The 144,179-nt window shown below is 32.5% G+C and overlaps 1 protein-coding gene across 2 annotated transcripts; it reads left to right on the top strand.

The window, feature by feature from the left end:
- Positions 1 to 83,256: 83,256 nt before the first annotated feature.
- On the top strand, positions 83,257 to 125,079 carry lov (BTB/POZ domain-containing jim lovell protein). 2 transcript variants are annotated; one of them, XM_085952494.1, is made up of 4 exons: positions 83,257 to 84,053; positions 94,642 to 95,497; positions 123,802 to 123,939; positions 124,274 to 125,079. In XM_085952494.1, the coding sequence occupies exons 2-4, from the start codon at positions 94,714 to 94,716 to the stop codon at positions 124,915 to 124,917; spliced, it is 1,566 nt and encodes a 521-aa protein (XP_085808620.1). In that variant the 5' UTR covers positions 83,257 to 84,053; positions 94,642 to 94,713; the 3' UTR covers positions 124,918 to 125,079. The 2 variants fall into 2 exon arrangements, with proteins under 2 accessions (XP_085808620.1, XP_085808619.1); XM_085952493.1 differs by lacking the exon at positions 83,257 to 84,053 and adding an exon at positions 93,711 to 94,093 and having other exon boundaries at positions 94,484 to 95,497.
- The last annotated feature ends 19,100 nt before the right edge of the window (positions 125,080 to 144,179 follow it).

Raw genomic sequence — 144,179 nt, 5'->3', positions numbered from 1 at the left:
CCAGAACAGAGACGATATGTGAGTCGGCTTATGAAGAAGAAAACGAAAAATGGGAGCTGCAATCGTAAATGACCTTTCCAAAAACTGTTGTAGGTAGTTTTAATAAATATATGGCCAGGAACGGGTAATAAAACCATTTCTAAAATTTTTAAAAGTTTTTCTCACTTCATATCCTGTTGTATTGAGAATATGAGATAATAAGCCACGACAACAATTTTCTATGAAACATTGCCGCCATATTCAAGGTAAGTAATTTTACGATAGTCTTGTTAATGATCCCTTAGAATTCGCTTTTAAATGCAGGTAACTAAGTGCATGCGAATGATGTACCTGGAATACATTGTTATTTGTACGTTTCAAGATTCAAGGTAAAACGTGAAAAAATTAGGAGTCATGTTATAATAATATTATTATTATGTTTAAAAAGAACTTCAACGAAATATTTTGACAAGAATTTAAAGTTTTAAATTTGTGAAAACTTTTGAGAATAATAAACCGTGTCAGGAAATTTGTACGTATGCAGTTCGCCGTATCACACTTCACCGTGAAATGATGTATGGGAAATGTATGGACGTATATTAAATCGGGGGTCTAAGATCATAAGGGCGAAACTACAAAAACACTGTGCTGAGATAAATGGGAAAATAGGGTAAAATAGTTTTTATTGTTAAAAAAAACAATTTCACACTGTAAAAATACAAAAAAAAAAAAATTAAAGCTGTTGTAACATATTCATAAGAGTAATGCAGAGCATCAATATCGTCATTTTAGACATTAGTTAGATTGGAAAAAAATTAAATATAATTAATGGGAGACATTCGCCCTTTTGTCTCTCAAAATATTTTCAAATAAGGTTACTGGTAAATATTTGTTCTTAATACAATATAGATAATACAAAACATAGGCGAAATATCTTTCATCAAATTCTATTCCTAAATCCAACTATATACATAATTTTGCTATGCATCTTCTTCATCCATGTTTTCATAATTATTTTCAAGATTTGACAACTTTAAAGAATTGTAAAAATAATGATATTGTTCCTGAATAATGCCCATTGATATCTTTTTCGCAGTGAGGGAAAGTGCTGCGTTATATTTAGGCTGGAGTCGAAAAGATGAATGGTTAATTATTCTGGTTTCTCTTCGTATGACTTGGAGCATTTTGAATGGCTCGTCAAATCCATATTTTCTCCATCCGTATAAATCGTATAACACTTACTCCATCCGCATCAATCTTCTTATTTTTATTCTTTTTTATTTTTATTTTATTCTATATTTCTTATATGCATTTTTGTAATTCAGAAAAATCAAGAAAATCTTATTGATCCATCTCAGTTACATTGTATTTTTTGTGTGCCATCTGAATAGCAGAGTACCATGCGGATGGATGGTATTTATATCCAAATGCTTTAGTTTTCGATTCTCGCATGAACGGAATCTCATTTCATTTGCAAGTTCCCGGATTCAAAGAACATTTGACTATCGGAATTTTTGGGAACGACTATGTTTTATAATGAACATATTGTGGCAAGATCCGGTCTTTGTTTTTCAATATCGCCTAAAGACCAATATGAATTCAACATTGTCTGCCGTACTGTTTCGGTAAAATTCTCATTGATTGCATTCTCATCTGGGACATTTAGAACAGTCTTTGGGCATTAAATAACTTTCTTCAATTTGCTTACCTGTAACTGAAACATATAACGTTCCGTTTTGTCTATTAGTTATATGTTTATTTCTTTTTCATTCGTAGGGCTTAGCAATACGTGTTCGTTTACTATTTAACTCATCAAAAACACAATCTTATTTCTGAATTGAACATTATCGGACATCGCCGACATTATTTCTTATTGTAATTTCTTCTAGGCATCCATTAAATTTTTCAATAAACCGGTTGAGCTATTCAAACACGTAGTAATTCCTGAGATGCTGTAAATGAGTTTGTTCTACAGGAAATCGATGAATTAACTCACTTTTATCTGTTTTCATATTATAATATTATGAAGTATATACCATGGTTCAATTCAGCATATAATGGTGGTTCATGCGTAGGTTCTAATATATTTTGTACTGACAATAATAATTGTTCCGAATGTCCTGGTAATGGCTCAAATACAGTCTCTTCAAAAAATCCTGTTTCACTATTCAACCACGAAGTAAATTCTGGGATGATGTGCACGTCTAAGAAAAGAAATAGTATTTTTAATACAAAAGACAGATATTTTGAATCCGGTTTTCTAAAAAAAATATAAAATATTAATTACATAATATATAATAGAGTTCAATTCTGTCTTTTATGATGAGTGAATATTCTGCATTATTTTCCATTAGTCATTTTGCTGGCCATCCTAGTAACGTATTAGAGAGAAACTCTCGAAAATATTATCTTGAGCTCTGCAACCACGAAGTAACTCCTAAGATGATAATATGCATGTCTGAGAAAAAAAATCATATTTTTAATACAATCAGCTAGTGGATAAAGCCATATCTGAACAAATGAATAATTCATTATAATATTTCATCAAGGTTAACTGTTTATCAGAGTTATTCTCCTTGAAATTATAATCATTAGTCGGTGTATTATCTGGTACATGATTTGAGTTCAAAACATTCAGTTCTTCGTCTTCCAATTCTGTATTTCGATCTGCAAAAAGATGATTTATAATGATGCTGTAAGTATATAAATATTTAATCAGATTACATTTAAAAACAATTTGACCGGTTAGGAGTCGAAATAACATAACTTAAATATACATACGTAATTACTTACTTCGCATGCTTGTACGTTGGTTCTGTTTAAAGATATCCACAATCATTACCTCTCCAAAACATTGTTGATATGCAAATATGAACCGATAACAAGTGTTTACTTAAGTCAAATTGACAACTTACGCCAAACTAAAAATTACGAAACATCCATAAACTAAACTTTATGTCAGTGACATAAAGGCGAAACGCCGCTTACGTCGAAGTGTCCTTGATTAATCGGCATTAATGTCAGAGTCACACAGGTGTAAGAGGACATTCACCCATATGACATTAAAATTCCATGTGGATTTGTAGATACGCCAAGTAATATCTGGCAAACCGCTATACGTATGAGTTTCATCTTTGTACATATGATAGAACTGCGTTCTAGCAAGACAATGCAATATTTAACTCAAAACAGCCATTTTTTTAGTTTCGCCTTTATGATCCTAGACCCCCGAAATACCGTCCAACCTCTTTGGGTAGTATAGTACCTACTGAGATAAAATTCATGTCTAAATAAAACACGGGTTTTCTCGGTTTACAAGAAGCCAGCGGCAAACAAATTTTGAAAATAGCCGAAATACTGGATTATTATTGTTAGGTTAGGTTAGGTTTTCTTTCTTGAATTCATGAATTTTGTCAAAATCGGCCGTGAAAATTGAAACAATGTTCATAAAATTGGAACATTATTGTCTCCAGTGCTCAACGAACGAGTTTTTTTTTCATCTCGGTGTTTTACAATATGTAGGTAACCATAATAAATAGAAACATCGGTATAAGTCTGTTTACTGGAAGCCAGGCGGAAACAGCGGCAATTTTCATAGCCGATTTCGGCAAAATTAATGAATTCAAGAATGATGAACTAACCTAACCAAACACATAATCCAGTATATTGGCTATTTTCAACATTTGTTCGTTGCTGTTTACCACTTAATAGATAAGAACCGAAACATCTTTTTAAAGCTCATAAGTACTCGTACTGGTTTTTGTTATCGCTTTCGTATCTTTAGTATTTTTCATTTCTTCTAAAATTTTCTTACCAATCGCTGCAGTTATCATCTCAGCGCTTTAAATGACACGTATCACACGTAGTAACTTTTTTATCCTGGTGTATTTTTCTTAGTACCAATTCTTCAAAAGCGCATGATGGTTGGGGTGGGATTTCATTTTATTTTCTTTACAGATTGAGAATCACTGCCAATTCGAACCCTAAGCAATTTAGTTGAACATAGTTATCGTCCTCCCAATTGGCATTACTCACAGAACAGATAATAAATAGAATACCGATAGGCTATATTCAATACGCCGCATGTTGATGCAGGCTTTTGAATGTGTGACTGTCCTACGAAAATGAAGCACGCATTATGCACGTGCAATATTGTGTGTAATACACCAACATTAAATGAGCGTAAATGCATAAACCGAGAGCAGTTCTCAGTATTCGACGTAAAACGTATTCTTGTCACGTGTGTAAGTTTAACCCGGATTCTTCCTTACTCGAGTCGGTTACCTGCTATCGCATTACCCGTTAAGTATTTCAGTTCCCATTATGTCTGAGTTCCCTGGCATTACTAGTGGCAAGTTGGTTCTGCACCTTGGAAGAATAAACAACTGATGCTCTCTATGTCTATTTGTAATATCTGGGTGATTGTCCGATTTGTCTTGTGCTCTGTCCAAGAAATACGAAGCATTCGGGGTCAAAACCTAATTTTGAAGGCATCAATTGCCCTTCGCTCCCTTACCCTCTGATTCCATGACTTGACATTGTCTAAAAATATGGATAAAACTAATGTTATATCGCTGCGTTATACGAACATGCTATAACGAAGAAATAAAACTCAACACATTTCGGTTTTTTAAATGAGCGTTCATCTGAGATACATTAAAAAGCCCCTTATACACACACACAACCTCACGTTAATTTACATACACGAACATATTCTCCGCATTCACACATAACAATAAGCATACATGCGAGAGATATACCAACACAAACAAAATATCCGCGAGTAAAACGAATGAAGAAAACCACCCCAATTTCACCCCCTCTTTTTTCCTCGCACTGTTTGACGATGCCGAAAACTACCCCACATTTAAAAATTAGAAGCTTGCAAGAAAGAGACTCGTTTGCCAGGGCTACCAAATTACATATACTCAATAACTCTGTTCTTACATAATTATTAATATATCCATAATGTATAGAGTAAGTAACCAAACTTTAAATTAAATTTAAGTATTGTAAAATTACTCAAAGCACTGTCTCAGATTTTTTTTAAACTACCTATTGCATTTACTCACTATAGCTACGAATAATATCAATTGATTTATAAATGCACCTATTTTATTTATTATGCCCGTGGTGATTGGTGATCTATTTGGCAGAATGTTCGCTTCTCAAGCAATAAGTTGCGGATTCAAATCCTCCCAATCATTAAATTTCCAAATTTAATATTGGCAACATGATCCATAAAATTTGAGTGAATTAAAAATGGATGAATTTCATTTAAATTTCATATGTATATACTTACTTACCTTAAAATTTGACTCGCAAAATAATATAAAAATACATTTATATTAAATTGACCATTTCCAGCATAGTCGATTTGTAGGTAACGAAGCCAAAACATTCACATTATACTGAATGCAAATGTAAATTTAGAGGGAGTCTAGGATGGGAATGGAATCTAACTGGGCGCCACGCAATTGAATAAAATTTGAAAATAAATAGACGTTCGTGAATTATTATTATAGGTACTTTAAAAATATATACTTATTTAATATTGTCATTTAGATAGAGAATTTAAATATGCACACACACATAATTAATATTTAATTATACATATTATGCCGCTGGATCGATAAAATGGTTAAGTTCTGCGGACGTACGTGGCAAAGTAATACACAGGACAGAGAGAAGTGGAGTTATCCAGCAGTGGATAGATCCAGGCTGATGATGATGATTATGTTTAAGTTCGAACGAGAAGAAAGTTCTTTTATTTTTATATAAAGCCTCAGGCATGATTATTCTCAATTCGCAATAAAAAAACATTATGCTAAGAGCAATTAAAGATTTAAAACTACTAAGTAGTAGATAAAAAACTGATTAAAATTCCTCGTCCACTATCTGTATAAAATCGTAAGGAACATATATTTATTTCATTCGACAGTGCGGCATCCAATTGTCCCGGCGTCCAGTTATCGTATTCCTGATTTAGTTAAATAACCGCACGTGATAAGAGATATCGCGTCAATTCTACATGGATTTTCTTGTTGGTCGTTCTCTCATGGCTAAGGATGGCCACCACCCAAAATTCAGTAAACTTCTGATCGACAGTCTAACTAAACTAATTAAAATAATAAAAATGTGTTTTTCTTAATGAACTATTATTTTAATGCCCCTTATCAACTTCAAACTGCACCAGTACACAACTGCGTCTTCCTTCAATATAGATTGCAGATGCGCTAATATATTACTGAATAACTATTTGCTATTATCATTTTTCAAAGCAAAGTTTTCTATCGATTACATTGTATGGAATATGACAGACGTACAATCACATACAAATTACAAAGTAGATAAATGGAAAATATACTAGATAGGCGCTAATGAGCAACCGAAATATTCTAATGTTTTGTGCCCCCTCGCGGAAAAATTTCCCATTCTTTGCCTTGCGCAAGGAAGCTACCGTCAACCGCAAGCAATCCCATCCATTATTTCAGTGGCGTGCTGATTACACAGCGACTAATAATAATTATGAAAAAAAATATAATTCGCAAAAAGATCATATTTTCCTCTTGCTGTTGCCGATCCTGAATAAAAAATTGCTCGTCCTATCATATTATTATAAAAATGTCATATCGTCGTTGAGATGTTAAAACCTTGGATGTGACAAAATTGTGACATCGGAAATGTTAGTAAGTATATTTTTTTTATATTTTCTGTTAGTTTATGCCAAACTCAGTAGTTTAATAAAACTCTAAATGTTCTACCTTAAATCAATTAGAATTAAAATTTATCAAGTAGGTACCCTAAATTTATTTATAGTACTTATTTATTTTATCGGGCAACCCTATTCTTCAAATTTTGTATATTTTGGCTAATAACGTTTCTCATTCGCTATGGGTACATAGAAAATAGGTTGCCAACCTCTGCTTTATAAACTTTATAGTTACGGAACGTAATGATGTGAATTTTTTTTTTAATTATTTTAATTTACTAACTTTACTAACCATCAGTTGGTTATGCCCCCTGGCTGCCTTCGGTGCCCGCAATATTCTCTGCTACTTTTTGCTACACTTTCAAAATGACGACGCGCACTAATAGAGTGTTTATTATCTATAAAAGTAAATCGACAAACCCCATATTTTTAAATTCTTAGAATCTATCCATGTTTTATACTGATGAGTTTATTAAAATATGCTATCTTTATAATAAAAACCTCATACATGAAATGTTTTGTCACCGCATTAATATCTGCGTATCAAATTTTAATTCTCTGGTTATGCGGGAAATTGACGAAAGCGCTTTTTGAGCATGACAGAAAACGTAACGGAAAACCGTAACAAAAAAACGCTGTACTCGTAGATTTAGTTTATTGTTTTTATAACAAATGGTGAATATATTTGACAACCAAAGTAATAACTGATATACAGAAAACAAAATTTCTCTAGTTTATTGTAATTTTCCCATAATACTTTTTGAAAATACTTTTAAGATACTAATATATTTTAAATACTAATAATTTGAAAATACTTTTAGATTTATACCTACCAGAAAAATACGACGCCCGTGTGGACTTAAACCTGTAACCACCGGACTGCGTGTTTTAAAATTAAGTATAATATATTCAATATAAAGGTAACATTCTAAAATCTTGTGAATTATTCGTTGAATTAAAGAATAAGTTTATTATCATAGGTACTTTTTGTTAAAAAAAACTTCGACAAATCAGGGACAGCACTGCATAATAAAAGGATACGATTGCTAACTTTTACCAGGCCAGTGACAATATTATTGATCAAAAATGCGACACTCTTTGTCACAGGCAATGTCAATCTCAGGACATATTATTATCCTCAAATATTAGTGTAATAAGTTATACTTACTGAAACTTTTGCTTTTTCTTAAATTCACGCGAAAATCATTATAGTTGTCATTATTGTAAATCATAATAGTGTCGAATAAATTATTATTGGATTAAATGGATAGTACTGTTCTACTAGCTGAAATAAGAATATGTCATAATATAAATAATGCACCTACTGTACTCTATATACCTAATTGATTTCATTAAATTTTATTCATCATAAAATTAATGAGCTCCTAACATAACACTTAACGCCAAAATCAATAATAAAAGTGATAAATATGCTATATCGTATTCCAAAGTTAATTATCCCGGTATATGAACTGCCGCGCGTGACGTTTTTAGGTCCAGATGGCCGCACTACCTTCTTGAAGGGTGATAGAAGACACCAATCGCATGTTTAGTTGCGATGTTTTTCACCATCCAAATAAAATAAAACCAGATGGTTTCAAATTATCTCATGACAACACTTTTTCTTTTTATAATTTATCATCACCATCATCAGCCTGAATCTATTCATTGCTGGATGAAGGTTTTTCCGAGCTGATTCCACTTCTCTCGATCATGTGCGTTGCTTTGCCACGTACCTCCGCAGAACTCACCCATTTCATCGATCCAGCGGCCTCTAGGTCTTTCCTGCAGACGTTTTTCCCTCTTGGGTACCACTGGATGATTAGATTTGTCCAGCGATTGACCCTTCTTCGAGCTATGGTCCAGCTCATCTCTATTTAAGAATTTTGGAGAACTCTATTACATCGCACACCCTTGTCTGTTTTCTTATCCAACCATTTCGCTTTTTGTTCTTTCGCGTTATCCCCAGCATGCACCTCTCCATATCACGCTGTGCGGTTCTAAGTTTCTGGGTAATTTAATGTACTTATATTAATATTTTCTACATAGAGACCTGTAATTTCGCATTTCAGATCAAAAAATCATATTTTACAAAAAAGATTAATTTCAACGAAATACATCATATATAAAAAACGACAACTATCAATAAAGAACTAGGTAAGTACCTAACAAATTTTTATATTATGTGGTATATAGCAAAAGCACTATTTTTTAAACGTTAAAAAAAACACTTGCGTCTTGACTTTTCTGATAAGGGTTGATATTATATATACGTGGACTAATTTTCCAATATTATATTGTGATAATTAATATTATAACTTTATTACAAACAATAAATGACTATGTATATACTTTTAATTTATCAGGATTCATCCAACATATTATAAAACTTTTTGTTCTGGGTTCGGTTCCGAATTTATATAGTTATAGTACTTACCACCAACGTAACTATTGATTTATTATAATTTTTTAATTTGAATTTTTTATTTTAAAAACAGATATCTATAGATAGATATACTATTTTTGCAATGTATTTTACCAGGTACCTACTAGGCAGAGTATCGAAACTTTGTTGATATTTTAATATGGAAATATTTCATACAAATAGTTGATGGAAAGTTGGTACCTAATTGAGAATGACAAATAGCATGTTGAAAATATGACGTTTACCCCTGAGTTTTTATTCTTTCCCAGAGGAGTTTGGATAAATCGTGACTGTGTAAAATTTAATGCGTAGGGTAAATGTGAAAGGTGGAGACAGATGCGTTGATACTGGAAAATGAAGAAAGTTTTCCAAAAATAAAATTAGTAAGAAGAATCACTGCATATTACAATAATTATTTTTAAATATTATTGTATTATACATAATTTTAATTTTTCCATACTTTTAAAGCCTAACATTTTTTGCTGTCTTTCGCATTACGTATTAAAAATAAGGACATACATATTTAAATTATACGTGAATATTATATTATTTGGTGGTTTGTCAAAATACTGGGAACATTTTGCAAAGCATAAAAAAACATATTGGAATATTTTACGCCGACGATAGCCGAGTGGTAACGTGTCGATTTATAGTATCGTGAGTTCTGGGTTGGAAAAATTCACATCTTGTCTTTCAACGTGTATTTGAAGTCAGAGTATTGACTTGGAATAGGTTGTGTAAGTATCATACATTTCCCGTAAAAACAAAAAGCTGTTAATATAATTTTCATCCTGTAGAGGCCAATATGATCTTGGGGTCTAACATGGTGATGTCAGCGCTCAAAATTTAAAAGTTTACGAACAGGAGCGCTCGACAGTTTTCTGAAAATATTTACATAGTTATCAATTTTTTGTGTATTTTATAAAAATAAGTGTGTTAGATTTTCTATGAAGCATATTATCTAGCTCAGACGGTCAAATTATTTTTTCCACGAGACGAAGGGATATTTTCACCGATTTCACGAACAGGAACAGCGCTACGGTCCATTTCGAACCCTGGATGTGATGTTAGAAGACATTCTGGCCATTTGAATGTATTGGTTAATTAGTAATTATGATAATATTACATTAACATATTATTAATATCGACCGAAGGTACTTGATGGAATTTGAATTTAAATTCTAATTGATTATTACGTTAAGAGCGTACTTCAGTGAAACGACAAATAATTTTCAACAGTAGGTGAGACGAAATTTCTCACTAGTCGCCAATCGGAGACCGACAGTCGACGTGTCCGCACGTCAATTTATTTTGTCATGGCGTCGGATGAAAATATTCTTAAATCTTGTAAAGATGACTAAAAAACTTTACGTATGTACTTAAAAAAGAAAACATGTCAATGAATATACTATTATTATTAGTAATATAACAATAAACGGTACTGTTCGGTTAAAGCGGATACAGCGGAAAACGCATTTTGAAAATAGACGATAAACTGGATTATTTGTTAGGTTAACCTAACCAAACCTAACCTAACCTAACCCAACCTAACCTTAACAAATAATCCAGTTTATCGGCTATTTTCAAAATGCGTTTTCCGCTGTATCCGCTTTAACCGAACAGTGCCCAATAAACATAACATTAAATAGACGCATGTTGGATTTTTATGACAAATTATATTTGCACAATCCGCGCATGGCCTAGCCACGATCTTTATAAACCATGCCTCAACTGAAGTAAAGCCTGAACATACACAAGACAGTTTCCTTGGCAGTGTAAATGATGATGAGTTTTGATACCAACTTTATAGGAGGATTTAAGGCTATTTTTTCTATATTTTACATGACGCACGTTTCTAAATTATATCTCATCTATCAATTTATAATATATATATATATTATGTAATACATATCTAGACTCTGGATACGATTCACATACTTTTATTTCACGCATTCGTCTGTCTGTAGACGCGGTAATTTGAATTAATATACTCGGTTACGAATGATTTCGTTTTTTTATGAAGCAAAATGAGAAACAGCACATTGAGTGCATTACCCCCGCATGGTCTTAGCCCACCTTCCCCCACATAGCCGCCAACGAATGCATGTAAAACTCCTTTTCTATAACCAAACCACCCCCTACTCTTACATTCCGAATGTTTTCCGGAATATTACGCTTCGAAAACTGTAATAAAACTATATAATTAATTCTAATTTGAAACATCTAGCAAGCATTTTCTATTTCTTTCTTGCACGAAAAAATTACATCAAATTGAGACTTGATTCAATGATTTTGATAGGGAAACCACTTAAAGCTATAAATATCTAGAAGAAGATTCAGTATGTTTGATTGGTTCTTGCCCGTTTAATTTAAGTGAAGCCAGCGGCTGCATGTAGGTTCGGTTAGGTTAAGTTAGGTTAGGTTAGGTTAAGTTAGGTTTTCATTCGTGAATTTATCAATTTTACCAAAATCGTCTATGAAAATTGGCGCGGTTCCCGCTTGGTTTCCCTTAAATCTTATATTTTTCATTAACTCTCCCACCAAAAAAATTCGATGTGACTTCGTCAGGAAATAACTTTTACTATCGCGCTTTCGGACACTGGAAGACACGCTAAACAATCTAAATATGTACATAAAGAAATCATTTTCACCAAAATGATATTAATTTTCAATTAGCATTAAGTATACGTAATTTGAAAACATCTCATGCATAATATACACATTAGAAAAAATCGTTTTTGTAGAAAAAAATACGACACCTGACGGGACTTGAACCTGTATCTGCTGGATTCGCGCCAGCATATATTAGCAATTAATACATTCACTGCTGACCAGTTAATTACTTACCACATTTAAATATCATGTTAATTATATCTAATGACCAACTACTGCAAACGCGCCAGTCGCGTTGTTAGTACTAAATGAGTTAAACTACGGGCGCCTTAGATAATTACGGCAATTTTAACTAGTAGTTGTTACATGAAATGCTTATCGATTTGCATTATTCGCAAATCCCATGTTCTGAAGAAAGAAAAATTATCAAAAAGATAGTACAATCGTTTGCTTGTATTGTGTAAGTATCTTTAAGTAGTATATAACGTTACTATTGTTCATTTTATCCTTTCACATAATGTCACAAGACAAATAAACTATATTTAAATAAGTAAGTATTGATCGTTCACCGAATCCCAATATTAATCACAGAGTCATATATACGAGATTAAACTATACAAACGTCTACTTGTAGTAAAATATAAAGTTAAAAAAAATGTACAAGCATAGGCCACTGCGCTTTCAAAGTTTAAGCATGACTGAACGTAATATATGACGCGAGTGCAAGCAGAGATGTGTGCGCGCCGCCTTACGTTTTTATTTTATCTTTTTTTCCGCGGCTCGGAAAATAAGACGTTTACGTGACTTTGATTGTACGTCGCTCGCGGAAAATAATTAGCTTTTTTATTAACTATCTTACGCCATTTTGAAACGTCTCTTTCGTTACATTTTTTTTTCATCGACGACGTGCCATATTGTTTTAAATAGGTTACAGACCTCTTAGATAATAACTATTAGACCCACTCTTATATACTTTCAACGAGCTGATACACTTTCGCAATCATTATAAAATGAGTTAAATATGTATGTCACAATAATTACTGGCAGTCGAAACTATAAGGTACGTAATAATTATGTTGACTTCTTTTTTTGAGTATTTTTAATCTATTCTTACCACATACATATTTTTCTATAAACCTTTCTTTATTTCACAGCTTTTTCACTATAATCTCAATCCCAATAGAGAAATAAGCAAAAGCTGTGCAAGTAACCGAAAAATGATTTGTCAGAATAATAATTGGACCACACAGCTACTGAGACAACATTTACGATTATCTTTCTTAAAGCATCTTTGATTACTCCAAACAATGATATATTAAATGGACGACTCACTTCATACCCGGCGCGCACGAGAAATTGTGCATGAAAGTCATTCACAGATGTATAGGTAGATGTCACGTGACCATTGACGTATCCATTTCCATTATGCGATACAAGCTTCGAGAATTTATAGTAATATAACCTTTATTGTAATGGCGTATCATGACTCATTGCGTTAGAAACAGATTCTCGGTTACTTACGACTTCTCGGAGATTAGACGCAAGTGAGCCCAGCGAATCACAGGCGACTGACTGTACAATGGTTCCTGTCATTCAATTGCGTTGAATAAACATTCATCAATATCTTAAAATGGCATTTTATAAATAATACTAACACATGCAAAGTGATATCCCATCTTTCTTGGAGTGTTTAGTAGATTTTTTTACAATTTTTAACTAGGCACATTGGCATTTTGTAACACAATAATAACGGTGGAGTCGAAACCTGACAGTCAGAAATTTTGTATGGGCAGACCCAGCGGTGTTGCCAGACCGCTTGCAAGCAGAATGTTCATTTGAGCGTAGGATACCGATATTAAAATATGAATTTCGCCATCCGGCAGACCCGACACAAAGTGAGTGTCATTTTATTTTCTAGATGCTTCGTCCATATTAATGTCATTGACTCCAAAGTCGATAGTTTACAATCACAATATAAATTTCTTTCGCTTATCGCAATCATGACCTTGGATCATCGTCTCAGGATTATCAGGCACTATTAGCGAGAGCTTCGACACTGAGCAATTCACTATCTATAGACGTAGACATTTTTAATAAAGTTCTGTGTATTGTTATTTTAAAATTGTGTTTGTTATTTTTTTTATCGAAATTGTGAACATCTTGAATTGATAACGTAAAATGTAGGTATGAGACTGCCAAAAGTTGGTAAGTGTCGAAATCATGTTATGGAGTATTTGCAATTTGAAAGTTTGACATGTCCTCTAAAATTAATCATAATGCTAATTTCTTTATGATTTATGTGCATGTTCTATATACCTATCGGATGAGCTTGATTTTTTCTAGTATACATAACATTTATATATAGACACATAATTCGTTATTAACTCAAAATTATCGACTTACCAACTTTTGGCAGATTCGTTGTGAACTACGACTTACCAACTTTTGGCTAGTTTTCTTTTATCAAAATAATAAATAAAAATTATAGTGGACTGCAAAAGCGGTTAATAGTGACCAAATGCAGAAATATAAATAGGTTTTTCACAATAACTTTCTTTCATATCACTATATCATGGCAGAAAGGCATTAAAAGAAACACAATAATAATTCTTACATAATAGTTCATATATATCCATTATATGTTTTATAATGCAATGTGCACAGGAAAAAACCACAATAAATGGTAGATAGTTTTATGAACATCTCGGTAACAATTGCGATACACAAAAAATCAAAGCAATCGATGTGACTTCACAGAGTGAATGAATTGAAGCATAAAAAGTAAAAAGAAAACATTCACTAGGAGGAGCTCTCGAACTTAGCATCCGCGCCCGTAACGATTAAACAACCCCCAGTTGGCAGTCTCACTCCCCGGCCGACCACCCTCTAGCAATCACCCCTTATAGAAATTAACAATTCGCGCAGACTTTAAAACCTAGGTTTCTTATTTCTCCCCGAGCGGATAATACAGGCTATACAAAAAATACGTGACAGTATCAAAATCTAACCTCGTTCTGGTTGCAAACAGTCATTCTATATTCTTCGACGGAGGTAACATACATTTTCAGTAACATTGATTTCCAATTATTACATGTAACCTTCTATTAATAGAAACAAAGCTTTTAATTTAAATGCTTTTAAATATATTTTGATAAAGTGAATAAATTTAATGCTATCGGCTTCAAGTATCTACTTCATATTTAAATTATAATTATCGAATGTTAAGAAAGCTTCAATACATTTAGTATGCCACATAATTTAATATACTAATTGTTAGAACAAGAACCGCTTAATAGCATATCGATATCATATTTCAATAAGGAAACAATTCAAGAAACTTTGTCCCAAGGTAATGGCGTTTAAAATATTTGCAGAAATTTAAAATTTTAATTTTAAAATCTTGATTTTGAGGATAATGTTTGTTTTTTTTAAATTTAGTTTAGTGGAATTTATTAATGCACAATAAAATTTGAAAGTTTAAAAAGGAATTAACCTAGACATTTCAGTATATAAATGAATTAATGATTAATCTCAGAAAGGGATTTATTCGATTTTATGACACATTGAAGAAATTTTTGAATCTTTTTTTTGCTGAATTATAAAAGGAAGACATTTCAACATCTAATGGCATTATTGTCTCAAAACCTTGGAATGTTGAGTTGTTTTCTTATTGATATCAATATTCTCAGCAGATATTGAGAAAATATGTAGATTATGAACTAGGCAAGCAAATGAAACCGGTCCTGATCTTCATTGATTTATCTGGACTACATAATATTTTAATTAATACAATTTCCTTTTATCTAAAATGTTAAATACTACTTTGTATTAGTGACGATAGTTACTAATAATGGGCTTCTGTCAGTGTCTGCTCAGCTGTATACCTAAAAATACATGTATCTACTAGAGAAAAATAATTTGCTAAGTATACAATTTATTTATATACCTATTAATTAACACGACAGACTGATAATGTATTTCGGTAAAAAACACATACTCTTTTTGTAACACTCTGTATTCACATATCCCCTCGGTACATTGTACACCTCCTATAAACCCACCCCAAAAAATGTCACCCCCTCTTTCAACCCCCTCTGGTACGAGTACTTATTTATTCGTAGACAGTGAGAGAGCTTCCTTGATTATTCTTCATAAGGACTTTCACTTTTCTGCGGACGCATACATCCAAACTTTTTAAAAGTGGCAATTGTATAACACCGTAAAGCCATTTTGTTTAAAAAAAATATTATTTTTACGCGTTTTTGCGCGCGCAATTGAATGTCAATTCTAATTGATTATAACTTCTTACTATTAAGTATATTATCATCTGTTTATCATTGATTTACATTCGACGTCCTCATGGTCCAGTGAGTAAGGCACTAGGCCCTCATCCGTAGGCTCCGAGTTAAGATTCCCGAGGCCACAATATTGAATAATATATAGGTATATGTGGTTTCCTTACAGCCTGAGTGTGAGTGAGCCTGAGTGATGTGATCGTTTCCCTTCTACTACTGTACTACTTTTTCACCATACTACTGTCATTAGGCCTCATGCCTTGTTATAGTATTAAAAAGAATATATATGTATATATTATAAATAAATAAACATAAAATGCATCTTGATTTAACTTATTCCGACATTGTAATCGAATCAAATAGGAAAGATTTATTTCATATTTTAAAAAAGCTTAACTTTCTGATTTCTTAGTATTTATGAAATATTAGTTGTTTGATAACATGTTTTAATTATTTTTTGCAAGTACCTAGTCGGATAAAATTTATAGAATTATTTATCACTAATTTCACTAGTGAATAAAAAAATTGAACCAGTATTAATAATTTGAAACATTATTATTTTTATATCTCAGATAAGAATGCAGACACCTACCTATATTTTATAGTAGGAATTATATTTTTTTCATAATATGGCAGTGCAACGTTTTGCACAAGAACATCGTGCGGCTTGGATGAAATCGCCACCCTCACCAACACATTCTAAAAAATACCCCTTTTTTAATGAGACTTTCAAATGTATCTTTGTCCCTCTCCCTTGCGTCTTCCTTTCGCTGCGACCGAGCGCGACGGCTGGCTGGCCAGGGACGGCGCGGGGTTAATTTGCGCAAGGGGCAATTATGATTTCTGGGCGCGAGCATTTACAGCATGATCCATTTTTGTCATACGAATTTTGAGCATCAATCGTTTCTCCAGATTCTTGTATATTATTCTACTAACCAATTGAATAAGTACAGGTTCACAGGTATTTAACCCATTTCCATTTTAGGAACTCTCGTCACTGAAGAATGTAAATAGAAATTTCTCGAGATATTACAAAGAACCAACTTTCAGACAATTTTATTACTATTGATATAAATATAAATATGTATATAAGTCCATATTTTTAACACTACAACAGTATTAAAAGTTATTACAGTAGGTAGTGTTAATAATAGAAGTGAAACAATCACAAATACCCAGACTTTGAGAAAATCACATAAATGTATTCTGACCTCACCGGAGATCTAACCCGGAGCCCCGGAGCACTGGACTACGAAGGCCGCCCCTTGTAGTGTATGATTACGTCGCACCACTTCTCCATTCCAGCTCCACTATCTACGCCTCCTAAAGTGCTAGTACCATTGTAGCGAATATCCCTCATAGCACAGCTGCAAGATTAGGCTAATGGTTGGACCAATGACATTATAATGGACGACGCACTCAATACAGTAGCTAGCAAGTAAATTCGCATGTATAGGTAGACATCACGCAATTTCGATTATGCGATATCACGCATAGGGAATTTATAGCAATATGACCTTTATTGTAATGGCGTTAGAGCAGTGTTTCTAATGCCAATGTTCATTTGAGCGAACCCGTTCGTCGGCAGACCCAACAAAAGGCATCAGGAATTTATAGCAATATCACCTTTATTGTAATGGCGTTAGAACAGATTATGCCAATCGGCAGACCCAACAATAAAGTGAGTGTCATTTTCTTTTCCAGACGATTCGTTCATATTAATGTCATTGAGTTGGACAAATAACTTCATCGATTGAAATATTAAATATTAGCAATAAATATTGCAATAACAATATTGAAACACCATATATGTGACGAATTTCAACACCGCCTCCCGTCCACCGACCGGCACTGGTGCCTTCGTCTCCCAATAACTCCTGCCCCCCCCCCCCCTACATTTGCTTACTTGGTCCCTCACCCTGCCGCTTACTTTCCTTCACTTGCTTTTCCTATGGCGGCGGTTTCATCATGAGGATGAGAAACGAAGCGAAGGGTTGGAGCAGAGGCGTATCGTGAGAATAGAATTTTTTTTAAATATTTAAAATATTTTTCATAAACCATAAAAAGACATTACATACACTCTTAATACAAGTTGTAGGTACTTAATTTTAAATAATTGATATCAAATTACATAACCATGTTCGATCCTAATAGGATCATAAATAGGCCTCAACATAGTGGAGGTTATATTCACAGATTGTTTTTACAAGAAATGGATGTTAGCCACTTCCTCAACCTACTCTGGGTCTAAACACACATTGAATTTTCCAAACCCAGGATTCGATCCAGGGACCCACGACACTATAAGTCGACATGCTACGTCTCACATTTATTACTAAGATAAAAAAATGATAATATGAGGTTTTCAACAAAAAAAACTATGGATTACTATAATAATTCTCACAAACTATTCAAAATTCTAGATTTTTTCGAGTTTAAATCGTTAATTATATAGCATTTTTTTCACTCACAAACACAATATGCTACACAGCTACAGTATATTATACCTACGAAAAGCTACATAAATAGAACTAAAGAATGTGCATGTTCCAAGTTAACTAATTAAATATATTTTTCTATCAAGTAATTCTATCAATCCAATTGATTTGCCAATAGATTCTTTCTTCGTTGTCATTATTCAAGTAAAAATACGTTTTGGTATGAATCGATATATTATACAAAATTTAACACAATCACAACCAGCATTTTTCTTGTCAGATCTAGTACCTATTTTTAAATACGCATCAAGCTTGCGAAATTTGCATCTGGCATATCTCGCTAAATCTAGCGTTTTAGACATCGCAAACAGCTTAAAGCTTCTCATAAAAACATTAAAATATTACACTAGATTTCTATAAAAAAAAACATGATTGACTTTTTTAGCTAATCTCTTACCAATAACATAAATTATACATCCAATATTTTATTAATGACCAAATTTTGTGCATTCAATGGTTTTAAGAAGGAAGAAATTAATTCGTATTCGATCTGTGTTCTCGTAAAAAACAATAATAAAAGTTACTAAGGACTATGTTTTTTTTTGTGAATATCTGGCATTTTTTTCTGTCGTCAAGCTTATTACAACGTTTTCCTTAGGTCGTATTCTTATTTGTCCGGTGGTTTTTTGTCCGGTACAAATCTTGCAATCGATTTTTAACTAACTTCCCGACTAACTAAACATTTGAACTTTTAGAATATATCAGAACACGATGCCAATACATTTTTTAAATATGTTTAGCCATCTTTTATCGGAATTGAATTGATTTTCAGTTAATTCTGTTTTGTATGTAAAGTTATTTCGATACCATTATTGGTTGTTAGGGGGTCCTAGCAACTAAATTATTAAATAATATATACGTGCGTTACTATGGAAATCAATATGAAATGACATTTCATTAATCAGTATTTCTATCAAGTACAAATTTGTTGATCGCTTAAGCTAGTCAAGTCAAGATTATATGATTCAACAGAAAATTTAAAAACATTGTAGGTATATAAAAAGTTCTTTTTATCTAGTAATTATTTTTTGGTATACCCTATTTGGCTTATTTTTGTGAAAGACATTTGGCACACACTGATCATAACCATCAGTGGTGGGGTGGTATGAGAAAAAATCCCATCTATGACGATGATGCAATTATGAGTTGATCTTAATTTTATTCATTCAGAATATATATCGATATATCGATATATATCGATCAAATATGTATTTTACTATAGCTATAAAACTAAAAAAAAAACTAAAATTATTTCCCAGTCTCCGGTGTAGTATTTTTAATAATATTTGTTTTTTGCAACTATTATTGTATATCTTGATGCATCAAATCTTGTAATTTTGAAAAACATGTTTTTTTCACCAACGGCAATGAAGCTTAACCATATCAAATTAATGTCATTGATGACATTCTTCGTACAAAATTGTTAAAAATTTGGATCAGTACAAATTTCACATCGCTGCGGTTAATACAAAGCCTGCGAAGCGGATAAACCAAATATCGTCACCTGCCAATAGACTTTTTTTTCTTTCACATCTTCTCAAAACAATAAGAATACAAATTATTAGATATTATTTATAGATTTTCTACTTTGTGGTAAATGTTAATTTAATTCCCAGCAGAAAATTCATATTATAGATAGGCACTTATTTTTGTAAGTAAGCAGTTTTTATTTAGACCTGTATACGTAAGTAGGTATTTCGAAAAATACACACTTATAACAATAAACTAGATTCTCGGTGTATATAGAAAAATTAATTTATATTAAGACGTATTAAAAATGTTCACTAAATACACACATTTTAGTCACTGAAGATGACATTCTAAGCTGACTCTCACATCTAAACTCGTTTCGACTGCAACATGTCGAATATGTCGATGTGATTTTGTTGGCATTCAAAAAACATATGTAACTAAATTTACTGCGGCATACTTAATGATTGCAACCTTTTAGTTTGAAAAAAACACCTGGAGTCACTTGCAACTATTTTCAACTAACATGCAGCGCAGGTATAATTCCGAAATGTTGCACATCGTCATTCATTTTGGCTTGCCGTGTGGCGTCACTGTCGTCGGCTTGCCTAGACGCACATAAGAAAATTGCATGGTACGCTCAGTTTTGATTTATGACTATTATCCCAATCGAGACGATTTTCAATGTGCGACTGGACTAAAATCTATACGATCTAACTTCATAAATAACTCAGTTTCATCCCTTACGCCCTTTTGGCTGAGTAACCTTAACATGAATGTAGTATTAACTGCTATTTTTTCTCACATAATATGTGAGAAAAAACAGCAGTTGATACTCTGATAATATTTTTGTTTTTGCGAGAAATAGATGTTAGCCATTTGCTCAACCACTTACACATACACACATTAAAAAATAAAAATAAGATTTTCTAGATCCGGAATTTGAACCCGGGATCCACGACACCGCTCGGTTGTCGTGAAGTCATAAAGTAGTACCAAAATAACACTAAAGACCACAGGGTCACCTTACAATTTATATAATATTTAAAAAAAAATAATTAATAATTTTATCTCGTGATTATTATTTATCAGTTAATTCAGTTATAGACTTACTGATTAACATATATGTATTATTTTTTTGTTTAGTTGTTTGTCATGTTGAGCTGTTAATACCGCTATATTTACCGATGATATATTTTTAGGCGTATGTTACGTATAGGTATAGGAAAATACATAATTTGTATTCATCGCTCAATTGTATATCGTCAGTGAGCTATTGAAATTTCATCGATTTAGTGTGATGTTGACATTAGTGTGCACCTATTCATCAGTAGTAATATCGTATTATCGTCTTATTTCCCATAAGTATACCTGACAAGTGTGCTCTTTTTCTTTGATCTCCACAGCCTACCTCTTTCCAAAAGTCACCCTTCGCCACTGGAATAGAGAATGGTTATGATGATGATTAATGAAGAATTCTGCGCCCCACAGTTGTGGATTTGGTCTCCTCGCTACCTATCAGTATTGCCGTGCATTTTGTTGAAACATCATTAAATTCGATTTGAATTATTTGCGAATGTTCACACCGCATCATTTGGCGCGGTGCATAGTGGAGCGACTCAGCTCCGTTACACGTTCATTGTCTTAAATTCGGCAGTCGGAAAATAAATTATATTATTGCAAATCATTTTCCAGTCATAAAACCCGGCGGCCGACAGACCTTGACGTTCGCACTCTTGTACGGATTAGCACCAGCGACTGTAACGACATCTCTTGCAGTCTCTTACTAAAACACCGTTCGTTGGTGGCGAAAAAAAAATGTCCGCTTTTTTATGAAATAAAATTGTCTCAGTCGATTTGAAAACAAAACATGGAACAGTGTGCGGCGCTGAACTAAATCAGCCGAAACAAAAAGATGGCTACAAACGGTCATTATACAATATCGGTACAAATGAAACAAAATAATACTGTATACAAGCAAGCAAAGACCTACAAACTTTGTAATACTATTATCAGTTAGATTCAGTGGCGGATTGACGAACTTTGAGACTCCAGATACTGTAGCGGTTTAAGGCAGAGCTGGAAATGGAACCGGAACCGAACCCTAAAACGCCAACAACCCCATTATTATTTTGGAACCGCAACCGGAACAGAAACCCGTTAAAACTAAATACAAATTTGACATAGTTATGCAGAAAGTAGCCAGTCCACAAAAAATAAAAAAAAATGAGATTTGATATAGATCAGATGCGAGAAGGTTTTCTCTACATTCTGCTGAAAATAGCCAAGCCGCATAAAAATTATTCTTGAAATAAAATACTATTTAAAATTTGACATTTTACATTTTTAATAATCATGTTGTTTCTAAAGTGCCATTATCTCAGCTCGACATTATTGTGGACTGGCTACATTCTGCATAACTACGTTCAATTATGGTTTCAGACTCCAGAAGCTCCATTGAATTTTTGATTTGTTTTAATTGTCAATCTATTATTTTAGTTCATTATTTGCTGGACATTAAAAAAATAGTATTACCTATATACATTTCAACGTTTTACAATAGTTACATACAAAATATGGAATGCCTACGTCATAAAAATAAAACACTTTCAAACAAATTTTAAAACACAATTATTGGTAATAAAATTGACTCTTAGAAAAAATTTATATAATATTTAATATTTTTAAGGGGATTTACGAAGTTGTTTTTATGACATTGAATTTTATCATAAAAACAAATCGGTACATCCCGATTTGATGTATAAATTATTCATATTTATTCTTACAGACTTTTAACCTTCCTCGGGAAATTTAACATTACCCATTTAAAATACAGCCCACGATGGCCGGGTGGGTTACGGGTCGGCTTATAATGCCGTGGGTCCTAGGTTCGAATCCCGGGCCTGGAAAATATAAATATTGTTTTTCAATTCGTGTTCGGAGTCAGAGCATGGACCTGGTCAAAAGAAAAAAAGAAATAAATAACAGTAGTAGAGTTGTGATGGCATGATTTTTTAACATTATTAAAAACTTCATCTGATGAAATTTTTTATCATGTGGGAACATCCTGAAGAAGCGAATGACAACTGCACTTATCAGGCAGGGGAAAAAAACAGCTATTATCCATAAATAAGTCAATTCTAAGCGCTTATTTGAAAAATATTTAATATAACAATAGCAATCCAATTGGACAGGACAAAGTGCAATTAGTATAATTGTGTGCAAGTGGGTAATTACTTCAGAATTGCCCCAAAGAGATAATATGTTTTCATTAAAGGGCCATGTGATGTCGGGGTTACCAATAGTTGTAATGGATGCTCTCAATAGCAATATATGACTTGTATTTAAATTAAATAATAAACATATTTAGGGGGTTTTGTAATAATGGGATGATAATAATAATTATGTCGAAAATACATAAAAATATACAGGTCCCACTTGCCCAAAGTATTATTTGTTAACGGTGACAGTAGTCTTTGCTAATACACAATCAATTATCTTATATATTTATCTTGATTTATCTATCTGTCTGTCTGTAACACACGAGTAAAAACATATTCACATGTGTGGAAGAGAACGAGACAGGGAGAAGGTGTATTAAAAAGGGTGTAGTAAGAGAAAACATACACATAAATAAAAATTCTAAATTTGAAAAATAAACTGACTCGCAAATAAATGAGTCGTTTATTTTAATCGGGTCGTGAAAGAAAATAAATGCTTGCAATGCAGTAATAGCGCGTCGAGTATATAGAAAGTACCAATTAAACGACATTCCCAGTTTTGACAGATTGACAGAAAGGAATAAAGTAAATAAGTATCGTGTCTAGTGGTGGTGGTGGTTAATGAAAATAAAAATAATAATGTTGACAGGTGGCACTGCAACACGGTATTTTTTATAGTTATCTAATAATATTCGATAGATAGATTATACAGACTATCACACCTTCTTCTGTCTATTCTTAACTTGCATAAAATAATATAATATGCATCAGGGTCCATAGTATTACAACGAAAATGATTAGTATTTTCGCATTGGCATATCCATCGAGTGACGTTCTCAAATAGTCACTTATTTGTGGAGATCGGTCACACTTATGGTATTTAATAACACCAGTTGAAAGCTTCTGATTAAAATCAAGTTTCCAACCCTTCTCTTCTCGTACTCATAAAAACAAAACAACAGATTTTTCATAAAAGAAAATGTTATACGAATCTATATTATAATATGATGTTTACCACGCTATGAAAGTAGGTATATATATATATATATATATACCTACACGAGACACGAGCTTTTATAATTTTTGTTTTTACAAAAACAGTTTATTCCATGTAGACAATTATAATAAATATTTTTTTTCTGTCGGCGCATCGGCTTTTCGATCCAAAAAATGTTACTTGAAAATTTGAAATTTTCGTACATTTGATACACCATTATCACAAACTAAGATTATAATATGAGGTAATATTAGGTTGGGGTAGGTTAGATTAAGTTAGGTTAGGTTTGGTTTGGTCTAAAATGAAAGTTGTAAAATCTCATGTCCACCTCTGCGGCACATTCACCTTTTTTAATTTTATTTTCCGTTCTGTTTTTCTTTTTTATATATATTGATCGTTTTGGAACTGCAATACGAAATGAGGGCTGGAGTGACTAAACCTTCACTCTCATCTGAGAGAATCATTGGTTCATGAGGGTCAGCTAGTTTCAGTCACTTAAAATATGATTTAATTTTAGAACGTTTACGATTCGCAACCATGAAGGAATGACCAAAAAGAGTAACAATAATTAGTTTTTTTATTTTAAATATGATTCAAATTTTGAGAAAAAATCAAGACACTGAATTCCGAAGAACTCTCACGGTAGGGAAGTAGTTTTTAAACTTTTGTGAGAAAATATCAATGTTACATTTTTGTTACAAGCTAACGAAAATAATGTATTTTTTCGCTCAAAATGAATTACATTACACATTCTTGTGGAGATCAGTCAGTATTGTTTGTTATAAAAGAACTTATAAAAGGCAAACTTTCATACGCTTTTGTTGGTGAATATTTACCATCGAACTGATATCACGACAAACCTATACAATGGGTCAAATCATGGTGACCACTATTTATATTAACAGTTTTAATAATTATTTATCAAAGGTGTACGTAAATATTTTTATTTCTTTAATAAGATATTTTATGAATATTGTGATTTTCTCGGTTTTAAATACGGCGGAAAAAATATATCTTTATCATACTTTTGGGTTATATTTCATAATTTCTATTATGTTATTAACTGTCAATTCGTGGTGGAAATGGACTATTTTATTAATTTAAATAAAACTCAATCTTATCATAGTACTAATTCCACTAGTTAAAAATGCCCATCAGAGTTAGACAAAAACGGTCCAGTATATTATTTTAATAGCAGTTGAATTCGTACGATAAAATTGCGTTTGATTTAAAATAATAATATTTCATACTAAATTTATGAGAAATATCACTTTTTAAGATTTTAGTATATTAAAATAATTTTATAACTAGTTTGAACTGTTTCGAGACCCCTTTTTAAATCTTATTGCGAATCGATTGAGTCATTTGCGTCAAAAAATTAAATCGCCGCTACTTAGAGTATACGTTTTATAACTTTGCACTTTTTACTCCACTGATGTTTACTTGCCTGATTGCCTCCCATAAAATTAGATCAAAATGATTCTTAATTGTATAAATATAATATGTAATAATAAATAAATATAAGTATAGATTATACATGTTAAAAATATTTTTAGAGTATATTACATCATTTTCATCCAATAGTTTATGAAGCAATACTCTACTTGGTTAACAAAGTATAAACGAATATGATACGATGATTTTGTTTCCAATAACTCTCTCTAACATGGAGTGGTCACCTTACACCTATTTTTATTTCGTTCATGACAATATCTCTTCGCTTTTCCGTGACTCCATCTCACTCTCATGTCCGAGTCTCTGTTGTAATCGTGCTCACATTTGTATACCCCCTGTACCACATGATAATATCCTTTATCAAAATGTAACACCTTTTATCGCGGCTTATTGGCCTTTTGTAAATCAAATAAATGAAAAATGGAACGCACGACTCGACTTCTAAGCGATTTTAATCTTTTTTTCCCTTCGATCGGGTCGTGTATGGAAATTCTATAACATTTTTATATTGTAATCGCTGTTTCGTATTCAAAATTGTCACGTTATATTTCGTTTTGAGATATTTTAGACGACCGGTGTACTTTAATATTAGTAACCTACCGAATTCCACATTATTTCCCCACTAGCCGAGTCGTAAACTGTCACAAAAACTTCTGCGTACATGTTTCAGCGGAATAATGAAAAACATTTTTATTCGATTATATTTTAAATAAGCCAATTATAATACGGTGATAAAAAGCTTTTAACAGGTTTTAACATACTTACTTACTTGACAACAAAATGTATCCGGAATATTTGACAACATGTACCAAACCGTGTCCAGAAACTTATATGTATGCAGTTCGCCGAATCACACTTCATCGTGAAATGTTGTATAGAAAATCTAAGGCTACTATTTTCAAATACGGCTCATTCCAATATTCTTGAAAAATTAACCTTGAATGCCATTTTGTAACGAAAAATATACTTTAAATAAATGTTCAATCATTATCTCCTCAATCGCGGCATTACATACAAAATATCAAATCAAAATAATGCGCAACTTTCAAATGTGGCTTATTCCACAATCATTTAGTTTCAAAGACGGATCGTTTCACGTTAGCCAATAGGAACTCAACTTTTGGGTCATGGGACTAACATTTCAGTGGTATGTCATTGGTTGCATACTTTGTATAGGCGGTTAATTCAAATTGTTAAGTTGCATAAACGGCTCAATCCAACTGTTACTTTCAAACCCGGCTTGATACAAACATTAAATGTATATTGAAATGAACAAGTTCCCTTTTATTTTCTATTTTAAATGTACTATGTACACTACAAATGAACTAAGAAATCGTCTTTTATTAGTTTTTATATATAATAAGTCTTTTATTAGTCTGTAAAATAGTTTTTTGCATTTTGCCACAAATTATGTTTTTGGGAATGAGCCGTGTTTGCAAAATAATAGTAGCCTCATATACGGCCATATTATATTAAAGACCATCCAACCTCTTTGGATCGTATAGTACTGACATAAAATTCATATCTAAATAAAACACAGTTTTTGTCGGTTTACACTTTGCACTTTACAGGAAGCCAGCAGCAAACAAATTTTGTAAATATCCGATATACTGCATTATTTGTTAGGTTAGGTTAGGTAAGGTGTTCATTCTTAAATTCATGAATTTTTGCCAAAATCAGCTATGAAAATTGAATTAATATTCAAATTGAATATAATAACATTGGAAACCGTATAGTATACGGTCATCTCTTTCTGATAAGAAAGCTCACGGTGAATTAATGTGTTACGTAAGTACAATTTACATGTAACCGTACCAAACTACTTTATTTGCAGAATATTTTCCAACATATCGATGTGTAAGCGTACATCCAAATTTAATCACTCCCATATGACTATACATTCATAAGAAAATGATTTATTCGAATAATCAAAACCGAATATCCACCCTAAAATTCATCATCATATCTCTCAGTGCTGCCAATTCTTAAGTACATCAATGCCTACAGAAAAACGCAGATTCGTCTTTATAAAAACTTCATATTATTATGCACAGTGATAGATAGTGTACGGAAGCGATCATAATATACACTAACTGTAGTCCGGCTCGCCTCGTCTGCAACGTGAGGAATAGCTACGTCGATTGACGTTATCGTTATTCACTAAACACACGTTGCCAAATGGAGCTCCGCAGATTGTTCGAATGCAACTTTTTAGTTTAAAATAAAAATCACATGTATCTTGGGCTGCGAGTCCGAGTCCATGGCCCCCACAAGGGGGGGGGGCTGTCAGGGCTCTAGCCTTGGGGCGAGGCGAGGCGAGTCGACCAGATAAGTGAGATAAACACACATCACAAATTTGCTTTAATAGTAAAAAAAAAAAGTCGCCTACGGCGCTATTTTCCTTCGACAGTTTTATTTTAAATTATATAGTTGTAGGATACAGTTTTTAATTGTGTATCGATACTCACAATTACATAATTCAAATGGATGTATTAAAATATACAAAAACATACTAAATATACACATTAATTTTACCGCGTACCTACACCATTTGGAAAACGCTACTGTAGAGCATCAAACTGCCATTATATTTAACGATAGGTAGGGGGTCCGACAAAAGTTCTAGCCTGGGGGCCCGCTTCAGAATGTGGGGGGCATGTCCGAGCCTCCAGAACGCATACACACACCTACGAATTGGTCAATCCTACACGGCTCGCCGTTCGCCGCATCCAAATATCTATACGTTTCGAGGGTTACGTATGACTGTCGCTAGGTAGATGTGCGCGGTCTTCATATGCAACACCGGAGCGACAAGAGTCAATTTATTACGCAATTTTGGTCAGGCCATGCAAATGTTAATCTTTGCATCAATCTAACCAATGACATGCCTAAGCCAAGTACCACTCTAGGGCAGATTTAGACTTCCACCCGTTAGTCTCAATTTTAAGAAAATTTACTGACTAGGTACCTACATGCCTATTTTATAATTTATTTTATTTATCTAATCTTAAATGGATAAAGTAAATAAATTTTTATATAAAATCGTTTACCTGACGTTTATAGTTAAGTAGGCTAAACTTGTTGAAAATACTTAATAATTGTATTTATTCTTTCATTTGCCACCCTTAAGCAGTTCATGAGCTGCCTACCCCTAAAAGGCGTCACTGTGTATAACAATGGTATTATTAATGTTTACGCTTTTAAGATAAGATTTGCAGATGATCCCACACTAATCGCTGCTGATGAAAAAGAAGTCACAGAGCTGCTACGCCGGGTAGAGGAAGAGAGTCGCAAAGACGGCCTCTTTATTAATAGGAATAAGACCAAGTTAATGGTTGTTGATCGGGCTAACCTTCTACCAACAGCAAGTACACTCCAAAACCTCGAAACAGTCAACGAGATTGTATATCTGGGATCGACCATCAGTGGAAAGGGCGCATGCGAAGCGGAAATAAGAAGGCGTACACAGATTGCAAAAAATGCGATGACACGCACTATATGGAAGGATCGGTGAATTTCGATTGCCACAAAAATGATGCTTGTGCAAACATTAGTGTTCTCGATATTTCTATACGGCGTCGAGTCGCGGACCCTGAAGGCAAGGGAACGGAAGGCAATTGATGACTTTGAGATGTGGTGCTGGCGCCGAATGTTTCGTATTTCTTGGACGGAGCACAGGACGAACCATTCAATCATCCAGAGACTGAAAATAAAGGAACGGCTCTCGACAATATTTCTGAGAAGAATTCTGCAGTTTTTTGGACATATTGTCAGGCGCGGATCGGACAACCTGGAGAGACTGGTGGTTTTGAGTGGCCTCCAGGTAAGGCAAAGCAGAGGAAGAGCGTCTGCGCGCTGGGGGCATCATCCATTCTGCCCTGAGAGAAGCGGAAGATCGAGAAGGATGGAAAGTCTTGGTCGCTCAAAGGATGGCGAAATTCAAATGTGGTCATGATCCTCAGCCATGAGTGCACGACCAAGAAGAAGAAGAAGATAAGATACATGAAGTTTTAATAGCAAAATAAATGTAGCTACTTATCTATAATCTCCATGAGAACTTATCAAATAGGAAAGTATCGATACTCTAAAATTCTTTCAATATTGTCAGATACATCACGAATATTCACCTTTTATTGTGTGTGTATATTAAAATACAAAAAAAACCATCGAAATTTTCTGACTACACCAACAATGGAGGCGTGATATGTACAAATGATCTGAATAATGCTTTCGAAAATGAATGATATATTTAGATTAATTCGTGATAAAAAATATTTGTTAAAATATTTCACGTTAAACCGTGAACCGCATCGGACTTATAAATCCAACTTTCGCGAGCGATGCACTGTAAAAAATTACTTAACTTTTTTCAACATTGTTATAATAATTTTATAGAGACTAAGTATTACGCTGCCAAGCGTTATATACATGCCAATAAAAAGTAGACTTCATAATCATTAAATAATGCACAAAATCTGTTGTTTTATTTCATTCTGAAATTAGGTATATTACAGTGGGTACTTGTATATTATTAAGATATAGAAAAACATTATTTAATTTAATAATCGTTTAATATTTACGTAGATAACTAGTAACACGCCTGTTCTAATTTGTCGTAATACATGTAATTTTACACGTATCTGATGCATAGTATATTACATCTCTATATATATAAAAATCTCATGTCACGATGTTTGTGGTCGAACTCCTCCGAAATGGCTTGACCGATTTTTATGAATTTTTTTATGTATATTTTTTAGGTATGAGAATAGGTCAACAAGTATATTTCATACCGCTAGGTGATTAGGGTATCTCTATCCAGAAAAATTTTCTTTTATTTTTTTGACAATTTTTTTTTTGTATTTTTTTTTAATATTTGGCATAAAAAATACCTATAACCCCAAATTTTCACTCTCCTACCCCCACCCTCCCATTTTTTAATCGCGATTTTATTATTTTTGTATGAACAAATTTAACCGTCGTTCGTATTTTTCAAACAGAACGAAATTATTTATGTTGTTGAATGACAGATGGCGCTACGTCCGAGAATAATTCAAGAGAAGCGACGCGTCGTTTTGACATTTCATTCGGCATACCACAACGCAGTGCGTGCAAAATTTTGTACGATTTATTTTATTTATCTATTTTTATGTGCGTGTATTACAGTGCACAATGCCAGCAAGACGCAAGGGGGGCCATTTGGGCCGTAGAACGAATAAAGCAACAAACATGCAAAATAGTAGAGCAGAAAGAACAGACGAACAAATCCAACAAGATAATAAAAACGTGCGTGTAAGCATGTAGCAATTTTGTGCATCTCAATCACATGAGGCACGAGCTGAACGAAATCAACAACGACAATAATATATAATATTATATCAGTACCGACTGGTTCACTAGTATTATTATAATAATTTTATTGGGGGCAATTTGGGTAACATAGTCGCATTTCTAGACGCCAAAAATGCATGTAAGGTGTGATCATGGAGTATAGAATTATAGACCAAATCGTCTATTCAATTATTCTAAACTATCCTAAACGCCAAATCATAAAATGTGCAGGAAGGCGAAATTTAGAAATTATGAACCTATACTTAATTCGATTTAGTTCTGTAATATCGAAATATTAAAAAATCATTTTTTGTGTTTCAAATTACAATAAATTTTGGGGAATTTTTTCCAATTTCAAATTAATGAAAAATTCAATACATTGGCAAATAATGTCACTTATGAAAATAATTGTTTCTTAAATTCAATATAATCCTATGCATTTAGGTTTATACAGAAATGTTGGAAATTACATAGATAATCGATTGATGTAAAAAAATGTATTTAGAAAAATTGGCGTTTAGGATAGTTTAGAAATGAATAGACGAATAATATGGTGCTCTCTTCAAAAAGTGCTGTTTTTGATTCCTTACTCGCGGGACGTGGGACCAATAAACCTGCAGAGCGTAAATCGCTTTTAAAATATCACTGCAAGGTAACGGGGAACGAGCTAACGAATACATAAAAAATGATAAATTTTCAACTGTCTTTTATAATATTATAATAAATACTACAAAAGCCTTTCAAAACCCTAATAAGTACGATCTTAACTAAATATAAGCCTTACGGTTAATATCAGTATCATTCGCTTGCGATGTGTTATGTAGATATGTCACTGAGAGTATCGAATCTCGATGGCCTCACCTTTTTAGGAGAAGAGATGTTAAGAATCCATGTCCAGGTGTTAAGTGGAGGAAGCGTGAAGAATGTTATCGCGTATCGGAAGTCAGCGACCATTCTTCGTGTTAAGTGTTATTCATCGATGCTCCGCGGGGTGGTGTGCTGGTCAAATTTATTGAGGCAGGTGTGAACTCAGTTGGAAAAAGAAATAATTTTAATTAACTTATAATTATAATACATATTATTTACATTTGAATTGAAATTATGTATGGAATATGGTCATAACATAATAAATGGACCAGAGAGTTAGTTATTTAATTATTATTTTTTATGGATGAAATAAACGAATGGAAAGTACTATTTGCAGTGGTGATTTTCTTTGACGCAAATGACGCAATCGATTCATCAGAAAATTTAAAAGGGGGCTTCCAAACAGTTCAAACCATTTAATTATATCAAAATCTAAAAAATAAACGTATTTTTATGTTTGTTTAATAATATCGATTTAGATTTCACAGAACAAACGCTCAACTATCATTCAACAATTTTAAGATCAGTAACAATCCGTGGGACAAAGCAAATCATGTGTTGCTAAGAGACAACATAATTATAATTATGTAGGTAGAAATTATGAATACCTATTATACATCTGTGTACATCTTTGATAGTAGATTCCGTAGACGGGATTTTTTTGACCTGCGGCGCTAAAGTATAATACTGCACCATTATACAAAATTTAAATAATAAATCATGCAAATACATGGATTTAAAAAAACAAAATCGATTGCTAGTTTTTATCGTAGAGGACCTCAAAATCAACCGGTGCGATGGTCCTTAAATATTTGAAGATTTTAGCAAATGGCTAATAACCTATTACTATTGTAAGCGTAACTGCATATATCGCCAGTATAAATGAATTAATAGGTATATTATAATATATATATACCATGCGAGATGTGGCTGCATTGTTATATGCCGTATGGTGAGGTTTTCCTGAGCCAATCGCAAGACTAATGAGGTTTTAACATCTCAATACGTCAAGAGAACTTAAACCTACTATCAAGCTCAAAAAGATTGCATACTTTAGCCACATGTATATATCCGCGATGAGAAGTATGTGTTACTCAAGCTCATAAAGTAGAGAAAAGTAGAAATCAGCACCAAAAGAAGATAGCGTAACCAGAGCCTCGCCAAGTGCTGGTATTGGAATGCACATCACTTGGATAGAAAATTTCAGGGGACGGTAAAATACTGGAAAATCACCTCTAAAATCACAACTATATATTATTAATTTCAATTATATAAACCAAATTTCCGGTTATATTCATGTTTCATTCCGCTGAGTTGCAGAACTTTCCAAAGGCTGGTAAATCAAAGATGAACGTAAAAAATATTTAATATATATAAATTTTAAATCATTCTCTTAGTCGCAATATTACATTAGTTTGTAAAGTACGTCAGCAAAATGCAATTCTGTAAAGTGTAGTGTGTCAAAGGTCACCAGAAAATGGACTGAGTCATACATTTATTTATATGGTTAAATTTGCATCGGCACCCGGGAATCCACTAAATTTCGATCCTCTCCCTTCATCAGGAATTAGGCCGGAGTCAGTTCCTGACGGTCTTGTAACAAGACTGATGGTTATTAAAAAAATATTGATATTATATTTGAATGACCAAAAACAAAAATATTTGACTTGGTCCCAAATTCCGAGAAATCACGCCTCACAGTTCCTGACGGTCTTGTAACAAGACTGATGGTAATTAAAAAATATTGATATTATATTTGAATGACCAAAAACAAAAATATTTTACTTGGTCCCAAATTCCGAGAAATCACGCCTCAGATGTAAGGCCATGCAGCTGCGCATCTATTATATACACAACATTGCTATCGGCAGCTATCGAGTGTAGTTTTTCATATGTTTGTATCGAAGTATTATAATTATTACAATAAGTTAGCCGTCTAAACAGTCAAAACTGTCTATATCACTCTAAAATTTAGCACAGCCAATAGAGGTGCTGTTAAAAGATAGCACTTAGTGTAACAATTACAACCAACTTATTGTAATTGTTACAATAAGTGCTAATACTTCGATATAAAACTACCCACTGCCGATAGCAGTATTTTGTATAGAATAGATGCACTGAAACCTATAACATTGTCAGACGCACCTCTTTCATTACCGGGGCGAGTCAATTGATTTTATTTTCGATAATTTAATTTTTTTTAACTGTACACTGTCTGTCTTGACCTCTAAAATAATATTAACGAGAATATTTTCCATTTTTTTTCTGCCCATCTTCCGCGGCGGTCAATTTTTCGTGAGCTCTAATATGGTCCTGTCTCAGGTCAGAGGTCTATTTCGGAATTCGACCGAGCTTTTTAACACGTCAATTATTATAGGACGTCTAGTGATATGAAAAAATATTTAGTTCCAACAACTCTCCCATTGTATTGATAAACTTAACTGACGTTGATCTCTTTTTTATCATTCACCGATAATAATTTGATGTCTGAGCGATAAAGCTAGATTTATTTGCAATGGTTGATATCACTTTATGCCGATTGTTTGGGATCAACTGTTTGTATAACTGGCCGGTTTTTCTAAAGTGAACGCTACGTCATTGCCATTACACAGGTATGACTCTGCAATTTCGTGCATGTTATTATGTAGGTATATGAACTTTATCAACAAAATCAGCGATCAATCGTATTGATATCAGCTTTTGGGTGTAGATCCTACATTTGTTTTTTCATCTCATGTCATCAAGATAAAAATATATTTTTATCCACGTCATGCTAAGATTTTTCAATCATCGTCATCTCGTATTCCCATTATTTCTTAACTATAATATAATAACAATGTACACGTATACATTAATCCTACGCCATGTGGAATAGAAAGGTGTATGTTGGGCATTACTCATAAAGATCACAAAAGAAAGCAGACAAAAGTAAGTAGAGTATAATAAATGCTTCGTAACGTTGCACTCCGGCTCCAGCATGAAAATTTTGTAATTTATTTTAAATATATTTGAGTATCTTGATATCAAAGTAGGCCAAACGCCATTTACAAAATTTTAGAGGAGACTCACAAACATGTGTGAAAAGTGACCGTTTTTCATATAACATACCAACTTTAAACTCAAAAATCTCTATGAAAACGTTTTTGATGTGTTTGGTGGATTTTACTTGCACTACAATAATCAATTAAAACATACATTTCGTTAAAATTGTCGTTTGGCCTACTTTGATATCAAGCTACTCATTTCACCATAATCACCATCATCAGCCAGAGTCGACCCACTGATTGGGCAAGGCTTCCCTTAATTCCCATCACTCTTCTCGGTCCCTAGTTCTTTGCTGCTACGTACATCCACCGAACTTTATGACTATGAATAGTTCGTCTGTCCCGCGGATTTTAGGATGGCTCTGTGGGCGATTAGTTCTCCTTGGGTACCACTGTATGACAGCATTTATCCAGCGGTTGTCCGCTCGTCGAGAAACATGTTGCTTACATTGCGACCGGTATACGTTTTATAACTTTGGACATTTGTTGCACTTTTTCCATATATTATATTTCTTTACCTGATTACCTCGCATAAAATTAGATCAAATGATATTCACTTTTATCAATATAGTACGTAGTTATAAATAAATAACTAGATAATATATAAAATATTTTATTCAACAAATAGACAGTATATGTCAGTGGCGAAGGGTGGAGGTAGGCTGTTAAGATCCGACATAAATAGTGCACACTAAACTTTCTCAGTCATGTGAGTCATGCGTATTTGTTTTCATTGACCTAAGACTACAATTTACATATTATATTGTTGGCTATTTTTTTTAAAATCAATTAATCCCTGCCTAAATCAAACCACAGTAGTTTTGGTATATTTTGCCCGATAAGACAAAACTGTGCACATTTTTTCATTCATACTATATATTTTCGTTGGATTAAGAATATAATATATTACACATATTGTTGGTTCATTTTTTTTTAATTCATTAAGCCCTGCCTAAATCAAACTATAATCAATGTCAATGCACTCCACAGAGATGTAGATATTTTTAGCGATACATTATGTATTATATTTTATTACTTATTTTGTATTTTTTTTTAATTATTGTTTTATTTTTATTTTATTTATTTTCTGTAAAATTATTTTTTGCTTTATTTTTTTTCTTTACGTTGTTTTTTCTCTAGTTGATTTACTTGTATTTTTTATTCTAAATATCATATTGTGAACGTCTTGAATTAATAATTTGTCATGTGCTCAATGTGTCCTTGTACCTATCTTATTAATAATTTTATATGTACATATTTCTACGGTTTAATAACATACTATCTATCTCTTTTTTATGTAACACTTACTGTTTTAAGTATACTTCTTTGTTTCTATATGTCATGTTGTGAATGTCTTAAACTTATAATTTGTAATATCCACAATATGTTAATAATAAATTGAAATTGAAATTGAATAAATAAATAATTGGGAGAAGACGTAAAAAATGAGGTAGGTAAGGTGAAAGGAAGGATGCACGTAAAAGAAAATTTAACATTTGAAAAATAAATAAGTACATTCATGTTCTCTCATAATTATTTGACAGATGATTTGGAATGTTGAATATACGTGGCACTGTTACCTAATGCATTTTTTTTCTAATACGTATTATTCTATATTATTGTAGGCTGACTTTAGGTAGTATGTTAAGCCGGGTATTGGTATTTGATGGCGATCACTTCTATTACAATGCGATGAATAGATTAAATTCAAAATGCCTATAACAGTGTTAACTTCTGTTGAAAATCACCAAGACTTTGACTTGATGCATTGTTGCTGACCGCAGCCGCGGCACGGCGTTCGTAATCGCAACACAAAAAAGAAAAGCAAAAAAAAAAAAAATGGAGTCGCGCTTAATCGGACACACATCGGCATTTTCCCACAAAAATAACACACGACAAAATAATAATAAATAATAATGAATCGAGCAGCGACTTGATAGAATTTACACGCCGTTTTGAAAACTTTCACCGGCTCGAGTTGAAAAAAGTCGATATAAAGAAAATTACTAAATTTTATCGATGGTTTTTTTTTCAGTACGTAGTCTGTTCACGACTGCCCGCTGCTAATTGGCACATTTCTCTGATCTTGCTCGTAAACTGCACTAGTTCAATGAAACATTTTACTCTTGTCATTTTACTTGCAGTATTTTAGCCATGGTCCCCCACATGTTGAAGCGGGCCCCCAGGCTAGAATCTTCGGCGGGTCCCCTTACCTATCGCTAAGATTAAAGACAGTTGTGTATCCCAAATAGTGTTCAAGGTAAAATTTAGTGTATTTTATAGCGATTTTTTTGTATTTTACAACGTTTTTATTAGGTGGTATTCTTATTTGTCCGGTGGTTGTTTATCCGGTACAAATCTTGCAATCGATTTTTAACTAACTTTCCTAGAGATTCTAGACATTTGAAACTTTTAGAATAAATCAGAAAACGATGCCAATGCATTTTTTTAATACTTTTAGCCATCTTTTGAATTCATTTTCAGTTAATTCTGTTTTGTATGAAAAGTTATTTTGGAAGAAATCCGTAATCCAATCCACTATTATTGGTTGCTAGGGGACTGGGGTCCTAGCAACTAAATTGTTTATATATACGTGCGTTACTATGGAAATCAAAATGACATTTCAGTATTATTTCTATCAAGTAAACATTTGGTATAATATCCCCCCTATCTATCACCAAGGTTAAAGGCAGTGTGTCACACTGCTCTACAGTACCTAGTGGCTTTCAAACGGCATTCACGATAAAAATTAAGGGTATTTGTATTTAGTGTATTGTAATACATACATCCACATTAGTAATGACGCAATTAAAAATTACATCGCACAACCACTTATTTTAAAATATAACCATTGTCAAAGAAAAATAGCGACATTTTTTTACTTTTAGTGCATTTTTGTGATGTTTACTTATCTCACTTGGCTGGTCGATCCGCCACGCCTGGCCCCCAGGCTAGAGCTATGTCAGTCCTCCCCTTGTGGGGCCCATGGTTTTAGCATATTATAGGTACTTATATTTTGATTGTGTTGTACATGCATTGGGTGGATAGTGTGAAAGAAAAAAGTACCGAAGGTATAGTTATATTCAAGACTGCCTCAATAGTTTTTGCCGCCCGAATGCCAACCTATAATTGCCACCCCTCCCCAAATATAAAAAGATACAAAATAAGTTAGTAGTTGAAATCATTATTTTATTGTCATAAAAATATTTATATTATAACAAATTATGTTATCGTCTCTTACTATGTTCAATAATGCGAACGAAAATTGCGCCGCAGGCAATTTGTTTTGCTATCTATATATACTATTAAAGCTCAATGACTCAGTTAATATACAGAATTACATTTTTCCCAATAATTATGCTATGCCTTTTATAACAGTGAACCATTCTTCTTCAAGACTTCGAGAGAATGCTTTTCAGTATATGTATACATTTGTGATTCATGTCATTAGTCATATTATATTGGAGATCTTGTAAATAAATGTGTAATAAATAGACCTATTATTACGTATATATGTTTAAAAATATATAGTATGCGCTCATTTTTCAATTCACCGCTCTTTGATAAGTATTAATTACCCCTGGGCAGTAGACAACACACATAGGTAGTAAGTATTTCATATATTTAAATATTACATAGAGTCAGTTATTGCAATTGAATTTAATATATTATATTATTTTAAATGTATTTCATATGCATTTTGCTGCCCCGTAAATCCTGTTGCCTGAGTCCTATGTACCCCCAAAAATACAACTTATTCCATTTAATAAAACTCTCCCTTATCTATTGTTTCGCAAAACCACAAGTTAGTTTTACAAAATATACTATCGAGTATTTCGATTTAGAGCAATATCATTTTATATCATATTTTAATAATGCCTATAAAGTTAATAAACGATGAAAACAAAACAATGAAAAAAAGCTGTTTAAGACTAGGTATGTTCTTATATAATCTAACCTAACCTGTATAATACCTAAAATGTAAGATTATTCTATCATAAGAATACATTGTGTTTCTAAATCTAGGTATTAGCATACAAAAAAACTTTTAGGTACGTGCTAGTTTATTGAAATACTTGATGACAAAAATAATGAGCTGAGGGTGTTTGTTACTGTCAGACAAGAATAGTATTTACATATTCATAAATCTATTTTACAAGTTACATTTATCACAGCTTACTCACAACATACCATGTAAAAGTTACTGTAAATCTGTACCCAACACGGAAGAAGGGCCCCGAAGGCAAAAGTTTTTCATTTATGAGCCGTGCCTATCATGAGTGCCGTTTACGAGAATGTCCCGCCGTGTTCATGCTTGAAGCGTTTATATGAAAATCCATGAGAGGCGATCTGTTGTAGTAATCAATTTTCTTATATATTTTCATACCACAGTAATAAAATTGGTAGTACACTTTTTTAATTAACCTATTTTTAAAATACCGTTTACAATAAATAATTGATTTTATTTATAAAAAAAATGGATTACCTACGCGTATATAATATTATAATGTTCAGTAACTAATTACCATGACATAAATTAGGTGTAAAGACGACGAGAAGTAAATAAAAAATGATAGACAGTTACAAATAAATAGATACCAGCCTACCAATTAACACACCTGTCATCATCAATGTTTTTAAGTTTTAGGACGTGATACAGAAATACCTGTGTTGACAGCAATAAACGCTATTCAGAATTGCTGATTTAGATTAATTCTGAGTTCCTGGCTTAACCATATTTTAAGGGCATACTTCACTGAAACGGCAATTAATATTTTTTAGCAATAGGTGGGACGTAATTTCGCAAGCGTTGCCAATCGGAGAGCAATGGTCGACCTGTGAGCTCGTCAATTTGTTTTGTGATGTCGTCGGAGGAATTAATTCTTAAATCGTGTAAAGATGACTAAAAAACGTTACGTATTTACTCGAAAAACAAAACATGTCAATGAATATATTATTATTATGACAAATTATGTTTTGTTTTGCACAATCTGCGCGTCGCGTAGTCACGATCGTTTAAGACCATGCCTCAGCTGAAGTATAGCCTTTAATGGATTCGTTCTAGGCCACTGATTTTTATTCATAGATTTATTACCTATTATATAACGTATTATTATTATGGTTACTGTAGGCGACACAATCTAAATTATTGCCGATATTGGCATCTTAAAGATAGCCATCTATCTTTAGGATACCAGGAACGACATAACAAATCCTGCTAGGATAATCATAGGTACATGTTGCAGCTAGAAATAACATAGGTACTCAGTGGTTTGGAAACGGTTCCCGCCTAGGTACCGACCAGAAGTCCCCCCCCCGGCCCTTAATATAAAAATACGTATTAATGGAAATGAAAAAAATATAATAATAATAGAAATATATTCCTATTGTTATATTATGAGTATAGTTGTATGTATATTGTTAAGTGAAACAATTTAAAGTTATCGATACCTAGGCATACATGAAATTAGTTAAACACGTAATCACCGTTATAAATTTCAAGATAACAACATTCTAGAAACAAGCGCCGTAGATGTGTTTTTATACATATCATGAATTATTACAAGATAAAAAGAACTTTTTATATACTTACCACGTTTTTAAGTTTTCTGTTGAATCATATCAACTTGACAATTCTATGTAAGTATTAATAATTTAGGACAAATAAGGCAATTGTCAACAAATCATTTTTTTGCTATTTTGCAACAAACAAATAAACAAATATAGAATACTGAAATGTCATTTTGATTTCCATAGTAATGCACGTATATTAATAATTCAGTTTCCAGGACCACCCACTTAGCAACTAATAATAGTGGATCGGATTACGGATTTCTTCCGAAATAACTTTTCATACAAAACAGAATTAACTGAAAATAAATTCAATTCTACTTAAATATGGCTAAAAGTATTAAAAGAATGCATTGGCATCGTGTTCTGATATAATATTCTAAAAGTTTCAAATGTCTAGCTAGTCGGGAAGATAGTTAAAAATCGATTGCAAGATTTGTACCGGATAAACAACCATCGGACAGATAAGAATACGAGCTAATTAAAACGTTGTAAAAAATACAATATTCACAGGCACTTCATATATTTTAACATAAGATTTAGTTTTTGTTGTTGAATTTTATATGTATAAAAAATGTTTTCTGGTATTTTGCCGCCCGCAAATTTCTGCTGCCCGAGTGCTGAACACATTTAACACCACTGCTTGACGCGTCCCCATCTACGAACTTTTAATTGATGTCAATTATAGATTCTTATATATTTATGTGTACTATTTGTATTATCACTATCTTTAGATAATTTACAATTACAGAAAGAAAACTGTAAAAAGTATACTTACTTTGAAGTTTCATTATATTTATTCGAAAATGTATAATTATGAATCATGTACAGACCTACAAACTTATCTAAAGAATGGACGCCATTTTGAAAATGTCATTCGTATGTGAGATTTTGTTGTGAGTCCCGATTGGGTAGTTTTCGACAGTGGCTCCCCCATCCCATTATTCAGATAAGTTTGTAGGTCTGTACCTACAGAATTAAAATAATGAAACCATAATGATATTTTAAAATTAGAATAAGCATCGGTCACTTTTGGCGGGAATGATTGCAGACGTCATGATTTCTATCCGCCATTACGTGTTCACACACTCGACAAAATGGAGTGAGTGATAAAATCTCGCGCGCGATTCGCCACAAACACAACCATAGTTAATTAAAAGGGCGACAGTAGCCATGATAACCTACTGATAACAATTTATTATTATTAACTCACTATTTGAATTATTTAGTCATACTTCAACGATATTGTATAATGAATATTACACGTGAGAGTAAGATATATTATATAGGTTACGATTTTGTACTAGACGGAGCATAAATATGGAAAACTGGAAAAGGACACGTGATCTATTCTTTAAATGAATTGCAATTCACTCCGCTTACGGATCTATTTTAAGCAAATTTCACTATTTTCTCTGGCATCGGTCAAAGACAGTAGGTACGTAACCAAATATAATTTCACCACAATTTTAGATTCAATGACACAGTCAATTTTATAAAGTATTGTCCTAGAATCGTCTTTATTTTACAATTATGATATTTCTGGCAAAAGTACGTACGAATTGTTTTTTACTTTTACTTACGAGGACTTCATTTTTAATTCTCCTGATGAAATAAGCAATCCCCATCTCCTTCAGCTGTTTTTTCAGTGTATATAGAACTATGCCGCCAGCAGAAATTAATTAAGTATATTTATTATTATTATTTCCAATTCATGCAGTTGATAATTTTTATGGGTTTAAATTTAAATGGCATGATATGACGATACGCAGCGATTATGAGAGAAAATTTGGAAACAACTATCTTAAAATTATTGGGTCCCTAAGACATGAATCGTTGGCTACTCAATATTACTGTCAAAAGTTGGTAAGTCTCGAAATCATGTTATGGGTTAATTGCTATTTGAAAATTTAACATGCTCTATAAAATCAGGCTTACTACTAATTTCCTTGTGCTTTATGTGCTTTTTCTATATATCGTATATCGTCTCTGTTCTGGCAGAACACACTAACTGGAGAATACTAGTTTTGAGTAATTTGACTTTGAAGTTGTTAAAATGTTTGAAATGGTCTATCATGTGCAGCGCTCGAAATGGACCGGAACGCACCGGAGCGCAGCTCCTGTTCGTGAATTCCTCGAGATTATCGCTCCGTCTCGTGGAAAAATGAAAAATTGCATTAGGATTCGTGAATTAATCATTCACATATTTAAATATAATTTTTAAAGTTTATACGAAACTGAAAATTTAACTCAATTTTCATCTACCTTGCCGTCAACATTATGCCCAAATCTTGCATGGCACAAAACTGTCCCAGCAAACCGTCTAATTGTGACTACTAGGTACTAATCTACTAGGTACATACACTCTTTTTGTATAATCTTACATAAATATTTTTATTTTCGAACAAATATCGAGCGCTCCGGTTCGTAAAATTGCCCATTTCGAACGCTGAATTCATGTGAGTTTATTAAGTAATCGTAAAAAGGATGACTTTAAAATAAAGACTGTTTATTTATTAAGAAGGTATCCAGACGGTAAAGTTTGAAATATGGAACATTTTGGTATAACTAACTCAATATGTTATTTTTTCTAATTAGTGTCTTCTGCCAGAATAGTGACGTTATCGAGGATATTATCCTTATTTTTTCTAGCGTTCATATTTATATATAGACACGTCACAGTCCATTGTTAACTCTAAATACCGAAACTATCGACTTACCAACTTTTGTCAGCAATCCCACGATACTATGTATTTAAAACATATTTTTTAGGAGGATTCACGTATTTGATAAAATATGTGCAGGGTGATTCCAACATACTTTGACAATGTAAAATGTGTAAGTCATTCGTATCAAACAGAAAGAAAAAATAAGTTAGCGACTATAAACAATCTCCCTATGTTTATAATATCAATTTTTCTCTATCTAACAAATCTGCTACACTACAAATATGCGATAAATACCAACAATAGTGATTTAATACTAAAACTTCATAAGACTCAATCATGTTATAGATATGTAGCAATAGCAATACTCTTTGCGGTAACTAAACTTTACATGCAAGCAAAGCAAAGAAAACAAAAGGCAAAAATGACTAATTAATCAATAAATAATATAATAATATTATAATATATAATAAAAATAATATATAATAAAAATAAAATAAAAGAAGATAAGTAAATATAATAATCATAATAATTACAAGATAAAAAGAACTTTTTATATACCACGTTTTTAAATTTTCTGTTGAATCATATAAACTTGACAATTCTATGTACTTATTAATAATTTAGGACAAATAAGGCAATTATCAACAAATCATTTTTTTGCTATTTTGCAACAAATAAACAAATATAGAATACTGAAATGTCATTTTGAGTTCCATAGTAACACACGTATATATTAATAATTTAGTTGCTAGGAACACCCCCTTAGCAACCAACAATAGTGGATTGGATTACGGATTTCTTCCGAAATAACTTTTCATACAAAACTGAATTAACTGAAAATGAATTCAATTCTATTTAAAGATAGCTAAAAGTATTAAAAAAACGGATTGACATCGTGTGGCAAAAGTTTCAAATGTCTAGCTAGTCGGGAAATTAGTTAAAAATCGAATGCAAGATTTGTACTGGATAAACAGCCACCGGACAAACAAGAATACGAGGTAAGAAAAACGTGGTAATAATAAAAATTATGGTTATTACTGGGTACGATAGTGGATAATATCGGTCAGTGACGTCCATAGGCAGAGTGCCGCCCATATGCAGACTTAGAATACTGCCCCCTTAATGTTTAGACTCAAATTGTATTCAAAATTGTTAGGTGCACACATGTAATCTAGGTAATGAGGATTAGAGATTTTCTACGAAATCTATTCTCAAATAGCGGTGGACTTACGTACATTGAGGTCCAAAGCACTGACTAGTTTCGAGACCCCCTTATGATTTAAAAAAAACTAACTCATTTCCGCTTCATGGTACACGGTCACTGCTTTAAAAATGTTGTACCTAATGTTCGTATTCGTCTCTTCGTTTGCCGCCCCTAAACAACGCATGTCCTGCCTATCCCGCCACGAGACGTTACTGAGTGTGGTGGTTATTATACTTATCATTATTGCTATAAACGCTTTTCAAAATAATAATTTTATATAGGTATACGTCATAAATGTCTTTCAACTTAAAAATATTGTATGCCTATTGACAAAATAAATGGATGTATACATCACATGTACATCACACATTCACTAAAATAATAACTGCCCTAAATAATTTTCATAAAATACACCACACTTTTCTCTTACTAAAGTTTTGACCTTTTCACATTTTTTATGTTGCCATTGTATTAAACCATATTTACTATATCTTGTTTCTTGGATTAAAATAATAAAAAAATAAGACACACAATGCCCGAACATGGCCAATTCCAGTGTTAAAAATCACAGACTAAGCCTTTTACAGTTTAATTCCTGACGTCTGCTTTGCATAGATTAGACTGTGGCAACCTTTTCAAGTAAATTGTAACATATTTTACAGCATGTAGGTGATCAAGATAAGCGCGGAAAAAGAGGCACGCGACGCCGGCGCCTAGGATAGACGCTCGAGCCGCGACAATACATTTTTCAATACTTAACCAGCCCACTGAAACACACTTGTATAGCGTAGAGATCTAAAATTTTTAACTATTGATTGTAACTCATTTGGACCACGGATTGCATTTTCGTAAATTTTAATATATTTTTCTATTAAATTGAACAATAAAATAAATACCAAAGTGATAAAGAAAAATATAATAGTTAAACCTCAGAAATATCTGGAAAAAATCCTGGAATTTTTCTTTCGTAGAAGATTCGACTCACATCGTTTACTTTCTGGCTGAGTACTTTGATATATTATTAAACTTCCGATCCAGCTAATATTCTAAGAAATTACTGTCAATAACTACGCTATCTGAGGTGTTTCAAATTCTACGAAAAAAATTCCAAGAACCAATTTCTTTACAAGTTTCCAGAACCAATTTCTTAATCGAGATCAAGGTTACGTAACTAACGTTATTTATTTAAGAAAACAAAACGTTATGGACATAACAAATCTAAATTCAAAACGTGCACAACATGAGATTTGCATTAAAACAAATATTACCCTCACAAGAGAGAAGCAGAGAATATATCAAATAATAATTATAATAATAAAAATAAAATTAAAAACATTCTTACCTACTTAAGTACAACTTGACAGAAAAATAAAATTTCGAATACAAAATATGTACATTTCACGTCACAGAAAATGTCTACTGTTATAGTTAGCGTCAAAAGTTATTCCTTTTTTTGTTGTGAAATCTTTGGACTTATATATTTTTTATTCAAAAATGAATATAGGTACATAAAAATATATAATATTTCAAGAGTATTTCTATTGATTATAAATAATTATTTTTAATATTTTAGAATGAGATTAGAATTTCGGGATTTCGGTATTAATATTTCCAAGCCAAATCCCGTGATTAGTAAAACATATCGGTAAGTACTATTTTTTAACCAGTGCAATAGTTAAATAGTGAACAAAAATTTTATTAGGATTTAGTAGATTATAAGTTTAAATTATTATTATAACTGGTTTTCCTTAAAACCGACTGTGAAGATTATTTTTCGGATAATGAAGATGAATACCAAATACACGTGTTTTAATTTATTAATCAAAATACACTAATGCCGTACTCGACTGATTGGTGTCTGACGATTGAAATAACAGTCGGTCGCATTCAGGGGTTAACACCACTCGCCACCCGACATCTACATACTGCGCTATCGAATTCGTATACTCCGTTATCTGACCATCGCTCAACCTTCGCACCACGTTATGGATTAGGGGCCGACGGTGCGTGGGGCTACTACATCCACGGTGGCGTACCCTAAAGGGGAAACTTTTATGAAAATATGGTACCCAATTGTAGTACGTCTCCCTATCCTGAGAAAGTCTAAGAAGATTACCAATACATTGTACTTTAAGCCATTGAGGATATTTATTTTAAGGTTGCGCAGTCAAGAAAATCCTTTTCTACCATTGATATACTACTGGATGAATCATATGCTTCTTAAAATGACGCCCGATTTTCAGTGACTCGGCCTTTGTTAATACTTACTGAGTAAGCCCAACTAGCTTGCATCTTACTCTAACTAATAGTCAGCGCATGACGACTTGCTCTGTCTGCTTTGCGTTGCAGTTACCCATAGGTTCACTATTCCAAGAACGCAAATTTAGTTTTACAGCCAGGGCAATACGGGTGAAATTCGGGAATCCATGATATCGGTCTTAACGCATTATAGACGATATATACAAGACGATATTCGTAATATCTTTTGTGGTACATTTTTAAAATGACACTTGTATGGGAACTGCTCATCTAGTAGTATATCAATGTTTTCTACCCACGACTGTGCTACCATGTACCGTTACCTATATTATGAGTTAAAGTAAACAGTATTTTTCGAGAAATGTCGTCAAAATATACTTGTTTTTTCTCCATAAATCTAATTCTATAAGACAGCGATTTCCAAACTGGGAGGTGCAGAGTGTTGCAAAGGGAGGCGCGAAAAGTTTAACACAATTAATATAGCCACAGGTTTGCAGTTTGCAAATGCATAGTTTATAAAACGGCCGCTAGTTATAAACTACATAAAGAACAGTCCTATAAAAGGTTGTTTGCAAATCTGTCTGAAAATATGGAGACTAATTTTATAATACCTCACTTCAATACTATTGTGAAGCGCGATTAAATAAAAGGGCCGAATCATAATGTTGAAATTTGAGGCAAGTTTGTTTAGGAACGATAATTTTGTTGTTTAACTTGTCTATTTGATTGAAATTAAAAAAAAATGAGTGAATAAATCAATGCAAGGACCACTAACGCAATTACTGATTTAAAAAGACAGAGTGAAGGCATTCATAAAAAAATGGAGCTTTGGAAATCAAAATTACGAAAAAATAAGTTCGCCTTGTTTCCACTTTAAATGATTTCTGCGCCAGATAATATATTGAAGTAAACTAAAATCTATTTACTGAGTTCTTGGTTAGTTTGCTAATGCACTTTTCACATTATTTTATTAAGAGTAAAAAATATTAATTTAAAAATGAATAAACGTTGTTTATTTTTATATTTATTTTAAATTTGTATTAGTAGGTATATTGTTGAACAAATAGTGTCAAAAATTTGGTGTCTGTATTATTTTGAAATAAAGGGGGGAAGGCGCCAAAATTGGATTTCTTTAAAAGGGAGGCGTAGTAACATAAAGTTTTGTAACCACTGCTATAAGGTATTGATACATGTATGTGACGTAGATATATCTTTTCAAAACTCAACAAAAATTAATTGTATTAAAAAGATGACGTATCTCAACTCTAATAATAATTATTTTTATTTTCTCGAATCACCATGAACGGCGAATACCTTAGTCACCTGCGTTTTGTTGTCTTTTCAAAAGACCCAAAAGACCTTCAGACACTATACAGAAGTTTAAAGTTTAAGATGCAGGTTTAAAGATAAAATATCTCAAGGACAAGAGTAATGATAAACTGCTTTGCTGAACCAAAAGCAATCCTCATCAATGGCACTTAAATTAAACTGGTCAACAACTAATTCTATCTTGGACAACAATTAATATCAATGATGAGATTTCTCACAGAAAAACACTGGCATGAAGTGGATTTGAACGCCAGAAAGTATCTTCAAAAGTGACAGTCCGACAGATGTATGCTACCAACGCTCACGTGTGCATATGAAACATGGACTCTTAATGTAAAAGAAATTTTTAAAAAATACGAGTAGCGCAATGTGACGCAAAGGAGACGTGCATTTTGGGCGTAACGCGTAAAGATCACAAAATAAACCAATAGGTAAGGAATAAGATAATATTTGGTAGTGTGATAGAGGTCGTGAAGCAGATGAAATGGCAATGGGCTGGCATGTCGCTTGGGGACGACATAAAACTCGCTGGATAGACGAACTCATAATGTTCGGTGGATATACGTAGCAGCAAAGAACTAGGGACCGAAAATGGTTCAGGGAGCTAGGGGAGGCCTTCATTCAGTAGTGGTTCAACCCCGGCTGATAATGGTGATAATGATATTCGTTCACTAACTCTTTATTAGATGATACTAATTAGTATATGACATGTAAGATGTTAATTAAAACCTTGCAATAGTACGCCCTTGCCCTCTAATAATGTGCTACAAATTTACTACCCTCCAAATGGTATTTTACATTTCTTTACACGTTTTCAAATAAATTAAATGCTCACATGAACAATCTGGTATTGTGATCAATCAAACGCCAAATGTGTTACCCGACTTTATCGCTCGAGATATGGTAAAATTTACACCGCCCTTTACGATCACATTTCAATGTTCGTGAGGCTTTTATAAACTCTAAAAGACTTTTTAATTTGATGACGTCTATCAGTCACTTTACAATTTACATCGATAAGATTTTCTTTGTAATAACTATTATCGATAAGATGTAAGTATGGCCCCCACAATGCTGACATGGCTCTAGCCTGGGACCCGGGTTTGAAGTGAGATAAACATACAACTAATATAATAGCAGTGGCAAAGGGTGGGTGTAGATCAGGGGTAGTCTACTTTTTTATACCTACCGCCAATTTCTGTATCTCTGTTAGTAGTAAAATTTTCTAACCGCCCACCGGTTAGTAGTAAAGTAGTAAAGTAGGGAAGTAACTTTACTTTATAGAATTTATAAAACAGAGTTACTGCAAGTTAAAGCAATAATTACTCACCAAATACCTTATGTCAGACTTCACTAAGTTTGGCAGAATAAATCTTTATAAAACAACTTTCTGTAGTTAAATCTATCTTTTTATTTATACTTTGCATACATGTCATAGAAGCATGACAAAATTACATTTAATTAATTAAATTATTAATGAGATCACTAAGGCTGATGCTGCGAAATTAAATATGTAGGTACTGGATATCTGGCTCAATTTTTGTGAGAAACAAACGAAGGTCTCCTCTTTCGAAAATATTCAGGTGGTTCCATTCTTTGGTCATAATACGATTAACAGCACTAAAGCCTGATTCCACAAGATCCACAAGAGGTAGGGAAATGTATCAATAAACTGAATATCATTTTCCACATATTATTTGGATATAAGACAGGCATTTTTTATTCATTTTGCCATAGGTTTTCGTATCCACCACTATCGAATTTATGTTTACTTAATGATAATGAAAATGTTTTTAAAACCCCTACCGCCCACCATGAAAGCAGAAACGCCCACTAGTGGATGATATGAATAAGGTTGACTACCCCTAGTGTAGACTGTTAAGATCCGACATAAATAGTGCACACTAAAATTCGTCAGTTGTACGTATTTGTTTTTATTAAACTAGGACTACGGTTTACAGATGGTGTTGATTACTTTATAAAAATCAATTAAGCCCTGCCTAAGCTAAACCATAATAGTTTTGGTATACTATGGGCAATCCAACAAAATAGTTCACACTTTTTCATTCATACTTATTTGTTTTCGTCGAATTAAATAAATATATATTACATGTCATGGTGTTTGATCCCATCTAAGCCAAACCTTAATAGATAAAATATATTATTATATCTTATAAAATATCCAAATAATTTTATTGCATAATTTATAGACAAATATTTTTTGAGTATTATCTATTATGGCTTGATTTTCGCAGGGTTTAATTGAATTTAAAAATAATCAACAATACTTATTTATAAATTATTGTGGTCTTAGCTCAATGAAAACAAAATAAATACATATGCCTGACAAAAAATTGTGTGCACTATTTATGTCGGATCTTAACTCCATCCTTCGCCACTGTATAATAGTATATTCTTCAAATAATAATAAGGCTATACTTCAGCTGAGGCATGGTCTAAAACGATTGTGACTACGCGACGCGCAGATTGTACAAACGACGCATAATTTGTCATAAAAATTCAACATGCGTCCATTTAATGTTATGTTTATTGTTATTTAAGTAATAATAATAATAATATCGTGGGTATTCTGCGAATAAGCATTAAGTCAAAAATACTAGTTTTGAGATAATCGAGTTTGAAAGTTTGGACGGTCTTAACTTTTTTTATATATATGAAAGGCAAATTCCTTTCTGCGATATTGCTTAGTATGACTTAGTGCAGTTTTGCACGCAGAATTTTGTGAATATAGCCTGAGAACGAGAGAAGCAAATGCACTAAATCCATTTAATGCTTTTTCTCTGAATAGATGTATGTCTTTTTGACTTATAAGATAAATTATCTTCGCCAGTTTTATAGATATGACTGTGTGTGTTTTTGTAGACTAAAGAGCGTACTCTTAATAAGATTGCCTCATCATTAAGTAAAAACAGCAAAATTTTGACTTAGTGCTTTTTCGCAGAATACCCACGATATATTCATTGACATGTTTTGTTTTGTCTTTACACGATTTTAGAATTAATTTCTACGACGCCATCACAAGACAAATTGACGTGCTCACATGTCGACTATCGCTCTCCAATTGGCAACGCGTGCGAAATTACGTCCCACCTATTGCTGAAAATTATTTTCCGTTTCACTGAAGTATGCTCTTAAAAGAAACTTAAACCTTGACACAAAATAACACAAATTCTTATTATTGTAAATCCGACATGCTGAAACGCCTTTATTGCAGATTCCGGTAAATACTAAGTAGTCAAATGTTTTTAAGGGTCCATCTTTAAAGTAAGTATAAATATTATTCTTCAATAGTGTAGTAGGTAGATGACAACCGATCTATTTAATATTAATCAATTTACGTCCAAGTGTATATTGTTGCAGTTTCCATTGATATTTCCCACCACGGCGGCGTATAAATTAGCAGAAACTATTTCACAGAAGGATTCCAATAAACCAAAGGCTTTTTTTCGTCTGTCTATAATAAACATTATAAAACTTTCAACAAAAAAACCTTACTAATAAACACGTCATTTTTTATTGTATTGCATATTATTATAGTATAAAAATTATGTTTAAATATAGTTGTTTTTTCAAAGAAACTTTGACTGTTTGTTGGAATCTTTGAGTGAGGTGCAGTCCAACGTGAAAACGACAAGATCGGCTGTGAAAAAGAGAAACACAAGATGTCTTTTTTTACGGTTATTGGGAAAATGGAGTCGAATTTAGAAAATGCACGCTTCGTGTGCTACGCTAATGTACGGACGCGTGAAATTGCCTGTCGACAAATAATACTCACTGCTTTAAACCAGAAGTTTTTAACTAATAACTGGCGGTCTTAGGTGTGTTAATATAAAAATTATATCAAAAATAAATCTTTACATGATTGAACCCTTAGAATAGCAAAAGGATATACATGATCTGAAACCATTCGATAGTAGATACTGAGGGAAATAATGGTGATAGCGATATAATTAAGAAATATCTCAGAAACGGTTCCATGACAAAACAGAACAGTGACAAAACAGAACGACGATAAATATAACTATGACCTTTCAGGAAAAATATAAATTTAATATTGGTTAGGTCATTATTTCGTTGTACGTAGTCACCCAATCATTTTGAACATATTATATTAATTAAGGTGAGATATCCGAAGCTTGCCGGCAATACCGAGTTAAGTCCCGTTTATTTGAGACTTTCTGGCGATTAAGAATGCAGAAATTAGGTATATAATTTGATTTATTATGGCGTATTGATAATCTGTGCTATTAAAAATCTATCAACATAATAGAGATAGGACATGTTTCTCTATCTCTATTATATTGATAGATTGATATTGATAAAAATATAGGTATTTTCTTTCCTCATTATACTTTCGTGAGTTTTCCTTTAAATAATTTAATTAATAACTAACAATTTTCCTTTAATTTAATTAAATTTGAATTTTTGTATTTAATACTATGTGAGAATATGTGAGATATATGAAAATCCAGAATGTGGCTCTCGTTGACCTCATGTATGCCCATCCTTACACTGTTCACTCTAGCTTTTTTTAGTTCGAGTGAATATGGTATTCGCGGATATTAGACGTAGCTGTAATTTTTCTTAATAAAGCTATTTTAATGATTAAATTTCACTATGTTATATTTCGTACTTTTTACATGATTGAATATGAAATACAAATTAATATAATAAAATTGATTCATAGTTTTAAAATAAGTACAAGGAAACATTGAAATATTATTGTATTGTATTCAATGTAAAAATACTTCCCTAAGCTTTTGAGAATTATTGAAGGAACCATGGTAAATTATATTATTTTTCAATTTTGCATTGCCCAACCCATTGTTATGGTATCACTGTAGGGAGAGAATGTGTCATCAATGACGATAGAATCCATGAAGCTGTACCACAAGTGACGCACTCTAGAGTAAGATCCGAAGTACATGCACCAGCTCTATGAAGGCTTACTTTGTGATCAGATCCGTCACCAAGAAATGACGTATCTGCTTGCTCCACCGCATGGTGAATTTGAACGTTACTACTTTAGTCTCTATCTATAAGCCTGTACGCACATATAAACTCGTCTCGACTTCAACACGTCGGTGAAGCATTTTTGGTTGAACTGCCTGTCGCTTGTAACAAATTTCACTCGCCATGGGGCATAGATATAATAGCAAAGTGTCTGTTTTTTATTCGTTGCAGCTAACCGCCTGACGTCACTGTCCAGGCATAACCTCGCCTGTGCGCACGAAACAGAGTTGCAGCATTGCGCCCATATTTGATTGATAACCATATCCCAGTCGAGACGATTTTCAGTGGAGACAACCACAAATCCCGAGACCCTCGATCAGATCATTCAGATTCCATACCTTACTACTATACAACTGCACATAGAACATTTAAATAGGTAATTAACAATAATTATATTATAAAAAAAATATATTGATCATTATTTACAATATTAATATGATAAAACTGCACGTACACATTTTTTTATGTAAATATCAATTATTAATAAGAATCAGGATTTGATAAGTGCAAAATACCTGGCAGTATTTCGACGAAAAGTTCATATAAATTTAACTATCTACTGAAAACGACGCCTGTCAACCGGTTAGCAATGGTCAATGGAGTCGAATCATATGATTACGTACTGCATAAAGAAGCGAATATCTAAGAAAAACATTTCATATGTTCCTCAAATAAGTGTGTAAGTAAGCTTTCCATGCTTCCGGACGCATGTTTTTTTATTATGTCTCATTATTTTTACTGTAATAATTATCTCATTTTCAATTAAGCAATGTTGGTTGCAATCTTTTAGCCAGCTCTCACATGTAAACTCGCGTCGTCTACCGCACAGCCATAAATCAAACCTTCCAAGATTGTCGATCCGGTGTTGCATATGAAAACCGCGCAGATCTTCCTAGACAGTCGCACCTAACCTTTGAAACGTATGAATATTTTGATGCGGCGATCGTCGAACCGGTATAGGAATGACCAAATCGTAGGTGTTTGTATCCCACCTGGCGTTTTCGACTCGGAGCCCGAGAAGCATGCAACTTGTCGATTGCAACAGCAGATGTGTTTTTCAAACTAAACAGTCACATTCGACAAATCAGTGGAGCTCCATTTGGCAACGTGTATTATGTGAATAACGAGACGTCACATCGACGTATTCGACACGTTGCAGTCGGACGAGTTTTGATGTGAGAGCCGGCTTAATCGTGTCCGGATGTTTGTACGTAAGTATGCAGTTCGCTGTATCACACTTCCGTGAAATGTTGTATCGGAAATATATGGTCGTATATTAAAGACCGTCCAACCTCTTTGGGTAATACTGACATAAAATCCATGCCTAAATAAAACACGATTCCTGTCGGTTTACAGAAAGCGAGCGGCAACCAATTTTTAAAAATAGCTGATATACTGGATTATTTGTAAGGATAGGTTAAGTTATGATCTAATAAAATTGGGACATTATTGTCTGCAATGCTCGACGAACAACGCGTATTTTTTTTTATCTCAGTGCTATAGAGATGACCGTATAGTAGGTGATATAGTATCTCTTTCCGATAAGAAAGCTCACAGCTAAGTGTGCCACGGTGAAATGTAATACGTACAATTTACATGCTCTTTTAATAGCACAAATAAAAAAAATGATTATTCGGTTTTAGTATTTTAACATTCTAATCGACAAATATTCTTTACAAGTGATTAAGTCCGCGTGTACACAACACTCACATGTGGATACGATAGGTACTAATTTCACGAATTATCCGAAGACGAGGAATCTATTCGGCAAAATTGCTGTGGAAGCAATGAGACATTGTAAGGTAAGCGGCTGAAGCGATAAGAATAGCGATGAATAGTGGAGGACGTGAACGGCACTCCAACTGCTATCTGGAGGAATAATGAACCCACAGCCTCGCCGCATATTCTCCGTACTCATTATTTTTACCGGAGTGATGCGCGTGTCCCGCTGCTCCCTCAGCGGGACCCACGAATTGCCCACATGCATTCAGGCAGTCGAACGTCGCACCAACAAGTGGTTTTCATGTGCGAGCAGCCTAAAGTACAAGTTTCAGCATTATATTTTATTACAACAAAATATCACCATCGCCATATTGTATTGTATCGTCACCTTACTATTAAAACCTCGTAAGTCTATTTCAGAAGAATGTTGAGGGGGTGGAAAAACGTAATAAAAACAATATTTTAAACACTAGCTCTCTAATCGATGAATCTGCTATCACTGGTTGTGAAATACGAGGTTTTAATTCCATTTTCGAAACCACGAGACACGAAACCACGAGAAAATTTGTAAATAGATGGACAGCAAGACAGCATACTAGTCTAGAGAACCGAGGTTTTGATATGATTTAAAATGTTTTTTTGTTTAAATTTTGTCGAACAAACTTCATATTTCCATAATATCGGACTTACGAGTTCTTAATAGTAAGGTGACGATATTAGATCTTGGCCTCATTAAGTTTCTTGATTTCACTAATTTTATAGAGGGACACAATATATTATTATATTATTAGTTTAAATAACCTAATATAATTTATCACAGTTTATTAATTTTAAATTGCTCTTCGGTTTTTGTTATTGACTTATGATATAAATATAAGTATATAATAGAATTTTATTTATTTATTTATTAATTGTATTTTGTTACGGCTTGGAAATAAATTGTGGTTAGTCTAATTATATGCCAGAAATATGTAAACTACATTAAAATATTTCTAATATAGAGTGCACTTTATTCATACGTCAAAATATGCATACAATTCGAGTAAAAAAGTGTTCGTATTTAAATAATCACAGCCAAATTGAAATTGGGTATATTTTTTACTGCAATCGATAAAAAAAACTGAAGTGGTTTATGCATTATAACATTATTATTGTAAAAGTCTATGCACATACAATACGCTTTACACACTTCTCGAAGAACTTTCAAAATTACTAGCTCAGCTATAACATTAAAATATGAGAGAATGTTCAACTTTTATAATCTCTGTGCCCATTTTCATATCAAATAATACGCAATTGAATCATTTTCTTTTCTCGAAAACCTGCTAATAGTGAATCGCTAATCCTATAATTCATGTGTACCTCTTCCTAACAGTCATTCTCAAATGACTGACTATCGCGACCATTCTAAAGTGCAGTCATCTTGTGATGGCGTGCTAATCCCAATGTTTTATTGTATTGCATTCATAGCTATGGAGCTACTATTTTTAACAACTAAATCAGTTTTGGTGTTATATATTATTAAATATTAAAATAGTAAAAAAACACAAATAATGAAACGATGTACTCGTATTACTGTCTTAATATGTACACAAATAGAGAGGTGTGTATCCTGTGCTGCGCTTTGTGTGCTGCGTTACGGAATGATAAAATGAGCCAATTATAATATTATAATGTAATAAAACAAATAAAATAAAAATATATATTATATTTTTATTTACTTGAAACGTTGACAATGCCTTTTTCTATGGCTGAGCGATAAGCAACGTGTTCGTAAAATGTCGTCCGTCCCGGGTCTGGTAAATTCACGTGTTGTTTTTTCAAGGTATGCTTAGACTCATGCTTACTATGTTAAATGCGTCGCTAAGATATATTTCTCGTAAACAATGACACGTTAAGGGTGGGCCACCCCCCCCCCCCCCCCAACAATATTTTTTAGCGAAAATGTGACAGAATTCAAAGAAACTTAATACAATAATTATGTTATTTTTTATATTATATTATTAATAACCATATCTTTGCTTTTTCGTATAAGTTAGTTGTTAGAATTTTTAAACAATGACAAACACCCAGGATTTGCGAAAATCACATAAATATATTCTGCCCTCACTGGGAATCCAACCCAGAGCTCCCGGATGGATCGTTGTAGTCACATATGGAAAACTGCTCAGCGACGTAAATGTAATGGCGGCAACGCGTGTTTAAATAATATATCGGCTCTCTTTTTAGATGCGACTCCTTTTCTTTTTCGCAATACACAATAAGTTTACTAATAAAATTTTAATATCACTCCTGATCGTTTTGTATATCTTTTTATTATAAAAAGCATTCATCATCATCAGTTTGAGTCTATTCACTGCTGGATGAAGGCCTTTTCAAGCTGTTTCCACTTCTCTCGGACCTGTGAGTTGCGTTGCCACGTACCTACTTCTGCAGAACTTTATCATTTCATCGATCCAGCGGCCTCCAGGTCTACCTTGCGGACGTTTTGTACCTCTTGGATACCACTGGATGACTAAATTTCTCCAACGATCGTCTCTTCTTCGAGAATTAAATTATGTAAATTGATAGATCCGTACACCATGGAAGCGTAAAATAAAATGATAAATTTAGGGGCATTCCTCATTTGGAACGGAAATGCAATTAACTGCATAGTAGGGGCTTGTTAGTTCACAATCATTAACACATAGACAAGAAGTTCTTGTTCGAGAATAGGGTCGAACATAGTGACTGTGTGTGATGCAATAATTTGAATAGGACGTATTGACATGACATGACGTAAGAATCGCGTCCCACAGTTAGAGAGCATCCGCCGCAGAGCCGCGGCATCGTGAGATTGCGCCGCTTTCGTATACGTTATTTATTTATTTTCATTTTGTTTTTTTTCTTTCTTTCTTTTCTTATTGTTATTATTATTTTCATTCCGTTTTGCTACTGTTTGACAGTGCTACTGTTTGCAGTGTAACCACTTTAGTCTACAGCGTTGCCTGTGTTCGCGGTGCTTTTTGTACTATGACTCTTGCGACCGCACAGTCACCATCTTGTTATTCATGTGTTTCTATTATTGTGGCAAAAAAATACTTGGTAACATTATAACGTAATAAATCTGTTTTTCAGAGCCAGAATGTCGTATATTCGTATATATACAACTTTTTATAAGATCAGTTAAATAATATTTTGTAACTACCAACTCCATATTACGGAACGGCTCTCGACATTAATATGAGATGCATTTTGCAGTTTTTTAGGAATACCATTCGGCGCGGACCAGATAACCTGGGGAGACTGGTGGATTAAGATAGCTTCCAGAAAAGGAGAAACAGTAGAAGAGTAGTATAAATATCAGTAGCAGCGACGTCCCGTGGTGGTAGGCAGGTTATATATTGCTGAGGGGCAGAGCAAAATTAGAGTATCGATATATTAGTTTAAAAAAAATAATCGACGCTTAAAACATCCCGAGTTGTACCTATTGTACCCATGTACCCATTGTAATGGCAGTTTATTGTATAGAAAAAATTTAGAAGGGTACGTACTTCTAAAACTATGGGCGCCACAGATCTCCAAGTACCTAAAACCACCGAGTTTTTGAGAATAGGTTTCGTGGAAATGTTCTAATTTTTCATAAAATGGTATGTTGATTTTAAAGATTTAGTATATTTGGTCTGTTAAAGATAGCCGAAAATAAATAATCCAGACGAAACCGGTACAAATTTATTAAATAAAAAAGTTTAATAAGTACAAAAAAAACGCGTTTTATTAATATAAATCAATAATACAATGCAGTTCCACCATGTATTGACAGATAACACAATAAAAGAAATTCTAAATGTGCTTAAGGGCTGCACTTTACCTAGGGACGTCACTGACCGGTAGTACCAAGGAACACAAAATTAATGGGAACTAACTTACCCTGCTGGGTGTGGTCCGACAAAAAACAATCAGCGATAACAATAAGTCGCTGTAGTCGCATATAGAAGACTTCTCAGTGACGTACCTGTCATGGCAGCAACGCGTGCTAGAGGCTTATTTATATAATATATCGGCTCTCTTTTTAGATTCAACTCTTTTTCTTCTTCACAATAAACCAAAAATTTACTAATAATAATTGTAACATCACTCCCGATCGTTATAGACATATTTTTATTGTAAAAAGCTTCAAATTACGTAAATTGATAGATTCGTAGGTACACCAAGGGAGCGTAAAATGAAATGATAAATTTTAGGGCATTCCTTATTTGAAAATGGAAGTGCGTTTAGCTGCAGTTCTTGTTTGACAGTACGGATGTCGAGTGTGGAAAAATATGGGATAAGCTTAAACACGTGTTAATGAATATATTATATTCAAATAGTTACGTCTGTATGATAATAATAACGTGCACTAAAGTTTGTCGCTTGCATTCAACTTGCATTCAATATTGATGGAAGTAGGCACGCATTGTTATAGGTACTTACTTGTACTTTTTTTTAGTACCCTGCTTTAAAACTTTTTTCTGCGGCGATGCCTTTTACATTTATATTTATTAATCTGTTTTGTGGATAGTACCACATCTAAATAAAATCAATTAATACAAAATGAAAAGCAATAATGCATCCGCTTGTAATACTTGCTAATGAATGAGACTGTGAATGAATATCCAAAAAGACCCAATAAAACACTTAAAATTTTGAAAATGGAAGATGGCAAAGAGTATGGTAATACCATAGATTAAAATAAATATTTTTTTCCGATTAGCCATAATTGACTATATTACAATGGTACTAAATTACTTTTAATTATTGTACATAATAATAGTATAATAAAAGTTACACTATTACTGAACATTAATTTAGCCACTGTGTACCTACTTACCGTCATGACTACATATTACTAATATCACGAAATATCTAAATACCCAATTTTTTATAAGTTATCTCATTCACTTCCGTGATTTTGCATTCACAGATTTTTGACAGTTTCACTCAGATTTTATACATTTTTACATTAAGCATACAAGAACGTTTAATTTAAGTTAAGAATTTTTCGATATATTATTATTGAGTGCAAAGTGAAAGGAGAGTGTTCGAGTTGCATGGTATAATAGTGTGCCTATTAGCTATGTAAATACGCAAAACCGAATGTTACGAAAACTGTTTTAGAATAAATTCGTAAAAAATCAATTAAGCCATAAGTTTAGAATTACAGCCTATTTTAAATTGTATAAGTAGGCACGTATTTGACATTTTAACTCGAATACAATCGATTTAATTATTTGTATTTTAATCATAAAATTGTATAACAGAAAATGTAAGGTAGATAAGAATCTGTTCTCTGCAGTAGTGTCAGGTTAATAAATAAATTGGGATAAAAAATTACTATACGGTGTGGATATATGGGCACTTAGGCAAGAGAGGGATAACGACTGGACGCTTTTTAAACGTGGTAGGTACTGAAGGAAGATATCCACGTGGTTTATGGACAGCTAACTGAACTAACGCCTTTATCAGATGAGGTTAATGCCGTTATCCGCAAGTGCTAATAATTAGAGATAATTTGAAAATACTGATAATTACCGTCAAATATCTGATACACTGAAGTCACCAGTCAATTAAAGCTGCGGAGTGGATGAAAGTACGGTGAAGAATCACCAAGGATGAAGGAGAGGTGTTCCAGTCAATAGGTGCGGTGACCTATAGTAGTGAGGATAAACGACCTCGAACTTTGAGGTTTGAGGTTTGAATAATTCATAAAAGTGTATTCATTAAAACAAATAGATAATAGATAATATTATGTTAGTTTAAGATATTAGTTATTAGTAGTATATAAGTTAAAAAATAAACACGTAAGGCACCTTTATCTAACTACAATTCGATACACTAATATGTCAGTATGTCACCATTATTGTATTGGGTACAAGTTTGTTAACTGGAAGCCAGGCGGGAACGCCGGCAATTTTCATGGCCGATTTCAACAAAACTCATGAATTCAAGAATAATAACCTAACCTAACCTAACAAATAATCTAGTATATCGCCTATTTTCACAATTTGTTTGCCGCTGACTTCCACTGACTAAATAGACAAGAACTTTGTATTATTATGTCTCCATACTTAAATAATACTTTCCTCCTTCCACCACATTAAAATAAGACTTATATCTTGATATATATAATGCGTCCATGCCCTGGAAAAACCTTGGAGAGCGTGTTATATAGTAATTATTTCCTTGTAGGGAATGATTATGATATTAATCATCAGATATAAGTATCGAATAAAAAAAATATCCAAGCCATTGAAATACAGTATAGGTATACTGATGTGATGTACTGTGATGTCAGAATTTTAAAAAGTTTACGAGGTGTTTGCACAAAAAGTTTACGGTGCTCAGTTATACGGCTGCAGTGGCTGCAATGTATTATAGGCAGCCGGTAGAGGAAAGTATTGCGAACCGTATCAATGAAAAACATATTGATATTAAGGATATCATGCGATCCCGGCTAAGACTTAGAAAAAGTAGTATTCCAATCTTAAATAGGTATATCGTGTTTAATTAACTATTTTTTGTATTCAACGAATAATTCACAAGATTTCAGAATGTAACATTCTAATTATCGAACACACATAATTTTGAAAACACTTCTGAAAAAATATTTTATTACCAATAGAAAAAATCTTTTTGAAAAACGTAAGACACCCCACAGGAATCGAGCCTGCATCTCTCGGGTATAAGTGTTTTCCAAATTATGTATGTTAAAATATATTATTGAACATACTTACATAACTTTGAAAACACTTCTGAAAAAAATGTATTATAACCTTAGACAATAGATTATAACCAATAGAAAAAATCTTTTTGAAAAGGGTAAGACAACCCGCAAAAATCGAACCTGCATCTCTCCAGGTACCGCGCCCTATGCGCGGCGTCGTTTCTCTCCCCCTTTGTCCGTGCCTGTTTTAGAGACATAAGTGTGCAATTGGCTTTGCTGAGATTGCAAGCAATATTAATTGAAACAAAAACAATAGTAATTGAAATAAAAATAAATCTAGTCTGTCACACTACCACTCGGCTATCATCATGTCACAAATATCGTTCATCCATCTGTCTACAATCTTTGGTAATCACAGTCAGACGACATATTTTCATTTGAATATTGATTGAGCACTGCCGTCTAGTCTACATTCAGATGAAAGCTTAAGTATAAAATTATACTCCACATGATAGTCTTCCATTCTCATACATACGTTGTAATATAAGTAACGGAGCCGTGCTTTAAAATTAAAAGAATGAGGAAAGCTCCCGCCGCCGTTCAAAGGCGATTTCCTTACCCGGGGGAGACTGGGGAAACTTGCCCCCTCGCTATTCGCTCTGAAAGAAACTACCTGAATAAATCTTCCACGTACGTGAATAAGTGACTGATAAAAATAACACAAAAAACATAACATGCTGGTAGAAAATTCTCATACAAATTGCGATCGGAATAATCGTTGACATTAATCAATATTGTACGTTTCAATAATAATAAAATATTGTCTCGTCGTTTTTTATAATATGAGTAAGTACTTTAATATCAAAATGATAATGGCCAGTTTAACTTTCCAGTGATGATCTCTTTTTTGGTTAAATATAATTTCATTAATCTGTATCAGCGACGAAAATTGGCAAAAAAACACTTCTTTGTAAATATGAGTAGATTTTCGCCAATTTCTGGCGTTTTATATCTACTTTTATAACCACTACAATTAATACACTAATAACATTGCTTAACCAATATAGTATCAGCCTGGATCAATCTACTGCTTGATGAAGGCGTCGCCAAGTCGATTCCATTATTTTCGGTCATTTCTACTTCCAAAGAACTTTTGAACGATTTCGTAAATTCAGAGACAACCAGATCTAACTTTCAGATATTTTCCAGATCTTGGGTACCTACCTACAACGGGGTGACACATTTTAAAAATTGTCATGTATATTTAAAATATTAGTGTATATAGTATAACAAAATTAATGCAGTATTGCTATGTAAAATAGTAATGGCTTGAACAAAAAAAACCTTTTAAGTAGGTAACCTAATACTTGTAGAATTTTTTATGAAAGTTTTTATATATTCCTTGGCGGCTCTCGTAGTCCAGTACGTGATGCTGTGTCCACAAGTTCCTGGCAACCTCATTAAATTTCACGATAATAATTATCAAAATTTGTTTAACCAAAAATTATTTTAATCGAAATTTAATGAGGTTGCCAGCAACTTGTTGCCAATGTGGACACGGCTTTACATCCTGGGGCTCCGGGTTCGATTCACGGCGACGTTACAATGCATTAATGTGATTTTCGCAAAGCCTAGGTGTTTATGTGGTTGTTTCACTTATATTTGTCCAATACTTTTTCATTTCATACTGCCATTGGGCCAGGGCTCTAAATGGACCAGAGTGCACTCGAGTGCCATTCCGGTTCATGAAATTGGCAAAATTATTGCTCCATCTCGTGGAAAAAAATAATTTGACCATCTGAGGTAGATAGGTCATAATATAAAAAAAAATTACACACACGTATTTCTATAAAATATACATAAATAATTAGACAACTACTACTTATGTTAATATTTTCGGAAAATTATCGTGCGCTCCTGTTCGTAAAATTTTCTATTTCGACCGCTGCATTGGGCCAAATGACCCGTTGTGGTGGTAGAAAAAGAATGAGAAAAAAAGTATTTTGTTATGAGTCTCAGTAAAATATTTTCAATTCAACGTAGAATTGCACTATTTTTATGTAAAACGTATTTCTCTAAACGTGTTGAATGTGGAGGGGGGAATCTTAAATCGACACAGAAAGAAAACACCTTCAGAAAACTTGTTTTCACGTGACGCGAGCATAGAAAGAGTGTATGCCTATTCATTAAAGAGGATGCCGGGAGACGAGCGACGTGTGAATATATCGCAGGCTTATCATTAAATTTTAAATTGCGTCAAGCGGATGAAAAGTTTACCCACTTGCCGAGCGCGTCGCTTTTTTTATGCGCGTCTTGTATTGCCCCGCGTCTCTTGAAGGGACGCTTTAGCCCCGGCCTCCCCAAGCATTTAGGGCGCACAGTCACTCATTACGAAAGGCATGGCACACGTGAGTGTATTAAAAACCTTGCGCTCTACCGTGTGTAGGGTCTTCCACAGGGGTGAACTTGGGAATTTAGAAACAAAACGTTTATTATCATCAAAACAAAGGTTGAGATGAGCCACGTGAAGTATTTTTCAATCAAATTAATTATTTGCTCATTTTTTTAGAATACTGTCTCTGGGCAACTTGTCAACCGTAATGCGACCCAAGTAAGTGAACAGTAAAAAATATGCAGCTTCGTCCTTCATTAAATTGTTAGGAGGACAGTCCTTTTTAATTTATATAAACATGATGTCCTTTGTCCGCGTGCGTGCTACCTGTGCTCCTGTATGTCTGTGTTACATGGCATCTTACTAAACTTCAAAGGTCTCGGATTTTGAACTTTGAGAATCGATGTCTCCGCCGAATCTTAGGGGTACATTGGTACGACTGCGTTACAAACACTTGAGTTCGTGAGCAGACACAGCAGCCTTCGGTGATCGAAGTAATCACGATTATACGTCTGTAACCGGGACATGTGTTCCGGATGCCGCAAAAGAGTGCGACACTTCGTACCCCTGTGGCACAGCCTCAAGGGTTCCGTTGTTGTGGCCGGCCCTCCCTCACCCTGCAGCGTTGCTACAAAGGCGATCTACGGGCCGCAGGTCTAGAAAGGCGGGAGGCGCAAGAGTTGGTGATGGATCGAGGAAAGTGGCACCAACTTGTGTTTGCCCTATGCCCCAATGCTGGGTCGTGACAGGGTGAAACAAAAAGAAAGAAGATGTCCTTTAGATTTATTTAATTTAAAAAAAACAAGTTGTGTCGTTTATTATAACATAAAAAAGGCAGTCGCCATTGACAATTATTTTGAAGCCAGTTTTAGTTAATGACTTAATCATGGCTAGATCATAAAACCCATAATTTTACAGGATAAAGGAAAACAACATAAATAACAAGAATTTATTATTGTTTATTGTTGCAGTGATTTATTTTTACCTACCTATGATTTTCAAGGCAATTAATGACAATGATTAAAAATATAACCATACATCACTGAAATTCTTGTTATTTATTTATTTAAATGTTTTTCCTCTCACCTATGAAATTTTGGCTATTTCATTTAGACCTCTATTCGAGGGACATCTTCATTTATTGAAAATTACATTTTATTTAACACGGGTTTATGTATATCCCATATCTCTCCACATTCAAGAATGTCCCACTTCCCTTATTTTTGTGTTTTCCGGTCCAGACCCGCGAAGTATTTTCGGAGATTGTCACACTACCTTGGTAATGATAATGTGCCCGTATCTATTATTACTTACTTTGTCATGATGCATATAATCTTAACAACATAGGAAATTATTTGACAACGGTCATATCAGAAAACGTCCCAAGTGCACCCCTAGATTTCTTCTAATGCTCAAGTTGACGTGTGCAAAGGACACGTGGAGGTTATCGCGTGTGTGTATGTATGCGTGTGCATGTGCACGTGCGGTTCGTTCAAGAAGTAAGGAGATATATTTGCATATAACCTAACCTCTAAGGAGGGATTCATACGCGGGACGATTCATCGCCATAAAACTGTGACAGCTTCAAAAAGTTTGCGTTGCACAACAGAACTTTCCGTAAAATAGAACATCTTATTTTATAACACGCGAATATTATAGATAGAGTTTAGTTAATAATTTAGTTTAAATATTTACAAAATACTTTAAACATATTTGATATTGACTTTATGATTAATTATCACGACATCGTTTCCGGACTATCTACGCACATCTTACTGCGACATTGAAGACAATTTTATTATTAATCATTACAATGTTCACGACATTGGATATCCAAAATTAAAGGGAAGCGATTGTCGACAAGCCTGGGATGAAGTCAGATATTAGAGGAGGCCAGGACCCACATAGGGTTGTAGTACCCAGAAGAAGAAAATACTAATACAAAACAATAATGGTTATCATTGCGTATTTTCCACCTGCTCTCTCGTTCAGAATTATTTTTAAAATTCAAATTTACATGTAGGTATTTCAATGACTAACACGAGTATATTTTTATTTCTATAGATACATTCCGAAATGAATTACATGTAAATTGCACGTATTACATTTCGCCGTATCACAGTTTACCGTGAGCTGTTGTACCGGAAATAGATGGCCACATAGCATTGAGATTTGATAGGTTAGATATGATTTTTTTTGAATTTTCAATAACCATGCCCTTGCTTTTTCGTACAAGGTGGTTGTTAGTAATTTTGAACAATCACAAACACCCAGGCTTTGAGAAATACACATAAATATTGTGTCCTCACCGGGATCGAACCCAGAACTCACGGCACCACGAGAGCCGCCTGAATGATATGATTGTATTTCCAATTAATTTACAATTATTGTATTCTGTCTTTTTTTAAATTAATTAATAAAATAATGCATACTTAGATACCTACTATGCAAATTTAAAAAAAATATTCAATTCTTAAACATTATGGTAAGTATTTTAGGACTACTATGAATCATGTACTTAAAAGTTTCAATACGTAATACAAAATACCAATTAAAATTTAATTAAAGCTTTGATATATTATTCCTGCATCGCGATTTGATTGCGTGGCTACTAATCTACTGTGCATACGTGGAAATCTTCATGACGTTCGTGTGTAATATAACATAGAGTGGGTGGGTATTATAGACAGGAATAATATGTATAGCCTCTGAGCGGGGTGCAGGATCTGCCACCCCAATTTGTAGACATAGCCTATGACGGGGGGTGCCTTAGCCACCCGCGCCAAATGTTTTTGAATTTTCTTTGGAATAATTCTACTAAGACGGGGGATTCTAGTTTTTCGTTATTATATAATATTGAATTTCTAATACAATCAATTATTAAGTACAAATTTAAGACGTTCACAACGTGGTGGTATTAAAAATAAGAACTAAAAGTAGTAGGCTCTTAACACACTACTCACAATATATCAATTTAAAATAGACAGTCATATTATTATGATGAATAATAATTATTACTATGAGCAAGGTAAACAACATCTACCAAACTCTCCTCATCTAACTGGAATATGATATATGAAGTAAGTTAGTTAAATACGGTTATTATGAACTTGACCAATAATTTGCATAATCGATGGAAGGTTAGTTAGTTATATTTCTAGGGTGAACATAAAACCAAAAGTGTAATTTTTTTACCATATGGGAAACTTGAAAAAGGATTTTTGTTGGTTTCGTAATATATTTTTCATTAACTACCCCACAGAAAAATAACTGATGTACAAAGGGGGAGGGATATCTTTCGGGGAACGAAAAATACAAACTATTTAGATGAATGGAATATTACGTCTTCTTCTTCGTTAGGACCTCATAATTAAATATCGTGACCAATGTGTGCTACCAACGCTCACGCATGCATGTGAAACATGGACCTACGATGTAAGAGAAATCCAAAAATAACGAGTAGCGCAACGTAGCATGGAAAAGTGCACATTGGGCATAACGCATAAAGATCACAAAAAAAACAATGGATAAGGAAGCAGACAAAAGTACGCCATGTGATAGAGGTCGCTAAGCAGATGAAATAACAATGGACTGGACATGTTGTGGTACCCAAGGGGCACTAAACGCCCACAGCGACGCCCTACAACCCGCTGGATAGACGAACTCATAAAGTTCAGTAGACGTACGTGACAGCAAAGAACTAGAGAACGAGAAAAGTGGAGGGCGCTAGAGAAAGCCTTCATCCAGCAATGTATCGACCCTGGCTGATGATGGTGATAATGATGATATGATAAATAAATTATACTTAATGTTATGCCTACTGAACAAACGTGTGTTGGCCATATTTTCCATGTAGTAAAGATATTTTGCAAAATACTTTTGCGTACCTACCTAAAACTGCCACTCTTTCTTAGCCGGCTCGCACATCTAAACTCGTCCGTCTGCAACATGTCGAATACGTCGATGTGACGTCATCGTTATTCACAAAACACACGTTGCCAACTGGAGCTCCGCACATTGGTGGAATGCGTCATGTAATTATTGAATATAATTATTAATTATATATTAATTACATATTAATTATCGAATTATTGCGCTCAGTTTTGATTTATGACTATTATCCCAGTCGAGAGGTGGTTTTCAATGTGCCACTGGGCTTACTGTTATTGAATACGGGCAATCAAAACGTATACCTACCTTATACATAATATTATACATTAGGTTCTGTACAACAGACGATCACTATTGCTTAAACTGTTATAGATAGTAATAATTTATTTTTAATACATTTTACTAGCACTTATCGCTGCACACATTGAACATAGCTGTACCTTAGTTTATAGGCAAAACTTTTATTTTATACCTACTAACCTTGTATGAAAACATTAAAATGGCTATAAAGTTAACTTTATTATTGAACTAATTTCCGCTGTAATGCTCAAATCTCGTTTAGATTTCATTTTATTGTTTTCGCATTTACGTACTTAACTATTTAATTTTATTTTCAGCTATAAATATTGATTTATATTTATAGAATAAAACTAATTATCTACTACTGTACCTCGGTGCTACTAGGAACCGTTATTGTTTTTAGCCAAATCCGACGATAACAACGTTATATAAAACAAAATAATTATTAACACTGCATAGTTGACAGTTGAGCAAACCAATAAATATAGTGCCAACGTCTCTTTTGGCGGTCAAAAATGCTGTCTTTTTTTAAATTTCGATATTTATTCATTTTTTATTATTACAACGTTTTTCTTAGCTCGTATTCTTTTTTGTCCAGTACAAATCTTGCAATCGATTTTTAACTAACTTCCCGACTAGCTAAACATTTGAAACTTATAGAATATAAATCAGAACACGATGCCAATGCATTTTTCAATACTTTGAGCCATGTTTAAGTTGAATTGAATTCATTTACAGTTAATTCTGTTTTGTATGAAAAGTTATTTCGACACCATTATTGGTTGCTAGAGGATCTGGGGTCCTAGCAACAAAATTATTAATATATACGTGCGTTACTATGGAAATCAATATGACATGTCAAAATGATATTTCAGTATTATTTATATCAAGTACATTTTTTTTTGATCGTTTAAGCTAGTCAAGTCAAGTTTATATGATTCAACAGAAAATTTAAAAACGTTGTAAGGTGCATTGGGGTAATTCCGACAGGAATTTCTATGAGATGACTAGAGGTTATATATTTCAGTTAATTATTCAAAGTGTTTTATATTTACTGCCATTATTGTTTTACCTCTGTGTACTTAAAGAAAAGATGTATGATAAATATATATTAGATTCTTGAATATATAGTTGTGTTATTTAAATTGAGGGTTTGAAATATTGAGTCATTTTTTTTTTGCATTGGGGAAATTACGAACTATCTTGGGGTAATTCCGAAATTATTCAAAAGTTGATTTTATTGCACTTTGACCGAAGGTTTACCTTTCTTTTTTGACCGTAATTAATCCTAACACAAAATATCATCAATTTTGTTAATAGTATCCAAAATCCCTAACTTTTGATACTATTAGTTCGGAATTACCCCAAAAAAAGATAATGGTTCTCAACATTTCAGTTAAGAACTTAGGATTAAAGGGATTGTGGAACGGGATGGAGCAGAGTAGGTTTATTCCCGGTTGTTACTACCAGTTTTGTTCCCACCGGTGACAAATAAAGAGAAAAAATATCCCAATATGACACAAGTACCTACCACTTTAAATCATTAAAATAAAGACGAGGAAAATCAAAGAAGGTGATAATTTTAAAAATCAATTTTTATTTGAGTCTACATTCTTATTTGACTACCTTGATAGAACAATATTTTTTATAAAGATATCTTTTGTTTACTTACTGCTTTTTGCATAGCAAAATAAACTTTCTTCATAACCATACAATTAAATTAGTCAACATTAAAAATGTTAAATCAAAGTCGGAACTTGTGTTTTTAATCATTTTCATCTACTTTTATGGCATAAACTTATAATTTATTCCTGCTAGCAAACCCAAAACTAAAATTCGGGCTACACTGTTAAAAAAATATAACAGAATTGCTTAAGACATGGTCTGAAAGCCTCACATATACATAATAATGATCTATTGGTTTGGTACGCAATCAGTCAAATTAAATTCTATCTTTATCATTACATAAGTAATATTCTATTTCATCAGCACATTTTTTGTATATCTATCTTCTTCACTATTAATGACTCTGGAACGTTGTCACTATCTTTTCTTTTAGTCATAATAAAGGTTAGCTGCTGCTGTGGTCTCATAGTTTTTAAGAAGTTGATAGAGAAGTTGATAGAGAAGTATGTTTCCTCATGTTTTATTATTTCTTCTATGAACCCAATATAGTACCTCCATTTTTTCTGATTGAATATCTGACAAGCACTGAATCATTTAATTTGTAATTTTCCTTCATGGCAGGGTCCTTTTCTTGAGTTTTGTATACTATATCTTTATTTTTCAGTTTTAGTAGCAGTTGTTCATCTTTGTCTTTTTCTTTTGAGTCGTCTCTAGTTGTCATATTTTTTCCTTTTATAAAAACATCAACGTTGTCTTTGTCATCTCTTTCAATGTGTCTTTTCTCTTCGTTTTTTTTGTCTGTTTTATCCGCTTGATTTTCTTTACCTTTACTTTTTTTCCAACACCTTTACTCTTAGTACAGAGAGAATTTGAATCCTTGTTGGTGAGTATCTTTTCCTCAGTTAAACTTTCACCATATTTCACATCTTTTGTTTTTTTTGTGACCTCGGTTCTTCCTTGTATATTTTTCAATCATCTTCAGAGTATTCATCCATCAATTCTTCAAAATCAAGATAATCTATAATATCAGCATTGCTATATTCGCTCATGATGTCGGATACACTAGTTATGCTGTTAAGTGAAGGCTGGCGTTACCACACATACCCAAGATTATAATAGGGCGTGCGATAGCTTCTTATTAGGATGACGCTAAATTTACTTACTTTAATATTAATTTAATTAAGTATATTATGTACATCTAAATTAGATATAATTTTAGTTTCTTTACAGATTGATAATCACTGCCAATTACTATGAAAAAGTTAAGTGGGCTATTGCGGAGTGAATATGTATCGGAATAACCCCAAAGGGGTATTTCCGACAAAAAATTAAAAACACAGTTAGGACGTTGTGCTCCTCTGACGAATTCGTAAAAAACGATAATTTATCGTAAAAGCAATCACTTATTCAAATAACTTACCAGAATTCCGAGATATGTAAGTTGGGGTAATTACGAATCAGCAAAAATGGCGCGAAAAACACTTCTCCGAAAAAACTTGATGGTATGCACGCATTGTTGACACTAGCGACTAGCGACGACTTACGAAGCGATCACAATGAACATGGCTTCTTATATAAAAAGTTCTTTATATCTTTTTTTATTATTTAATTATTATTTATTTAAAATTCATTTTATTCTACACAAAAGTATGAAAGCTGCAGAACATAAATTTATTAAATAATTTAATGGGTGCTTTAGCGGTGTTTTATATTACATACTCGGAAAGCGAATATAGTGTCCAAAGCTGGGAACTCAAAAATAATGGGAACTGAAATACCTAACGGGTGTGGAGAAGCAGGCAACCGATCTCGAGTGTGAAAAAATAAGGGATTAACTTAAACACATGTCAAGAATACGTCATACGTCGAATACTGACAACTGCTCTCGGTTTATGCACCGACGCTCATTTAATATTGGTGTATTGAAGGTTGCGACACCACTATTTCACGTCTATATTACGTGGTTCATTTTCGTAGGGCATTCACACATTCAAAACCCTGTGTCAAAATGTAATGTATTGGAATTTTATTTATTGATCTGTTCTGTCGTCCAAACCACATTAAAAAAAAACAATTCGAATTGTGGTTGTTATTAGGTACAACACTGCGCTGGTTGCGGCACGTCATAATATGTACAATAGTTAAAATATTATAATTGGACGTTTTTAATGCTGCTAGTCTTTCGTGTTTGCGTAGATAATTGGTAGACAATATAATATATTTTAACGACAATGACAACTACATTAAAAAAATATATTTACTTGATTTCTATGTACAATACATTTCAATCAACACCTATCACTCGTTATGTGTAATGTGTTATGCGTACGAAAATCAGCAATACATAAGACCGCTATAATGATACATGACATTAAAATATCTTGGTGAAGATAAACATTTTCTTAGTAAATAAAACCCATAAGTAATTCTATAAATCATTTTTATATCGAACTAAATTAAAGTAACTATTTCGATAAATAATTGTAGGTACAGATAAAATATTATTTGGGTGTATCCAAATTCAAAACGTTGAAAGTTAGACATGATATGTTTTTTCTAGTTATTTTTTAAAGACGTAGGTATAGGTACCAATTGTCCACATAAGTAACTCACAAACGTAATAGATATGAATTATACGAAGTTACCATACCAAGAGCTTCAATAAGATACACTTCCAAAGATCAAGCACTTCTAACGACAAAATAATCTTCTGACATTAGCAATGCGTTATGATTTCACTGTTGGTCGGTAGTTAAAAATAGTAAATATTTCTTCTAGAAAAAAAAACCTATTCACTAGATAGTATTTACCGTATTAATTACACTACGACTACACCCTTCCAGTGACGTCCCTAAGCAAAGTGCCGACCTTGAGCAGACTTAGAACACCTTATTCTTTCATTTTTAGTTTATTCCGAAATTATTTAGAAAATTCGTTAGATACATACTTTATTTATTAAGTATATATTTTGGTTACATGTATATTGTACGTATTACATTTCACCGTAACACAGTTCGCCGTGAGCTTTCTTATCGGAAAGAGATGACCGTTTACTATACGGTCATCTCTATAGCACCGAGATGAAAAAATTACACGTTGTTCGTATAACATTGCAGACAATAATGTTTTTCAAGAATGAAAACCTAACCTAACATAACAAACAATCCAGTATATCGGTTATTTTAAAAATTTGTTTGCCACTGGTTTCCTGTAAACCACAAAACAGATAATAAATAGAATACCGATAGACTATATTCAATACGCCGCATATTAATGCAGGGTTTTGAATGTGTGAGTGTCCTACGAAAATGAAGCACGCATTATGCACGTGCAATAGTGTGTGTAATACACCAACATTAAAAGAGCGTAAATGCATAAACCGAGAGCAGTTTTCAGTATTCGACGTAAAACGTATTCTTGACACGTTTGTAAGTTTAACCCGGATTCTTCCTTACTCGAGTTGGTCTCCTGCTATCGCCTTACCCGTTATATATTTAAGCTCCCATTATTTCTGAGTTCCCTGCTGTAAACCGACAAGAACCGTTTTTTATATAGACATTAATTTTATTTCAGTACAGAGGTTAGACGGTATTTAATATACGACCATATATTTCCGGTACAACATTTCACGGTGAAGTGTGATACGGCAAACTGCATACGTATACATTTCCGGACAAGATATATTTTACTTGCCTACTTACACAAACAAATACACAAAAAAAACTTTAAATTGACATAACAGTATTAGACCATTTCCATGAAATCTACTATCCAACAATAATGGTTTTGAATACGAGGAAGTCTGTGCCGCTGACAGGTTTAGAAGTAGGTATCCTTATGAAAATGTTGCGTGTACGATAAACCGCCATTACAGTGTGTACTACACAACACTGACAGTTATGTTGTCAAGATTTTTTTATGATTTGACTATTTTTTTTTAATAAAATGTCGATACTTTCTAATGAAGTGACAGCATTGTCTACCTACTTCATGAAAAACCGATAGGTACTGCTCTCAAAAGTTGTTATATCAATTATTTTCAACATATATTATTTTGAAACAAACACTTTCTGATAGAGTATATTATAATAACCAATAGAAAAAATCTTTTTTGAAAAAAGTAAGTCACCCCGACGGGGAATCAAACCCTGTATCTCCCGAGTATACGCCTCATCCGTCGCATTAAGCCATTATGCTACGGCGTGACATACTAATAGCGAACAAATTTTAACTATTGGTCAATTTCTATACCTACCCATCAGCGTTTCTTCCAAATGATCCTTCCTGATTCAATCTTCTTCTGTTCAATAATCAGAATGATATATTCTTAAATCTTGTGAATTATTCGTTGAATAAAAGAAATATTTAATTATCAATTATTTTCCTTTCATCATGTGCAACCCCTGTGCAACACACGACTTGCTATACCCTCGGGACTCTTTTGCATCGTACAAATGGAGTATTGGTCAGAATTAAGTTGTAAGTGTGTAAGGTGCATTGGGGTAATTCCGAATATGGGTATATTCCGAAAGTTCAAAAATTCTACCAATCGAAGCGATATTTTCCTATTGGCAACATTTAGTCTAGACACCATGTTCATTGTGCTCGCCTCGTCAGTCGTCGCTAGTCGCTAGTGTCAACAATGCGTGCATACCATCAAGTTTTTTCGGAGAAGTGTTTTTCGCGCCATTTTTGCTGATTCGTAATTACCCCAACTTACATATCTCGGAATTATGTTAAGTTATTTGAATAAGTGATTGCTTTTACGATAGATTATCGTTTTTTACGAATTTGTGAGAGGAACACAACGTCCTAGCTGTGTTTTTAATTTTTTTTCGGAAATACCCCTTTGGGGTTATTCCGATATATATTCATTCCGCAATAGCCTACTTAACTTTTCCATAGTAATTGGCAGTGATTCTCAATCTGTAAAGAAACTAAAATTATATCTAATTTAGATGTACATAATATACTTAATTAAATTAATATTAAAGTAAGTAAATTTAGTGTCGTCCTAACAAGAAGCTATCGCACATCCTATTATAATCTGGGTAAGTGCGGTAACGCCAGCCTTCACTTAACCGTATAACTAGTGTATCCGACATCATGAGCGAATATAGCGATTCTGATATTATAGATTATCTTGATTTTGAAGTATTGATGGATAAATACTCTGAAGATGATTTTAAAATATACAAGGAAGAACCAAGGTCACAAAAAAACAAAAGATGTGAAATATGGTGAAAGTTTAACTGACGAAAAGATACTCGCCAACAATGATTCAAATTCTCTCTGTACTAAGAGTAAAGGTGTTGGCAAAAAAAGTAAAGGTAAAGAAAATCAAGCGGATAAAACAGACAAAAAAAACGAAGAGAAAAGACACATTGAAAGAGATGACAAAGACAACGTTGATGTTTTTATAAAAGGAAAAAATATAACAACTAGAGAAGACTCAAAAGAAAAAGACAAAGATGAACAACTGCTACTAAAACTGAAAAATAAAGATATAGTGTACAAAACTCAAGAAAAAGACCCTCAAGAAGAAGGAGGAAAATTACAAATTAAATGATTCAGTGCTTGTCAGATATTCAATCAGAAATGAAGGTACTATATTGGGTTCATAGAAGAAATAATAAAACTTGAGAAAACATACTTCTCTATCAACTTCTTAAAAACTATGAGACCACAGCAGCAGCTAACCTTTATTACGACCATGAGAAAAGATAGTGACAACTTTCCAGAGTAATTAATAGTGAAGAAGATAGATATACAAAAAAAAGTGCTGATGAAAAAGAATATTACTTATGTAATGATAGAGATAGAATTTATTTTGACTGATTGCGTACCAAACCAATAGATCATTATTATGTATATGTGAGGCTTTCAGACCATGTCTTAAGCAATTCTGTTATATTTTTTTAACAGTGTAGCCCGCATTTTAGTTTTAGGTTTGCTAGCAGGAATAATTTATAAGTTTATGCCATAAAAGTAGATGAACATGATTAAAAAGACAAGTTCCGACTTTGATTTAACATTTTTAAGGTTGACTTATTTAATTGTATGGGTATGAAGAAAGTTTATTTTGCTATGCAAAAAGCAGTAAGTAAACAAAAGATATCTTTATAAAAAATATTGTTCTATCAAGGTAGGCAAATAAGAATGTAGACTCAAATAATTTTAAAAATTATCACTTTCTTTGATTTTCCTCGTCTTTATTTTATTGATTTAAGGTGGTAGGTACTTGTGTCATATTGGGATATTTTTTCTCATTATTTGTCACCGGTGGGAACAAAACTGGTAGTGACAACCGGGAATAAACCTGCTCTGCTCCATGCCGTTCCACAATCCCTATAATCCTATGTACTTAACTGAAATGTTGAGAACCACTATCTTTTTTTGGGGTAATTCCGAACTAATAGTATCAAAAGTTAGGGATTATGGAAACTATTAACAAAATTGATGATATTTTGTGTTAGGAGTAATTACGGTCGAAAAAGAAAGGTAAACCTTCGGTCAAAGTGCAATAAAATCAACTTTTGAATAATTTCGGAATTACCCCAAGATATTTCGTAATTTCCCCAATGCCGAAAAAAAATGACTGAATTTTTCAAATTCTCAATTTAAAGAACCCAACTATATATTCAAGAATCTAATATATATTAATCATACATCTTTTCTTTAAGTACACAGAGGTAAAACAATAATGGCAGTAAATATAAAACACTTTGAATAAAAAACCGAAATATATAACCTCTAGTCATCTCATAGAAATTCCTATCGGAATTACCCCAATGCACCTTATATCAAAACACAATTATTACAATGTATTCTCTATTGCTGAAAAAAAATCAAATGTTCATAAAACAACACAAAAAAATATATACTTAGGTCCTACTCGAATCATTGACACTTCAAATTTAGATAACGAAACAAGTGAAATTACTGTTTTTGCTCCTAAACAAAGTATTGTGTTTCTCCTCTGAGTAGAGTAGAGGTTATAAGAGACGTGTTGTTGGCGATTTGCTCGGTTCATTGGGTGCTTTCCCTGGATCAAAAATACATATTAATAAAATAATATACCTACCGAATTAATGTACATCTTACAGACGCAAAATGCATAGGTACCTGCACTATTCCACCCTTAGACTATAGATGTAATTCCACCACTTATATGTTAGAAAAATAGTGATAAAATCTGAATGTTACATATTTATTGTTAGTCAATATAGAAGATAAGCACATAATCCAATACATAATACATAGATAGTTGAGGTATCTTAAAAGATAGATCCAGGTCTCTAAAAAGACCGGAGCGCCGTTCCGGTTCGTAAAATCGGTAAAAACTATCGCTCCGTTTCGCGAATAAAATAACAGGCTATACATATAACAAAAAATCTAATATTTGACAACTATGTTAATATTTTCAGAAAATTGTCGAGGGTTTTGGTTCGTAAACTTTTCCATTTCGAGCACTGGATATAGTATCATCGTAAGTGGAAGATGTGAGTAGGTACAATGCTTACTCGGTTCACCAGGATTATTTTCTAATGAGTATATTCAAAATTGTGTATCTTCTATCATATTATTCTGTTTGTGAGTGATTTAGCATTTTTGATGTCACACGTCATATCAGAAAATTAATTTTCATATAGTTCTTATCGGTAATATAAACGACTGCGAGTATTTCAAAAATATTGATTTAATGAGACGTAGTTAGGCGCTATAGTTAGGGGTTGATATACAATAATATATACGTTTATGGAGACGTTTAAGTAGTGAAATAAAGTCGATGATAGTTGACAATGATAAAATAAAGATTTAATCAGTATTTAAAAACCTAAAGCCACGATTCTTCAACCCCCTCCATCACAACCCCCATGCATGCAACATGATGCAAAGCCAGCACCGCTCGGCGGGCATTTAAGTTTCATTTATCGATCTTAATTTCATTTCAACCGCTCTAAACTTTTCAACATGTGTGTTGTTTTCGGAGATTGTGGGGGCTGATGAGGGAGGTCTATTAGGGGGGCAGTTTTCGGAACGGGTTGGGGCTGTTTGTGTGTAGGAAATTAAGAGGGTTCGTGAGTAATCAAAAAGAAGCTATGTTTTCTCCCTTCTTCGGCAAAACTTGTACAGGGACTTCCGCAACAAACCTTGATTTGAGACTTACTTACCCTTTTCAATCACAAAGAGACATACAATCTATCATTCTACAATAATGGTGAATATAGACAATATACCTACATTATTGCAGCTGAATTTCTTCCATCAGCAACTAAACTAACGTCGCAAAACTATAAAAGGTGCATGAATAATAATTTACCAACACATAATATTACGATGTTCTATCAAATTAGTATAATATTTTTTATACTTACTACAACTAGTGACATCCTGTGGGGGTATACAGGAGATGCGTTGCTTGCGACGACACCTTTTAAGGGGCAGCAATTTGGTAAAACAACATTTTTTTTTTCAAATACAAATACAAATTTACAAGAACAAATTTCGCCTATGGCATTGATAATAATAATAATGTACTAACTTCAATATTGTTAATGCATATTACTTTATTTTACGATGAGTAAATTTTTTTAGATCTATTTTAGTGCCTGATGTTTAGTTTTTCGTGAAATATCTATTATAGAACGATAAAATATAATATTTTTAGTTCAAGACAAACATAAACCCCTCTAAACGAACCCGCCCGCACCACACTCAGTCTTAATCAAGCGTATCATGAGGCCCTACGTTTGGATGTGAAGCATCAGCAGTTTTTTACGCCTAGGAATGTCTCAGGAGCAGATGCCCAAGACAGAGATAGCCACGCTCTCAACTGAGCTTTGATTGAGTTCACTGAAATAGGTTTTTTAATAAAAAGTCCCATAGGAGATTAAGGCACGGAGATTTAACAGAAATAAATGAATTTAATAAATATAAGATACAAAAAACAAAGCTAAAACAATACGGACAAACAAAATTATGTGAAGAGATCTTCACGTCCGCAATAAGACGCCGCAATTTTTTAAAATCCAATATAATTGGCCTTTGTGGCGACCAGGTCGGACGGCCCGATGGGCCCAACAGCTGGATTGGACCGACTTAAGCATCTCTTCCCTCTCGGAGCACATTCTTGGACATTCCCAGAGGATGTGGTTTGCATCCTGTAGTTTTCCGCCACACGGTTATGTTGGCCGGGTAACAAATCCAAGCGCGTAGAGCTTTGCAGCGTATCCAGCATGGCCTGTCAAAAACTGACAGGTGTAGTAGTCAGGAGTCAAGTTTTTGATCAGTAAAATATTGAAAATGAACAAAATTCAAATTTAAGTCCTGTAAATATGACTGTTCAACAAGCACCCTTCGCCATTGACTTACGTAAGCAGTGACGTCCCGTGGGGGTAGGCAGATAGAGCGTCGTTTGGGACAGCAGTTACTCAGAGGCGGTAAACCAAGGAGAATCATTTCGTATATATAGAAATAGCTACCTAAACTTAGTAATAACGAAAATATCTTTCCATTAATAAATTCAGCTCACTGGTTGGAAACAAAATGTATTAATTAATGACTGTATTTTTTTGTCGAGTTCGCGATGTCTAGTTTACTTCCGTTGCCCTTCGACGTCCATGGTGCAAGAAACGACACCGTGCACGGATGAAACAAAATACTGTAGAAAAAAATGGGGCGAGATTGTGGCGCTCCCTAGAGGCTGCATTTTGTCTAGGGACGTCATTGTACGTAAGTGGGAAAAATGAGATATTTAGAATAGCTCCTGATATTTTTTGATTGCGTCTATCACACACATACATGATGGATTATCTTACGATGTTTTGTGAATGCCCTGTATCAACTGACATAAGGCAGTATTAACGTCTAATCGTTAGAACTATTTTGATTATTTTATGCAGATAGGTGAAGGTAAGTAGGTACATATATAATGTTTACACACGTGTGAGTGAGTGTATCGCTCAGAAAACCAATTTATTGTATGACGCACACATCCATACCCACCCACATAACGATTATGGTTTTTAAGCATGTGTACATTGATAGAATTCCACATGCAATAAGTCAATATCCGAATTTCTCGAATCTTGCATCAATTAAGGATTTATTACTACCTAATATTAGGCTGGAGTCGAACTACTTTAATCGATTTGCCTTCAGTAGTCAGGAACGTGGTCGTACTATCAAGGCCAGATTTATATTTTTGAAGAAGCTCTAAAATCGAGCTTTTTAAAAATGCTTTTTTGACATTTTTTTCGTATCAATATAATATTATTAGGTTCATGCCTCCCATAAAGGGGGGGGCTGACAGGGTTCTAACCTTGGGGCCCGGGCTTAGGGGGGTCTGGCGTGGCGGATCGACCAGTTAAGTGAGAGAAACACACAACACAAATTTGATCTAACAGTAAAAAAAAGTCGTGATAAAAGTGATATAAGTATAATTAAATGATAATTCTCGTGTAGAATTTTATTTTATAATTATTTTTTCTTGTGTTTATAATGATGTGTTTACTTATTTTTATTATTTTTTATTTATTTTTTTATTAATGAAACAAACATATTTGTTACATATTGTTACATATTGATTACAAAAATTTAAAATATAATACTTAACGAAAAGTTATTGCAACTAGCAAAGTTCCAATGTATACATTATAATATAGTTAAGCCTAACAAGATAGAGTGTAAGAATAACATAAATATAAAGAAATTACATAAGAAATTTACATGAGAAAAATGAGGAAGAATAATGAATAATTAAATTATTAAACAAAAAAAGTAACATAAAAAAATATATATATATATATATATATAAGTATATATATCTATTTATACAAAATTTTGGAGATAGCGCGTTTAAATGAAACAGGTGAATTATTAAAAGGATCAACGGTGGAGAAATACGTATTATAATTTAAACAAGAGCGCCGAATAAAAGAGTTTTGTGCATAATTAGAACCGCTACGACTGATATGGTACAAAGTTTGGTTTCGCGTAAATCTTGATGGACAATGGAAACCCACCCTTTCGAGTAGGTTTGGCGAGTCAACAAAACCATTGATAATTTTAAAAAGAAAATATTGATCAGACATAGAACGTCGACTTTCCAAAGATGGCACCATAAAAGTTGCAGTGGTCGAAATAGAAATAGATAAATCATAAAAGTAAGCTTCAAAATTGACGTGCTTACGAAATCTTATAATACTTATTATAAAATGGTGTGTTTTTATTTTTTCTCATGTTTATAATTATGTGTTTACTTATAAAATTGCTATTTTATCCAATATGACTAATTATATTAGTGCTTCATAATATGATGCTGAGTGTTGACAACTCAATAAACCAACTGGATTTATTTAAAAATCGTTAAAATTACACGGAATACCCTTAGGTTTCTCGGAAACCGTTTGGGGAACATTACTGTAGAAAATCAAACCGCCTTTAACCTTAGCGGTAGGTAAGGGGGTGACATAGATCATGGCCTGGGAGCCCGCTTCAGGATGTGGGGGTCATTATTATGGTACTGAAAACGGTTATCTATATAAGTATTATTTAATCGTTTTTTTTTTATTAAGCATGTCAAAGCTGAAAAAATAACAAACTAAAATACTACACTAGATTATCTCAATATATTTTACTCACCGACAAATTGTATGGTTTCCTCGTGACTTCTTTCAATTTATTTATCGAGCTTCGGGATTCCTACTAAAAAATCTGACTTTTCGAACGATAGTACCCAAGTAAAGTAATTACATTAAACCAATGTTTTGACCTGAAGTAATTAATTTTTGTTGTCATTAAAAATGTGCTTTGAATAAATTCACGTCTTGTTCATTAATTAATGTTAAGTAAGGTGCAATTAATAGCGTGATTTTTTTATCTGTCGTAGCCAGGACATAATAGGAAGTAGGTTACCTTCTGGATATGGCCGTAACAAGCATTATATCTCGAGTGTGGAGAAATATATTATAAGTGTTAAAAAATATATTATTTTCAATATCTTAAGTATGCAGAATACATATTCATTAATGTATATCGCGTAAACTAAAAGCGCATTCAGTATTGGTATTTCTCTAAGACACGATTTTCATTTCTTAGATTTTATGGCCTGACTGTCATTTAGTAATAACGCGAATCCTACTTCAAAGCTTTGGTCCATGGCAACTGGATTTCACATTTCTAACTAATTAATATGTTATATGGTCGCAGTAATACTGATCTCAGTAGGTATTGTCACCTTCAAATAAATAACATTGACTCAATATTAGATGGTTATAAGCCCATATTTCATAAGATGATCATTGGGCCTCGAGTGGAGGTTGTATTAACATATTTTTGAGTTTTCGAAAAATGTATGTGCTCACGTATTCAATCAATTAGGTCCACACTCTTAACTCTAACCACATATTAAAATGAACTTAACTTACATGAATTTGTGAATTTGCCATACCTGGTATTTGAACGTGGGACCCACGGCATTAGATATAAAGTGATAGAATAATATACAATTAAACTTTTTATTCATAAATTCATGAGCCTCTTTACTTTAGAGCCTGAAAATCCACGAATTGCCGCAGAAACATCGTGCTATTGGTCAGAAAATATTATAATGGGGATAAGCAAAGATAAGCCGAAACCAGGTGTCGTCAGATCGATTATTGCATCATGAAGTACCAAACCAAACAAGATACCAAGTATCAAACTCGAGTCAATAATCGAGAATTGGATGATCATCTAGAGTTATATATTGCATTGGAGATTTCTGCTTTACAATTCTGATCAATGTCTACCTGGGAACAATATTAATAGCTGGGAACTCAGAAATAATGAGAACTGAAATACCTAACGGGTTAGGAGAAGCAGGCATCCGATCTCGAGTAAAGAAAAATACGGGATAAATTTAAGCATGTGTCAACAATACGTCATACGTCGAATACTGACAACTGCTCTCGGTTTATGCATTGACGCTCATTTACGTCTATAATGCGTGGTTCAGTTTCGTAGGACACTCACATATTCAAAACCCTGCGTCAAAACTGTATTGGTATATTATAGCCTATCGGAATACTATTTATTATCTGTTCTGTGATTAATAGCGACGAAGAGATCATACATAATATAGGATTAAGGTTAGGTTGTATGGTTTCTTGTAGGTAATTTAATAAATAATTATCAATTATTTGGTACCTATCAATTTATTTGGTAATTAAGCTTTTTCATCAATTTGTAAAAGCTCCTAATTTGAGCTTTGCTGTATCGTAATATTAATATCTAGTAATGTGAAATTTGTAATTATATATTGTGTTCTATAATTTTTAGACATATTGTGTCTGAGCACTTAAGATAGTAATAAACATAGTGTTAAGATAAAAATAAGATAAATTTGCATCCCTATCTAACTCATACGACAGAGTTTTCTCTCAAGACGAAGAATTTTCCCGCTCGGAAAAATCACGCCGCGGTTGTCTTTATAATAATTTGTGTCCATCTCCACGCGGTGTCCCCTCTATCCCCACCCTCAGAGCGCCACCCCCTCCCCGCCCGCAGGCTACACTGCCATTGGCCGCGCCGCCGGACACCGGCGAGGCCCCCCCTCCCCAAACCCGCCGCCGGCGAGCGAAGCCTCTCGCAAAATAATATTCTCAATCAAACGTTGCCCGATGGTCATAGCGGGCAGTACGCGAGTCTCGTTCCAACACGGCGCTAACAATACCACCGATCGCATTGTTTACGTCAGTCCACAAGTGGCCGGCAGTTGTTTCGACGGCGCGGGTGTGTGATTCAAATACAGAACCCGACGTGCAATCCGATTGTCAAATATTCACGTTCCGAATTCAAAAAAAAAAACGATGTTCATTTTTTCCGTTCGATAAAAAGTGACGTTTCGATCTTGACGTTCGTTTGTTTTATTTTTCTGTCAAACGATTTTTGAAAAGTGCGTCGGTAATATTTCGCGATCGTGGCGTATATTATTATTACAAATTCGAGAAATAACAGTGAATACGGACTATTTCTCACTAAATATACTCATGTTAAAGAATATTTTTATGTGTTTTTGACTTTTAACTGGACTGTCGTGAAAACAACAATCGAATATTCAACTGGTGCTATTTTTGTTATTTCTTGTGATATTTACATTCAATTTGGACAAAAAAAATGTGCATTTTCGTATCAATAAAATCAATACAAGTAATTTAGGCAAATAAAATCAGTGTCGTGAAAATATTCAAATTAAAAAAAAAATGTTTTAATTACGAATGCATTTTTTTTTTTATAACAAATGGTGTTTAGTGAAACATTATTCATCGATACATAGTGGATACATTAGCCGCACACTTGGACACATAAGACGAGAATAATTTGCATCAAGAAAAAATTAACGCGGCAAATTCCACGCGAGTTGCAGAACAAAGCGCATATCCAAATAAAGTGTGACTATCCCACAAAAAGAGCCACGAAAAAGGTATTACTTCTTTTTTACGTTAATAATTTATAATTACAATGTACTGTCACTAGAATTGAAATTCCATGTGAATGTTATCCGAAGAACAATGTATACATTTTTCGGCGGCACATCGGTTATAATTACACAGGCCTTCATGCATTAGCCCCAGAAAATATTCATGAAACAAATTAAATATGAACGAGATATTAAAAACAATCCGGTCATATTATTGTTAATTTTAGACCACTTTTTCGTAGGGAAATCTGTTCACAGACGGATTTTTAATTATACGACGCGTAAATGTTTTTTTTCCCATACGGAATCGAGTTTTAACTTCATTATTGCCTAATCCCTAAAAAATGGCAGTATTTAAAATGTAGGTATGTGCATATCAATTAAATCACATGGTGTTATTATTAATTATTCGTGGGCATTTCAATATAATCTTATTATGTGCAGTTAATGAGTAGATAGTTATATACTTATATAGGTACATTATATTATTGCCAACCAAATGTTAATTATAATAGCGTACAAGGGATATCGAATAAAACTTTTTCTTGATAACAAAGCCCACGTTGGCGTCGGCCTATAGCGTCGTGGGTCCCAGGTTCGAATCCTGGGTGTGGCAAGTACACATATTGTTTTTCAATTTGTGTATGAGTCAGAGTATGGACCTAGTAGGTTAAACAAGTGGCTGACATCCATTTCTCGTAAAAACAAAATCTGTTAATAGAAACCACCACTCCATGGAATATGATCCTATTAGGATCGGATATGTTCGAAAGAAAGAATGTAAAAACATAAAAGTCAAAATGATAGGGGACTATTGAGCTACTTATGACTACCGCACAAATTATCTGCAAGTCATTTCGCATTGCTGAAACATTAACGGCAAACTTCACACTAGTATCGCCCGCATATAGGTATAAAAACCGTAAGCATTTCAACACAACTTTAGATTCATCAGCAAAGCCAATTCCACAAACTACCTTACCTACCTACTTGTACCAATATTGCCAACAAAAACCCTGAAACATTAATTTGTTATGGCTAGGTGGCATTGACGTCATAGGTGGGTAGTCCTGATCATGCACTATTTAGAAGCGGCAAGTAAAGGAATATTATTTGAATATTAGAACGTTTGTTTTCAAGTATAATTTTCAATCTTTTCAAATTTCAAAAAGTGTATTGTATTTATTCATCTGATATAACCATGAATATAGTAGGTTATGATTTTGCAGAAAATTCAAGACTAAATACAACGGGGATATTTTTCCTTAGGACCTCAATGTGGGATGTGTGTGTTTATTAATTCTTACTACATAAACTATACAATATTGAATATACCTACCTACATAGGTATTTTCTATCTACTATGTTGTCCATGCAGAATCAATGGTGGGTAATCCATATTACCTACAACAAATATGTAGACTACATAGTAAATATGGGCGAACCATTCGGGCTTTGCTCTGGATCAAAGACAACATGTGATTTTTGCAAGGCTCGAGAATCACACCCGTATCTACGGTTTCAGAGTCAAACACTAGTTACTATTCCACCAATGGAAATGGAATTTATCATTGGGAATACATAGGTGTATCTAGTTTGATTCAAATTTAGTAGATACACCTAATAAATAATTATGTTTTTATCATAAGACAGATTCAATCAACTGAATATTTATTGAAAAAATATTTTAGTTTAAGTTATAATTAAGTTATTAAAGTCATAACGTTGTTATTTCATTAAGGTATTTTTTTTTTTTTTTTAGAATTATTAATAACCATGTCCTTGCTTTTTCGTACAAGGTGGTTGTTAGTAATTTTGAACAATCACAAACACCCAGGCTTTGAGAAAAACACATAAATGTTTTTGTCATGACCGGGAATCGAACCCAGAACTCTCGGGTGGAAGGCCAGCGCTTTACCCACTGCACCACGAGAGCCGCCTTCATTAAGGTATTGTCCGTACCTACCTACCAGGGAACTCAAAAGTAAGGAAACTTCTGGGTGTGGCTGTATAATGGTACGATTATGGAGCGTGGATAAATAGATACAAGATAAATTTAAATACTAAGTGTTAAAAAAATGTTACTCTCAATATTAATTTCATCTGTATCTGTAATGTGCATTAACGTTTGTCACGTAAACGAAATGCGCATTAAGTATTAGTAGATATTATTTGTGAGCATTCTGACATTAAATCATACTTATATCAAAACTGAATTCTCAATATCTCATTAATCTGTTCGTTTGTAGGTACGTATTTCATCTGCTGCTAGGTACCACAATTGTATAAATTAGTGGTGGTGTGTTTTATCTTCTTATTTTGTGACAATACATGTGGTTGAATATGAGAATATTGGAAAATCACTATATCTATTTACTATACAATAAATAGTAGGTACCTAGGTATAGGTATTATCAATTTTTGAGAATTGAATTTCAATAATTGAGGATTCAGGGAACATACTTTGACCAGTAGGTAAAGCCAGTAACGTGCCCAGGTAATCTGCCACCCTTCCACGAAACTAGACTACCGTCTCCATAATATAGATAAACTTTTCTTACAATTTTATGGAAACTGTCATTCCAAGAATAAATCTATATAATATGTACTTATTTTAAAGTAAATTGAATGCCAATAAATTGATTACTACCCAAGCATACTTCAGAAGCAAGGCAACCATACATAATATTATGTATGTGTTTAATTAATAAATCATTATGTGATTTAACTTACATTAACTTAACATTAATCATTCATTGAATTGGGCATTTATTTTCCGCCACCAAATGTGCCGCTCTTAACATGTGCCGTATTCCGCCAACCCCTACGTGCCATCAGTCATCACTACTGTAAAGTAGTATTGTAATAAGTTTTAAAAAAATACCATTCGCACCACAGAACAGATAATTTCTGAGTTCCCTGTATCAGACTGTCATCAAATACAAACATGTAATAGTCTTCCGTTAAGAGCAGTATTCATAAGCATTGTGATATAAAAATTATGAAGGATCTACTTCTACTTGTAGGCGACAATAATGAAGAAAGCACTCTTTTTATATTTGGAAACGCCATTCACTAGGTATAATATAAGTAGGTACATGGTAGATCTTTATTCTATAAATGTCCTAAGCTAAATGTATAACATAATATTTTATGACTAGTTCAGTTTATAAAAATGTGTCCTGTTTTCTAAGTTTTTCGGTTCATTTATTAAGAAGTCTGCACATAACTCATCATTCAAAAAACTGAGATATGAATTTATTTATGACGCCGGGGGTTTTGTAGGTACTACACAAAGGTTTGGTGTATATCTATATTTATTTCATACCTAAGTTTATACTGATTACATTCCTAACGAATTGTGAAGATTTTAGTTATTATTAACCATTACTGACATAATAATGTAGTGCACCTATTAGGATTCCGATGTTTGATAATACTTTTCCTAAAATTAGATTCGTATAATACCCACCCGATTAAAAAAAGAATATTATAATCTACATCAGCAGGTGGGTACCTACGTCCCGCTATCTGAGTTATTTTTGGGGTGGCGAAGTTGAATCGATATAGCCTTCGGGCTGGATTAATTGATAAAAATAAGTTTTCCGTTTCTTTGAAGACAAGCTTATACTATTTTAATGTTTTGTCTTGTAAATTGCCAAAAAATAAGGTAGTATGTATGCAGAAGTGAAATGACTTATGATTTTGTAGATATAGTAAAAATAAAAATATTAATTTAATGTTATTCGTAGAATATTTTGTTTATCCTTTTTTCAATGGTTATTTTTCGGCATAATTTTATGAGTTATCTCTTTTGTTATTTATTACTACACAATTTAACTCCGACCGACTTGATAAATACCGTTACTAATTATTTATCTTCAATTAAATACTTACATATATATTGAATCATGATAATAACCTACCTCCATGCAGCTATTTTACTAGGAAATCTTAATAAAATATTATATTACGTGAAACTTTCTAAACTGAACCCATCACTATAATTATTATATCCTTCGATCTTTGCTTTCAAATAACGAATCAGTTATATTTTGGCATAGTACAAGATTTTGGAAAACGATTACAATTATTTTGTAAGTCTTTAGCACTATTTTGGACATAATGAATCATTGATTTCAAGGTATGCTAATTAAGTGATAACACTTACTAGTGTTGATGACTTGGCATATAACTTGGGAAGCTAACTTTACCGTCAATATTTTGTCGCGATAAGCGAATATATTATGTTTGCTGTTAATACTAATTTGTTGATTCACTTTTAAATACATATTGCATAAATGATTATTATTAACTTAATGTTCTCTTATTATTGTTGTTTTTACAGACAATCGTCATTTATATTATATGTATAAGTATTTCATTGTATATATACCTAAATCGTTGGTACTTATATGCATGTAGGATCTTCCGAGTTGTTGCCTAATTCTTATACCTATTATTTAAGATTAGATGCTCAGGTAAATTCATTATCATTATCGGTCACACGTCCATTAATGATTAGAGTAGTACCTTCACCCACGATAATGCAACCGTAGACATACAAACTGCAACACATTAACCTCTTAATAAATGGACGTTGGATAAGAATTTCTACTAACACGGATTAATATGTAAATAGGTACCTAACTAAAATGCCTACAAAATAATTTAAAATTTAGTAGTTCGTCCATAGCATATCGACAGTCTTCCTCGTTTCATGTTTCCGCGAATTATTATTATCTTTATAACCACTTACATGTAGGCTAAATTGTTATTATTACATTAAAAGGTTACTCTATTTTAAATTTATTATGAACCATAAATTTTCTCTTGCTTTTTCGTACCGTACAACCGGTATAGTTACCTACTTGATGCAAAGTCATATTTTTATAGTAGGTGCCTCCAATAATATTATTAGTGAAAGACATTAATACTAATCATTCAAATTAGATTCAAAAATCTTTTCAAAACAATGTACCCAAGTATTGCCTATATTTTATTATTAATCCGGTGAACAGTATACATCAGGAAACACAGTAAGTATGCTTATATATTATAGGACAACCTTAAGTATGGTTTTGGTAAATTTGTGTGCAAAACTGATATTTATCATGAGAAGAGTTTGAACCTTTGATTGGTTATTAGTTAGAACAATAATACTTTGGTAAATTCTTTGAAACATCAAATACCATCAGTATTTCAATATATTGGATTCATCAAATGAAACAGCTCATAAAACTTAGCAAAAAGTATACATAAGTACATATCTCTAAATTACATTATATTCTGTAGGTAGATACTTATAATTAACCAAACATGACATATAGGTAGTAGGTACCTATATTATATAATTAATTATAATAATTGTTTACATATACATATAGGTAGGTACTACTGAAAACGAAGAAACTTAACGAAGTTAACGATTCATTAATAATACAACAATTTATTATCCAATTGATTATATAAAAATACCTTCAGTGGTAAGCATATTTGCAATTAATATCTAATCAAATATTGTTGTCAACACATTAATATTAATTATGTAAGGAATATACCTACATGCACATTGTCTAGTAATATAATTATAATATATCTATGCCTACACAATTGTTTTATTAATTCAGTTTTACTTACATTTTTGAGTGTATTTAATCACGAATACTAATTATCTACCTAAGAACTTTTAAACATCAAAAAGGACAGAGCTAACCATATTGCCCACAAAACGGATTAATTTTGTGTTCCCTGATAGTGCCTAATCATATTGGAAAGGTATGAACACCTACTGCAATACCAGAAAAGAGCACTTAGAATTTTAGATCAGAATCAGGCAGTGTTGCCTTGTCTACTAAAATTTCAGTAGATCTACCGATATGTTGTTTTGGGGAAAAATAATATGATTATTCAGAAAATCGACAAATATATTATATTTGATAAAAAAATTATCACTTTTTACATGGTTTCTTAGAAAAACTTGGAAGAGTATAATATACAATACAATATGCATTTAGGGAAATTTTTATCTTGAGAAATTGTAGATTTTCATACATTTTTGTCAATCCACCTACTGATATTTTTGAAATAATAAAAAAAATCTACAGAATTTTGAAAATTTCATCTAGCGACACTGGACCTAGAAAATACAAAAGAAATGTTCTGTGATCAGACTCATTAGTATTATTGAAAACATACCTAGGTATTTCTTATTACGGTTCAAGGAGTTAGGTACTTCTAATTTTTAATTTGCAGAATTCATTAAAGTAATATTATGTTAATCTTCATTATGGTAGATATTGTCAAATTTCACATATATTGTCACTATCAGTTCCAAGGAATTATTGTACATATGGATTTTAATTGTAATTATTATCATAGCTAGCACATATCTCTATGATTGCAACATTCCGTATAAGATACTATCGGTACGCCAAAGTTTAAACAATTAAATATAATAAGGTAAAATTTTATTATCAATATCAAATATAAACGGATTCGGCAGTCATACCAACAAAGAAGCTGCAATTAACATGTATTACAATTAAACTACATTGGCAGTTTTTTTTTAAATTAAACTACTTACTTAAAACTTGTGATGGTAATTCTTATTAGCATTACGCGTATTAATAATGTTCATTTATTTTAGTCGATGTTACTTTTGCAGTATTTCATAAAACTGACATTTTTCACTAACATGATCATTTTTATTCGCCGCATAGAATAGATACTTAGTTACATTATGTTTTAAATAGTTGACTACGTAACTTTATAAAGAATGGGGGTAAGTCTTTTTGCCGTGTTTTTACTGGCGAATAAATTAGGTCAGTTTCCCACTCGTGACGTCACTAACTTTGATTGAATAATTATTTATTCAAATTTATTCCAACGAAAACTTTCCGCTAAAGTTTAAATTTTTTTCCCAATAAAACAATAAGTCTTACATTCCTGCATTAATTCTCTTATGTAAGTAGACCCGCCAAACCGAAGCACATGTTTTCAAATTTAATGTTATACTTGGAAAATTACTACGTAGGTTTTGACAGAAACTTTTCAATTGCGGAGGAGTGATATCGCTTTTTGAAAATAGTTGAATATGAATTTAAATAACAAACCCTGCGTAAAATTAATAATCTTATAAATTGGTACATACGATTTATTTTTTAAATACAAAAAAAACATATCTTCATCACATTAATTTTAATTAAAATTTTAGTAAAACTTTTGACTAGGTATGTACTTTTATTTATTTTGTGTAGCAGTGGTAAAGGAGTGCCCATTTGCAGATATCTGGTGATCTTTTTTTAATATAAGGTAATTCCTACCTGCAATGAAGTTGAATTTACATAACAATATGTTTTAACTGAAAAGAGATGATAATAATATTATACCGTGTTGCTTGCTATGATAGCAGAGACATCTATGTATTGCGTAGCGAGTTAACTTACGTTTATTATTAAATTTATATTGAAAACAGGTCTACGACATCCGTAGACGTATTTAAACTGTAAACAAAATTTGGCTATTGTTTGTGTTAACGAGTATCTATCGATAAGAGTTGGAGCAGATAATAATCGTCATTGCAAATAATTAGTAGGTGAGCATCTCTGTCATCTTTTAAATCTCAACCGATTCCAATACAATTGGAAGAATTAACATTTCACAATTATTATACAAATTGGCAATTACTTACATGATCAGTGTGGATCAAAATGATTCATACTTACCAATAGTTTTACTCACAAGGTGCGCCATACCAATCTAAATTCGCATAACATAACGTAGTTATATTATGAATTAGAATTATATGTATCTTTTGTTTCTTGTAAGCATTTCATTTTTAAATTATATACCGGAAATCAAAGCACAATTTTTATGTGCCAGGATTAAAACGTTAATTAAATTTTATTACACATAAATGTTGTAATTTTTATATCATTAAATAAACATAGGATCTATATAAAAAGGCCTTCGCAGTATGACGATCAGTATTAGGTACTAACGTAGCAGATTTATTTTAATAATCAATTTAGCATACTTTGCCAAATATTGTAAATAGGTAGGTACACCATGTTGTAGAAAAACCAATAATAATTAGACTGGTACCCTGTAGAATTTTAAATAATTTATATTATCATTTTATACTCAACTAAATACAGAATCAATTAATAAATTAGATAGGTACGTATACTTACACGCTATTCGATGTTATCCTAAATTACCTATTACCGATTATTTATCGGTCACACTAGCAAAAAAAATGTTACATAGGTACCGATTCAAAATTAGTAATTGGATGGATGACTGTTGTCAACCACGACTCTTAGAAAGCGCCCCAGGAGTGGTGGAGGGTCGCTCATAATTATATTACGCTCAACCACCATATTTTGATATTGCGATTTATAAAATATTAAACCCACAGCTATTATTAATACCTATAATATAATTTTTATGGATCTTGGTAGATTAATAGGGTAATTTAGTGGATTGAAACAGGCTGATCAAAGTAAAAATTAATAATACGTGAAATTGGTGATGGAAAATAGATTCACGCAACATATATTGTAATGACGTAATATAATTAAAACTACTTATATACATCCAGTGAAGTTACAATTCGTTCTGTACTCATTACTATTTTTGTTTAATGTTGCTTTTTTCTCGTCAATCTTGAGACGAACACCATCAATCTCGTGACAGATATTGTCCTTAAAAAAATCACGTGATGTCCCGTGGAAATTCAAAGGCGTTGCCTTTAATAATTATGCAATTCGTGCGGATCATGTCCGAGGGAAGTTAATGAGATTTTTGTTTTCGAGCTTATGTAAAAGTAAAAACAATCACATTTTTTTCTTGCCACCAAAGAATGTCGGAAGCGGTAAGCAATTAAAAGAAATCATTACGATGTAATTATGCACATGTTTTGTTACCATTTTTTTTTCAAATGACATTTATATAATATACGTCCGTAATAAATATTATTACTAATAAATAAATACCCAAGTGTCGATATTGATTTACAATTAGGCACATTGAATAATATTATGGATACTTTGGCTTATTTCGTAATTCAGAAAACCCGTTTTCAACCTTCATAGTATGTTCCTACCTCTTACTATGTAATAAATTTACACAAAACTCGCACTGCTGCGTTTTCTCAAAACGAAAACAAAAAAAAGAATTTTCCCGCTCAGCGCCGTTCTCTCCTCCTCCCCCACTCTCAGAACATACTCCCTCTCAGACATTATTCTTAAACACATGCAAAGTCTTCTAGATTTTTGGCTTCGCTCCTCGCGGCGTGTATCACTCTTTCTAATTGCACCCCGTCCCCTCCGCCGCCCGCAATTTAACCACCCTTTAACGCCCCCCCGCAGCAATACACCCCACATAAGAACACTCGCAATACTTTGCATACGATTCTTTTTTGCTCGGACACCATAACATATCAGACAAGGACGCCAAACCGAAGAAATTGCAATCGGGCACAATAAAATATCCGTCTGTCCTTTTCGCCCGTATCGGGTTAGTGGGGGATGGAAAACGGCGGGTGTGTGTTTTAGCGTCGCTGCCGTCGGGGCGCTTGCGTCTTTGTCTAATCGGATTCATTAACGTTGGATCCGGGAATTATGCGTCCATTGCCAGTCCGTGGAAGGCTTCGTCAGATGCACCGCGGCCGCCGCGCTGGCTGCACGTGTTCGATTTTCAACCCCTAACGCGAATCTCAGCCGCTTTGGTAATACGCTCGAGCAACGCAGCTGTCAAAATTGCCGCCGAAAGTTTGACGTTTCCCGCGCTTTGGCGATCGCCCACCGGCCTGAGTTCAATTTTTTTGACGTCGTCAGATTCGAGATTTAAATTAAACAATACATTTTCTTTAGTTGAACTTTTTACGGTTTTTGAGAAAGTGAACAAACATATCCGCAGCTCTTAAACTTTTAAAAAATAACACTTAACAATCATTGGAATCAGAAGATTAAATTTGTTTGCAAAAGTTTTTGAAAATATAAATCAATTTCGGCTAACGGCTGTGCTTCTAAATAAAGGTTATAATTGAAAACTTACTATAAACTTTACTTTGCCAAAGTGACGTTTGTTAATAGCTTTCATAAATGGTTGTATAGTATTTATGTATTTAATCGCGAAAAACAATGCAAGTGACCTTTTAGATTTTTACAAGTCATGTTTTTTTCTGACCAGTATTTCTCACCCTCTGCTAAAATATAAAACATGTACGTTCAGATTGTGATTTGCACTTATCGAAAGTGAATAATTTACCGTTAGTTAATATAATACATACTATTAGATAGGTACATAGCATGTACCGATTTTATTTATCACGTCCGTCGCTGCACAAAGTAAATAATAATCATTAAAATTGTGTTCCACCTATATGATAACATAATCATCAATCATTACAAAATACAAATTTGCAGAAACTAATCATTCGCGAATTATCGGCTGTATTTCAAAACACAGTGTTTATTTTGTATGTGACTATTTACATAATAAACTAATAAAAAAGATTTTTTTCATAAACTGTTATATTGGACTGTAATATCTTGGTGACTCAGACTTTTCATTTGTGTTGCAGTGTTCGTGTGGATCTGGTCTTTGACGGTAATGCGCGTTGGCGCCCGCCGCCTTCTCCGCTAGGGCCGCCATCATGGCCCATCCGGAGGAGCACTACAGCCTCCGATGGAACAACCACCAGCATCACCTCTTGAGGGCCTTCGCTGCCCTTCTCAGGGCTGAAGCCCTTGTCGACGTCACCCTGGTCTGCGCCGAAGGACGAGTACGTGCACACAAAGTCGTACTCAGCGCCTGCTCTCCCTTCTTTAGGAGGATATTCTCAGAAAACCCCTGCAAGCATCCCGTCATCGTGCTAAAAGACTTTCATGGATGGGAAGTGCAGGCTGTTGTGGACTTTATGTACAGAGGTGAAATCAGTGTTGCACAAGAACAGTTGAAGATGATCATCAAAGCGGGAGAAGCCCTTCAAGTGAGAGGACTTGTGGAGCAAGAAGCCACGACGGGTGAGAGGGAAATGGGAAGCTTAGAAGAGGACGAAGAGACGCCATCCCCGGAGCCGGCGCTATCTTCTGACGGTGCTGAAGAAGTTGTGGGAGTGAATTTACCAGTGAATACGTTAGCGGGAAGGCCAGGACCTTGCTGTTCTCCTCTGCCCAGGAGGAAGCAGGCCCGACCTAGGAGGCGTTCCGGTGAAGGACCCCAAGACTTGTCGTTAGGAGGCGTGAGGCGGTCCAGTCCGCCGCGGGAGCCAGTGGGACCGACGCTAAAGGACGTCCGCCATCGGCCCGCTATGAAGATGGAGACTGAAGAAGTGAGACATAGTCCTGAGCTGCTGCCCCCGAGACTGCCGCCACCGGATGCGAACCCTTTCTCGCACGCGCCCTCTGTCTCCGCGATGGCCCTTACACCTCCGCACAGTAAGTTTATTTTTTAATACTTTTTATCACTCATTTTCATCATTTCATGGATCATAGCCAGTCTTAGTTAATTTAATCTAAAATCTAATAAGCTAAGGTAGTCTAAAATCGCGTATAAATTGTTAATATATGAAATATATCTATTAGGTATATAAAAATATCAAGTTTGACACACTACTTTGAGGATGTATATTTTTTTAAATATAACGTAAGTAAAATCGATGATCGATTATCCCAATTGATAAAAGTATGGCCTAGAATATTTTTTTTTCACCGAAAGCCGTGAATGCTACTTACATAAATATCGTAGACGTATCGTATGTTATTTATTGCGACTTCTTATGTATATTGACCACCTAAATAAAATCGTGTAATATCTCTATTAATATTATGTAAGCTTAAAACCGGTAAAAATCAAGTAGGTAACAATCGTAAGAGAAGATTTAAAGATTTTATTTTTGACGCGATAAAACATAGAACCGAAAGTACCTAAATAAGCATGTCACATTATATTATTGTAAAACCCTTTATCATTAGCAAGTACCATTGGTATTACAATCCAATGAGGGTAGATTTCTTAACAGTTTTTTTCAAGAGAAATAGTCATTAGGTTTTTTCTTTATCTAGTGTGCCCATGCGGGTCCAATTGCCAATAGGAAAAATTCCAACAGGAAAAGAGATTGTTTAGGTACCTTCTTCAAACCAACACCTATCCGCATATAAAGAGGGTTTCCAGTAAAATAAACGGAACTTCCAGCAATATAAACAGCACAAATTCTTCATAACATTGTAAAATACATATTTAACTTTTGTTTTCCCCTACTTCAAAAAAGTTTGTACATTATTGACAACCGAATAAGTTTTATCTTAATTTTTTTCATCGTGGGAGTAAAATTTCGGACTGATTATACACCGAACAAAAAAGTATTCTTTTATTCGAGAACTTCAGATGCTCTCAATGCGATGTCCGCCGTCTATTTATCATAACACAATTATTTGTACTTGTGAAAAGTACTTATTGATTTTAAGTAGGTAGTTACAAAGTATAGATATTAATTTAACTTTGTCTTTCATCAATTTCCCAAATGCCATATTAACTTGATAGTAGGTAGGTAATTATAGCTTCTCTACATTTTCTGTATATTAACCAATCACATTTTAAAATTCAGTGTTTGATACGTGTGAAATATATGAATTTCAGTGTATGAAACCGTTGTGATTGAGCGAATGATTAACAATCAGCCATCGGAGAAAATTCTGATAAATAACGATCACGCTATGGAGCTCTATATTTTTACATATTAAATTTTATGAGAAAGTATATGTTGTAATTACTAATAATTCCTTGCTTGGTGATCCTTCCGTGTAACATTTCAATAACACATGTACACAAATAACTATAGAACGAAATAGTTTTATTTTCAGTGATAAGTCACGCATAGATTTTAAGAAACGTTAATGTTAAAAGTATTATATTGAAAAGTTCTGAATAGAATTGTCAACTCTGAAACAGTAGGTATTTCGGCTATTTTTTTTAAATATGGTCCCAACGGGTTGAACTAATAGTTATTCTCCAATCTACGTAAATTAATAATAATCTCGACATGATAAGCCAAACAACCACACCGGCTTGTTATGAAAAACGTTACTGACCCAATAGACTTATCGGTGAGAATCACTGATTTACATACCATGTAGTACCGACTCGAAGTTGATTATTGTTTTGCTATGATTATTTTAATGAGATATATCTTTGAGACACACACGTATATAATTTGCATGTGTATATGTGTAATCTACCTGCGTATGTATGTACCTACTCACCTATCGCTTTTTCAATTATTACATGATTCTCCTAATCGCCGCTGCATTCATTGTTTACCACTCCCTTTCACTTATACACGGCGAATTGCCAAAGTTGAGCTCAAAATATTTACTTCTCCAAAAAGGTTTTTTTTATATCTCAAATTATTATTAGAAGCATACCACGTCTGATCAAATATATATATATACATGTTGTAATTACCGTCAATATAATATGAATCTTCTCACTTCATGAGCATTGTAGTCAAATAGAATATTCGCGAGTTGTGTGTAAATGATTCGTTTCATTTCTCGTCGTATATGAAGGAATAATTGATGAAAGTGGTATATATCAGCACGACTGTACACTAGTCGTTCAGAAAAAAAAATTATTTACGAGTAAAATTAATACACTATTATCCAAAGATGCTGAAGAACCCCTTTTTCTATAGAGATGGAGCTCATGATGGTGAAACAAAAAATGGACCCTATTTTACCCATTTTCATAATATCTGTAAAAATAATTATTGGTGACCTTATTCTACTCACTGTTTATTGCATTTACAAATAAAATTCAAACTTGCTACAGCCAGTAAGATAAGGGTTTCTTCAAAATCCGCAGTAGCTTATCTAACTGATCAATAAAATTATACAGATTCCGTATAAATGGGAAAATCAATAACTAACTTAACACAACACCATGGCAATTGTTTGTATATACCTACATCAATATTTTAATTTCAGTCCCTATAATCCGTTGCATTTATATTTGTTCTGTACGTGTGTGACTGACAGCTGATCTCACAGCGTTGTGTAAGTTGAATAAGTAAGTCGCCGATTTTTTTTTCTCGTATGAGGTAGGTATGTTTAGGGTGTGTGAATAATATGTACATGTAAGGTACTTCTGTGACAGTATGCGTAATTTCCTTATTGCTTGATCAGTACTGGAGAGTTTCTCAGTGACTGCAATTACCTCGTGGCTTTTGTTAAGCAACATTTCATTCGGAGGGTAATTTCTGCGAGGTTTTTGTCAGTCGGTAGGGTTGTTGAAGTGGATACGTTGGACTATTTTCTTCTCTGATCTATGGCTGACTGATTAGCCCGTGGCTTAAGACGGCTGGGATCAGTATGATTACCAGGACCGACGTCTCTTCTTGGAGTAAGGTCGATCAGAAGTGTTTGAACCATTCAATCACCTCAGCTCTGCCATTAGATATATATTTTTTCCTAAATTTAATATAATGAAAGTTTATATTCGTGTAACCAAGTGTGATTTAATTAAATGGCAAGGTATTATTTTTTTATTTGTGCTCACTCCTTGCGAATCGGCATTACAACATCTCGGTCCTTTATAATTTACGATAAAACGGCCTTGCATGCTATTTCGACGGCGTTCATACACCTAACTCCATTTTTTAATAATATTACATTATTCAGCTTTTGTAGATTGATCCGCCAAAGATGGAATATGAATAGGTAACAAGAAAATCGTCCTTACATAATATACAAAATTGACATGAAACGGAAACAAAGCACATACATAATATTTTCTAAAATTCCAACTCATTCAATTACCTTAACCCAAAAGCTTCTGAGAATCCAAACAATCTAGGTACTTCTAGTTATAAAAATATAAAATATTGCTACATTTGTAAGTACCTACATACATTCGATACATGTTGTCACTCAATTCGCTGTACTTCCATGTATTTTTCTTGACATTTATTTAAATAATGCTAATACAGTTTGTTATACATTTCTTTGTTTTTCCCAATATTGTTATGCTGTGACCGCCTTTAATTTATAATTCGTAATGCTCACTATATGTGGAAATAAATTTTAGTAATAACACTAATAACCTTAAAATAGTTGATAATGCGGATGTGTTAATCGCTCATCTTTTGGAATACCATCTACTTATAATAATATATACATATGTATTAACTGATGGAAAAAATCGGTGATTCGTTTTCTCAGAAAGTGCACCTGCAAATCTTGTACCGTATCCTTGTTTATTTAATTAAAGAAAGGAAGGTTTTTCCAGGTACACAATAAATAATACTGTATTATATCATTTGAATATTATCAAAGGTTACAAGTTACAAGAGGTGGGTTCGCTTTCATTCACCCTTGGCGGAATGACTGTGTCGAATCTATTTTATGTAGTCAATTTATTTATTAGCTGATTTCTATTGCACTTATTAAAAATGCATTTTGTTTACCTTCTATAAAAAGAGATTGCACTGTCTACAAGATGTTAATATAGGTATTAATAATACGTTTATTTTGCTTATTTATGGATTGGTGGTTTATGGAAAATTGCTTAAAGAAATAAATCCATGTCAATTTTGTCTAAACAAATTCGTCATAAATTATATCTCATGCAGTTTTAACATTATTTTGGTCGTCGTCCTTGACGATTGTACACTTCCTATATTTTATTAATTTATTTGTTTGCACAGATACAACTCATTACAGATTTCCCCAGACTGCATAATATAATATTTCAATAAAAATTAATACACTATAATATGTAGGTACAATACAGATAGATATGCCTACTAATAAATTTTGTGCCGTATTCTTTCAAACCGGCGAATCACTACGTGGCTGACATATAAATATCCAGAGGGGTAATTTTTTAATGAAGCATGTGAAGAAATGAATACATACTATCTTCTGTTTTTAGTACCAAATTTTAAGGAAATCTATTGCGACTTGCACGTATACCTACGCGAAAACTAATAAAAAAAACCATTTTAAATTTTTGTCATCTCACGGAATCTATAATCAAAATTTCAAATCTAACATACAGTCCTATAAAATATACAATATCTAGTATACCAATAATAATCTACACTTTGCTGTAACGTAAGATTATGTTCATACTTGCAATACATTATCAAACAAAGCAATAATACATATTAGGCGGCGACATCATTATTGGTAACTCAAATGTATCCATTCTTTATTTATTTATCCCTTGTTGCTACAAAAATCTTCCATCTAAGTACCTAGGTACTACTCTCGCTACTACAAGATTTATAACAGATATTACGAAATATCCAAACAATGTTTGATTGTCTATTAACAAGTTACGTTAAACATGTTTTACTCGATTAGGTACCGCAAAAATTTCAAGTTAAAGTTTTTGAGAATTCTCGCGGATCCTCTGACGTGGCCCGCAGAACTCTTGTTGGTAACCACTAAATTAGTAGGAATTACAAAATATCAATAATCTATTAGAAATAGAATTATTAGAAATAGAATACAATAAAAAAATCTATTAGAAAAAAAACAAAGAGAACCCCTAGGAAGCGAATGGCAAAAATATTTAATAATTATAATTGATATTCATTAAAGCCAATGACCATAGTAATTAGAGTATCAAAACCCTTCAGACAATAATGCAAAACCTGTTTTAGTTAATTAGGTTATAGGTACTGTGATATTTTTGAAATAAATACCTACTAGATTATCAAAGAGGATTGGATCGACTTCTAGTAAAGTATACGAATCATTTATTCGTATATAATAATAATAATATAGTCTTGATAATGATATTATTACAACTATCTTAAAAATAACCCTAGACTAGAGCTTTGTATGGTAGTATACTATTGTATAATTATAACCTTAAATTAAGCCGGCACACTTCATTAAATTTATATTTCTGTGTTAATATAAAGAATAAGCGCAAGGATTTTTTGGTTCACTAACAATAATAAATGCATTTGTTTGGATTATCTCCGAAAATTTTAAACGAATCTCATTCGCTGACATACAAATGGCTGAGTGACTCTTTCAAATATAAATATTTCACCTTCGTTCTGATAATCACAAAATCATTGAGCTTCTTTTTCATACTTGGCCAAAGTTTAAACATCATTCACGCATAGATATACGAATTCTGTCAATGCTTTTCTATATCGTCGCTATAGGATTTGTTTCCCGAATATCCATTTTTGTCGAAATCGACATTTTAATGCAGTTCAATTTCTTTTATCGAACTCTACCGAAATCATTTATAAAAAAAATATTTTTTTATCTAGGAACAGAGATATTTTTTTAAAAAACCCGAATACGCCATGTTAAGTTACAATTACTCCGTGTTGTTCTCCCGAATGTCCAACTATTCGTACCTGAATATCCAAGTTAATTTCGGTCGAAATAAATCTCTGGCTGAGTTTTTATTTCCCGAATATGACTTTTAGCCAATCAAACCGCGCTGACGCCGTGCATCTCGCTCCCACATTCACGCTGTCTAGCTCTAAAACAATCACGCCCACTTTCATATTTTTCGGCCGTCTGGAATCCTCTTTCAAATTTCGTCTTATTGATATTGTTTTTAAAGTTACTATTGTTTTAATAGTGAATTCATCTAATTTGAAGAGATCGTTTATAGCTGATACATCACCAGTTTGCCCTGAACTTATAGTAAAGTTATGGAAGTGAGTATTTTAACCTAAATAACTGCATTTTGTTTTGATAAATGACACAAAATCCCAACGGTTATATGAATTCTACAGTATGACCCGGCAACTACTATGACGTAAAAAATAATTATTATTTCAAATTATTATTAATCAAACATTGTTTGTCTTTATCTTACTTTTAATCTAGGTATTTCTATGACAATAAAGGCGATGCTATGATTTATTTTTGAATGCGCTGATAGTTAATTTAATTTAATATGTATGTTAGTAACTATTTATTTGGTGAATATTATATACTTAGGATATTGGTACCTACCTAATATTAGCAGCCAATGGTAATTAATTTATAGATGCTATTATTTTGTGTTGTCATTCCAATAGTAAATATATAATATTTATTTGGTGGTTTGTAATAAGTTTAATTGTTAATTATAGAAATATATAGGTATAATAATATACAGATATATATACTTACATAGTTTTTTTTTTTTTTTTGAAAAAGTATTAATATAAAATTGTTAGCAAGTACAAGTAAGTACCATCATAAAATATTGGAGAAATCCGTGACGTCGGTTAGTAATTGAAGTAGTAGATACCTACTTTTATTTAATAAACAAAAACCGATCGCCAATAGTCACTTGATTTTGAAGAATACTGATGAGCAGGTATTAACAGGCCAATAGTTAAAGTTTGTCGTCATAAGTATGTCACCTCGTAGCATAGTGGATAATTCGTGGACTTGGTCGTAAACCCAGGAGATGCAGGGACGATTCCTGCCGGGTGTCTTACTTTTTTCAAAAAGATTTTTTCTATTGGTTTTAATATATTTTCTCAGAAGTGATTTTCAAAATTATGTATGTTCAATAATTAGAATGGTACATTCTTAAATCTTGTGAATTATTCGTTGAATAAAAAAAAAAGATTATTAAAAACTATTTTATTACTTATTACGAAAAAAACCAAAAAAAGCGAATGCCGCATGTTATTATTACCTACGAACTTGGGTTATTACGATCATTAGGTATTTAAATAGTAAAAGTAATCATTACCAATTATCATGTAAATAAATATAACATTTGAGGTGCGTACTTTTTAACCACTCAGTAATCCGTGGGCCGTGCAGCAATACGCTACGGTCTTAAGTCCCGAACGTCCATGTTTTGTCCCGAATATCCATTATTCTGAGAGAGCGCTAAAAAATTCCCGAATATCCACAACGAGTACTTGTAAATAAAACGCATTTTCTGTGCATTTACTGATTTATACCAGTATATTATTCATGGAATCTATTCTTAGATAATGTTGCAATCATACAGTGTAGAAAGTATGATTGATACATCTACTGATATTTCAATATACGACAATGAAATTTGTTTTTCGTCTCCTGAAAAATTGACATTTGGTCTATTCGGGAAACAAATCCTATAGCGACGATATATTTTGTGGGTATTCTACCAAGGCCCACTATATTGACAGGCCGTGACACGAAACTGTAAACTTTGAGTCCCGTGCAGCTTCGTTTCTGGACAAGGAAGTGTGGCACTAGATGCTAAAATCTTTTCATATTGATAAGTTTATAGCGTCATGGAAATCACGGCTGCATAATATACTTGACGGGTGGGGATGGGGATGGGGTAACTCAAATCGTTGGTAATACTAGTTATTGCTCATATTTCGAATGCACTATGGTAAACTGTTTGTAGAAAATGATTATTGTTCAAATTTAAATAAATAGTAATAATTTGAACGAAATATGTAATCGAAAATCTTTTAGTGCGAAGATGTTACTGCATTGCATTCAAAGATAATCGATAACTAGCACCATCACCGTAATTCAGTTCCACTGCCTGAATATAGTTCGTTCTGTATTTTGCCTAATGAGAGCATCTATGGATAACAATAAGATACTATTATTATGTAGGTATATCTAAATTTATTCCAATTTTAAGGCGACCGAACATAAAAGCTATTAAAAGTGTAAATGTTCGTGTGATTTATAAATTTAATAGTTCACTTCATTTAATGAAAAATGGGTACCTACGTGTTTCGCCGGCTTATGTTCATTGCCAAATGATAGGTACAATACATTTTTACAGCTGTCTTTAGAAACCATTTAATAATACAATAACAATTAAGTTACCAATAAAAAATGTTATCATTATTTTATTTTATTTATATGCTTGAATTTTATATATTATGTATGTATAAAACATATGGATTAAGTATGATGATTCATCCTTTATTTTAAATAATTTAACGTCTTTCCGCCAATAATTATAGACAGGCAATACCATTAAATTTAAACGTAATGGAGACTAGATAATATGAATAATTAATACGGCAAGTTAAGGTTAGATCTGTTTTTACTATAGGTAATTCTTATTGTATAATATGTGTCAACAAAATGTAGATATATTTCAAATTAGATAACTGTTAGGTTAATTTATTATAACACCCTTTATTCCATATTTATTTGCTTTGTTAATAATGTCTGCAACAAATATTCGACTTCTAGTGCATTGGTTTGAAAAAATAATTGATTATTAACCCTACTGTTATTCTACACAACCCCTATTGCCTGCCAATCATTATAATTATTTTAAGGTTTGTAAGTTTTTCAACACAGGATTTTTTATAGATAATTATTGTTATTTACTAATAATGCAAATTTAAAAAACAGCACCCACTGACGCAGATATTTGAAAGTTGTAAGGAGCTTTTTAGTTGGTGTAAAACAAATTGAATGTACGCGTACTTTAGTTATGAAGATGAAATAAAATTTGTCCAGTAGCTTTTGACGACATATTTTCTTTTATCATATGCCCCGAATAGCTTTGAGAAATCACGTCCGCTTATCACATATTTTAGAAATTTTAATAGTGTACCGAAGATAACATCAGAATCAGAATGTGTAGTCATTTAACTGACGGGTGCCGAACCATTTTAGACTTTTTTCATTGGCTCTACAATTCAGTGCGGATCTTGGCAGCCTCAGGCAGAGGTTTCTTAACTGATTTTTAAAACGATACATGGATATTAGTCATTTCCTCAGAAACTCTCGATCTCGGATTCTATCGCGATATTTACGACTCCATAATTGGACAGTATCACTCGTCCAAGAAAACACTAGGTATTCATTTTTATAATGATCGACAATTCCATTATTTTAATAATAGGTACCTAGGTATGGATAATTCTTATAATAATAATAATCCTAGAATAGATCTTTATTTTTTATTCTATCGTCCACTACTGGATTACTCTCTTCGAAATTATTTCATGCTAAAACGATTGAATTTAAATATTCTAATTGAAAACTGTAACAGTTTTATTACATCCATTTTTATTATTTATCGTGTGCTTATTCTCTTTAGTTACCTACTTGAGAAGAAAATGGCGCTGCAGGCGAAATTTTTAAGAAGATTTTTTATATTAATAGCGTGTTATATAGTTTTTTGATCTATAGCCCTTCAATTACTCTCTCAGCCGAGGCTCTTTAAATAACCCATGGTGCAGACGTATTATTGAAATTAATTAATTAATAAAATACATTCAATATTAATCCGTGCAGCATAATGCTGTTTTATATGCAAATCAACTTGTATATGTTTTAGTTTCCTTAACCATCGGCGTAATTTTTTTTTCACGATGGACTGGTTGTGCACCCGTGGTTTAACCGGTCTAAATGCTCATAATAAATCATTTTTTGAAGCTGTCTCTTCGTGTGGCCGAAGATTCGTTTATTTCATATTATTATCATTAGAGTAAAAAATTAACATAAGTGCATATTGATCTTCGTTAACGATACTACTAGAAAAAATAACACATCTGAACTTAAAACGTGATCAAATTGTTAAGTTACTCTTGTTAAATGAGCAATGATAATGATATGGCTTGTGAATTAAAAATTGTATCAACTCATGGGAACCTCGCTCGCTTATCGCCTGTGTCATAAATGAGTGAATATTGTAATTACTAATTATTATTATAAAATGCAACACAGAAAAAAGAAAAAGAATTTTGAGCACTCAAGGTTCGGCCTTCCTCAGTTAGTGATCATTCAAGCATCAAAGTGAGGCTGACGTGTAAACAATCCTTGGGATATTGCGTTTAAAAAATAAACACTATTTTCCGACCAATATTCGATTTTTTCATATATTTACCAATGTGGATGCAATGTTTTTATACTTGATGGTATCAGTTCCTTCTTATATAATATAATCGTGAGTCCGAAAAGTAAATTAATGTATTAATAAAATATGTTTAAATACAGTTCCAATAGAAGAAAAAATGCTCTATGTTCAAACTCTTTTTTTTAACTCAAAATTTACGTATTAATATGGGTGATCATTACCAAGTATAAGTTCAAGATGTTCACAGCATGATATAAAACTAATACATCAGTATACAAATAAGAAAATTAGTGTTAATAAAAATTAATATAAGTACAAAAATATAAAGTTAGGCTAGGTCACTACAAGGAAGTACCTACAACGAGTTGTATACTAAGTATAACCTATCTTGAGAATTTATAAAACAACACAACCCCTAACCTCACCTCACGCAATTGGTATGTATCAATATGCGAAGCGATATAGTTACACCCAATTATCGCTCTCTCAATAATTAACAATATCGATGATAGAATATTTCTGCACCTAGGGACAACAAACGACCAACACACCTCATAGATAATATGAATATCTCTTTCTTGACATTATGCTCATGGCGGAGGATAGTGATCACTCTAGAATACTTCTGAATTTTAGATCGGTTGTAACCATCTTCCTCTACTCTTCGGAACGTGTGGCGGGTGATTTTGGTTTCACAGTAAATTCTTTTACCAGGTCACTCCTCATCGGCGTTCGTCTTCTACCCCTTTTATCTGACATACCTACCCGGTACCATATGGTTTCTGAGTAGTATTTTTTAAGATGTTTGTGTAGTCCCGAGACATTCATGGTTTTACATTCTGTCTATGATATCCTCAGCGACGTTAATGCCTCATGTTAATATCCATAAAGTTACTCTTAGAACCATATTATAATCCTTTTTTCTTTATGAATTAAATACTTAAGTAGGTACATACCTAATCAATATTGTGACATTTTTTAAATTATTGTTCAATGGGAAATAATATATAAGTGGTGAATGAACACCGTGAATCAGTCGCGTACCATAAAAGTATCCCAATGTCTTTATGCATCAATAATTATCACTTTTTTTGTAACACCAAAAACAAGTCTTTATTACCTTAATTAGGTATTTATTTACTAATAATCTAATGACAACAAAATTGAGCAATCATTTGTATTTTTTTCTCGCAAACAATAGAGCTTGATGTTTCACTATGTTGACTATAAATAATAATTATATTAGCAAACCCTTTAGTTTCGTATATGTACATAATTTATTAAAAAAAATAGATTCGATATTAATATAATCAGCAATCCTGAGAAATCTTAATAAGATTGATAATTATTTTATTACATCGGTAGAAACCTTTTTTTCTTTTGCAACAACTATGAAATAATAACAATAATATTTTTCTGATATATTATAATCATTCACTGAAACAATTATGTACCCATAATGTAGTTGCGAAGAGTAGACGTAGGCTGTTAAAATCCGCCATAAATAGTGCACATTAAACATTGTTAGTCGTACGTATTTGTTTTTATTGAACTAAGACTATAATTTACAGATGGTGTTCGTTATTTTTTTTTAAATCAATTAAGCATTAATAATTAAAATAATTAAACCAAGCCATAATAATTTTGGTATACTTTGGGCGATACGACAAAATCAAACACTTTTTCATTCATACTTATTTATTTTCTTTGGATTAAGAATAGATGAAGAGGTGGTATTGTGGCCCCCCAGTTTGTTTTTTCTTCATAAACTACGAGTTTTTATTCTAACTGCTCTAAATTTTTGCTTAAAGAGAAGATAAAATATTAAGCTTGTGTTTGCTAAAATGTGGAATCAAAAATAAAACAATTGAATTATATTAAACATGTATTTCTAAAAAACCAAGTTTTCCTATTTTGGAAAAATGTGAGGGTAATATGGCCCCCATCGAAATTTACAAGATATTTTTGACGATGACAGTATAGACTAGTAACTAAGCATTAAATATTACAGAATCACTAAAACAATTTGTAATCTTCTCATTTTTAGTTAGGTATTTAATCAAAAATCACACATATTCATTTTTGTCGCACGGTGTGCATTCTATGTGTGCCTATACGTGACAAATAAGACATTGAATCCAAATTTCACCAAGTCGGTCCATGGAATAAGGTTCTCTGCAAAGCATGCATATCGCATCTGCATCTTCAAGAGGCGCACCAGGAGTTTCTATATCGGATATATCCGAGGCAGAGCTCGGAGGCCCAGATTCTTCAGTTGTCAGAACTCATGCGACGTCATTTTGCTATATTGTTAGCTCCCCTGCCTCTAGCATAACCACGACTAGCACCACAGCCTCGGTTAACCCTCCCATGACTAGGCCAAGCTTCTTCCATTACTGATTGCTTAAGTTCAGCTTTCTTCATAGAATCTTCTAAGCCAGCTTTGTACGGCGACCCGGTCACGAGAGCAACCGACGATGCCTTACGTCCCTTGTTTGAATTCTTTTTTTTAGGCTGTGGAACTGGCACAATATTTTCAGGCAGTACAATAGGGCTCTCAGATGACTGTGGAGAGCGAAGGGTTTCTGCAGTCATTGACGGAATTTGGCTGATCAAGAACATTCGGAGTTGAGATGGATTCAGATACTGTAGGTTCAGTAGCTTCATGCTCTGCTGTGATCAAATCAGCATTATTAAATATATTTCTGTCGAATGGATATATACCAGGTACCTTAAATTCATTAACAGCTATGCTTGCTGTTTGACATTGAATATATGCCTTACCAAATATCTCGGCAATGTCGTTCTTGGTACTCCAAACTCCTTCACCGCTTTTTTGTAGCCCATCTTCTTGTCCTGCACTGCAACTACTGCACTCATCATATTCTCCTCGCTCCATAATTTTAGTTTATGCTTGTTTCTCGGAGAAAGATTCATTCGCGGCATGCCTGTAAAATTATAAAAATAATTGTTTTTACTCGAGGTAAAATGGTTGTAATATGGCCCCCGGTGCCAAATTACATACCACCATGGAGGGCCAATATATCAACAAACACTGTCAAGGTATTTTTTGAATTATAATTTAAAATATTGAACACTGAGCGAACTTACTTGAAAATATTGATTTCACGTTCTTTCGATGTAAACAAAATCACTTCAAAAGTCTCTGAATCCTAAAAAGTTCTGAGAAAATATTTTTTTGTGCAGGACGATAAACTTTCACTTCACACATTGTGACAAGAATGCCCGACACTGACGACGCGTACGCTTCACGCGGAGTAATCGTGATTCCCTAGACACGTGGTACATAGGAGAACGATATGTCATGATATACCGCTAGATATACCGTCAGAAATACAAAAATCTTAGGGGGGCAATTTAGTAGCAGGGGGCCAAGATACCACCTTTTCCTCTATATATTACACATAAGTATTGTTGGTTTATTTTTTTAAATTCATTAAGCCCTGCCTTAACCAAACTATAATAAGATAAAAAATATTATTCTATCTAAAAACATGTATGATTTTATATATTTTATAGTAAGATGATTATTTTTTGTCTATATATTATTATCTATTATGGCTTGATTTTGCAGGATTTAATTAAATTTTTAAAACTAACTAACACCATAATATGTAAATTGTAATATTATTTCAATGAAAACTAATACACATTATGTCTAACAAAGTTTAGTGTGCACTATTTATGGCGGATCTTAACAGCCTACCCCCACCCTTCGCCACTGTATTAATGTATCAAATTTCAGATAAAGTAAATAATTAAAATATTTTAAGAAGAACTAAAATAGAATATAATAATATAACCATTGCTACCGAGTTTAAGTCTAGATTTAAAAATACACATTGTAAGTAAGTAACAACTAGTACCGTACTTCGGAACAAACTAGAATCATACATTACTATATTATCTTGGTGCCAATAATTAGTACCTATGTACACTTCCGTCAATGTTATTGAACTAGATCCCATGGACGAATTAGATTCGTACTTACGTATTATTCATTAGTTTTAATTTTATTAAGTGCTAGGCTTTAGAATGTAGAGTAATTAAAATATATCATTTTTATTTTTGAATAGTGAAAAGATTCACACGTTTAATTTGGAAAGTATGCAAACCGAAAATGCATCACATGAACCTCCATTGAACATGTTACGTTAAATCATAAAAATAATATTTTAGGCGGTGTCATAATAATAGACAAGATCTCTCTCTCTGGTTTTAGTTTCACATAAAACGGCACATACATCATAGCAACACCGTCTGCAGGAGCTGTATTTTTAAGCAAATTAATTGCTCTGATATTGCGCGAAATTTTATCTAAATTGATGCCTAATTAGAATGAAATACGTAGGTTTTTTAGCGTTGTGTAAACACGCGTTATACATCTGAACGTTCGCCCGATTTCTTTTCTAATTAAAAAATGTTTTATCCTATGCGATTTTTGTGTGCTGTAATTTTATTACACGGTTGATTAATTAGTACTTACATGGAGCTAATTGAATAATATCATTTCGTTTTTGGGAGATATACGATGCTTTCTGAAAACAAGCTGGTCGGTGTGTGAATCAAATACACACAGAGCCGCATTCAAACGTGTTTTCACACAAAGCTACATGCCCTTTAACATATTAGTTTATATTTCAATCTTTTTTATTTGTAATGGTAGTTCGTTCTTTATTAATTGCACAATAAAGCTAAATAAAAAGCTTTATGAAATTTAATAATAAAATGTAGGCTTATGTTATTTTTTTCGTATAATTATTCAGTTTTATTATTATTTCGTATAATTATTAAATAATACTGCAATTGGTAATGTTGCTTGATCTTAATGGTTAAAAAAAACCTTCAAAACCACAATTTTCAACTTGCCACTGCTGAGTAACAAAACTCCCTCGGCTAGTGGATTTATATCCTTGCTGAAGAAGTCTCCGCTAAATATGTAAATATAAATAATGTGCACCTCATGTTTTGGTTGCTGTCCTGGCCTGCCGGACTTTCGAGGATGATTGATTGGTTTATTGGAGGTAGAAAATTATGTATCTACAGTGACCGTTTATTTCACTATTGTTTATGGTACGAGTATTATAATACGTTTTAGGGCATTCAATTTTAAATTGCACCTCCAGCGAACCTGCCTCCCGCGAATGAACCTTATTGTAACGTATTGTAATTGTTACAATAAGTGCTAATACTTTGATACAAAAAAAGAAAAACTACCCTCGACAGCTGCCGATAGCGGCCTACAGCAGCCTTGCGTATAGAATAGATGCGCTAGTGAGTGTACGCTGTAAAGATTTTTTTGAGGACTGTGTCAAGGTCATGTCACGAACCTCATATAATTTGGATATCAAATGAGGATGATGTGCCATATCCCTTTTCAATTAAAATTTTACTCAGGATATTTGAACTACACGTATAAGTAATTTTTTTTTTGATAATGTTGGAATGGATAATTCAATAATAGTAACCAAACCTGTTTCCCTAATTTTAATTATTGCGAAACTGGTTGTATTATTTCGAATTCGGTCATCTTTAACTGGTAAGGATGTCAATCAGTAAAAATATCAGCGACACAGTTTTATCACTGGACCCTGTGGCAAAAGATTACGCGAGCGACCTGAGATCCACTTCGCTCTCACGATTGAATATTTCGTCTCATGAGCCCACTGCAACAAAAATCCAAATTAAATTAAATACATCGGCTGTGTCTACATAATTTAATTAATACGACGTGTAGGAAAAAATGAACACACAATGTGTGTGTTGTTTCGTGTTTATTATGTGCTATCTCGGTTATCTGTTGTACGCCGCAAACCACTTTCAAATTCTCAAATCTGGATTATTATTCATGTGTGATTTGATTGTTATCCGAGCTCCCGATTGTATCTTTTTCTGTTGTTACAAAATAAATGCGAGGCCTAATTTTGGCCTATTAATTATGGGGCAGTGGAGTACTTCATTGTTAATAGTGTTATTAGTAGTGCTTATTCACTAATCAAGAAATAATGATACGACTAAAAGTAGAAAGAAATACCTACGCTGAATGCTGCATAGGTATATTCTAAGGGTAGACGTGAAAAAGGATAAAAAGTATTTTTTTGGAATATTTGGGACATAATCTTCATATAATATTAAGAATAAAGGCCTCAGTACTGTATTTTGTTTCAAAACAAATCTTATTCACAAGTAGGGAATTCAATCTCGAGCTAAAATTCTGATCCCGGGATTTCGGGATTACAATTTGACAATCCCGGGACGAATCTTTTTCCATTGTTAATATATTTTTTTTATATTTATAAATAACATTGATAAAATCGGTCAAAAATAAATCTAGTATAATTTATAGATACTATTTAAGACATTTATTGTTAATATTGTATACGTTCAATCTTGGAAATACATAAGTTTAATGGAGTAAATACTATTGTCATATAAATAATAACGTGAATTTAATATGGGATTGCTGTTTCTGATAGTGAAGACTTAATGAATGGGTTAGCGAGATTTAAAATAGTAAAGCAAATCATGGTGTTCGTATGGTCTTTCTACTTCATAAATCTAATTAGTCAGCCAAATATGAAACTGCCGTAAAACGTATGAGATCATGGTGGAATTACTTTGTTAATAGTGCGAAGCATTTCTTTCAAGCTTTCTCATTTTCTCTATTTTTCTCATATTAATTTATGTGAAAAAATAAAATGAATCGGCAACTTACACATGGGTATAAATCAACCTTCATTCAAACTCAGTTTATTTCTAATGTAGTTATTTGTAATTAAGTTATTAGGAATTAAGTATTTTTTCTGTTATATTTTCGTTTTTATTTTATTTTCCATAAAAATTGATAAAAAAAGTAATCCCGAAAGTTTCGGGATTATATTTATTAATCCCGGGATTCATAGGTATCGAAAATAGCTCGGGATCCCGGGATTGGAATCCCTAATCACAACAACTAAAAAAGCATACTAACTTAACTTATAACAAATTATATTATTTATTTATGAGACGTGTGTGTCTTTATTGATATTTACCATGTACTTAGTGTAGGTTGAACTAAAGAGGTATAGGGCTATGTATGCGATCAAGAATGATCATAGTGAATCTTCAGTATGGGTTTCAGTAAGCTAGGAATGATAATCAATCAATATGAATTTTGTATGTGTAAAAAAAATTATATAATTACGTGAATCAAAAAAACATAATTAAATTAAAATAGTCAGATTATCCGTATCTCGCCATCTTCAGTTGCAGTTTCTTGATTTCGCCAATTTAGAACGACTCGATTTGATATCCCTTTAACAGGACAGTATTTTTAATCTTATTTTAAAAATATAATAATAACAATTCAATCTGCTAATAAAAATTATCACGGTTTATAATTTGTTTTCTCCTCAAATGTGTCTATTATTGACTTATAGTAGTAGTACCTACGGTAGCATGACAAAATATATTAGTCAGCCAATGTTTAATAGTACCCACCAACTTTAATTCAGGAAACAAGTCATACTGAAATAAGTACCTATATACTATTATATTTACTACTTTGTAATGTACATTGCGGAGAAAATGCTTATACCTACATAATATTATTATGTGTTTTTGTTATTCATTCAATTTTAGTTGCAGTGAATCCGCTGTAAGTAAACTTTTGATCATATTATCCACCACTATACTGACACAATTTTATGCGTAATATTCCTATAATAGTAATATGAAGGTAGCATTGTTTTTCCTCTCCTCGACTGTTCGAAACAATGGTTGCTGGTTGCAGTTCTTTCTACCACCGTATTCTACTTAACACTTTATTTCGCCTAAATTTTCCTTAGAAATATCACCGGAATGAATCCCGTCTTAAACTTTTCTTTGCACACTTTTATTGTAAGAATACCTCCGTAATTTAATTGTAATAAAAGATCTCTTCTCTTCTTTGTCCATTTTAGCACTTCTTCATCATGGACTAGTCCGCCCAGTGGATAATTATCATTATCCTGTAGCACCACAACTAGAAGGCTTGTATTTTTTATGTTTACTTATTTACACTCTAGTACTGAAAGTTTGTGGCCGTATAAGATACATCTGCTAGCTAGAGATTCATTAAGATCTTTTATACAATAATTTGTATTTTGCTTAAAAAATTATATGTGTCAAAATAATTAATTTATGAAATATGTAATGATCAATTATGTTTATTTTATTTTCTCCTTGCAATACATCAATCAGTATTAGTCTTATTACATCAATGGTAGCATACTGAATATATTATTGTGTCCGAACTTTTTTAACGTACCTACCTACAATTAAATTACGTTAAATGTTGCAATCAATTGAATGAGTATTTAATGTTATGAGAATAATAATAAAGTATTCATTAATTAAATAAATAGTTGACGTATTATCTATACAAAATTTATGTTTCATAATTAAAGCAATGCATTAAATTAGGAATGTATGTTAAGTAATACTATCAGAGAATGAGAATTTAAATTAAGGACACTCGCATTCGATAGTATTAATTTTGAAACAAATAAAGATAAACAAATCTGAATTATATGAATATTTTCAGGATTAATATTTTATTAAAATATTGTTATTCGATGAATAATACACGTCATTATCTAAGAATTTAGAATGGGACAAATATTTTTCTGAAAAGTATATTTTAAGGTGTTTAATTATAAAAGTATTTTGGAAAGGTTGTTGAAAAGAAGTTTTACTATAATTATTGCTTGGCCATAACTTCTACCGTATTTCATTGTCCATTATAATATTCACATACGCCACTGCTGATATTAAAACAAATGTAACAGACAAAGAAATCGTGTTGTCCAAACTATAATTTATGTGCATGGCGGGTGTAATGGAGCAATAAAACGCAGATCACCTATCTGCTCATCTCTCATTTCAAATGTGCACAATCTCCGGATCTTTATTTATAGTTAACACGTTGAACTTACACCAACGATTGGCCTCCAGACCTGCTCCATATTGCACATTATCAGATAATATCCGTTCTCTCTTGGCGCTTTTTTTCTGCTGGTAATTTAAGATCACTCAGGTCGAAGGTTCACGAATCATCTAGATAAACGAATATGCCGCGTTGAAGGTAACTGGAGTAACATGCTTTATGTTATAGATATATACCTATATGGAACTTTATAATCGAATTGAATCATTTTTTTTCGATTGTTGAAGAGAAAGGAATAATTTATCGACTTAGTGGAAAAATATAACGGGTAGGTACCTTCCCATTTTTATTATTGCCTGTCCCTGAACTTTTACAAACATTATATTATTTTACGTACATTTTACATGATTCAATTATTATTATTTATATTATGGAATAACGGATAAATTTATCAATGTGAATGTATACAAAATATTTAAATACATGTCACTTACAGTTTTTACTAATAATACTGTGGTCAAGACACTATCACGTATTTGTACATGGACGTGGGGAGAAACCTTTTCTCCAAAAGATTCATTTACACTTGTATCAAATAGTACATCTTTTTCACTCGATATGATTGGAAAATTTCAAGGGATGTGTAGTGTGTGCTGAAAATATTTCGACCTTAAAAGTACCGTGTTTTGGAATAATCCAGTCCAGTTCCATCGGAATTTGATATCCGGGATGAAATTGATAAGTAGGTAGTCAGTCCTCGAATTGATGTTAGTCATAGCATTTTAGTTATATAAAAATATTTTTAGGTTGCTCTTTTTGATAATTATCATATTAATTATAATATAAATTATGTAATGACATCACAGCCCGAGGTGGACCCTGGTCGCCTCTAACATCTTTCTATTTCAGTCTTGGATCGCCAGTTGGACACACTGAAAGTCTACATGTTTATAATGTTTTTCATTAACATAGCCACCGAGTGATACCCATTTTGGGAATCTGTGATGATATATGATGAACAGACATTCATAATTTGTTGAATAAAATTTAAAAAAAAAATCTAAGTTTCTTTCTGTCTAACTTTCAATACATGGTGAAACTGCATTGTATTATTGATTAATTTAATAAATGGACGTAAAATTTTTACAGTATCAATCTGTACGCTTTATGTTTTATATCATTCACGTGAAAATAATGCATATAGGTATTTATCTGTCTAAGATTTACACACCAACCTCGACTCATCGATTGACATTTCGAGATTTTTATTGAAGCTTTTTTTTAATAAATGATTTCCTATAAATTCAATCAACCTTGTTCGGTTTGGCATTGCGCCATATTGGATTACCAACACAAGATTAACGTTAATAACATTTTCATATCCAAATCACACAACAGCATTATTTATATTATTCTCTTATTAAATAAAAATGTTTCAATCGAAACAAATTGGGCAAATCGGCGTGTCATTAAAAATGGAAAATGCCTTTGTCTCTCGCGCATTGAAAAATCGTATCAATTTTGACATCGCATTATCAGAGGCATAACCCGTGATACGGCGAACATAATAGAAAAGGAGGTGTGTTTTCGCTTGAGGCCTAAATGCCAGCGGTAGCGATTACAATACATGCTACAATATCAGACTTATCGGGTACGGGCACACGAAGACACATTTTCACACAATTGACATCCTTTTCTCGCACACTGGATAATATATGGAATTTTCCTCGCTAGTACGTCTGTCTTGCTCTGCGATTTTTGTATTGTGACGTGTTGCCAGTATGTTGCATGTAAATTTTCCGCGAGTGCTTTTATTGCCCTTTATGCCTAAGATGATACCCTGATTACATTTTATGTACCAACAACTGGATCGTAAGGGTACGACTATGTATATTATGTTTATGATTTGGATTACCATCATTGACGTATTATTAAATGGGCGAAGTGTATCTAAAATAAAATGATACCTAAATTTTAGTCTGCCAGAATCATTGCATAGTTTTTAATACTTTCTTAATAAACAGATAAATACAGATGAAAGTGAGAGAAAAATTAACAACAAACTCTTATAAATACATGTTGTAGGTACTCATGTACTTCAAACTGAATTCTACCTAATTAAAACTTATAATACGGTTTTCAATAGCAACATTTTCACAGTGAAATATGCATATAAGTCACCAATGACGAGTAATCAACCAATTTAATAGTGGAGACATATTATTATAGTACTGATGAATAACAAGATACCCACTCGAATAATTACCGTACCTACTTTAAGATCTCTATCATATATTCATGGCCCCCCATCCTGAAGTGGGCCCAGGCCACGATGTTTTTATACATATCTACTTCAATCATTGTCAGTACTCAGCATCATATTATGAAGCACTGATCACTACCTCCTTTTGTGATAACCAAGTAATATGCGGCCCTTCGTCATATTGGATAAATAATCATTTTGATTAGTCGGGAAATACACTAAAAATAATTATAAAAATAATTACAAGATTAAAAGAACTTTTTATATAAAACGTTTTTAAATTTTCTGTTCAATCATATAAACTTGACTTGACTAGCTTAAACGATAAAAAAAATTTGTACTTGATAGAAATACTGAATAAATATAGAATACTGAAATTTCATTTTGACATTTCATATTGATTTCCATAGTAACGCACGTATATATTAATAATTTAGTTGCTAGGACCCCAGAAACCAATAATAGTGTTTTACTTTTTACGGATTTCTTCCGAAATAACTTTTCATACAAAACAAAATTAACTGAAAATGAATTCAATTCTATTCTAAAAGTTTCAAATGTAGTTAGCTAGCTAGTCGGGAAGTTAGTTAAAAATCGATTGCAAGATTTGTACTGGATAAAAAACCACCGGACAAACAAGAATACGACCTAATAAAAACGTTGTAATAAAATTCCACTCATCAAATAACGCCGCATGCGATTTTTTACTATTGTAGCAAATTTCTGGTGTGTGTTTATCTCACTTAACTGGTTGACCTGCCACCCCAGCCCCCAGGCTAGAGCCCTGTCAGCGCTCCCCCTTGTGGGGCCCAAGCATATATATTATTATTCTCATATACTCTTTATCTATAAAAAATTGCATTGCTGCTTTTGCCTTTTCATTTACCTAGTTGAAAGAACTCAAATGTTGAAAATCACGATCTTAATAATTTACGTGGTTTTTAGTAGTTAGTACTTATGGTATTTTATTTTACCGAGTAGGTACCTAATATTTAATTCTTTCCAAAAGCTATATATTTGGTAGATTTATAAACATTATAATGTTTATTATGTTTTGATACGAACACCGGAACATAATATGACGTATTCAAAATAGAAGGTTTGCATTTTACGTCTTTTGGAATAAAATACACTGTTCTATGAGAATCGTAAATATTTAATTATTGGTACTTAACCTGCCCATTTAAATGGATTGCAAAAATCTGCCTTTAATGATTAAAACGGTGAAGTAAACTCATAAATATTAACTAGATTTAGGTTGGATAGCTTTATTTATCTTTTGCAAACGGTAACACATACATACGTAGGTAGGTATATGACGCATTATATTATTATTATTATCAATATACATTGTCTTTGACCAGACTTTGATACTAATTTTCTTATGATACATCATATTGAATTATCTGTGCTATTATAATATGATCAGTATAGTAAAATTACATAGTACCCATTTATGCGATAACACAAAACAATGATGTGATCTGTAATAAAATGGAATCATCTTATGAAGTCGATGGATTATTTCTATCCGCAACATCCTTGATTATAAGCTCAAACAAATAATAATTCAGTATTAATACGAAAGACTAATGTGCACTTCGTTTAATGTCGGTCAGTGCGTATGTACGGAAAACGTTATTAATTATTATGGTTACTATTGGTGAGCACAAAATTAATAATCTGTTCTGTGGTTACCATATTTTATCCAACTAAGCCTCATTTTCCGCTTGAGCTTATAGTGAAGTAGGCCGGAGATGTTTTTACTTTATTTATTTGATCCAGTTGTATGAGGGTAACATTTTGATAAATTGAATTCTCCGGTACCAATACTAATGAATTCTAATTTCTAAAAAATCCTTGATTATGTGTAGAAAGAAACTAATCCACGTGTTGACGTAAATTAAAACAAATGCACAAAAATATACTAAATTTATGGGGAGATGCTCAGCGTAGGTCAAAATGCAGCTTTTATTACATTTTAAAAGCATGATCCTGGACATTCCTTAAACGTTGTAGATAATCTATTTATATAATTTTGAAGCCTTATTATCCTTTATATTTATTTTAAACATTTGATGACTGCATAAAGTATTTTTATTACATAAAATAGTATTCTTTAAACCTCTCGCTCTAATGTTTTAGAATATAGTCATATTTCAGTACATGCACGTGCAGTAAGATTTTTTACATGTATTAATTTTTAAACGCATTTATAAAACCATTAGTATAATTTATGTCGACATTATTATAGTGAAATATTTACGATACAAATTATATTGATAATCTCTGTGATCCCAAATTTGACAAGAATTAGGCATTTTATTATTCAAAAAATGGGCAAGATTAACACATTTGAAGATAATTCTAAAGATACTAATTACAAGCTATGTTTTTGATCATTCAAGTGTGATTAATATCTTACGAATAAATGATTGCTTTATAATAATTATTGACCTAAGAATAAGGTAGTGTTTTTTTTAAATATGCCATTTCTTTTGGCATTCCCCAGTTGTTAAGCTACAACATACGGCCGTAGCCATAAATTGACAAACTAAAACTGAAGTAGGGAGTAAGATCATGTTAACGCGCGTGTTTGAACATGTACCTAACCGAAAAAAAAAATTAAACGGTAAATTTTGAAAAAGAAAATCCAGCAAAATTTATTAGTCTCTGGAATAGACGCAATTGCATTTATTATTACATTTTTTCAATGTTCTCATAATTATAAGTAAATCCATTGAAAAACAAATGTGTACCTAAATACTTATTTTATAGCCAGCTAAGTATATTATTTTCTGACATGGGTTAGTCGTTAGTCCATTTATCACTACTGTATTTAAGTATTTCTAATATAAAATAAACAGTTTCTGGAGAACCCCCCCGATTAATATCTGGGTCTGCTCATCCATTCGTAAGCAGATGAATATGGTTGAAAACGGAAGTCTACATAATGGCAGATCATTATTGCAAATCGGCGTTCGTGTTTTTACAGCATTGTTGCCATACTCTGCTAAAGCTTATATGTCAGCTAAATGCTGTGGTAAAAATACATAAGGTTATACGGTCGTATCTGAACTCCTCAAAAGCTATGATTATTGGAATGTGCACTTTAATATTAAGATTTTGTAGGTGAAATAAGAATTAAAAATTTGTTTTAAAAAAATTACATTGTTGGGTAAATATACAATAAATTCAACCTCCTACCGAACTTGTTTTGATGTTTTTTTTCCATAAATAAGTATTACTATTCTAATTCGGTACCTTCAATACAATTATTGTACCTATTGTTCATTTCTAAAAAATCTACAAATATAAACCTGTCATTAGTGCAATAGCTAGTGATTAATTTCACTTTGTTACCAAATATTTTCCAATTCTATCAATATATCTACATACCTACCGTTATATAAACCCAACTCAATAGGCGTATCTACCTTACAACTATTGCGCAACAAATTTGTTTGACCTTCATCTTATGCAATATAGAATCAAAAACAAAATAACAACATAACATCGTAAAGTTCCACATGAAAACTATGCCAAAGTTGCTCGTACCTACGGAAGTTTGCTCTCTGTTGTATCGAACTTCTCTCTTCCGGTCCATATGTGAAGTGCCTACTCATGTACATACACTGTACTATATACATATACGGCACATGCGTGTGTATGTATGGAAGCGTTTATGTAACTTCCGCTTCCCGCCTTTCACTTGCCGCAAAGCCTCCGAGCCGAATTGCTCAAACTTCCCCTAATAATACGAAACCTCAAATTACAGAATATCTTTTTCTGATATTTATTATGCAATTACCCAAACTAATGACTAAAATTCACTAAAATATAATATTATGCAGTAGAAGTTTTACCTGACATTTTTTTAACTTAACTTTATTTATGACAAAAAAATATTTGAGAGATATTAATTGTACTTTTTAACAGTAGGTATAAAACAGTCTAATTTTATTAATTGCTTTAAAAATTAAATTAATTTAAACCATTTGTAATCTGACAACTGAATCAATCAAATAATAATGGTTAATTTAAAAGTTTACATAGTTAATTGTTATTTAAAATAAATCAAATACCATTATAACTCGTAGGTTTGGATTTAATGATAGTATAGTAACTAGAATATAGATTATTTAATTAAATAAAACACAATGATATATAATACGTATTCTACATAATTTAATGACAATGAGGAACGGTTTCGTTCACATAACGGAGTGTTCTCAAACATTCTCTTACTATCAACAGTTTATCATGCCCTGTTATCGAAACCATTCGTGATCGTAATTCCTTAAGGGATGTGGAGTAAATATTATATTTTGTGTTTTATTTTAATTAATACAAATATCTTTACACCAAGAATTGAAACCAGTAAAGTGAGAATGTAGATTGTTTATTGTGTATACTTTATTGGATAGCTGTTTTCGTTGTGCCATAATTATCAAGACTAATTCAACTTCCATTAATAATAATTCATGATTATTATTGTCGTACATTTAGTCCACATTTGGAGAAGCACCTGTTTATCAACAAGGTTGCAACGTAAATCTGTGGCATAACAAAGTTGTATGGCACATTACACACATCCACCCTCGTAAAATTTCGCACATACACACTCGCACGTACGCCCATACACACGTGCGAAAATATGCCAGCCCACGTGCCTCTGCCACGTGGTTTTGTTTCGTTTTGCGTAAGTTTCAACGCGCCGCTTTGGTAAGGCAGAAAATGGTTTTTCGGAAACGGAAAATGGAAAACATTAAGTCTATTGAATTCCCGTTGTGCCAGGTGAAGAAGTTAATCTATGTAATAGAAAGTTGTCAAAGCATCACTTAAGATGAGAATAATAATATAAGTATCAATCTTTTAAATATTTAAAAAAAAATCTATTTATATTAGGCACCCAATAATACATAAATCTTATACAGACTATGGACATGGGTGATTTTGCCGCAATTTTCGTTGAAAAGTAATGAAAATATCAGATACCCTAGTATTTTTTAAATGTCTACGTTTGTAAGCAGCAAATTTCTTATAATAAATACCCTATATTATATTATTTATGTTTCATCATACGAATATTAGTTTAACCATTCTTAAATTGTGTTTATAGAGTTTTTTTTTAATTGATCAATTGATTAGATATCAACAGAATGTACTTTATCTGTAACTAAATTTTAAAAAATATTTGATACGCAACGGTTGAAATGGGAATGTTTACGAACCGGAGCGCTCGATAATTTTACGAAAATATTAACCTAGTTCTAATTAGGTATTATTGTATGTGAATTTTATAAAAAGTAAATATGTTAGATTTTTTGTTATATGGCATATTTAGCTCAGACGGTCAAATATTTTTTCCACGAGACGGAGCGATACTTTTGAGAATGTTATGAACCGGAACGGCGCTCCGGTTCATTTCGATTTAAAGTGTAAATAAGCACCGAATATAATAAATTATTTTTAGTACTTCACGGTGTCGGGGGGGGGGGGGGATTTAGAAGACCTACCTATGTAATATGTGAAAGGGACGACTGAGAGGTTTTCTAGTCTATCCTTGAAACAAAAATGTGACTGCTTATTGAATGAATTTCGAGTTTTTTTTTTTAATAAAATATTATTTCTCAAATAATGAAAACAGTGGGTACTTACTTTCTATCCTGCAGTGAAACTCGTATGCCTTCTCTCGATTCGTCATTTTCTCTGGGGATAACTGTTTCAAAGAAAACTTTTCTTGTGCAAATATGTGTATGAGACTTAGCGATCTTATGTGCTTAAACGGGCACTTAAACCCGGGTTCGGGTTTTAAGAGGACTCCCGTTTAACAAGGGACGCCTTAATCTGCAAAGTTAGTCACGATAATCTAACCGCAAATAGTTATTTTATCACATGTTATGTTGAACTGTGGATTCATTGCGAAACGCTTTCTCTCGACAATAAGACCTTTAAGAAATAATTAGGCTCACATTTCTCTTTCTTGTATGTAGGTATATGACTACATAGGGCAGACTGTACGACGCACGTTGTTTATTTATTTTATTGCCAAACTTTAGATAGTTAATCTTAAAACTAGTATAATTAAGTGATTGATAAATGGCCAATCTTAGATAGAATAATATTAGGGTGACTAGCGAATTGTTTTTCATTATAAGCTGTTTTAATAATGACGCCTAATATAACATGTAATAAACACATTATATAGGCACTCAAAAATATTATCTTACATTTGTTTAATGAGATATACTTACTTGCACAAAAATTAAATGTACCGATATTAGGTTTTTTCGATTTTAAAATGAATTTCTACCTACTACGATCAGTTAATCATACCAATTTTTTATACATAGTTAGTATTTATAGGTAGATACCAATTTGTAGTTATTTGATAATATTGTCAAATATTTCTGTGGTCATTGATAAAATTATGATAAATACTATATTGGTTACTGGATCTCTTTAATTTGATCAATCCAAATTATTTAAATAGCTAATTTCATATAATATATCACAGTGCTTCCTTATCTCATTTTATAGGGAGAAATTTAAAGTTCAAACTATTCAAATTAAAAATATTAGCTTAGCACATATCATCATAAATAAAAGATCATAAAACTATAATTCCACTCCTATGTAGGTATATTTTTAGTCACGGTTGCCAAAAATTTCCTTCCAGAATTTACACTAATTATTTTTATATTGCATTACTAACATGATTGATATGATTTATTTTCCAGTGTTCGGCCTAGACTCAGGTCTAGGGTTGTTTTCACCAGGGATGGATCCTGGGAAGCTCTACAACCCTCTGATGGAGATGTCCGATCCCCGCGCCCCTCCCCACGACCCCCACATGTTCTCCAGCGTCAAGAAAAAATGTGAGTTTCCACAATACCTACCTTATTTATATAAAATACAATGTGAAAAAAAATGATTACTTACTGAAAAAAGTCACAGTACCCACACCATAAAACATATAATTATGTAGGTATAAATAATAAAAAATATATCTACATATAGACAAGCCTACAATCTTTGCGAATTTTATAAAATGGTGACAATATTATTGACATGAAGAAAAATGAAAATTGAAAAATGATTATTAAATTTTAGCCTTGTTAATTTGGTAAAATCATTTTTGAGCATTAGGCAACTAGTTTTATTTATGCAATACTCGCAGTACCTATGCTTAGTGTGTATTTTCTTTTTCAGGGCGCCCAAAGGGTCAGCACAGTGCCCCCCGTGGAGGTCCCCCGCGTTCCTGGACAAACGCCGAGCTGACGGAAGCTCTCCAGCACGTCTGGAACAAAAAGATGACCACTAGCCAAGCATCCAGAATATTCGGTATCCCTTACAACTCTCTCCTCATGTACGTCCGCGGGAAGTACGGCAAGAGCCTCAAGCTCGAGCAACTCCGCAAGGACTGCATAGGAGGACCCCTCGACATGCTCAATATCGGACCGGGAAACAACAACAACAACCAAACGCCAAAACACCACGTCAAAGACGAACAGAACATGAACTCACTCAACCAAAGGCCTGCAAGCTCAGAACCTGACCTCATGTCCAGTCCCATGTTTAATCCGTTCACGCAAGGCTTCTACCCTGAATTCCCTCCAGGATTCCCGATGCCCTTGAACATGCTCCATCTTTTACCCCACAATGACAAATCTCGCGACATCTACGGCCAATCGATGCCCCTCGCCTTGGACATGCTGGCCAACAAGGAGGAGGACTGCAAGAGTGACCGTTCCAAGGAGAACTCCGCCGACGAAGACACCGACCACATGTTCAGACCGCCACCGCTCTCTAGGGACGAGAGGAGAGAGATACTTCAGCAGAACGGGCAGGACTGAGACGCGCACCGCTCTCGCAGTCGAGATTCAAACCAAAGTGTTTATTTTTTCCCCGAATAGATGTCGTCAGTCTACTGTTTTTCAATATTTATTAAAGTTAGTGTATGAAATATACTGAAAAGAAAATGGAAAATATTATGATCTCATGCCGATGCTGTTGTGAAAAATATAAATGAAGAAAAAAAATATAAATTAATTAGCTTTTTTGTAAGTATAAAAATTGTGTAGTGAAATTGTGTAATTATTAAAGTTTTACTGTGTATACATGACTGCTTCCGAGGATGATTTATATTTTAAAGTTATGAAAGAATGTTGATGTACAGACACTAATTTAAATGTGATTAGGCGTTAAAACGTTTTCTTTTTTGTTCCTTGAGTTGCCTGAGAGGGGCGTTTCTTCAAACTCTCACTAATTATTATTCTATTGTTATAGTAATATTAAATTACATTGCACTAGGTATTTCATTTTTTTCATTATTATTATTATCATTAAAAAGTATTAATAAATAGTATTAGAAAATTAATGAAAGTTCAAAATGTCATCAAAAAGTCTTAAAACAAAATATTTTAGATTGTTGATTTGATCAACGCAGTGCAATAACTTTTGGATATTATTGTTTTAGAAGTTTTTTTAAAAAAATGATATTTATGAAATTTCAAATATTTCACAATATCTATTTATAGAAAACAGCAAACATTGTAATTTTATAAATATTTTCTTTATTAAAATTACCAATTTATAATATAAATACCACTTAATTACAGAAACACAATATTTTTAATACCGTTCAACCATTTTTTTTGACACAGCAATATGTTATCATGTTTTCAACCAAATATATAAGTACTTACTACTCCAATAATAGATGAATCTAATAAGTAATTAAATACTTGGCACACTTTAAATACTTCTAAACTGAAGGAAAAATTATTATTGAAATTTAAGAGCATCGATAAAATTAATGGATCCGATTCTACATTAAATTTATATTCTTGTAAAAGATTTTTTCATAAGTATAATAAATTAGAAACAATTGTTTATCATTTAATTGTACTAAAGTAATTGGGTAATATCTTTAAATTATAGTGTAATCATATATAGTGATTACATCTTTCATATTTTCAAACAATATTCTCACCTTCGAGATTATAAATATGTGATGATAATAAAATTAATTATTAATTTATCTTTTTACGCTGTGTTTTGTTATTAAGGTATTAAAAATATTATATTTTTATGTTTGTTGTTCAGTGAGTTAAGTTTTCTATGTTTCTTTGATAATAATTGATAAAATTAGTCGTAAAACATAGAATAAAACTGGATTCAAAACCATCTTGCACGAAATGTTCAAATTTAAATGAGCTTTTTTCTATGTAATGAAATAAAACAAATATATCTATAAATAAATATATGTAATGTGTAAGAATATGGTGACTATGAAGCGCCGCCGTGGGGGAGCGGGGCGTCTTTTATCGTTTAATTGTTATTAAAATAGAATCACGATATAACCTCACAATAAACTACTTTAAACTTTCTTACCGTTAATAAAAATACTTAGGATGTATAAACGGCCTCGGCCCGAGCAACACATTCATAGATTTCAACAATAAATAAGACTGATTCGTTATTTATCTATATATATTTTTATATCACAATATGCAATAGCGTCTTTAACCGAACAGTTCCAATATAATCTACTTACTACTGCCATTATCATATTATTATATTTTTAATGTTTCAATAGTTTTTTTTTTCATTTGAAGACGAGCATATGATTATCGCAATCTATATTTGTCATCATATTCAGATTTATTTCCTTTTTGCAATTTGAATTACTCTTAATACTTATTATTATCAATAATTTCATTTTAGTTATCGGTCTAATTACTTATTTCTTTAGTTATAATGGTGTTTACTATAACAGTTCCTCATCGCAGTATGAATGTGGTCTTTATTTTTTATAAGTTTTCAAACTCTTTCTTTAAAATTGTTTAAAATACGTAATTAAAATCAGTATATCGCATTACTACCTCACCCGTAATGAATTTATTGTAAAATGTATTGTGTTATCATTGCAAAGATTTCAACATCAGAATATGATTAGTTACAAAAAATACTTCTATGAAATATTTTATAAATGAATTGCATTCAATTTGGAGTAAACATATACGTATTCTATTCAACTTTAAAAGAATTTTTTTATGAAAACACAACTCTATATTACTAATTAAATGAGCAAGTTTTAATGATTATTATTAATGGCTTTTAAGATGTACGTTACTTTATTAAAGAATATTATATTTACAATTTACCTACATTAATTGCATACCTACTTATTACTTCACTAAATACTTACCTGCATAGTTACACGCAATAGTTTTTTCTTTTGTTATAAAAGCTGTTAAACATGGTTGTGAGTTGAAATTAGTTTGTTTATGTCATTGTCATGTTTTTACTCAACACACGAATATATTATTATATGACTTGTTTTCTTTTATAACTGAGCGGTTGTGAATTCGATTTTCCATTAATAATTATTTTTCCCACTATTGAGTTTTTCAAGTTGGTAAATATTTTTTAAAATTTAAATTTGTGATAATATAACTTTATACATATGGTTAATAATTAAAAATACAGTAAAATCAAATAAATTCGAAATTACAGGAACCGAAATTTATTAAACAAAAATATTATACTTAAAAGCTTTTCTGTTTAATCTTTGTGAATTTGTACAAGAATTGTATAATTAATAATGATTAAAGCTGAAAAAATCTGACAAAAACACTGTTTATATAAATGAAAATATTTATATGGGTAATTAATTCGAATTATGGCAAATTTCGAATTAACCTCATTCGAATTAATGTGATTTTACTGTACCACTTGTTTTGACACAAGTCCTATTGAATGATCTTATACACATTTAATGCAGTTATGGTAACTAGCAAATTTTTGTAATACTTATGTACTTCTTTCGGTTTATCGATAATTGAACAACACTTTACCTGTCTTGTTTTGTGGATGGTTTCTTATTTCAGTTTTTATAAGAATATCTCATAAAAATATTGATTATAAACAGCATTGATATACTATATAGTATATCAATGATAAACAGCAAAAAACGTGTTGATATTTTTTTCTGACTTATGTTATTTTGACAGCAATGTATTTCTCGGTCTAAACTGATTGAACATCCTCTTGTTGACACCATTTATATAAAATGAAACAAAAATAATATTGTACTGTATATGTGTTGAATACTGTATAATAAAATGTTAATAATTTTAAGAAAAGATATCTGATGTGCAAGTAACATAAAAAAATTAAATCAAAATGTAAGAATATAGTTGTATACGGTTTTTGAATATTTAGGTGTACAAAATTTAGTCAAAAATGATGGATCGGGTTAAATTTAAAAAAAGTATTATATCAAAAGTACTTTGTTTAGGAAATGTGAAATTTAAAATTTTGTCATTTTTTCATCACCAAAATATAGAAGTAAACAATATGTGTCAATATTATTAATCAAAAATCTTTTGCAATATAATAAATTTAATGTTTAGTGGCTATTGATAATTATTTACGTTAACTTTACATAAACCTTCCGTAATAATATTGATATTGTAATTCTTTTTTTGAAATGATAAAATCGCATAAATACATGCATAAGGTTACTCGAATAAAATATACAATTATTTTGTATTCATACTTTGATGAGACAAAATGTCCGCCCACATTTTCTTAGTATATTTTATCAAAAATGTGAAAAGTTTTCTTTCTGATCTCAAAATAAAATTATCAATTTAAATGAAATGCAATTTATCAGGGTAAAATAACTACATACATAATTAGTGACATATTTTTCATAGGTAAAAAAAATTGAGCAACAATAGGTAAAGATAAACATTTGTTCGGTTAAATATATTTGATTACTTTGCATATTGTAACGAAAGAAGAATTTTTCACATAATATGTAATACTTACCATTAAAATTGATAATACATTCCTTGAACTGTGATTTTGAAAATCTTTTCTATCTGATTTGTAGCTTTCAAAAACTAAATTTTGATACTAGTATTCTAGTCGAAACCGTGAATGTATATTATAAGATAGAAATTCATCATTGCTACTTTTGCAAATGGCTGCTTTGAATTTATTTCTGAAAGACAAAACTTAGCTAGTTACGATGAAATTTATAAACATACTTGTTATATACATTATTAATGGTTTAGTAAACAATGGATTTGAAATATGTATATATAAATTAAAATGGAATTTCAGTAAAAATGTACAAACATCACCGTGATAACTACATTCCATTCATCCATTTTGTATTTATTGTACCTCTATTTTATTAAAATATTTGTGATAAGTTGCATACTGAATCATCATTCGAAATAAAAATTTGTATTTATTTTGCAAAGTTATCAAAAAATTACTATAACCTTGAAATCTTGACAGACATCATAATATTTGATGTGGCATTTTTTATTTTTATAAAGATATTAATATCTTTTCATTACAACCATTCCATATTAAGTTCATTATATTTTTATAGTATGTTCAAAAATATTGAGAGCGCTGGGAAAGTATTGTGACCTTTTGCATATGACACAAATCGGACGACTCATTAGTCATTATCAAATTATTAAAATGGTCAACGTTGCAATTTCCCACGCCGGGTCACAATTGCAGTCCCTCGTCTCGAAATAACTTTTGGTCGAACTGTATCAAACATGTTGTTACCATTTTACAATATATTCCTATTTTCATGAAGTGATAATATTATCAGTGATCACCATTTTTACAATATTTTCACTCAAGATACCACTTTCTTTATGTAATTGAACAATAAAATAGAATTTATTTTAAGTTCATTTACATATTTACAAAAATGTTTATTTTCAATAGTGTAATATTATGTTGGCCAAGTGCTTGAAGTCTATTTTATCATGTTTTTAACTCATTAAAATTTTCTGAAACTTTTTTTTAATTGGCTTTAACAGTTTCGAATACAAAAATAATTATTTTACTCAATACCGCGAAAACAGCTTTTATGGTGATGTAAAGACGGTTTGATTTTTAAATTCTTTCATACATATTGCTAGGTCAAATGTGTATGTTTTTTCACCGACACTATTACAGATAGAAAAATTCCACAGCTTTTCCTAGATATATATTGAAAGAATATATGAATCAAAAGACCGATTAAATAGACTTTAATAATAATTTGTTAGTAAAGTTTATTATAAATCTCTGAACTGAATACTCAGATGTACCTATTAAACTGATAATGAGTTCTAAGCATGTACCCATCAAAATAGTCTTTAGACTATTTGTGTAAAATTGGAAAAAGGCATTGCTGTAACAGTATTATTTTATCATAAGTTTTGTTATTAATACATCGATTAATTTAAGGAAATTTCATGTCTCGAAGGCATGGGTCGCATTCCAAAAAGATCAATTTACGGTAGTTTATTTATTGTGTTTTATTTTGATGTGCTTTATTCGTCGCATGATATCAAATATGTTCCTTTAGTTATTTTTACGATAAAGACATTATAAGTTACTTTATTTTATTTCTTAAGTCAAATGAAAAAACATTGTTCATAAATAACGCTGGAAAGAACAATGAAAAAAACATAATATATTGAACTCCACTGCAATTTAGCATAAGGGCTTTGTATATTAAACATAACATAAATATATAATTATATAATATAGTATAAAAAAAAGAATAAAGTTTATGTTTAGTATATTATATAAATTTGGAAAATCACGTAGACACATCATTTTTGGAATCGCCGATATATTGAGTTGTCAATTTGATGATTAAATGAATTGATGTAAAAAATAAAATTGTTGTTTTTCTTTGATGGTATCATATTATGCCCTACGCAAACATCCCCCTCCCCTCATTATTCATAAACATCAATATTGTGGCATACACTTTCATTATTAAACTTTCCTATGACATATTATGACATAATACGTGTTCATATTAAAAGCTAATTTACTAGAGCTGTTACAATATATTTGAATAGATTTTAGACAATGTCGTAGACAAGTCAGATACTCATACTGATATTAATTGTACCATAATATGCCTAGGTACTGATTTACTATTATTTTAATAATGCAGAATCCCTACTACATAATAATGTTTATAAGTGTTTAATTATTTTTCAATATCTAATACAAATCAATTTCAACCTCAGTAAAAACTAAAACTACTAAAAATAATAAGTTCCGGACTATTTTGCGAATATAAGAAAATTTCTAAACCTAATTGACTACACCAGGGCAAATATATTACAAGTTAAGCATCAGTGACACTCGGCGGCGATTTTCATTGACTCAAATGACGCAACTGATTCATAAGAAAATTTTAAAGGGAGCCTCCATACAGTTCAAATCAGTCATAAAATTATAAAATTACCTCTACAAAAATATAAAAAAGATAGGTACCTACCTAAGTAATTAATTAACAAAGGCAAAAATAATAAACAGTTCGTGCACATTTGAAAAATTAAAATTCCATTATTATTTTTTTTATCGTAGGGGGCCTTAAAATCATCTAGTGCGTCAGGATTTTACACCAATGGTGACACTCTGTGGGAAGGCAGGCCATGTGATGCTTTGGAGCAGCACAGTGAGAGTGGAAAATTGGAAACATTCGAATATCAATACAAATATTGAGAGGAGTTCCGTGGAAATTTTTACCAACTCTAGTTACGCCACTGCTCAAATGCGTTGATGATCCGCACACACAATAGAAAAATTAGAGGGAACGTTGCTAGTAGTGTATTGAAATTGACTGATGATGTTATGATGAATGTTTGCTTTATTTTATCAATATACAGGTAAACAAATAAGAAGACGGCTTAATGTTAATGGTAACATAAATTTCTCAAATTTGTAATAAAACAAATTATGTTTCTTTTGTTTAAATCGTAGTTTGAGGGACTTTTCTAAGCACGGCAACACTACCATTCGTCAGGAATGAATTCATCTTATAGGTACGTGTTTCCGATGCTTAGAAAAATAAGTTTACGGCAATTGAAAGCACACCAATTCAAATCTTATTGAAAATATAATCGCCACTTTTCGGCGTTAGATGCGCCACCAACTGGAGCATAATAATTAAAAAATGTTAATTACTTAAATTACTTAAAGTATATCTAAAAATTAAGAAAAATATTTGAACAGGTTGTCTTGTTGCAATTATTCAAAAATAACCGAATAATATGCATTTTTATTTTTCGTAAAAATCGATGTTTTTTAGATTGAAAAAAAAAACATTAAAACTATAATTAATTGACAAAAGCGACACGTTAGTTCCAAGAAAACTTATTAAACAACATTAAATCGATAATTTTGTTTCAAGAAATTACTTGGAACCCTTATTTTTAGTCGTTTTTTTTTCTAATTTTTCACTCTCTTTGAAATAAAAAAAATATATTTTATGTTTCCCATTATGTTTAGATAGGTATTGATCGATTAAAATATGTTTAAAGTATTAATTTGATAATGAATTAAATGAATTTCTATAGCATTGCAGAACTTCAGTTCAGTGGATGTAGGCATATAATTTTTATTAAGATTTTCTCTGCATTATTTGTCTACTTACAACAGCCAATGTAGAATACTAAACTATACTATAGTGAATAAGGAATCTGTGTAATATTATAATATAAAATTGAGACTAAAAAATGGTAAGGAACGGCATTACAGCAGTATGCTTAGGGGTGGTCATTGTAACAGCTAGCAAGGAAAAATAGCAAAATTATTATTCAATAACAGCTAAACACACCACCTGTTACTACTGACATCTGTGTTACATTGCCGTATTTATGTTGTGAGTTATTGCCATCTATGAAAATACCCTCATTCAAATAATCTTTTTATTTTTCCCGGCAGATGCCGTTAGTAATAACAAAATAACACACCATTCCTATATCTGCCGATTTGATTTTAATATGTACAATTTTATTATACAAAATGTAAATTTTCAAGCAAACAAAAACTGAAATCGTACAACAAATAATAAGGTTAATACTTATTATTTTAAACCAACACAATTCAGTAATTCACGTAGCTAATAATTAAAATAAATACATATCGAAATCACCGACATTTTTAATGGGTAGGACTGGACTACTTTTATTAATTTGTTATGATTGTTTTGATCTGATTTGATCAGATGTGATGTTTCATTTCTCATGGCATATTCATTCGTAACTAAGTTAACTCATAGTGGCAGTGTGTTCTGAGACAGCTTGCCAGGACCGCACTGAGATAAAAAAAGTGCTTTGCATTAGGTAGTGATACAAGTTGTATTCTACGTCTAACAATCTTCTTCTTCTTCTTTTGGTGTCATTTTCTATCAAAATTTGTTGACGAAATTGCAGTACATCTCTTTATCCTGTAGCAGTCATATCATATGACATTGAGCCACTTGGAACATTACTAAAAAAATCTCATTCTGCCTACGCCTCTACTGCCCTCTACTATTCCTTGTATTGTGGTATTGTGAATTAGAGTTAAGCATATTACTAATAGTTGCAGAAAATATGGCTGAATAGTCTTTCTGCGTTTAATAGTAGTCATAAGTGACATAAGTCCACTTGGCTTATTGGAACGTCTTATAAAACCTTTGAGGTTAAAACTGTTAAAAGCCTATTTTTTATATAGAAATATTGGTTAATGGTTTATATAATATGGTCCATTAGAACCACTATTGTTTAGGTGAATAATCAATCATAAACTATAGCAAACAACGCAGAGAATATTATTTGTCTAAAATTGTCCACTTGATAAAAAGTATTAAAATCCATTATTTGCCAAATGTTTTAATACAAAAATTTCATATTATGATTCCTTGTAGGTACCTACTACTAACCTATAATTCAAACGCTTGATTCGTGGGTACTGAATGATATTAAACAAACATAGATTTATGTCATGTACATCCCATTCAGGAATGGAATTATTTGTAAAATAATCAGAGCTATATTTTGTGGGCTCAGTTTGACATTCAAGGGTGCTTACGAACGCACTGCTTCTCAAATTGCAGCATTACTAAATCTATTGTGAATATAACACTATTATTGAAACATTTAGATTTGTTATGTCCACAATGTTTTTTTTTCTTAAATAAATAAATTTAATGATCATGTTTATTTTACAACGTTTTTATTAGGTCGTATTCTTATTGGTCCGGTGGATGTTTATCCGGTACAAATCTTGCAATCGATTTTTAACTAACTTAACCCGACTGGCTAGACATTTGAAACTTTTAGAATATATCAGAACACGATGCCAATGCATGTTTTAATACTTTTAGCCATCTTTAAGTAGAATTGAATTCATTTTCAGTTAATTCTGTTTTGTATGAAAAGTTATTTCGGAAGAAATCCGTAATCCAATCCACTATTATTAGTTGCTAGGGGTCTGGGGTCCTAGCAACTAAATTATTAATATATACGTGCGTTACTATGGAAATCAAGTGGGTAAGGCGCTGGCCTTCCACCCGAGAGTTCTGGGTTCGATTCCCGGTCATGACAAAAACATTTATGTGTTTTTCTCAAAGCCTGGGTGTTTGTGATTGTTCAAAATTACTAACAACCACCTTGTACGAAAAAGCAAGGACATGGTTATTAATAATTCAAAAAAAAAAATATATGAAATGTCAAAATGACATTTCTGTATTCTATAATATTTATTCAGTATTTCTATCAAGTACAATAAAAAGTTTTTATTAATACATAGAATTGTCAAGTTTATAATATGATTCAACAGAAAATTTAAAAACGTGGTCTATAAAAAGTTATTTTTATCTTGTAATTATTTTTATTCCAATTGGTCCAGGAACATTTCTTATTTTAGCAGCAGTATTGTTTAAAATATTAATTTGCTCCACTAGTGACTTTGTTGAAATTGTGTTTATCAGATGACCATAATAAATTTAAAGTGATGAATGCCAATTCGTTTTTTATGGAACGGTTTCCAATTATTTCTTTTGCTATTGAAATAGAGTTGAAATCTTCCTCATCAAGCATCTCCATAATTTCTTGTAATTTTTCCAAATTCGCAGTACATACATATAGTAATTATTTACTGCACTAAGCCAAGTTCCCCACCTAGTTATCACGGGTTGAGGGGGTAGTGATTGAAATTTAAATATTGTGTTTATGTGAAAATATGTGCTTAAACCTAAAATATGTAAAAATATGTAATTATTCAAAAATATTTAAAAATAGGTGCTAACAAATAAGGTTTAAATGTTTCAAAGTTGTCTGAAACAGATAGATATATTTTATATTTTGTTGTGTGGCCGCTCAAAAAAAATATTTAAATACCTAAGAATCTTAAGCCTACTCATCACAGTATAAAAATGTATTTAATAATAAAGCGCCTTCACTCAACGTACAACTTACACTAGTGGGTCTATAGTACTATCATTATTTACGTTTTAAACAAACTATCAAGTACAATTTTTTTTGATCGTGTAAGCACAATGACATGTGTAAGCTCAATGACATGTGTAAGCTAGTCAAGTCAAGTTTATATGATACAACAGAAAATTTAAAAACGTTGTATATAAAGAGTCCTTTTTAACTTGTAATTATTTATAATTTAGTTTTCTCTCACTTTGTACCAAGTCACAAATTTCACACAGTTTTCACAAATTCAAAGTTTTGAGGTTTTTATATTTTTATTTTGAAAACATCGAATGTTGTGAAACAAAAATGTGTATAACTTAAAATCCTTTTTATTTACTTAATTATATAATATTCAATTTTGACGAAGGGGACGATATTGAACTAACATATGATGATGATGAGCATGATGTGTAATATTGTTATTAAGAATTGTGAATTTTAATAATTTCAATTCACAAAAATGGCCTTTCAGGCTCAACCAACCACATTTATACGATCAATAATTATTGTATCGTTCATGGACCCACATCCTGAAACAGGCCCACAGACCAGAATCTTTGGTGGCCCCCCTACCTATCGCTCAGCTTAAAGGCAGTGTGACCGTCAACAGTAGTGTTTTCAAAATACCTAGTATTCGAAATTAAGGAAATTCGGTGTATTTTTTAATACAAATCTACTTATTATGAAGTTGTCGACACACAAACATCAATATAAAATATTTAAAAATTGCATTGCACAACCTCATATTAAAAAAAACCCTGAAAGAAAATGGCACCTAACTTTTTTTAATATTATAGAAAATTTGTGATGTGCGTTGAACTCATTTATTTTGTCGAACCGCCACGCCGTACTTTTCCAAATAGTAGTGTTCGAGGTAAAATGAAAGTTTTTAAAGACATCTATCTACTTGTATTATGGAGTTGTCGACAAACACATCAACACAAAGTAATCGAAAATTGCATTCCACAACCTCATATTTAAAACATTAATAATAATCCTGAAGGAAAATAGCGCCGCAGGCGACATTTTACTATTAGGTACAGGAAATTTGTGATGCGCGTTGAACTCATTTATCTTGTCGAACCGCCACGCCGGAGCCCCAGGCTAGAGCCCTGTCAGCCCTCCCTCCCTTGTGGGGGCCATGAAAATAATTTGCGAGTTTATCACCCAGATTTGTTAGTGCCACTTCCTATGCTTATAATTTTCTGTCTAAGAATATAAAGACGTAAATTAATATAAGTCCATTAAATTATTTTTTTAAATGATTTGTTTTTTAACATGGGGCTTTTGGAATTTTTGATGAAGGCAGCCATGTTCCTTGGTATTATATGTACCTGGCCGAGAAACAACAGTATCAGTGAAATTCATGTTCTTTTTTCGAAACATACTATTCAAATAAATTCAACTTATAAAACAATAAATTCCAGTGCTTCTTTTCAGTGAACTTCAAATTAACCAATTATTTTCCAAAGATTACCAAATTTTGATGATTATGCTCGAGTTTGAGAAACTATGTGTTATCTGGTGCATCCGTGCATTTATCTATCCATTGACCATCATTGTATGCGTTCGTGTCGCACCCTTTACAATCGATTCAACTCAAATAATAATAATGAGTGTTGCCATGTTACCCATTAAATTTTATGACTCATAATTTCCAATTTGTCTCCCGGTTTCGATTATTATAATCGAACTTAATGAGCCCAGATACACTGCTACAGCCAATGGCGTACCTGACTAATTTTATTGTTGGGATAAAAATATCATAGCTATGCATTAGTACATAATAATCAAATAATGTTAAGATTATTATTTCCAATTATTTTTTTATGACCGAAATTGTATAGATTTAATATAATGTACGACTTATCTCTTTATTGTTTGTCAGTAATGGCACTGACACATTATAAACCATGGATACACGATACTATATAAAACCTTGAAGGAAAAGATGACAGTCATCAATATTAATTATCAGTATTTTTACTAATGACAGTCAAAATCAGTTTCGCGGATTAGGGCTAACTTGTCTTTACATAAATAAAGGTCGGATTTTTTTTTTTAATATTAACAACCATGCCCTTGCTTTTTTTACAAGGTGGTTGGGTGGGTTAGTTGCATTGATGTGGAGCTAATTAAGTTCCTCCATTTATGCCTTTAATTTTCTTTATGGCCAGGATTAAATATTTTGTGTAGTGTTCTTGAGTTGTTCTATTGCTTACTAATTCGTGAGGCTTTTGGAGGTCAATTTCATAATTATGCTGTCTACATCGAGCCCTGAGAGTCCATCGCTCCCTTTCTAGCATAGGGCAGTCGTTGATGACATGCCACACAGTTTCAGATGTGTTGCCGTCACATGGACAACAGTCATCATCCCTCAATTTAAATCTTTTTAGATAAGCTCGCACCGCTCCATGGCCTGTTAGTATCTGTGTGAGTTCGTGTGATATTTTTAAGTTCCTGGCAAGAGTGATGGCACAGTTTATGTTTGGAATAAATTTCTGCGTTATTAATCCTGTGGCGGATGCTGTGAGTATGTGGTTCCATAGCTCTATTGTGTTTCGTTTAGTTTTTGTTTTGCGTAACTTAGAGGGAAGTGTGTGTAGGTTAAAGGTCTTTTATCTGTTGTGGCTTGTTTAGCGTATTTATCAGCTTCTTCGTTTCCGGCTATCCCTGTGTGACTTCTTATCCAGAAGAATCTAGGGTTTGTTCCTATCATTCGAAGCTTTGTTGATAGTGTTACAATGTCTCTTACTAGTGGGTATGTGGATGATGGGTTTTGGAAAGCTACCAGACTGGATTGGCTATCTGAGAATATGTTAACATAGTCGTATCTGTGGAACTTTAAACTGTTCAGTGTCCACTCGAGAGCAGAGCTCGAAATGGACCGAAACGCACCGGAGCGCTGTTCCTGTTCGTGAAATCGGTAAAATTATCGCTCCGTCTCGTGGAATAAATAATTTGACCGTCTGAGCTGGATAGGCCATATAATAGAAAATCTAACACACTTATTTTTATGAAAAAAACACATGAACTTTGAAAACTTTACTATGTAAAAATCTTCAGAAAACTGTCGAGCGCTCCGGTTCGTAAATTTTTCCATTTCGAGCGCTGCTCGAGAGATTATTTGATAGAAAATATTTCTGCATGGAAAACAGTGCAGTAGCTTTTGAGCTTAAATTTTCGGGATGTTATTAATGTTCCATTTTCGTAGGCTACAAAAGCTGTCCCTACTTTGTTATCGATTAGACTGCCATCTGTGTAGATCTCCAATCCTGTGATGTGGTATTTTGTTTTAGTGTCTTCGTCAACTGTTCCTATGTGTTCTATATTTTCTAGATGTCTGTTGCCAGGATGTGGAAGTTGTGTGTAGTGTATTTTGTTTTCGTATGTTCTGTCTGTAGGTAAGTGTCGAGGAAGTATGTGGCTTGTTTTAACTTGGTATAAAGGTAAAAAGGTCGGATTATGTTTCAAATAATTCTCATTTTTTTCATATGGACTTTTGTCACGGAGCCCCGCCCAGTCCATCGAATTGTATGATCTAGGGTAAGCTCCGATCGCAGAGCCTAAAACCGTTTTAGGTCAAACGAGAGTGAGAAAATAATTAATAATTAGATAATTAAAAAAAATAATTTCTATGGTGTTTAATCAAATATTAATAAATATTTACTGTTTTTAAAAATAAAAATAACTTTTATCTAATGATTTTTGATGTGTATAAATGTTTTGAAAAAATACGTACTTAATTTAAACTGATCGCTTAATTTTATGTCGTCAGTGAGTTTTTGAAGTTTCATTAAATTAGTGTGTTATTGTCATTAGTGTGTACCTATTCATTAGTAGTAATATCGTATTATCTTCTTATTTCTCGTAAGTATACCTGACAAGTGTGTTCTTTTTATCAGATTTCCACAGCCTATCTCTTTCCAAAAGTCACCCTTCACCACTGGTAAATGCCTACATGCCCACATCCAACAATAAGCAGAAGGCGGCCGAATAAAACGTTGACATATTGTAATATTTAGTATTTCTTTATAAGTATAATATATATTATATATATAAGAAATATACGAATATGTTTATTTCCAATCCAGCATAGTACACAAAATTTTGAGTTTATCGGGGCGTCACTGCCTCTCTAAACTGGCCGGTAACCACTGTAAATCTGTGAGATTTTCATGCTCAGGCAGGTAGCTCAGGTAGCTGAACGCATTATGCGAACCTGCTTCACACATCCATGCTAAACCTATGCCATATACAACAGTGATGTATTACATAACGCTATATTTTAAATATGTTTGATAATACTACTCATATATTCAAAGATAGATAAATACCGAAAGGGCGAACAATACGTCGTTGAATTCTAATGTATTTAAGTTTTGTACTATTCCATTTAAGTCGTTTTTTGCGACAATACAATAAAATTTCAATTCAATTCAATTTATTTATTTTTAACATATTGTGGACATTACAAATTATAAGTTTAACACGTTCACAACATAACATTTATAAACAAAGAAATTTTAAACAGTATTACATAAAATAGACATATTAGGTACATAGTAAGTTATTAAAAAGTAGAAATGTGTAGATACAAAAAATATAAATTAGATAGGTACAAGGAAGTACACCGGATGAGTTAAGCAGACCCTTTTTTAAGAATTTATAAAACAACGTCCACCTATACTTATTCTCACGTAGGTGGAATATATCAACACCCGAAGAAATTTCGTTGAACATAGTTATCGCCCTCCCAATTGGCATTACCGGAGGCAGGTTGGTTCTACACCTTGTGAGAATAAACAACTGATGCTCTCTATTTCTAAGATAGTTATCAGGTTAAAGTTAGTAAAAACTTCATTACCTACCTATCAAGTCAAAGGTCACAAAAAATACAACAAACAAATTATGAATAGTTGAAGTGTCAGTAAAAAACCTAATTAGTAAAAACCCTATCTCATTAATAACAATACACTGGATAGCGTATTATTATAATAAATCATCAAACCTAATAATATATCATTATTCTTTATAAACAATAAAAATACTACACTCAAGAAGTGTAAATCGTCAATTCTAAGAATATATTCATATATTATATTGGAAAATAAAAAATTGAGTTAACAAATGCGATATTAGTCTTTAATAATAAATACTCTTACATGGTATATTATGAGATAATCAAGTATAGCCGTGGCAACGAAATGCTTAAGACGGCTCTCATATCTAAACTCGTCTCGTTTGCCGCAGAGCCATAAATCATACCATCTAGGAACGTCGCTCCGGTGTTGCATATGAAGACCGCGCACATATACCTAGCGATATTCGCGCGTAACCTCTCGAAACGTTTATTATACATTTGGATGCGGCGACCGGCGAGTTGGTATAGGAATAATCAACTCGTAGGTATTCGTATGCGCTCTGACGTCTTCGACTCGTAGCCCGAAACGCATGCGATTTGTTGATAGCAGCACTATAAGTTTTTTTTTCAAACTAAAAAGTCGCATTCTGCGGAGAAACGTGTGTTTTGTGAATAACTATGACGTATTCGACACATTGCAGACGAGGCGAGCTTAGATGTGAGAGCCAGCTAAAACTTACTTCCAATAAGGAGTGACCTTCATACAATATGATGTGTGTTTATCTCGCTTGGCTGGTCGATCCGCCAAGCCGGGCCCCCCTTAAGCCCGGGCCCCCAGGCTAGAGTCCTGTCAGTCCCCCCCTTGTGGGGGCCATGGTGTACACAATTCTATCTATAACCCAAGACAGATAACTTGAACCTCCACGGACGTACCTATTAGGATTCAACTTACTAGGTTCCGTTGTTATCCATTCGTCGACCTCATTAGGTCCATGACCTATATTCATGGATTGAGAAGAATGCGATAATATAATATCTGATCCGTGGTAGTTAGTAATATAATAGGTACCTGCACAATTAATCAATTGACATGCACACCACTTATAATACCTACCTACTAATAGAGTACAAACCACTTATTTTAAACACCTTGCTAAAAATAGTTAAATGAGTTATGAAAAATGTTGTGACGTATTGTTATCATAACCTACTCGAAAGGATAGGTTTCCACTGTCCATCAAGATTTACGCGAAACCAAACTTTGTATCATGTCAGTCGTAGCGATTCTAATTATGCTCAAAACTCTTTTATTCGGCGCTCTTGTTTAAATTATAATATGTATTTCTCCACCTTTGATCGTTTTAATAATTCACCTGTTTCATTTAAACGCGCTATCTCCAAAAGTTGGCATAAATATATATATATTATACTTATATATATTTTTTTAAATGTTACTTTTTTGTGTATAATTTAATTATTCATTATTCTTCCTCATTTTTCTCATGTAATTTTCTTATGTAATTTCTTTATATTTATGTTATTCTTACTCTCTATCTTGTTAGGCTTAATGCGTATCTGATACGGTTCTGAATACGCACAATTTACGCGTTATAACTTGTAGCAGCCGTTAGGAGAATGGTAAATTACCATTTAATTTAATTTTATCGCATAATTATAACGATTATTTTTTTACCAAATTGATAATTTTTAAACTGTCTCTTAGGAGTATAAATTAAATTAAATAATTTTATAACTTCCACACTTACTTTACTTCAGAATACTTCAGGTACTTCAGAATTTAAAGGGGTACTGATTTATCAATCTATATTATTTTTGTTCATCAGACTTTGACTGATTGAAAATATTTAATACATCATTTGGAGCAATTTTAATATTTATAATTTTCATGCGCGCATAGCCATCTTAGATTTTTTTCATTGTACTTAAAAATAATTTGGATTAATTTATCTTCATTACTGTTTCCATCTACGGAATGACGAATAATTCGAGGGTTCTAAAAGATTCATTGGTCTGGCATTAAATTTAAAAAAATAGATTTAGGTAATTAGATACCTAAAGAATAAACACCTACCAATAATAAATTTACCAATTTAATTTTATGACAATGAATTCCACAAAGGTTCATACCGTAGCACTTAGGTACGTGCAATAGTTTTCGAGCGGTTATAAACAATTATTAACATAATTTTTACATTATTTGAATGGCCCATAAATAGGCCCATAGATATTTTTTATCTATGATGCACTACAAGTTACGAAATAATGGGAACCAATCTGACCAGAAGCAATATATAATAATATAATGGTTATTTAAAAAAAATATCCCACTCACGTATTATGGGTACCAATCTAAGTTAATCAAAGTCTTCGAAATTTAAAAAAAAAACTTTGTAAGTCGATTGACTGATCAGTGAAATTTGTCGGAATAGTGTTTTTCTATTAACAAGAACACTACATACTTGGAGATGCCACATACTGATTTCTAAATTAATACATATTTTCGTTCTAGGTATTTGTTATTAAGACTAATTTATAATAGGCCATCTACAGCATATGCCCAATAAACCAAAAAATCACAGGTAGAAAAACATCAATGATTTGAGTTTCCCCATCTGCACCCGCCATGTACATATATGCAGCCGCGGTTTGTGCACGGCCAACTTCCATGACGCTATAAACGTGTCAGAATGAAAAGATTTTAGTGCCACACTTCCTTGTCCCGAAACGATGCTGCACGGGACTGATCTAGCAACCATGCAGAGTGCTTAAAAAAGAGTTTTAGAAAATAAAAAAGAATCTTGACTTGCTCTGCCGTCATTTATCTTTAATGACATGAAGTGTCATCTGTACCTGTGTACTGAAACTGCCGTAACAGAGGAGTCAGGAGTTGAAAGTGATGAATCTAAGAAGGGATCGGAATTATTCCGTCCTCCATCGGAAAGCTACGGATGAGCTGGATAAAAAAGAAATATCAAGACGTACTGACCAACAAGAAGATTTAGGCACAAGCCGGAAGGCGCTGTCGTCGACTAAATGGGAGTAGCTTGTTAGTTATAATGGAAGTGCGGTTAAAAATGAGAGGAGCTTGTTAGTTCACAGTTTTAACACGTAGCCAAGAAGATGTTATTCGACAGTAGGTATACCAGCGCTATCAGCAGATATCGAGGGGAGTTTTGTATCGATGTATTAGCACTTATTGTAACCATTACAACAAGTCAGTTGTAATAGTTACAATTAGTGCTATGTTTTAACAGCACCTTTCTTTGGTGTATAAATTTCAGAGCGAGATAAACAGTTTTGACTATTTAGACGGCTAACTTATTGTAACAACATACGTTAAAGTGCCCACCACCACCCGTCATATATGCACAGTTTAAAGTGCCCACCACCACCCGTCATATATGCACAACCGTGGATATGCACGGCCGCTTTCTATGACGCTTTAAACGTGTCTGAAAGAAGTGATTTTAAGTGCTCATTCCGTCCCGAGACGGAGCCGCACGGGACTGATGCTGCAACCATGCACCGTAGTGCTTAAAGAAGAAAGTTAAGAAAGAAAATTTTTTGTTTTTTGGACTGGCTCTGCTGTCCGCTGACGTTAAGCGCTTTGTGTACCCGCATACTGAGTGTCACGAATTGAAATGGATGAGTCTACAGAAGAGTCGGGACTATCCCGCTCCCCATACGACGCTGCAGTTATACTAACTACTTCGATCCAAACATATTATGAAAAATATCCTCAATAGCTGCCGACAGCAGTCTTTTGTATAGAATAGATCCGCAGAAGAAAAATATAGAAGACCGAACTGGCTCGAAGAAATTGATTGAAGAGGCAAAAGGTTTAAAAGATAATAATAATGTATTTGCTTATCACAATAGTAGGTACAGCAGTTAGCATATTGCGCTAACGATAAATTCTAGTCTCGAATCC

This window comes from Rhyacophila brunnea, unplaced genomic scaffold (genome assembly GCF_057557595.1).
Source record: "Rhyacophila brunnea isolate RB1 unplaced genomic scaffold, BYU_Rbru_1.0 scaffold_3, whole genome shotgun sequence".
Taxonomy (NCBI): domain Eukaryota; kingdom Metazoa; phylum Arthropoda; class Insecta; order Trichoptera; family Rhyacophilidae; genus Rhyacophila; species Rhyacophila brunnea.
This window is presented reverse-complemented; position numbering and strand designations above follow the sequence as displayed.

Bases quoted from the DNA above. Each gene is read 5' to 3' on its own strand.
- lov (XM_085952494.1), top strand. From the start codon at position 94,714: ATGGCCCATCCGGAGGAGCACTACAGCCTCCGATGGAACAACCACCAG. The intron at 95,498-123,801 runs GTAAGTTTATTT...TTTATTTTCCAG, and splicing joins GGCCCTTACACCTCCGCACA to TGTTCGGCCTAGACTCAGGT. The intron at 123,940-124,273 runs GTGAGTTTCCAC...TTTCTTTTTCAG, and splicing joins CTCCAGCGTCAAGAAAAAAT to GGCGCCCAAAGGGTCAGCAC.